Source organism: Phyllobates terribilis, unplaced genomic scaffold (genome assembly GCF_046119375.1).
Source record: "Phyllobates terribilis strain yellow unplaced genomic scaffold, ASM4611937v1 Scaffold_1__5_contigs__length_1240528914, whole genome shotgun sequence".
Classification (NCBI taxonomy): domain Eukaryota; kingdom Metazoa; phylum Chordata; class Amphibia; order Anura; family Dendrobatidae; genus Phyllobates; species Phyllobates terribilis.
This window is the reverse complement of record NW_027362761.1, coordinates 801,169,669-801,313,847: the sequence shown is the minus strand read 5'-3', so window position 1 is coordinate 801,313,847 and position 144,179 is coordinate 801,169,669. Positions and strand designations below refer to the sequence as shown.

Genomic DNA, 144,179 nt, shown 5'->3' with positions numbered 1-144,179 from the left:
GGAATGCTACAGGATTGACGACGGCCACACTCTTATAAGGACCGATGGACCCGGGTCACAGTACCCAAGAAGGAACCTTCAGCTTAATGTTTCTCGAGGACAACCACATCAAATCACCAACACACAGGTCCGGACCCACCAAATGTCTCCGGTCAGCTATACTCTTATATTTGGACCCCATCTTCTTCAATTTATTAAGAACCCCTTGCCACACAAATGTAAGACGGATGAGTATGAGGGGTCTTAGAAAGAGCACAAACACTACAAGCAGCTACATACTCCAGAACATCCTGGTGTACCGCAGATCACCAAAAACGCTGAGTAAGGAGATCTGTGGTGGCTTTACTATCAGGATGTCCAGCCAAGATTGAATCATGATATTGACTTAGAACTCTAAGACGAATCATAATGAAAACCATTCCTCTTCAAGTATTCCTGCAGAACGGTTCCTATTAATCGAGCTTAACTGAGGATGAAACCCGTATGCCCCGAAGAACGAGGACTTACCAGTAGACTCATAACAACGGTTATTCACCGCAAATTCAGCTAGAGGTAAGTAAGTAACCCAATCCTCCTGATTCTCAGACACAAAACACCTAAGATAAGTCTCAAGATTCTGGTTAACACGTTCAGTTTTTCCATTAGACTGTAAATGAAAGGCTGAAGAAATTGACAGATGTATCCCCAAACGAAAACAAAATGCTCTCCAAAATTTGGAAATAAATTGCACCCCTCGCTCAGAAACAATATCGGTTGGAATCCCATGTGGTTTCACGATTTCTTTAATGAAAATTTGCGCCAAGGTCTTGGCATTGGGTATAGCATATAGATCAATAAAATGAGACATCTTGCTGAATCTGTCCACCACCACCAAAATAACAGTATTGCCTGCAGATACAGGTAGATCCGTGATGAAATCTACAGATAAATGAGTCCAAGGTCTACTGGGAATCGTCAATGGTTAGAGAGACCCAGAGGGACGAGTATGAGGGGTCTTAGAAAGAGCACAAACACTACAAGCAGCTACATACTCCCGAACATCCTGGTGTACCGCAGATCACCAAAAACGCTGAGTAAGGAGATCTGTGGTGGCTTTACTATCAGGATGCCCAGCCAAGACCGAATCATGATATTCACTTAGAACTCTAAGACGGAGATTCACATGTATGAACAGTTTATCTAATCGGCAGGCAACAGGGGCATTCCCCTGAGCCTCGACAATCTCCCTCTCAAGATCAGAACCTATAGAAGCAATAACTACCCCTTTCTGTAGTATAGGAATCAGTTCACAATTATCTCCACCCCCAGGAAAACATTCGATAAAAAAATCTGGCAGCACACGGACATTTCACATGAATGAGAGAATGTGGCCTAAGGGATTTTACATGCAACATTATCACTCCAAGTCACACAGTGCAGATATGGAATAATATTTACATTCAGGCCCTTACCGCTGACGTCTCATATGATCAGAGTCAGTTTCTGCTGCTTCTTCTCCATCTGGTCAGACCTTCATGTCCACATCTCCCAGTCACGTCTCGTCTTGTCACAATGATCTCCAGCCTAGAAAATAACAAGGTCACATATATACACATGTGTCTCCCTCACACTGCACCCCTGAATACAGATATGTACCCCCCCCATGAATATATTATTAGCCACTTAGTAATCAAAATATAAAGTGATAAGCAGCACTGTGCCTCCCATTAACTATAATCTCCACCGGCCAATAATATAAACTATTCAGTCTCTGTAACTCTCCCCAATTAACTGTAAGACTATGTGCACACAGAAAATATACAAGCACTCCCATCATTGCTCTGTCCCAGCACCCCCGTCATTGCTCTGTCCTAGCACCTCCCGTCATTGCTCTCTCCCAGCACCTCCATCATTGCTCTGTCCCAGCACCTTCATCATTGCTGTCTCTCAGCACCCCCATCATTGCTCTCTCCCAGCAACCCCCGTCATTGCTCTCCCAGCACTCCTATTATTGCTCTCCCCAGCCTCATTATTGCTCTCCCCAGCCCCATCAGCCCCATTATTGCTCTCCCCAGCCCCACCATCCCCATCATTGCTCTCACCTACCTCCCCTCTCCAGCGTTTCAGTAAAAATTAAAAAAAACAACACTTACCTCTTTACCCATTCCCCCGCAGGCCGCAGCATTCCTTGTTGTCTGCAATTTCCTCCCTCACACAGGCCCACGCTGCATGATGACGTCATCAAGCAGCGCGTTCCTGTGTGAGGGAGGAAGCAGTGGACAGATTTCTGCTGCAGCGGAGCTGCAGGGATCGTTCCCTGCCCGTCGCGAGCAGGGAGAAGCTGCACCGGCGGACCCCCCGGCGAAGCTGCACCGGTGGCGGTATGTCCGCCCCTGGACTACTATGGCGCCTCCCGGCTCATGGGCCCCATAGCAGTCGTGTGGCCTGCTGCCATTGGCGGTACGCTACTGCTGTCTAGGTGTCAAACGCTTAGCTGATTCCAAATTTTAAAAGATTTTTATGAGTGATTACCATGACCGGATGAACTGCCCCCTCCAGAAAATGTCGACACTCTTCAAAAGCCCACTTAATTGCCAAGAGTTCCCCATTACCAATGTCATAGTTTTTCTCAGCAGATGACAATTGCTTAGAAAAATATGCACATGGACACCATTTACTGGGAGAAGCACCCTGAGACAATACACCCCCCACCCCACCTTCAGAAGCGTCAACTTCTACAATATATGGCTGAATGACGTCAGGCTGTATAAGAATTGGCGCAGATACAAAACATTTCTTCAATGTATAAAAAGCCTCCCAGGCAGGACTGGGCCATTTGGAAAAGTCTATCCCCTTCCTGGTAATATCTGTCAGAGGTTTGGCCACTACCGAAAAATTTTTGATGAACTTACGGTAGTAGTTGGCAAAACTCAAAAACCTTTGTAACGCCTTTAAATCCTCAGGACGATCCCAATCCAGTACCGCCCCGGACTTTCACCAGATCCATGCAAAAGCTGGTGAACGATAAGAAATTACCCAGAAAAGGGATCTTCTGAACCAACAACATACATTTCTCTGGTTTGATAAATAATTTATTGTCTCTAAGTGTCAGAAAGACCTGCCTGACATGTATCTGATGTGAAAAACAAAATGAACCTGGCACTCCAAGATATGATGAAAAAATTGTAGGAATTTATTTATATGATTCTTCAAAATTTATTTTTGACGTTTCGGCCTCATACGGCCTTCATCAGAACTGTAAATTAATCAGCAAAATGTAATGTGAATATATAAGACATTCTCAAAATGTACAACATAACAATCAATTTATATAAGAATTAAAGTTTGTATAGTAAGTTCATATTACATACACAAAAAAATAGTAGATGAGAGCAATTAATGAGATAGAGAACAATGGTAAATACATTTAGTGTGATTTGCAGACATATAACTATACATTGTAGATATCAAAAACAAAATGGAATACATGTCATCATTACCAGGATGCTGCCCAATGGATGTATAGAAGATCAATCAAATGCTGTAAGAGAAAGGGGAATAGCGCAAATCACTATAACTGTGTACACTACCAGATATGAACATGTATGAAGGACCTCAACAGGTAAATATTACTCACCAAAATCACTGGAGAGAGGGGCATAAATGTAGTGGCGCTAAATGGAGAGGAGCTCGACCGTGCTGTGGATAATGCGCTGTGGGACTGGAACGCTGATATGTTATGCCTACATTTCCGGATCATGACGTCGATCTGGCGCTGACCTCCCAGATTTGAAGAATCATATAAATAAATTCCTACAATTTTTTCAACATATCTTGGAGTGCCAGGTTAATTTTGTTTTTTATGTACGGAGTCGAATCCTATCTGGGCACCCAAAACAATAGAAGTGCCACGTAGCCTTTTTGACTACGTATCTGATGTGACTCGACGTCAGGCGATTAAATCAATATGTCATCAAGATAGATCACAACAAATCTACCTGCCAAGTGACTAAAAATGTCACTGACAAAGTGCTGAAAGACGGCAGGAGCATTAGTCAACCCAAATGGCAACACAAAGTTTTTATAGTGACCCTCAGGTGTATTGTAGGCTGTCTTCCACTCATCCCCCTCCTTAATGCAAATGAGATTACAAGCTCCCCTGAGATCCAGCTTAGAAAACCATCTGGCTCCTACGAACTGATTAAATAGGTCTGGGATGAGATGGAGAGGATATAGATCCCGGACCATGAGCCGATTAAGTTTGTGAAAATCTAGGCAAGGGTGTAACCTCCTCGTCTTTTTTCTTGACCAAGAAAAACCCCGCTACAACAGGAAATGGTCTGATATGGCCCTTTGTCAGACTTTCAGCGATATAGTCTTTCATAGCCTACCTCTCTGGAGGTATTATATAATCTGCTTTTTGGCAGCTTGGCCCCAGGAATAAGATTAATGGCACAATCAAGGACGATAGGGAGGAGGTTCTTGACACCCCTGTTCTGAAAACACATCCCGAAGTTAGACAGGTATTCAGGTAGAGATTGGGTACCCACCGTGGCTAGCCGAGTGCCCAACCAGTGTCCTTGGCAATGCTCACTCCATTTTACCACCTTTCGAGTACGCCAGTCTATCACAGGATTGTGTAGGGTAAACCAAGGTAATCCAAGAACCATAGGAGAGGGCAAGCCCTCTAACACAATAAACTCTGAGCGCATGGCCCCTACCTAAACATGTAACACACGAATGACCTGAGTAAAATACCCCTAACTCAAAGGCGCAGAGTCAATGGCGATTATGGGTATTGTTCTAGACAGTTTATGAGATTTGAGGCCCTGGATCTGGATGAACTTAACGTCAATCAAATTAAACCTCACCCAGAGAAGCTGAAAAACCACCTTATTTTTGCCAAGATAGATCTCGGCCAGTAGAAAAAATTGTGACCTACCCACAGAGGAAATATGTACACCCGGGTTGCCAACCTCCCCGCAACTTGGGCTCCTTAGTTTTCCGGCGGCTGTTTATGGTGTGAAATGGATGGACAAGCACCCACAAAATGACCCTTTCCACCTCAGAAGAAACACACTCCCCCTTTACGTCGAACTACAGTTGGATCAACAGAACGAGTCGCCCCACCAAACTGTTTGGGTTCCTCAGTTGACTCAGACCTAGGTTCCCTTGACCCCAGGCCCCCTGTTCATTGGAGTGTCTCTTTATGTCTCTAGCGAAGATGGCGGTTCACATGAATCACCATAGACATGTCCGCCTCAAGGGAAACCGGAGTCTCATACAGGGCAAAAGCATCTTTTACTCTTACAGATAGCCCTTGACTGAACTGGCTACGGAACACGGGGTCATTCCACTTAGTGTCAGTGGACCACTTCTGAAACTCAGAGCAATACTCCCCGGCTGGCCGGTCTCTCTGTTGAAGCTGATGTAGCGTAGACTCGGCCAGGGAGATGTGGTCGGGGTCGTCGTATATGTGACCCAGCGCCTGAAAAAATTCCTCAATCGTCCAAAGCGACTGAGAGTCTGCTGGGAGAGAAAATGCCCAGGCTTGGGGGTCACCCTGAAGGAGTGAAATTACGATCCCCACCTGCTACTCCTCAGTTCCTGAGGAGTGAGGCCACAATTTAAAGTAAAGCTTACAGGTCTCCCTGAAAACAACAAACTTGTCTCGCCCTCCCAAAGAACATGTCAGGCAAAGTGACCTTAGGATCCACCAGGGGTTGTCTGGGAGTTGCAGACCCTAAACCAAATGAGTTAGGGTGCTGTGAAACAACAGAGCGTAGATCTGCCACCTCAAGGCTGAGTTGCTACAGTTGCCCAGCCAGAGCAGTAATTGGATCCATAATGGATCAAAAATGGTACTGCCAGTGTTAATGTCACATGACTGTTGTTTGATATCCCGGAGATAGGGGCCCCTTTCCTATCCCTAAAGCTAGGGACGCCCGAGCTATCCCTGCTCCCCGGATTACTTCTAATGGTGAAGATGCTGGGGCCACGTACCTTGCTGAGTTCCTGAATCAGCCCTTATCTGTCCCCTCCCCCACCCAGGGAAGCGGGGAGAAGTTGTTTATAAGTATACATAAAAAAGACAAACAAGGGAAGATGTACAGGGATAAATGAAAATACCAATCATACAAATATGCACTCACAAACAACAGAGTGGAACACCAGGAAGTAAAAGGAAGGAAAAGCCAAATAGGAGAGGATGAGGAAACGCACACAGACAAATCACCAAGCAACAGTCTTAAGAACAACACTCCAAACGCCTCCTCAACAAACACCTCCAACTCCACACCAGGCAGTATGAAGCTAACACTGGCAATCCTGATTGCCAGAGGCTAGTATAAATAGCAGGCGGAATGACCAACACTGTACAAATGAGATCATCAAACAGGGAAAGCTTCAGAGACTCTACACTGAACAGATTTAACCCCTACACTACTAGCAGAAACCTGCACTGTTTAATATGATGGTGACATTTTTCTAATCAGTGCAGGAGTATGTAGAATCAGACACCACAATCTTCTGGCCCCTTCTGTCATGGTAAACCCGTGACAGTGCCTCTTAATGCCCACTTACACAGGCCGATTTCTTCCCATAAATGGATGGCGTTCAAATATTTACTAGTCGATGGGTGCTTGTCCAATGGCCTATTTAAGGCAAAACCGAAATATTGTATAGAACGGGACCCAATAAATTATCAAACCACAAAAATAGACCCCTAAAATATAACTTTTATTAATTATCTCTAAAAACTCTCAAAAACACTCTAAAAATAAAAATTCTAGAGGCGTGTCCATCAATAAATAGAGTCTGTTAGACCCACAAAAAATAATATAATTAACTAGGTAAGGTATAAGGGGACTATAATTTCCTTAGTAGTCTCTAAGGTGCACATACCTATCCACGGAGGTTGGCATATAAATAATTGCGATATGGCTCCCCCGCTCAACGTCGGATATCCCCGAAGACCCTGGTACACACCTAAATTATAATTGCAGCACAGGTAGTGAAGATAGAGCCCAAGGTGTATGCCAGGCTATATATGTGCTTGTCCAATGACCTACAGTACAGACCAAAAGTTTGGACACAACTTCTCATTTAAAGATTTTTCTGTATTTTCATGACTATGAAAATTGTACATTCACACTGAAGGCATCAAAACTATGAATTAACACATGTGGAATTATGTACTTAACAAAAAAACGCAATCCGGATGGAATAGCATGCCGCTGCAAGATGCTGTGGTAGCCATGCTGATTCAGTATGCCTTCAATTTTGAATAAATCCCCAACAGTGTCACCAGCAAAGCACCCCCACATCATCACACCTCCTCCTCCATGCTTCACGGTGGGAACTAGACATCTAGAATACATCCATTCACCTTTTCTGCGTCGCACAAAGACACGGTGGTTGGAACCAAAGATCTCAAATTTGGACTCATGAGACCAAAGCACAGGTTTCCACTGGTCTAATGTCAATTCCTTGTGTTCTTTAGCCCAAACAAGTCTCTTCTGCTTGTTGCCTGTCCTTAGCAGTGGTTTCCTAGCAGCTATTTTACCATGAAGGCCTGCTGCACAAAGTCTCCTCTTAACAGTTGTTGAAGAGATGTGTCTGCTGCTAGAACTCTGTGTGGCATTGACCTGGTCTCTAATCTGAGCTGCTGTTAACCTGCGATTTCTGTGGCTGGTGACTCGGATAAACTTATCCTCAGAAGCAGAGGTGACTCTTGGTCTTCCTTTCCTGGGGCGGTCCTCATGTGAGCCAGTTTCTTTGTAGCGCTTGATGGTTTTTGCAACTGCACTTGGGGACACATTCAAAGTTTTCCCAATTTTTCACACTGACTGACCTTCATTTCTTAAAGTAATGATGGCCACTCATTTTTCTTTACTTAGAATTTGTATTATGGCAAGAAAAAAGCAGCTAAGAGTCTATTCAGTAGGACTATCAGCTGTGTATCCACCTGACTTCTGCACAACACAACTGATGGTCCCAACCCCATTTATAAGGCAAGAAATCCCACTTATTAAACCTGACAGGGCACACCTGTGAAGTGAAAACCATTTCCAGTGACTACCTCTTGAAGGTCATCAAGAGAATGCCAAGAGTGTACAAAGCAGTCATCAAAGCAAAAGGTGGCTACTTTGAAGTACCTAGAGTATAAGACATATTTTCAGTAGTTTCACACTTTTTTGTTAAGTATATAATTCCACATGTGTTAATTCATAGTTTTGATGCCTTCAGTGTGAACGTACAATTTTCAAAGTCATGAAAAAAACAGAAAAATCTTTAAATGAGAGGGTGTGTCCAAACTTTTGGTCTGTACTGTATTTACATGAGCCAACACACAATGTGGAGACAAAATGATTGTTAACATGGTCCTTGTGACCCAATACAGGATGCATGTTGTCTGCAGAACATTACCCAATGGAAAAGATGATTTAACGGTCCACGTGAATGATCCAATCAGTGATCAAGCTGAAGATTGGGAACTAGTGTTCATATGAAGGTCCTCTTCAGTACTCTACCTATGTCATCTAGTTTAATAACTGTCTTCAGCCTTGTCGCTTTTGGACATTCATTGCTGTAGTGTATTGTTTACTGACAGTGTGGAGGCTACTGACAGTTCAACCCTAATAGAACCTAGGTCACACTGTAAAAATAAAGTTTTTTGGGTCATACAGCTTCAAACACCCTATCATTAACAGAGGTTTTCTTAGATGTTGATGTCAGAGCCTGATGGATTGACTGACGCTGGCACCCCCACCTTTCACCTAATTGAAAGAGTTGCGGGTTCCAGTGAGCATTATGCATCCTTCACTGTACTAAGTACAGGTCTGTTTTCTTTTCAGGCCAAGACTGAGCTGTAATCAGGCATAGCCACTACAAAATGCATGCAGATGTACTAGGTAATCAGTGAAGATGATGTGGATCTTGCCATAGCGTGTGGCCTTTTTTATCAACATGGCGTTGGCGTTAGTCAAACACCCCAATGATCTTATATTGAACTGGCATTTTTTTCTGAAATGCATTACATGATAGGATGGATAAATAACAGCAATGTTGCCATTGTTTTTTTATCTTTTGGCCCTTCACCATGCAGTTTATATAAACTGATGATTATATAGTTTATCTTTACACTCTCAGCAGATTTTATTTATTTATTTATTTATTTTACTCACTTATGTAGCACCATTAATTACATAGCACATACCTTTGCAACCAGAAGTTTACATACACTATATAAAGAGACACATATGCATGTTTTTCTCAATATCTGACATGAAATCAGAATAAACCTTTCCCGTTTTAGGTCAATTAGAATTACCATAATTTTTAATATTTGCCAAATGCCAGCATAATGAGAGAGAGAAAATGTTTTAAGGCATTTTTATTACTTATTGCAAAGTCAAAAGTTTATATACACTAAGATTACTATGCCTTTAAACAATTCTGCCCATATGATGAGGTCATGTGTTTGGAAGCGTCTGATAGTTTTTTTTGGCAACATCTGAGTTAATTAGAGACACACCTGTGGATGTATTTTAATGCACACCTGAAACACACTGCTTCTTTGTGCAGCATCATGGGAAAGTCTAAAGAAATCAGCCAAGATATCAGGAAGAGAATTGTGGACTTGCACAAGTCTGGCTCATCCTTGGGTACAATTTCAAGATACCGGAAAGTGCCTCGTTCATCTGTACAAACAATTATACACAAGTACAAACAAGATAGGAATGTCCAGCCATCATACCACTCAGGAAGGAAAGGGGTTCTGTATCCCAGAGATGAACGTGCTTTGATTCGACATGTGCATATCAACCCAAGGACAAAAGCAAAAGAACTTGTGAAGATGATGGCGGAAGCTGGTAAGATTGTGTCAGTATCCACAGTGAAACGAGTACTGTATCAATATGGGCTGAAAAGCTACTCTGCCAGGAAAAAGCCATTACTCCTAAAGAAACATAAAAAAGTCAGATTAATGTTTACAAATGCACACAGGAATAAAGACCTTAATTTTTGGAGACATGTCCTGTGGTCTGATGAAACTAAAATTGAACTTTTTGGGCATAATGATCGTCGTTATGTTTGGAGGAAAAAGGGAGAAGCTTGGAAGCCTAAGACCATCATCCCAACTGTGAAGCATGGGGGTGGCAGCATCATGTTGTGGGGTTGTTTTGCTGCAGGAGGGACTGGTGCACTTCACAAAATAGATGGCATTATGAGAAAAGAGTCTCATATCCTCCCTGTCTCACAACCCTAAACAGCTATTCAACACCTTCAATTCTCTCCTCCATCCCCCAGCACCTCCTCCCTCGCCTCTCATCTCAGTCAAAGACTTTGCCTTATTCTTCAAGCAGAAGATTGACACCATCAGACAAAGCTTTCGCCTAAAGTCCCCACAGCCCCTTCTCATATCTACTCAACCCTCCTCCTCCAAAACGAGCTTCTCCACCATTATGGAAGATCAAGTTTCCTCTTTACTCTCCAAATCACACCTCACCACCTGCGAACTTGACCCAATCCTGTCCCACCTCATCCCTAACCTCACCACAATATTCATCCCAACTCTAAGCCACCTTTTCAACCTGTCACTAACTGGTATCTTCCTCTCATGCTTCAAACATGCCTCAGTCACCCATGCTCAAAAAACCCTCCCTTGACCCATCCTCTCTGACTAGCTATCGCCCCATATCACTTCTCCTCTATGCCTCAAAACTACTGGAACAACATGTCCACCTTGAACTGTCCTCCCACCTCTCCTCCTGCTCACTTTTTGACCACTTGCAATCTGGCTTCCGACCACATCACTCCACTGGAACTGCCCTGACTAAAGTCACCAACGACCTAATAACTGCCAAGTCCAAGCGACATTAATCTGTGCTCCTCCTCCTAGACCTATCATCTGCCTTTGACACAGTGGACGATTCCCTCTTACTACAGGCTCTCTCATCTCTCGGCATCACAGACTTAGCCCTATCTTGGATTTTTTCATACCTTACAGGTCATATATACTAGATTCCTTGATAGGGCATTGATCCAGGGAACTAGTCTGATTGTCGTATGGAGTCGGGAAGGAATTTTTTTCCCCAATGTGGAGCTTAGTGTTTGCCACATGTTTTTTTTTTGCCTTCCTCTGGATCAACATGTTAGGCTATGGGTTGAACTGGATGGACTTAGTCTTCCTTCAACCTTAAAAACTATGTTACTATGTTACTAACAGACCGGACATTCAGTGTCTCCCACTCATACACCACCTCCTCATCTCGCCCCCCATCTGTCGGTATCCCCCAAGGTTCAGTCCTAGGACTCCTGCTCTTCTCCATCTACACCTTTGGCCTCGGACAGCTCATAGAGTCCCGTGGCTTTCAGTATCACCTCTATACTGATGACACACAGATCTACCTCTCTGGACCTGATATCAACTCCTTACTAACCAGAATCCCACAATGACTGTCCACTATTTCATCTTTCTTCTCTGCTAGATTCCTAAAACTTAACATGGATAAAACAGAATTCCTCATCTTTCCACCGCCTCACTCAACCCCCCCATCTAACCTATCCATCATAGTCAATGGCTACTCACTCTCCCCAGTGCCGCAAGCTCGCTGCCTCGGGGTTAGCCTGGGCTCTAATCTCTCCTTCAAACCACATATCCAAGCCCTTTCCACTTCCTGCCGACTCCAACTCAAAAATATCTCCAGGATCTGCACATTCCTCAACCATGAATCTGTAAAAACACTAGTGCACGCCCTCATCATCTCCCGCCTTGACTACTGCAACCTCCTGCTCTGTGGCCTCCCCTCTAATACTCTTGCACCCCTCCAATCTATCCTAAACTCAGCTGCCCGACTAATCCACCTGTCCCCCCGCTATTCCCCAGCCTTTCCTCTCTGCCAATCCCTTCACTGGCTCCCCATTACCCAGAGACTCCACTTTAAAACCCTAACCATGGCATACAAAGCCATCCACAACCTGTCTCCTCCATACATCTGTAACCTAGTCTCCCGGTACTTACCTGCACGCAGCCTCCGATCCTCACAAGATCTCCATCTCTACTCCCCTCTAATCTCCTCTTCCCACAATCGCATACAAGATTTCTCCCGTGCATCCCCCCTACTCTGGAACTCTCTACCCCAACACATCAGACTCTCACCTACCGTAGATATTTTCAAAAGGAACCTAAAGACACACCTCTTCTGACAAGCCTGCAACCTGTAGTAACCACCACTCCAACATACCGCTGCATGACCAGCTCTACCCTCACCTACTGTATCCTCACCCATTCCTTGTAGATTGTGAGCCCTCGCGGGCAGGGTATTCTCTCCTCCTGTACCAGTCGCTGACTTGTATTGTTCAAAATTATTGTAATTGCTTGTGCTTTGTATACCCCTTTCACATGTAAAGCGCCATGGAATAAATAATAATAATAATAATATTGAAGCAACATCTCAAGACATCAGCTAGGAAGTTAAAGCTTGGGCGGAAATGGGTCTTTCAAATGGACAATGACCAGAAGCATACTGCCAAAATGGTAACAAAGTGGCTTAAGGATAACAAAATCAATGTTTTGGAGACACCATCACAAAGCACTGATCTCAATTCTATTGAAAGTGTATGGGCAAAACTGAAAAGGCAGGTGCGAGCAAGGCGATCTACAAACCTGGATCAATTACACCAGTTTTGTCAGGAGGAATGGGCCCAAATTCCAACCAACTATTGTGAGAAGCTTGTGGAAGAATATCCCAAGTGTTTGATCCAAGTCATTCAGTTTAAGGGCAATGGTACCAAATACTAATGAAATGTATGTAAACTTTTGACTTTGCAGTAAGTAATAAAAATGCCTTAAAACATTCTCTCTCTCTCATTATTCTGGAATTTGGCAAATATTAAAAATTATGGTAATCCTAATTGACCTAAAATGGGATAGGTTTATTCTGATTTCATATCAGATATTGAGAAAAACATGCACCAGAGAACCCAGAGGAAACCCGCTCAAATACAGGGAGAGCATACAAACTCCTTGCAGATGTTGTCCTTATGGGATGTGAACCCAGGACCCCAGCGTTGCAAGGCTGCAGTGCTAACCACTGAGCCACCGTACTGCACAGTTATAATTAAATGTAATTAATTCACTTTTTTAATATAATAAAACAGAACATGTGCGAAGATGGCAGCTATAGCAGTCATTGTTAGGTCCCCAGGTGCCATATTACCCCATTGATATCCTGCAGCTGCATCACAGGGGGCAATTGGGTGATTTTTCTTTTGAATAGAAGCTGAGCTGCAGTATCCAACATCCAACAGAGGCCATTAAACAGTGCAACGGAGCAGTATTTTGCTCCATACACTGTTTACATATGGCTGCTGCCAGAGCTGGTAAAGGCTGATTGATGGGAGTGCCAAGTGTTGGAAACTCAATGATGTGTTATTGATGGTCTTTCCTTGTAGTGGACTCATTTAATCAACACAAGTGAATAAATGCAATTGATAAGTCTAGCTCTCTGTTGTCTTCACAGATACCACATTTGTATTTCATCATCTGGCACAGTCTCTTGCCTTGCTCACACTTTGTGACACGTTTACAGTATCCATCTCACTGTAGAAGTTGTCTCTGCCCTTCTAGTAGTCCTTGACTCCTATGATATAGCACTCAAGGGTTCCACAGTACGAAGGTTAAAGTCCATTTGCCTTAGTTACCTTCAGCCCATTAATGAGTGCCAATTGACCATATACGATAGCAGATTGGCAATTGTTTACTGGCTCGCTCTCACAGGCTGACAAAAATTGCATGTTGAAGAATGATCATGAACAATAGGAACATTCTATTTTGTAGACTGTGAGCCCTCGGGGGCCGAGTCCTCTCTCCTCTTGTACCAGTTGGTGACTTGTATTGTTCATGATTATTGTACTTGTTTTTATTATGTATACCCCTTTTCACATGTAAAGCACCAAAGAATAAATTAATAAATATATTAATAAATAATAATAATAATCTTCATTCAGCATCATGTTGTTAGCAGCACATCCCCTGTTTACACGGGGTGATGTGCTGTCAACAAGGATTTTTATTTTGGCATAAACAATACGATTAGCCAACGAACAAGATTTTTGATTGTTTCATGGCTTATCAGTGGCATAGGTTGATAAATGAGAATGAGCATTCTTATAAACGTTTGTTTGCCAAGTATTGTCACATTATAAATGGGTCTCTAGATCACACTTCTCTGAAGCTCAGGGGTTCATACTTTTAAGGCACTATCTAGTGTCACCGCTCCTTGACTCTCAAGGATTAAGTTCTAAAGGTCACTGTCTTCCAATTTCTTCTTTTTTCGCCACATGCCTTACAGACATTCCATGAGACTTCAGACTACAGCATAGCTCTTTCTTCATAGCTCTACTCTTACTTCTTGGCAGTCATTAACCAGATTCAGTCTCTACAAGGTTTCTAATTAGGTTACCTAACCTACTGTTTTGCACAGTTCAATGCTTCAGGATTACGCCTGCAGGGCATTTTTCAGTTGCTCACAGTAACCAGACTTCTGCAATAGTCTCTACCCACCCAAAGTGATTCTTTACAGGACTGACTACAGCCTTCCCTGACTTGTACACAGCACCCCCTCACCCACATTAGTACTCTGGTGGCTATATGTTTCCATAACTCTGGCAGACTCACAGAGCCAATCACACAAGCTAAAAATTCACTTCAACCATCACATCAAGCAGCAATCCAATTTGCCTATCCAGCAGGGGGACAAGTGATCATTCCAAAGATTGAAGTCCCATCCTAACAACTTCCTCAGAGCAACAGAAATGTGAGTCCTACAGCATACATGTCAAACTCTAGCCCATGGGCCAAATCTGGCCTGCAGGGTGATTTTATTTGGCCTGGGACACCAGGACCACCACCCCTATGTGAGGCCATTATTCTGTATGGAGGACTGTGTGGGGCATATAATACTGTATGGAGGACTATGTGGGGCCCATTATACTGTATGGAGGACTGTGTGGGGCCATTATACTGTATGGAGGACTATGTGGGGCCATTATACTATGTGAGACCCATTATTCTGTTTGGACAACTATGTGGGGCCATTATACTGTATGGAGGACTATGTGGGGCCATTATACTATGTGAGACCCATTATTCTGTTTGGACAACTACCGTATGTGGGGCCCATGATACTGTATGGAGGACTGTGTGGGAGCTATTATAGAGTATGGAGGATTATGTGGGGGCCATTATTCTGTATGGCGAACTATGTGGGGCCCATAATACTGTATGGAGAACTATGCGGGGGCTATTATACTGTATGGAGGATTATGTGGGGGCCATTATTCTTTATGGAGAACTATGTAGGGCCCATAATACTGTATGAATGACTGTGTGAGGGCCATAATACTGTATGGATGACTGTGTGGGAGCCATTATACTGTATGGAGGACTATGTGGGGCTATTTATTCTTTATGGAGGACTATGTGGGGTATATTATACTGTATACTGGTTGGCCCACGATTTTGTTCAAGTTTTTCATTTTGGCCCTCTGTGTGTTTGAGTTTGACATCCCTGTCCTATACTATGTGCCTGACGACTGCCTCCAAAACAACTACATACAAAGTTAATTTATTTCAGTTCTTCAATACAAAAAGTGACACTCATATATTATATAGAGTCATTACAAACAGAGTGATCTATTTCAAGTGTTTATTTTTGTTAATGTTGATGATTATGGCTTACAGCCAATGAAAACACAAAAGTCATTATCTCATTAAATTAGAATGCTTTATAACACCAGCTTGAAAAATGATTTTAAAATCCGAAATGTTGGCCTACTGAAATGTATGTTCAGTAAATGCACTCAATACTTGGTCGGGGCTCCTTTTGCATCAATTACTGCATCAATGCGGTGTGGCATGGAGGCGATCAGCCTGTGGCACTGCTGAGGTGTCATGGAAGCCCAGGTTGCTTTGATAGCTGCCTTCAGCTCGTCTGCATTGTTGGGTCTGGTGTCTCATCTTCATCTTGACAATACCCCATAGATTCTCTATGTGGTTAAGGTCAGGTGAGTTTGCTGGCCAATCAAGCACAGTGATACTGTTGTTTTTAAACCAGGTATTGGTACAGTACTTTTGGCAGTGTGGATAGTGCCAAGTCCTGCTGGAGAATGAAATTTCCATCTCCAAAAAGCTTGTCGGCAGAAGGAAGCGTGAAGTGCTCTGGACCTACACCAGCAGACGACATGGCTCCCCAAACCATCACTGATTGTGGAAACTTCATACTAGACCTCAAGAAGCTTGGATTATGTGCCTCTCCATTCTTCCTCCAGACTCTGGGACCTTGATTTCCAAATGAAATGCAAAATTTACTTTAATCTGAAAACAACACCTTGGACCACTGAGCAACAGTCCAGGTCTTTTTCTCCTTGGCCCAGGTAAGACGCTACTGGCATTGTCTATTGGTCATGAGTGGCTTGACACAAGGAATGCGAAACTTGTAGCCAATGTCTTGGATATGTCTGTGTGTGTTGGCTCTTGATGCAATGACTCCAGCAGAGGTCCACTCCTTGTGAATCTCCCCCAAATGTTTGAATGGCCTTTTCTTAACAATCCTTTCAAGGCTGCGATTATCCTGGCTGCTTGTGCACCTTTTTCTACCACACTTTTTCCTTCCTCTCAACTTTCCTTTAATATGCTTGGATACAGCACTCTGTGAACAGCCAGCTTCATTAGCAATGACCTTTTGTGGCTTACCCTTGTAGTGGTGTGTGTCAATGACTGCCTTCTGACCATCTGTCAAGTCAGAAGTCTTCTTCATGATTGTGGAGCCTACTGAAACAGACTAAGAGACCTTTTTAAACGCGTAGGAAGCCTTTGCAAGTGTTTATGTGAATTATTCTAATATACAGAGATAATGACTTTTGTGTTTTCATTGGCTGTAAGCCATAATCATCAACACTAACAGAAATAAACACTTGAAATAGATCACTCTGTTTGTAATGACTCTATATAATATATGAGTTTCACTTTTTGTATTGAAGAACTGAAATAAATAAACTTTTTGATGATATTCTAATTTTGTGAGAACCACCTGTATATGGCCTCTTCTTAAACCCCTCCTACTAGCCCAGTGACGCCAGCACTAGGCGTCTCCTGAACCTAATTAGGATAACACACCTCTGCCTATTACTGTTCCCCAGAACCATCTCACTTACTCCTCCAATCACTGTGGCATCGACATATATTGGTCCCGCAGGGCACAAAGATCCGGTTTCTATGTATCCTGAAAAGCAAGAACATATTTTTAAATCCACAAAATATATAAACAGAACATATACTGTATACAGTCATATACATAGTATAAATAAACATATTCTTAACACTCCCAGCAAATTATAGTTGCCCAAACCTGTTGCTTTTAACAACATGGGCCAATTACTTATTTCCAGAGTCAGCTCCAGAAACAAGCATGTGTTTTGATGGCTTTAAACTCGCCTGAGTCTTTTTTTCCCCAGGTGATCAATCATTGCTGTACACCTCCAGTAGAGCAATCTATCACCCGCTAATGCATGTTTGTTTATAGGATTAGAAGAGATAGCTGTCAATATGCATTGCCTGCTTTAGGTTCATGTGAGTACATCTACAGATATAGGTATAGAACATATACATCCAAAACGTAGGCAAGCGTAGCCATTTATCAAACCAAGTCTGTCTAGCTTTCGACGTATATGTCATTGCGATCCAAGTTGGTTTTTTTCTTTACTAGTTCTTAATTGCGCAGAGAGAGAAACTTACTGCCTTATGTTTTAATATGCCTCACATTGAGAATAATTGAGAAAAAAACATGCACAGTACAGACGAAAAGTTTGGACACACCTTCTCATTTAAAGATTGTTCTGTATTTTCATGGCTATGAAAATTGTACATTCACACTGAAGGCATCAAAACTATGAATTAACACATGTGGAATTATATACTTAACAAAAAAGTGTGAAACAACTGAAAATATGTCTTATATTCTGTGTTCTTCAAAGTAGCCACCTTTTGCTTTTATGACTGCTTTGCACACTCTTGGCATTCTCTTGATGAGCTTCAAGAGGTAGTCACCGGAAATGGTCTTCCAACAATCTTGAAGGAGTTCCCAGAGATGCTTAGCACTTGTTGGCCCTTTTGCCTTCACTCTGCGGTCCAGCTCACCCCAAACCATCTCGACTGGGTTCAGGTCTGGTGACTGTGGAGGCCAGGTCATCTGGTGTAGCACCCCATCACTCTCCCTCTTGGTCAAATAGCCCTTACACGTCCTGAAGGTGTGTTTGGGGTCATTGTCCTGTTGAAAAATAAATGATGGTCCAACTAAACGCAAACCGGATGGAATAGCATGCCGCTGCAAGATGCTGTGGTAGCCATGCTGGTTCAGTATGCCTTCAATTTTGAATAAATCCCCAACAGTGTCACCAGCAAAGCACCCCCACACCATCACACCTCCTCTTCCATGCTTCACGGTGGAAACCAGGCATGTAGAGTCCATCCGTTCACCTTTTCTGCGTCGCACAAAGAAACGGTGGTTGGAACCAAAGATCTCAAATTTGGACTCATCAGACCAAAGCATAGATTTCCACTGGTCTAATGTCCATTCCTTGTGTTTTTTAGCCCAAACAAGTCTCTTCTGCTTGTTGCCTGTCCTTAGCAGTGGTTTCCTAGCAGCTATTTTACCATGAAGGCCAGCTGCACAAAGTCTCCTCTTAACAGTTGTTGTAGAGATGTGTCTGCTGCTAGAACTCTGTGTGGCATTGACCTGGTCTCTAATCTGAGCTGCTGTTAACCTGCGATTTCTGAGGCTGGTGACTCGGATAAGCTTATCCTCAGAAGCAGAGGTGACTCTTGGTCTTCCTTTCCTGGGGCGGTCCTCATGTGAGCCAGTTTCTTTGTAGCGCTTGATGGTTTTTGCAACTGCACTTGGGGACACTTTCAAAGTTTGCCCAATTTTTCGGACTGACTGACCTTCATTTCTTAAAGTAATGATGGCCACTCGTTTTTCTTTACTTAGCTGCTTTTTTCTTGCCATAATACAAATTCTAACAGTCTATTCAGTAGGACTATCAGCTGTGTATCCACCAGACTTCTGCACAACACAACTGATGGTCCCAACCCCATTTATAAGGCAAGAAATCCCACTTATTAAACCTGACAGTGAACACCTGTGAAGTGAAAACCATTTCCGGTGACTACCTCTTGAAGCTCATCAAGAGAATGCCAAGAGTGTGCAAAGCAGTCATAAAAGCAAAAGGTGGCTACTTTGAAGAACCTAGAATATAAGACATATTTTCAGTTGTTTCACACTTTTTTGTTAAGTATATAATTCCACATGTGGTAATTCATAGTTTTGATGCCTTCAGTGGGAATGTACAAAATTTCAAAGTCATGAAAATACAGAACAATCTTTAAATGAGAAGGTGTGTCCAAACTTTTGGTCTGTACTGTACATCTTTCAATTTTTTGGGGGACAAAAAAAGCGATTACGTTTTTTTGTGATTTAAAAAAAAACAAGCAATATGACATAAATCTGATATTTGGGTCTATGGATACGCTGCCAAATGCGACTGAATACAGTTTTTTGCAATCCAGATGTATATGTCCAGCAGAATGCACTGTATAAATGTGAACCCGATATTTCATGGCTTATTTCTGTCTAGATTTCAATCAGTAGCGTAGCTGCTGGGGGGCAGAGGGGGCGGTTGCCCCGGGCTACTGTAAACTCAGCAGCAGAGCAGAGGGACATGATCTCCATACACTTCCACGCAGCCGCTGTGAGGCGCATGAGCCGGGCGGGGGGCACAGCACCGGGCCCCCCACCTGTCATCGCAAGCTCAGCTGTATCGGTTGGATGCCGATATAGTAGAAAGCAATGATGAGTGAGGGAGCATAAAGCTCCCTCTCCCATCAATCCCCATCTGCGTATGACATCACTGACGCAGACACTGACAGTGGGCGCAATGATGTCACTACATGGTGCCTGCTGTGCTGAGATGTGCGTGTGCTCGCTGCAGAGACCAGAGCTGCGGGGCAACAAGGAGAAGAGGTGAATATTGTACATATTTTTATTTTTTTTTCAAAATTCAATTTTTATTGAAAGGTTATATAATTTTCAATTACAAAAATACAAAAAAAAAAGAATAACCAGGACAATATCAGCATCAATATATCATAGAATATAAGAATAACATCCAATAAAACATCAAGGTATAGGAATAATAAGGAAGGAAGGGAACATTTTAGGCCATCAGTATTACAATTATGAAGTTACTAAAATCCAATGATAACCATACATAGTGCAGCCAGGCGCAAACCAACACGGAGCACAATCCGGGCAGAGAAGAAACGCACCAGAGAAAAGGGTGGGTCACATCAGTCTGATGAAAGGCGGTAGGCATCGGATTCCTGGAATTCAATCCAGTCTCTCCAAGTCTCACAGTATCTATCACAGTCAGTGGGGGATTGGGCAATCAAATGTTCCATCCTATTTAGAAGGGCTATTTCACAGAACCACTCCTCCAGAGTAGGTGGAGAAGTACTTTTCCAGTGACGAGGAATGACATTCTTAGCAGCCTGTATAAGGTAGCTTATTAAAGACATTTTGTATTTGGTGAGACTAGTTGGGATCATAAAGAGCAGAAGAGATTCAGGAGAGTTGGGCACAGAGAGACTTGTCATAAATATTTTTTTTATGGTGAGTGCATCATACTGTATGGAGGCCTATGGGGTGTGCATTATACTATATGGAGACCTATGGAGAGTGCATTATACTATATAGAGGCCTAAGGGGAGTGCATTATACTGTATAAAGGCCTATGGGGAGTGCATTACACACTATATAGATGCTTATGAGGAGTGCATTATACTATATGGAGGCCTAAGGGGAGTGCATTATACTACAGTTGTGCTCAAAAGTTTACATACCTCGGCAGAATTTTTCCTTTCTTGGCCTTGTTTCAGAGAATATGAATGATAACAAAAAAACTTTTTCTCCACTCAAGGTTATTGGTTGCGTGAAGCCATTTATTGTCAAACTATTGTGTTTTCTCTTTTTAAATCTTAATGACAACCTAAAACATCCAAATGACCCTAATCAAAAGTTCACATACTCTGGTGATTTTGGCCTGATAACATGCACAGAATTTGACACAAATGGGTTTGAATGGCTACTAAAGGTAACATCCTCACCTGTGACCTGTTTGCTTGTAATCAGTGTGTGTGCGTAAAACCTGAGAGAGTTTCTAGGATCCAGACAGCCATTCAGCAACTGACTGTTATGATCTGCTACAAGCACTAAGGAAAGACAGGAGATCTGTCCCTACAATAGAACTAAACTGGATCCCTACGACGTAACGGGGAAGCTCATCCTGCGATCAGACCCGCTAAAGTCCTCAGCTAGTCTATACGAAGACCTATAGATGCAAGGGAGGGATCCCTACAAGAACTAGGGACTGGGATAAAGTTGGACACCTCCTAGCAGAAATTGTAGCAGTAAAAGACAAACACACAACATAGAACATAGAGGTCTGAAGACCTAGCAAAACTAACAGAGAAAGGTAACAGAGCACCAAGCTAGCTCAAGAGTAGTAATTACAATGAAGTCCAGCAAGGCCAGGAGGGCGGAGCCGGATTAAATAGGCAAAAAAGGTCATGTGACCAGCAAACTAGAAAAAAACCAACAGGAGAGTTCTAACAGTACCCCCTCTTCTAAGAGGATCCTCCAGATCTCCTAGGCCCGGGCTTATCAGGAAACCTCCTGTGAAACGCTCTGACAAGTCTGGAAGCAGAAACATCATCCGCCCTCACCCATGAGTTATCCTCGGGTCCGAAACCCTTCCAAGCGACGAGATACTGCAAACTACCTCTATACCGTCTAGAATTTAGGATGCGGGAAATTTCATATTCCCCGTCCTCCACCACCGGAGGAACAGTGGCAGAGGCGTCACCAACCGACACATCAGCTCTTTTCAACAGAGAAACATGAAACACTGGATTAATCCTCCAGGAGGTAGGAACCTCCAACCTAACAGCAGATTGGTTAACTATCTGAAGCACCTTAAAGGGCCCTACAAACTTGGGACCCAATTTTTTATAAGGAATCCTCAATCGCAGATTCTTAGAGGACAACCAAACCATGTCACCAATAGCAAATGAAACCTCTTGCCGTTTCCTATCAAAGTACCTCTTAGATTTTTTGTTAGCCTTCTGAAGATTATCACGCACATCCGTCCAAACTCTCTCCAAATCACTGGAAAAACTCTCCTCCTCAGGCACAGCCGATACCAATTTGGAGAATGACCCAAAAGACGGATGTCTCCCAGAACAACAAAAAAAAGGCGAACACCCAGCAGAAGAGGATGTATGGTTGTTAAGAGCAAATTCAGCAAGTGGCAGAAACTCAGACCACCCCTCTTGATTGTCAGCCACAAAGCAACGCAAGAACTGCTCAACATCCTGGTTCTTTCTTTCTGTCTGGCCATTAGACTCAGGATGATATCCGGATGAAAACGACAAATGAACTCCCAACCTGTCACAAAAGGCACGCCAAAAACGAGCCACGAACTGAGGTCCCCTATCAAAAACAATGTCAGTAGGAACGCCATGTAGTCTGACAATTTCCTTGACAAAGGCCTTAGCGAGTGTCTTAGCGCAAGGCAGTTTGATGAAGGGAACCAAGTGACACATCTTGCTAAAACGGTCCACGACCATCCAGATGACCGTGAAACCTTCAGAGGGGGGAAAGTCAGTAATAAAGTCCATAGCCAGATGTGTCCAAGGTGCACTAGGAACCTCCAGAGGGCAAAGCAACCCCGCAGCAGGAGCATGCGAAGACTTAGATCTAGCACACACAGTACATTGACGCACCCACTTAATGACTTCCTTCTGCCATCCAGGCCACAAAAAGCTGCGACCCACAAGTCTCTTGGTCTCAGAAATTCCAGGATGACCTGCCAACCGAGACTCATGACACTCAACAAACAAATCTCTCCTAAAGGTCCTAGGCACAAACAACCTCCCATGGGGAGTGTTAGATGGGTCATTCTCCTGAGCTTTAAGAATCTCATCCTCCAAAACGGAGTCCAAAGCAGCAATCACAACACCTTCTTGTAAAATGCTCTCCTCCTCCTCCTCAGCACCGACCATGGGAGAAAAGCTGCGAAACAAAGCATCCGCTTTAACATTCTTGGTACCCGGGATGTAAGTAATGGAAAAATTAAACCGCGAGAAAAAAAGTGCCCACCTAGCCTGACGGGCATTCAAGCGCTTGGCAGCATCAAGATAGATCAGATTTTTATGATCAGTGAAAACCTGAATGGGAAATTCAGCACCTTCCAAGAGATGACGCCAGTGTTCAAATGCGAGTTTAATAGCCAGCAATTCCCGATTACCAATATCGTAATTAAGTTCAGTCTCAGAAAATTTTTTGGAAAAAAAGGCACAGGGATGTACTCCATCCTTGCTTTCCTGAGACAACACCGCACCGACCCCCACAGAAGAAGCATCAACCTCAACCAAAAACGGCTTAGTCACATCAGGCTGCATAAGGATGGGAGCAGAGGTGAGCCTCTCCTTTAGAAACACAAAAGCTTCAATGGCCTCAGAAGTCCACTGAACCGCATTAGCACCTTTCCTGGTGAGATCGGTCAGCGGTTTGACAATAATAGAAACATTTTTTATGAATTTTCTGTAATAATTGGCGAAACCCAAAAACCTCTGTATCGATTTCAAACCAATAGGCCTAGGCCATTCCTGCACAGCTTGAACTTTAACCGGGTCCATCTCAAAACCTTCACTGGAGATAATGTAACCCAAAAAACTAATTCTCTGTACAGCGAACTCACATTTCTCTAGCTTAGCAAAAAGCGAATTGTCCATTAATAACTGTAAAACCTCACGTATGCTCCGCCAATGAGACTCCAGATCAGGCGAATAAATCAGAATGTCATCCAAATACACAACCACATTTTTGCCGATCAAAGGTCTAAGGATGTCATTAATAAGATTCTGAAAAATTGCTGGAGCATTGGTAAGACCAAAAGGCATCACCAGATTCTCAAAATGACCCACAGGAGTGTTAAAAGCAGTCTTCCATTCATCACCCTCCTTCATGCGCAACAAATTGTATGCCCCCCGGAGATCAATTTTAGAGAACCACTTGGCCCCCACTAACTGGTTAAACAAATCAGGAATCAATGGCAGTGGCTAAGGATTGCGTACAGTAATTTTATTAATCTCACGAAAGTCCAGACAAGGACTTAAACCGCCATCTTTTTTTTTTTACAAAAAAAAATCCAACAGCCACAGGAGACTTGGAAGGCCTAATGTGACCGGCGGCCAAGCTTGTCTGTATGTATTCCTCCAAAGCCTTTCTCTCAGGAATAGTAAGATTAAATAAACGACTTTTAGGAAGAGTCGCTCCAGGGACAAATTCAATGGTACAATCATAGTCTCTATGGGGAGGGAACATTTGTGACTCCTCCTCAGAAAAAACTCTTCAAAAATCCTGAATAGGTACAGGTAATTCCCCTTTTTCCACCGCAGCAATACGTCCATTACAACACTTGTCATAACATTTAGGGCTCCAGGACTTAATTTCATTGGTAGACCAATCCAGTACAGGATTGTGCAATTTTAACCAGGGCAACCCCAAAATTACTGGAGAAGGCAAATTATTTAATACTACCAAATCCAAATTCTCTTGATGAATACCATTAATAGTGAGGGGAAATTCACAGACCTTGTGAGTAACACTCTTCAAGGGAGAGCCATCAACAGAAACCACAGCAATAGGGGATGACAAAGGTTTAGGTTTTAATTTAAGTTTTTCCAAGAATCCCCCATCAATCACATTCAGAGTAGAACCACAATCCACAAATACCCGAAATTCAATTAATTCTTCCTGAGCAGCGGTAGTAGCAGATAGGAATACTCCCTTAGTATTTAAACAGGTTATACGTGCATGACTGACCATTTTTTTTTCTTTGTTCATACGAAGCACACAGTTCTTAATGAAATGACCAGAATTTCCGCAATAGAAGCACAAACCTCCGGAAAGCCTGCGGTCTTTTTCCTGAGAGCGGGGTGCCATCGCCCCAATCTCCATCGGCTCTCCTTTGTCAGCACAGACCCTCTCAAGACTCGGAGCTGACATGGCAGAGGATTTACTCTCATTAACCCTTGCACGCAGTCTCCTGTCCACCCGTATAGCTAATTGCATTGCCTCCTGCAAGTTTCCAGGTGTGGGATAAGCAATCAGCAAATCCTTAACCCTTTCACCTAGCCCTGCAAGAAACAAACTTTTCAAAGCTGAATCGTTCCACCCCACCTAGGCAGACCATCGACGGAAGTGAGAACAATATTTTTCCACATTACGTGATCCCTGCCTCAGATGTCTCAATTCAGACTCAGCAGATGAGACACGATCAGGATCATTGTACAACAAACCCAAAGCAGATAAAAAACTATCCTCTGATCTAAAGCACGGATCACTAGGTTGGAGAGAAAAGGCCCATCCCTGAGGATCTTTGCGCAAAAGTGACATTATGAACCCTATGCGCTGTGATTCATCACCAGAGGATCTGGGTCTTAAACGAAAATACAATAAACAAGCATTTTTAAAAGAAAAAAAATCTTGTTGTTCACCAAAAAATAGATCAGGCAGACGTACCTTTGGCTCCACAAAATGTGCTCCAGAACAGCTACTCACGTGTTGTTGGAGCTCGGCCACCTCCAGAGAGAGTCCCTGCAAGCGTTGAGCCAAATCTTGAACCGAGACCATGATGGAAACTGGAGGTCTTTCCTTAGAGAAATTTTTTTTTTTTTTGGGCTGGACTTACTGTTATGATCTGCTACAAGCACTAAGGAAAGACAGGAGATCTGTCCCTACAATAGAACTAAACTGGATCCCTACGATGTAACGGGGAACCTGATCCTGCGATCAGACCCGCTAAAGTCCTCAGCTAGTCTGTACGAAGACCTATAGATGCAAGGGAGGGATCCCTACAAGAACTAGGGACTGGGATAAAGTTGGACACCTCCTAGCAGAAATTGTAGCAGTAAAAGACAAACACACAACATAGAACATAGAGGTCTGAAGACCTAGCAAAACTAACAGAGAAAGGTAACAGAGCACCAAGCTAGCTCAAGAGTAGTAATTACAATGAAGTCCAGCAAGGCCAGGAGGGCAGAGCCGGATTAAATAGGCAAAAAAGGTCATGTGACCAGCAAACTAGAAAAAAACCAACAGGAGAGTTCTAACACTGACGTTTCTGGATTGTGAGTCATGGGGAAAGCAAAAGAATTGTCAACGGATCTACGGGAAAAGGTAGTTGAACTGTATAACACAGGAAAGGGATACAAAAAAATATCCAAGGAATTGATAATGCCAGTCAGCAGCGTTCAAACTGTGATTAACAAATGAAAAATCATGGGGTCTGTAAAAACCAAACCACGATCAGGTAGACCAACAAAAATTTCGGCCACAACTGCCAGGAAAAACTCACAAATAACATCAGCTGAAATTCAGGACTCTCTGAAAACTAGCGGTGTGGCTGACTGAAGATGCACAATAAGGAGGCACTTGAATAAAAATGGGCTGCATAGTCGAGTTACCAGAAGAAAGCTATTACTGCGCAAATGCCACAAAGTATCTCACCTACAATACGCGAAACAACACAGAGACAAGCCTCAAAACTTCTCGACCAAGGTAATTTGTAGTGATGAGACCAAAATTTTACTTTTTGGCCAAAACCATAAATGTTACATTTGGAAAGATGTCAACAAGGCCTATGATGAAAGGAACACTATTCCTACAGTAAAGCACGGAGGTGGATCGCTGATGTTTTTGGGATGTGTGAGCTACAAAGGCACAGAAAACTTGGTAAAAGTTGAAGGAAAAATGAATGCAGCATGTTATCAGCAAATACTGGAGGCAAATTTGCACTCATCAGCCCGGAAGCTGCACATGGGACATACTTGGATGTTCCAACATGACAACAATCCAAAACACAAGGCCAAGTCGACCTGTCATTGGCTACAGCAGAACAAAGTGAAGGTTCTGGAGTGGCCATCTCAGTCTCCTGACCTCAATATCATTGAGCCACTCTGGCGAGATCTCAAGTGCGCAGTTCATGCTAGAAAGTCCAGGAATTTACAGGAACTGGGGGCTTTTTGCCAAGAAGAATGGGCAGCTTTACCATCTGAGAAAATAAAGAACCTTATCCACAACTACCACAAAAGACTTCAAGCTGTCATTGATGTTAGAGGGGGCAATGCACGGTATTAAGAACTGGGGTATATGAACTTTTGATCAGGGTCATTTGGATGTTTTAGGTTGTCATTAAGATTTAAAAGGAGAAAACACAGTAGTTTGACAATAAATGGCTTCACCCAACCAATAACCATGAGTGGAGAAAATTTTTTTTTGTTATCATTCATATTCTCTGAAACAAGGCCATGAAAGGAAAAATTCTGCCGAGGTATGTAAACTTTTGAGCACAACTGTAAATGGAGGCTATTTAGGGGGCCATGATACTGTGTGGGAGCTAATGTGAGATTTTTTTTAATAACAGCCCGGTCATCTGCTGAGGTTCTTCTACATCCACTATTAGGATATGCTACCGTAATTGTAATCAGGGTTACTTGGTTAGGGGTCCACTCAGAAGTTTCGCCCCCACCTCAAACCAAAATCCTAGTTATGCTTCTAAATTCTTCCACTGCTGTACAATGTTATCGTTTGCTAGAATAGGACATTTGCTATGTTAGCCTGCGAGATGGTTCAGAGATGCAATTCATTTGTGGTTGGTTGCATGATGCATTTTCTAAAAAAAAAATTGCAGACAGGCTAGGAAACAATATCACTAATGCAATATCTGTGCCAGGTTACATATGTGATGTATAACCTCATGATATTTGTTGGAAATACAGGCACAAAGCAGAGAGCAATGAAGACTAAACCTCTCATCATTACCAGTTATCTTTCATAGCTCAGGATAGCTATAGCCTAGTATGACTGTAATGTAGGTCAATTTTTCTGCGTTAGAGAGGGAAATACTGTGACTTCCTTCTGTGACATCACAAGAATATACCCTTAGTTGACTCAAGGACTGTGATATTCTACATTAATAACTCAGGCACAATGAATCTAATAATTTTATCTCAGTTTCACATTCATTCTTGATTTTGTTTCTATCGCAAAAGCAATTAAGATAGCTTGTAACAAGAATTTAATAGTTTCATTTGCAATACAATGACATAAGTAGTTTTCCCAGTTTATTCAAATCAATTTTCTTAAACATTTGAGAAAAATATTTTACTTAACTTGTATATCGATTTTATCAAACTTTTAAAACATACAAATACGTTATGTCCATCTGCAGAAGCGAATATAGTTTTTCCTGCACCCCAGGCACCTCCCTAGGTGTTTTAATTGTTAGGTAGTGTTCACATTAGTCAGCTATGTTGAGATTTTTTTGCCGCAGTGGAATGAAAGTGTTTTTTGCCTCTATTTTGAAGAAATAAAGGGCAAAAGTATGCTGACAATACCAACAATAATAACAATATCAATTATTTCAACAATACCAATTATACAAAAACCAACTATAACGACAAATCTGACAGTAATAACAGTACCAACTATACCGATAGTACTGATAATATCATCAACAATAACTATACCAACAGTCCTTATAATACAAAGTATGCCAACAATACCAACTCTACTAGACAATACAAAAACTGATCAGCTTAGAAGTTAGCACTCTTGCTTTGCAGCACTGACTTAAGTCCTGGGTTCAGATTATACCAAGTTCTCCCACTTAAAAAGATGAGAGGCCTGTAATTGACATCATAGGTAGACCTCAACTATGAGAGACAAAATGAGAAAACAAATCCTGAAAATCACATTGTCTGATTTGGAAAGACATTTTTTTCAAATTTTGGTGGAAAATAAGTATTTGGTCACCTATAGTGATGAGCGAGCACTAAAATGCTTGGGTACTCGTTGCTTGGGTCGAGCACATTTGAATACTCGGGTGCTCAGACCGAGTGATGAGCCCAATGTAAGTCTTTGGGAAACTCGAGCATTTTTCAGGCGGCTCCCCCCGGCGGTCTGCAGAGGGCCTAAAAATTGCCCAAATCGATGGGAACAGTGCTCAAACGACATGGGGACAGCATGGGGAAGACCCCTGGAAGCATTTCTGACTCCCAGGTCACTGCTGTCAACAATGTTGTCAGAGGTATTATGCCACTTTTACGGACTCACAATAAAACATACTAAAACGAAACCAAAATGGATTTTCCTGGGAAATATGTTAAGGTACATCCTTTCCATGACATGTACAATGTATATAAAGCAAAATAAATAACCAAAAACAAAGATACTCCTCCACACCTTGGGCTATGTTCACACGTAGCCTTTTTGATGCGTTTTTGCACTTTTGCATTGCTTTCAACAAAGACAAATGCATTCACTGGGAAATGTCATTTTAACATTTTACAACCTTATCTGGCCATGTGGTGAATGACACATCATCAGACACATGCATACAGTGCTGAAAAGACATGGGAACAGCATGGGGAAGACCTCTGGAAGCATCTCTGACTCCCAGGTCACTGCCTAAAAGTGTGCCGATCATAAGTGATCCTTGGCGCATGCGAAGATGCCTCCCGCCATGCACCTGTCGTTTCAGACTTGCAACAATCACCGTCCACGTCCTTGTCCCAGTGCAATGTTCAGTTGTCCCTACCCCATTCTTTGGAATGCAAGCGCAAGTATGCAGCCAGCCAGCCACCCACCCACAGGCTGCAAGACTATACTGCCAAATTTTTGACAGCTGCTTTCACTTGAAATGTGGCCTTTTAGGCTCGTGGAGGCGGAAGCTTTTCATAACCTCATGCCGGAGGCGGCCGGGTGTCCATACTCGGTCCCCAGCCACCACTGTTTCTCCCGGTGTCGCCTCCGCCTTCCACAAGCACGGGTCCCACACCATTACCCGTGCCCTCCCCAGGGCACTTACTGGGAAGGACCGCCTAACCACAAACACGTGGACAGGTGAATGTGGCCAGGGACGGTACGGAGCCAGTCCACAACTTTTTTTTGCTGAGAGTTGTATTTAGCTTGGCATAGAGGGAAACCGTATCTGCCCTGGGTGTCATTTCTCCCAGGAAGTCCTCTAATGCAGCTTGTTCCAGAAGCAATGGCAGCCCATCCAACATCAACTCGCACTTGTCGGTGGTGCTTTGACACACACACATCTTTCTTTGCGCATTTAATTTCATGAATACAGAGTTGGACAATAGCCTGATCTGCAATGCGGTTTAAGAAATAACATGCATTAGCATGTCTGATCCACATTAAAAAAGCAGCCATAGAGCATCCGGGAACCTTCCGCCATACTTTTCTTAGCCAGGGCAGCTTCTCGGCAGGGTTGCCCTGGCTTCAGGAGAGTTCATAGTGCCGAGGTGAGGCATAGATGGAAACCGTATCTACTCCAGCCTCATAAAATAATGTTCCCATTAGAAAGGAGCTGGCCTCCTATACTTGTAATGCCCATTCACTAAGTGTGTGGGCTGACAAACATTTACCCCTGGGGGGTATACATGAACATGCTGTATAAAAAAATTTTTTACGGCCATCATAAACACCCTTTAAAAAAATTATGTGGGTGTTGCATCACGGACCACGGTCACCCTGGTGATATGGTGGTGGAGGATGAGGAGAAGGAGGAGGACAAGAGCAAATAGCCAAAGCGTATACCCATGTGTGGGTTTGAAAAGGTGCATGGGAATACACCTCCCAAGAAAAGACACTGGATTTGAGTTTATGTTACGCTACTATCATTCTGTGGTGTTGAGAAGTCTGGCCCAATCCAGCCCTTGTTCATTTTTATAAGAGTCAGCCTGTCAGCATTTTCAGTTGACAGGCGGATGCGCTTATCAGTTATAATTCCACCAGCGGCACTAAAAACCCGCTGATAAAACGCTGGCGGCAGGGCAGGCCAGGACCTCCAAGGCATAGAGAGCCAGTTCATTCCACGTATCCAGCTTGGATACCCAATAATTATAAGGCACAGAGGAATCACAGAGGATGTTGGTACGGTCAGCAAGGTACTCCCTCAGCATCTTCCCAAACTTTGCACTCCTTGTTAGAGTACACCGCGCCTCAGGGCCTGTGCGATGGGAGGGTCTGAGAAAACTCTCCCAGAACTTTGACAGTGTTCCCCTGCCTCTGCTGGATTGGAGTTGTGTCTCTCTTGCCTGTACTCCTTGGTTGTCCAACGTAGTGTGCACTCTGCCACCAGAGTTTTCAGATGGGAATTTTTTTAATAGTTCCGCAACAAGGGCCTTTTGGTACAGCCCCATTTTTGTAGACCTGGTCACCTCAGGAATAAGAGATATAAAGTTCTCCTTGTAGCGTGGGTCTAGAAGTGTCACCAACCAGTAATGACTGTCACCCAAAATTTTGAGAACGCAAGGGTCATGGAAAAGGCAGTGTAACATAAACTCATAAACTCAGCCATGCGTGCCAGACTACTAACAAGCAAGACTTCCATGTCCTCACCAAGAGGATGACTGACCATGCTCTCCTCCTCCTCCTCCTCCTCTCTGTCCTCTGGCCATCCACGCTGAACAGATGGTATGACAGCTGTGCAGGTAGTACCGTCTATAGTGCATGAAACTAGCTTCTGTCCTTCCTCCTCCTCCTCCTCTTCCTCATTGTCATCCAATCCACGTTGGGATGAGATGAGGCTTGGCTGTGTGTAATCACCCTGTATGGTTCTTTGCTCCATCTCATCGTGCTCCGCCTGCAATGCATCCTCTTTGATTGTGAGCAGAGAGCATTTCAGAACACAGAGAAGCGGGATGGTGACGCTAATTATGATGTCATCGCCGCTCACCATCTTGGTGGAGTCCTCAAAGTTTTGGAGGATGGTACATATGTCTGACATCCATGTCCACTCCTGAGGTCTTATGTGTGGAGTCTGAACTGAATACCGACGGCCTTGTTGATGCTGGTACTCAACAACTGCCCTCTTCTGCTCACAAATCCTTCCCAACATCTGCAGTGTAGAGTTCCAATGTGTAGGGACATCAAACACCAGTCTGTGAGCCGGAAGCTGCAAACGCTGTTGAAACACTGCAAGGGCGGCGGAAGCTGTAGGCACACAGGCGGCGTACTTTAACAAGCAGATCCGGTAGCTCCGGGTAGGATTTGAAAAACCACTGAACCACGAGGTTAAGCACATGGGCCAGGCCACCAGATTCCGGCCATTGTCACACGCGACCATGCCTGGCTGTAGGTTCAGCGGTGTGAGCAACAGATCTGCCTGCTCTTTCAGAGCTGTCCACAACTCTTCAGCATTGTGCGGTTTTTCACTTAAGCATATTAGCTTCAGCACAGCCTGTTGCCGCTTGCCCGAGGCAGTGCTGCAGCGCTCCCAGCTTGTGACTGATGTGGTCATTTCGGAGATGGAGGCTGAAGAGAAGGAGGAGGCTGAAAAGGATGAGGTGCAGGAGATGTAGACCGTGGGGGCAACCCTGATTGACCTAGGGCCCGCAATCCTTGGCGTCGGGAGGACGTGTTCCGTCCCAAGATCCGACTGGGTCCCGGCTTCCACTATGTTAACACAGTGTGCCGTCAGCGAGATGTACCGTCCCTACCCACAAGCACTTATCTACGTGTCCGTGGTTAGGTGGACTTTACTGGTAACTGCGTTGTTGAGGGCACGGCTAATGTTTTGGGACACGTGCTTGTGTAATGCGGGGACAGCACACCGGGAGAAATAGTGGCGGCTGGGCACCGAGTATCGAGGCCGCCGCCATCAGGTTGCGGACTGCTTCCATCTCCTAAATGGCAACATTTCGAGCGCATGCAGTCGTGAAATGTGAGAATTTAGTAGTGTGGCCTGTGGGGCGTTGGCTGCATATTTGCACTTGCGTTCCAAGGACTGGGGTATGGACAACTGAATGCTGCGCTGGGACAAGGACATGGACGTGCTTCCTGATGCTGCTACTTGAGAGTGTGCAACGACAGGTGCAGGGCAGGAGGCATCTTCGCATGCACCATGGACAGGGGATTGGCTTGCATGCACAAAGCGGAAGAAGCAATGGTGCCACCCGCAGACACTGTTCTTGGACCCTGGGGTTCGGCCCACAAGGTCGGGTGCTTTGCTGCCATGTGCCTGATCATGCTGGTGGTGGTCAGGCTGGTCGTTTTGCCACCCCTGCTGATGCTGGCCTGCCACGTCCTGTTCCCTGTCCCTTGCCACGTGCCTTGCCCATTTTAAATGGAGGACAGTATCTTCCACGCTCACTACAAATGACTGAGTTTGGAGCAAACTTATATGTGATCTGTGTGACGGAGAAAACAGAGTTTTAAATACCTGGCCTGTAGGTAAGTAGTCTAAACAGCAAACTGCTGTGAATTGCTTTACTGAAACACTAAAGGAAATTTTTAATGGAGGCCAGAAATGGCAGTATTTTCTGACAACGTATATATGATCCGTGTGACGGAGAAAACAGAGTTTTAAATACCTGGCCTGTAGGTAAGTAGTTTGAACAGCAAACTGCTGTGAATTGCTTCACTGGCACACTAAAGGAAATTTTTAATGGAGGCCAGAAATGGTAGTATTTTCTGACAACGTATATGTGATCCGTGTGACAGAGAAAACAGAGTTTTAGGCTGTGTGCCCACGTTGCGGATTACAAGCGTATTTGCTGCGGATTTTCCGAAGCGGAAACGCTTGTAAAACGCTTGCTAATCCGCATCCCATGGTCCCCAATGAGAATCCGCAAGTTCTATGCCCATGCTGCGGATTTTTCCGCAGCGTTTATGCTGCGTTCAAAAATCCGCAGCATGTTCATTAATTTTGCGTTTCCGTAAGCGGAATTGCCTTATACAATGCAATAAAAAACGCAAGGCAATTCCGCATGTCGAAAACGCGTGAAAAACGCTTGCGGAATTCCGCATGCGTTTTTCCGGGAGAGGACATGCGGAAATGAAGCAGAAATTTTCTGCTTAATTTCCGTAACATGGGCACATAGCCTTAAATACCTGGCCTGTAGGTAAGTAGTTTGAACAGCAAACTGCTGTGAATTGCTTCACTGACACACTAAAGGAAATTTTTAATGGAGGCCAGAAATGTCAGTATTTTCTGACAACGTATATGTGATCTGTGTGACAGTGAAAACAGAGTTTTAAATACCTGGTCTGTAGGTAAGTAGTTTGAACAGCAAACTGCTGTGAATAGCTTCACTGACACACTGAAAGAAATTTTTAATGGAGGCCAGAAATGGCAGTATTTTCTGACAACGTATATGTGATCCATGTGACAGAGAAAACAGAGTTTTAAATAGCTGGATTTCTAGCGCTGTAATACGGAAAGGACTTGGCTGTATTCTGCAGTGCCAACAACCAAATGGCGCAGAAAAACAGTGTTCTCTGGATTGCTTTTTAAGCAAATAATGAGGATTAAGATCCAAAGAAAAGTATTCCTGGCCCCTGAGACCTGGGCCTTTGTATAGAAATATCTAACAGCAGCAGAAGGCAGAATTGGAATGGAGCCTCTTGTGCTATATGCACTGCAGTCTGCTATATACCCAGCCTGCCTATACACCCTGCCTGCCTGATATCTCTGCAGATGGATTAGTCCTCAGAAGGACTGTTTGTTAAGATGGATATGTGTAATGTACGGTTTTTCTCCCTACACTACCTAATACACAAGCAAATCTCTCCCTGACGCAGCAGCAGCTCTCCCTGCACTGTCTGATTCCGGAGTGACTGTGTCGAGAATGGCGGCGCCAGGTCTGATATAGACCTGATGACGCTGTGCAGCCAGCCAATCACTGTAATGCCCACAACCAACATGGCTACGGCATTACAGTGCATGGCAGGCATTCCCTGCATGTTCATTGGCTCTCTAAAGAGCGCCAAACATGCAGGGAGGGGACCTGAGTTCCCGCCTGAGCAACCCGGAAATACTCGGCGAGCGCCGAGCACCAAGCAGTAGCGAGCATGCTCGCTCATCACTAGTCACCTACAAAAGTTCATCTCAATACTTTGTTATATATCCTTTGTTGGCAATGGCAGAGGTCAAACGTTTTCTGCAATTCTTCACAAGGTTGGCTCACACTGTTAATTTCCTAGAGGAGCATTTCAAGGCTTATAAGCCTCCTCACACTCGCATGCCAGGCTTGGCATGTCACACTCCACAAGAAGAAATGTTACCCTTTCAGTTATTTGCGTCTTTCTGAGCCTGAAAAAGCACTGCAATAGTGCCCCATAAAATAAATATAATGCACAGCAATGTAAAAACGACATTGCTGTGCATATGTTCTGTCTTATGTCACTTCTTTTAACTACTTGAGGGTCCAGAAACCATAGAGCGGTTAAAAGAAGTGACATGCTCATTCTTCGGGCGGCTCGGAAGCCCCCTGCTCTCCATACTTTAAGTATACAGTGAAAGCCGCCAGCGACAGACCAGCTACAAAAAAACAGCAAAGCCTGGGAAAACTCTGCAGCTTTGCCAGCAACTAAATGATGTCTTGTGCACATACCCTTAAGGCCGGAGTCTCACCAGTGTATGGCATCCGATGCGAGAGCATCAGATGCGATATGATAATGACCCTCGTGCTCATGCTACTGTTCTCCAATTCTCTCGCATGAGAGGATCAGAGCACAGCTGCGGATGAGACGGAGAAAATAATTTCTCCATCTCCTCCATGGCCTGACTCGGCGTATATCGGGCTGCACTGGGATGGCATCTGAGTGCAGTCCGATGTTTCACTCGCATCCATAGACTTGTATGGGTGCGAGTGAATTGAGTCTCGCTGAAAATCGCAGCATGCTGCGACTGTTCTCTCATGCCAAATCGGCATGAGAAAATAATCACTGGTCTGAGCTGGCCCGTATAATAACACTGGACCGAGTGATATGCCATGTTTTATCGCATATTGTACAGTAGTGTGACCCCAGCCTAATAGTGTTTTCTGGAAGTTTTAAAAATTAACATAACCACAGGGAATGAGAATAGGCAGTACTCAACTATTAAATCTGCCACCACTCCAGCATCAATGCTCTGTGTAGACAGCACAACCCGCTGAGCTCAGTGATTGTCTGTAGTGCTGTCAATATGACATCACCCCTGCAGACAAATAGCTGAGGTCTGAGACCAGGGCAGCAACAGAGGCATAGCATTGAACATGGGAAGATTAAACAAAGCTCAGTTTGTGTTTTGAACCAAACTGAGCCTGCCGGCAAAAGCTTTTAAAAAGTTTCAACCCCTTTAAACACAGTCAAGGGCTCAGTGCCCCATTCACCCCCTCAATTAGCATGCTAATCACTTCCCCTTGACTTGGTGGAAAGTACTCTTTGCACATAGTATACAGGTGCTTCTCACAAAATTAGAATATCATCAAAAAGTTAATTTATTTCAGTTCTTCAATAGTGTTGAGCGATACCTTCCGATATCGAGAAATATCGGATTGGATTGTATCGGACCGATATCCAAAAAATATCGGATATCGCCGATTCCGATACCGGAAACCAATGCAAGTCAATGGGACACAAATATCGGAATGAAAATAAACCCTTTCTTTCTTTGTAGGTTAATTCTACATGAAGGAAAACAACTGAGAATAATGTAGAATGTATTGGGGGAGGTGGGGGAGACAATAAAGGCATAGAGGTTTAGCCCAGTCAAATGGAATAGCAGGAATTAATATTTTTTTTAAGACGTTCTGAGTTACGGAAATATTGACTATGTTAAGTTTTTTTTATATTTTGTCAGATATTTATGTTTCACTACTTCCATGCTCTTCACCTTCTTTTTTACTTCTCCCACACTTTCTCCTTCATCATCCTCAGCATCAGCATCTTTTTCATCAACTTCTTCTTCACCTTCTTCATCTTCTTCTTCTTCACCTTCTTCGTATTATTCTTTTTTTTTACATTCTTCATATTCTTCATATTCTTCTTATTCAACTATTATTCTTCTTCATATTCTGCTTCTTCATCTTCTTCATATTCTTCTTCTTCATCATATTCTTATTTGTGACAGGCATTCCTGTAGTTGTTATCTATAAAAGTTTGAACATTACACCTTTTGTTCTGCCCGTCACAAAAGATTTACAACAGGATTTGTCCGCGTTCAGTTTGGCCTGCAGCAGCAGGTCTTTTCCAGGGACACCACGAGGAGGAACGGACTCACCCCCATACACTGCTTAGTCTTCTTCTGCTTATAATTTAGATAATATCTTTTGCTCTGATTTTTAGTCTTATGCTTAATGCTGTTCCGCTTTTTGTTCTGCAGCTTCTTGTACTTCTGTTTCTTGGTTTTCTGTCTCTTGTTCTTCTGTATCTTGGTGGTTGTCTTCTTGTTCTTTGTCTTCTTGGTCATCTTCTTCAGGGTCATCTTCTTGGTCTTCTTCGGGGTGGTCTTCAGGGTCGTCATCTTCAGGGTCGTCGTCTTCTTCGGGGTGGTCTTCAGGGTCCTCGTCTTCAGGGTTGTCGTCTTCGGGGTCCTCGTCTTCTTCGGGGTGGTCTTCAGGGTCCTCGTCTTCAGGGTCCTCGTCTTCGGGGTCCTCGTCTTCTTCGGGGTGGTCTTCAGGGTCCTCATCTTCATCGGGGTGGTCTTCAGGGTCCTCGTCTTCAGGGTCCTCGTCAGGGAGATCCAGAGTGATTACCAAGAACCATTTCAAAAAGCTTGAACTTGGAAATGTAGCAGAAGGTACAAGAAGGCTGAGGAACTGCCGAGAACCAGCTGACGGTACTGGAACCCGGATGGGTAGCAGAAGGTACAAGAGCCAATGGAAATACCGAGGACCAGCTGACGGTACTGGAACCCGGTTACTAAGCAGGAGGTACCTGTGCCAGAAAGCACTATCAAGGGCCAGCAGACGTTGGTGGAACTTGGATACCGAGAAGGAGGCACCTAAGCCAAAGGCACTGCCGAGAACCAGCTGACGGTACTGGAACTCGGATGGGTAGCAGAAGGTACCCATGAAAAAAAAAGTTGCAAGGCAGCGAGCCGGCCGCAGTTACCGAAACCCACAGTCCTACAGGGGGTGCTTGTCCTATTGGCACTATGGAACCAGCCTTCATTTCCAGATCCCGCAGCCCACATAGGAGTCACCTAAACTGCACCATAGAGTCGGCTAACCCGACCACAACACGACAGGACAACGTATTGGAGGCAAAGTGACATTGACACTACCCGGAAACAGCTGGCGTGCGGGAACCAGGCTGGGCAGGAGGGAGTACCCGTGCCAAAGACACTGCTGGGAAACAGCTGGCGGTGCTGGAACCCAGGGTAAATACTAAAAACAGAGTGGAGCCAGAGGCCTAATTGTAGCAACTTTAAAATCAGTAGTAGACTAGTAGTGTGAATGTGGACAGAGCAGGAGAAATTGCCGTACATACAGCAGGGGAACAGCTGACGTTACTGAACCCCAATAACACGGCAGCAAGTGTTGACTGTGCAGACGGCACTTCTGAGCGCCAACTGGCGGTGTTGGAGCTCAGGGATAATACTGAAAACAGAGGAGCCAGAGGTGTCATTGGAGCAACTTTAAAATCTGTAGTAGTGTGAATGTGGACAGAGCAGGAGAAATTGCCGAAGACACACAGCAGGGGAACAGCTGACGTTACTGAACCCCAATAACATGGCAGCAAGTGTTGACTGTGCAGACGGCACTTCTGAGCGCCAACTGGCGGTGTTGGAGCTCAGGGATAATACTGAAAACAGAGGAGCCAGAGGTGTCATTGGAGCAACTTTAAAATCTGTAGTAGTGTGAATGTGGACAGAGCAGGAGAAATTGCCGAAGACACACAGCAGGGGAACAGCTGACGTTACTGAACCCCAATAACACGGCAGCAAGTGTTGACTGTGCAGACGGCACTTCTGAGCAGCAACTAGCGGTGTTGGAGCCCAGGGTAAATACTAAAAACAGAGGAGCCAGAGGTATAATTGAAGCAAGTTTTAAATTAGTAGTACAGTGGATGTGGACAGAGCAGGAGAATTTGCCGGACACACAGCAGGGGATCAGCTGACGATACTGAACCCCAATAACACTGGAGCAAGCGTTGACTGTGCAGACGGCACTTCTGAGCAGCAACTAGCGGTCTTGGAGCCCAGGGTAAATACTAAAAACAGAGGAGCCAGAGGTATAATTGGAGCAAGTTTTAAATTAGTAGTACAGTGGATGTGGACAGAGCAGGAGAATTTGCCGGACACACAGCTGGGGATCAGCTGATGTTACTGAACCCCAATAACACTGGAGCAAGCGTTGACTGTGCAGACGGCACTTCTGAGCAGCAACTAGCGGTGTTGGGGCCCAGGGTAAATACTAAAAACAGAGGAGCCAGAGGTATAATTGGAGCAAGTTTTAAATTAGTAGTACAGTGGATGTGGAAAGAGCAGGAGAATTTGCCGGACACACAGCTGGGGATCAGCTGATGTTACTGAACCCCAATAACACTGGAGCAAGCGTTGACTGTGCAGACGGCACTTCTGAGCAGCAACTAGCGGTCTTGGAGCCCAGGGTAAATACTAAAAACAGAGGAGCCAGAGGTATAATTGGAGCAAGTTTTAAATTAGTAGTACAGTGGATGTGGACAGAGCAGGAGAATTTGCCAGACACACAGCTGGGGATCAGCTGACGTTACTGAACCCCAATAACACTGGAGCAAGCGTTGACTGTGCAGACGGCACTTCTGAGCAGCAACTAGCGGTGTTGGAGCCCAGGGTAAATACTAAAAACAGAGGAGCCAGAGGTATAATTGGAGCAAGTTTTAAATTAGTAGTACAGTGGATGTGGACAGAGCAGGAGAATTTGCCGGACACACAGCTGGGGATCAGCTGACGTTACTGAGCCCCAATAATGCTGGAGCAAGCGTTGACTGTGCAGACGGCACTTCTGAGCAGCAACTAGCGGTGTTGGAGCCCAGGGTAAATACTAAAAACAGAGGAGCCAGAGGTATAATTGGAGCAAGTTTTAAATTAGTAGTACAGTGGATGTGAACAGAGCAGGAGAATTTGCCGGACACACAGCAGGGGATCAGCTGACGTTACTGAACCCCAATAACACTGGAGCAAGCGTTGACTGTGCAGACGGCACTTCTGAGCAGCAACTAGCGGTGTTGGAGCCCAGGGTAAATACTAAAAACAGAGGAGCCAGAGGTATAATTGGAGCAAGTTTTAAATTAGTAGTACAGTGGATGTGGACAGAGCAGGAGAATTTGCCGGACATACAGCTGTGGATCAGCTGCCGTTACTGAACCCCAATAACACTGGAGCAAGCGTTGACTGTGTAGACGGCACTTCTGAGCAGCAACTGGCGGTGTTGGAGCTCAGGGATTACAGTTCAGGTGGTAGAAACATGAACACAACAGGAGACCTGGATACTGTTGCCAAATAATTATTTATTCTGAAAGAGGACTGGCAAATTCATGCGAGATCCAGGCCTTGTTCATTTTCAGAAAAGTAAGACGGTCAACGTTATCGGAGGATAGGCGCATGCAGCGGTCTGTTAGTACACCACCTGCGGCACTAAAGACGCGTTCCGATAATACACTAGCAAGCCAGCACCTCCAATGCATACTGTCTAAGCTCTGGCCATGTATCCAGCTTAGAGACTCAAAACTTGAAGGAGGAAGAGCCATCTGGGAGTACACTGAGAGGGCAAGACATGTAGTCTGTCACCATCTGGCGGAAACGTTGCCTCCTGCTGACTGGAGCCGTCTGTGATGTTGTAGACATTTGTGGCGGCGGGGACACAAAACTTTGCCACATTTGGGCCATACTGGTCTTGCCTTGTGCTGAGGCGCTGCTTCTGCTCCCTCTTTGTGCAGAGCTTCCTCCACTGCCTCGACGCACTGAGCTGCTTTGTAAAGCACTAGCAGCACTGCTCTCGGTTGGAATGGAGAACATGATGGAATGCACCAGTGCGTCTTGGTACTCCGGCATTTTACGCTCCCAGTTCAACGGTGTTATGAGGCATTGTAAGTTGTCCCGGTAGCGAGGATCTAGTAGGGTGGACACCCAATAATCAGCCGTGTTGAGAATGTGGGCGATGCGGCGGTCGTTTCTCAGGCACTGCAGCATGAAATCAACCATGTGCTGCAGACTGCCAACTGGCCAAGAAACGCTGTCTCCTGCTTGAGGCGTGATCTCTGCCTGCTCTGCATCACCCCACCCTCGCTCTAGATACTGACTACTAGAGCATTGTGTACCTCCCTCCTCTGGACAGATGTCTTCCTCCTCCATTGACTCCTCCTCATCCTCCTCACAAAGTGTCCCCTGCCTAGACCTTTGTGAGGAACCACGTTGCGCAGGCTGTACAGAAGCAGATGGCATTAGTGACTCCTCATCCTCCACCTCTTCCAAAACCTCCTCCCTTAGTGCTTGCAGTGTTTTTTCAAGCAGGCAGATAAGGGGGATAGTCATGCTGACTAGTGCATCATCTGCACTCGCCATCCGCGTGGAATAATCGAAGGCACACAAAACGTGGCAAATGTCCTTCATAGAGGCCCACTCAGTGGTGGTGAAGTGTGAACGGCGCGCACTGCGACTTGTTTGCGCCTGCTGCAGCTGGTACTCCATTACTGCTGCTTGCTGCTCACACAACCTCTCCAACATATGTAACGTTGAATTCCACCTGGTGGGTAGGTCACATATGATGCGATGTTCCGGAAGACGTAATCGGCGCTGCAGAGCTGCAATGCGCGATCTTGCGTTGCTAGAACGCCGCAAGTGAGCGTACTCTATGCGGACCTTGTGCAGCAGTGCATCAAGATCCGGATAGTCCCTCAAAAAACTTTGCATGACCAAGTTGAGCACATGTGCCAGACATGGGATGTGAGTGAGGTTGCCTAGTCCCAGAGCTGCCACCAGATTTCGGCCATTGTCACACACTACCATGCCTGGCTGGTGATTCGCTGGCACAAACCACACGTCGCTCTGCTGCTTGATGGCATTCCACAGCTCCTGCGCTGTGTGACTTCGATTCCCCAAAGAAATTAATTTTAATACGGCCTGTTGACGTTTGGCCACGGCTGTGCTCATATCGGTCATCATAAGAGGTAACCGTTCACGGGTCGATGTGGAGGTAGACCGTGACGGCTCCTGCAGCGCTGATTCAGAGGAACTGGAGTATGAGGAGGAGTCAATGTGTACAGACTGGATTCCTGAAATCCTTGGAGTTGGCAGAACACGTACAGCGCCACTCTCAAGATCTGTACCCGGCTCCACAACATTTACCCAATGGGCAGTGAGGGAAAGGTATCGTCCCTGTCCATGCTTACTGGTCCACGCATTGGTGGTCAGGTGGACCTTGCTACTGACGGCGTTTTGTAGCGCATGTTTAATTTTTCCCTCCACATGATGTTGCAGGGCAGGGACGGCTTGCCTGCTGAAATAAAAGCGGCTGGGCACGTTGTATTGTGGGACTGCCAATGCCATAAAGTTACGGAAGGAGTCAGTCTCCACCAGCCTGAATGATAGCATTTCAAGGGCCAGTAGTTTAGTAATGCCAGCATTCAGAGCCTGTGCTCGGGGGTGGTTTGCCAAGTATGGGCGCCTTTTCTCCCATGCCTGTGCTAACGATGGCTGTAGACTGGCCTGGGAGTGTGGGGATGACAGGGAAAGTGGTGCTGTGGGTGGAATTACACTGTGTCTCTGTACAACAGTGCCAGAGGTTCTTCAATGGCGATCCTGTGAGGAAGCCGAACCAGCTGTGTGTGAGCTGGAGGAAGAGGCTACAATACGAGCTGAAGAGGTGGTAGGTGGCGCTGTAGGTTGGCCTAGGTCTTCAGTGTGTTTTTGTAACTCCACCACGTGCTTGGTCCGCACATGTTTCCACATATTTGTGGTATTGAGGTTGCTGACACTTTTCCCTCTTTTCACCTTCTGTCATCTGCAACTGTGTCAAAAAAGGACCAGGCACTGCAAGTCTTGGGAGCGCCCGCTTTGGATTTTGGAAGAGCCATGCTCCTAATGGGTGCCGAAGTGGAGGCTACAGGCAACCAAGTCTGCCCCCTCCCTCTCCCTCCTTTTTGGGCCGTTCGGGGAATCTCTTCCTCAGAGCTGCTCCCACCACCTTCCTGTCCCTCACTCTATGATGGGTCAAGGACCTCATCATCTACACCAGAGGTCCCCAACCGCCGGTCCGCGGACCAGGACCGGGCCGTTGGGGTTTTTCAGCCGGTCCGCGGGGAGAGGGGGCCCCTCCAGCCTCCAGCAGGGCCGCCATCAGGGTCATGCCCTGACTCCAGTATGGGGCCCGGCCGGTAGGAGCCCCCTCGGAGCCCCCCTCTTGTGCGTCTCTCTCCTCATGGGGCCCCCGGCCGCATGCTAAGCGCCGGGTCCGGGACATCTTAGCGCTGCGCTGCTGCGGCAGCACCTTCATGATTCCCCTGACTTCCGGTCATGTGACGGCGCCGTCACATGGCCGGAAGTCAGGAGAACCTGGTGTCAGCGATTTGGACGAGCGCCAGGATTCTGCAGGGATCGCATGGGGGTAAGTATAACAAGTTTTATTTTTTTTTAAATACAATTAACTAGGAGTGGGGGGAATGGGAGATGCACATGGGGGGAGGGGAGAGATGAGAGATGCACATGGGGGAGGGGAGAGATGAGAGATCCACATGGGGGGAGGGGAGAGATGAGAGATGCACATGGGGGAGGGGAGAGATGAGAGATCCACATGGGGGGGAGGGGAGAGATGAGAGATGCACATGGGGGAGGGGAGAGATGAGAGATCCACATGGGGGGAGGGGAGAGATGAGAGATGCACATGGGGGGAGGGGAGAGATGAGAGATGCACATGGGGGGAGGGGAGAGATGAGAGATGCACATGGGAGGGAGGGGAGAGATGAGAGATGCACGGGGGGGTGAGAGATGCACGGGGGGGTGAGAGATGCACGGGGGGGATGAGAGATGCACGGGGGGTGGATGAGAGATGCACGGGGGGGTGAGAGATGCACGGGGGGGTGAGAGATGCACGGGGGGGATGAGAGATGCACGGGGGGTGGATGAGAGATGCACGGGGGGGTGAGAGATGCACGGGGGGATGAGAGATGCACGGAGGGGATGAGAGATGCACGGGGGGTGGATGAGAGATGCACGGGGGGTGGATGAGAGATGCACGGAGGGGGATGAGAGATGCACGGAGGGGGATGAGAGATGCACGGGGGTGAGCTGCACATGGGGGGGTGAGAGATGCACATGGGGGGGTTATGTTTACATAACTTTGTTGCCTTATGAAGGGCGGGGGGGGCCCCCAAAAATTTCTTGCACAGGGGCCCACTACAGTCTGTGTCCGCCCCTGGGATGAAGTAAATGCAGCTGAACAGCAGCTGTCAGGACAGCTGCCCTGTCCTGCTGCAGGGCGTGATGGGGCCTCAGTGATGCGGCTCCTGGCACAGCACATTATGTGGGGCTCCTGGCATAGCTCCTGGCGGGGACCTGGTCTACACTATATGATAAGTATGCACTAAACTCCAAATCCCTCCATTACCCCGCCCCCATATGACCAAAGCCCCGCCCACCCCACCCCCTCCTTGCTGGGCCATGGAAAAATGATCTTGCTTCAAGCCGGTCCCTGGTGCAAAAAAGGTTGGGGACCACTGATCTACACCACCCTCTTCAAACAACTGCTTCTCCTGGGTAGTCTCGACAGCACAGTACACACCAGAAAGTGGCACCTGAGTCTCATCATCAGATGCGTACTGAGGTGTGCTGCTGACCATAGGCACTGGCCCACCCGCCTCTTCAGATTCAGAGAGACAAAACGGTTGCGTATCACTGCATACTACCTCTTCTTCAAATTATCGAATTCTGCTTGGCTGTCCCCCTCTTTCCAAGCCAAGAGATTCAGAGAACAGAAGTAGAGATGGCTCCTGTCCAGGGCTCTCTGACTTCCTGGGCAATTTGGCAGGTGGTGAAGAGACAGATGGGTGCTCTTCAGTGCTCAGGACCTAAGAGGATCTGGAACTAATTGAAGTCGATGCGTTAGCTGCCATCCATCCGACAACAGCTTCAATTTGGTCCTCCCGCAGCAGTGGGGTACGGCTAGCTCCTACAAAGCTGCGCATAAAGGACTGTTCCCTGGTAAAACTGGGGGATGCTGAGTCACTGGTGCCCGCAGCAGGCACAGAATCCCCACGTCCTCTCCCCGCAGGCACAGAATCCTCACGTCCCCTCCCTGCAGAAACTCCACGCCCACGATCACATGCCTTACTCCCTGACTTCTTCATCTTAGTAGACTGATAAAGATAGGCAGAAAAGTACTAAGGGCTTAGTGTGCTTATTCCTCAACAGCAGATAACAGGTATAAGAAACACTAATTTTATAAAGTGTGGACTAGACTTTAATATGAGCTAATGTGGCCTACACAACTGTAAAGTGGAGTGTTTGGTGAACTTTATTTAGGTTTTTTTTTGTCACATGTGCCCAAAGGTGTAATACGGATAGTATCACAAACTTTTTGTAGCTATTACAATGCAGGAAGGTAACCTACAATGCAATAGATGAGGCTGCAAAAAATAGGCTAATACTAATCTGGCTGGGGCTGCAGGGCACAATGCTGCAGAAAGGCTCCTCTATCTACTCCTATATAGTGTGTTTGGAACCAATGTAGCTGAATACGGATGGAACCACCACACTAATAGGAGAAATCAGGAAAAATGATCAATTAGCAAAAAAGGACAATGTATGAGGCAGTGACGCACGCTGAGCGCACTACAACCAGACGTGGCTGAAGCACACACTACAGTGTGAGCTGCACTCACACACAGAGACCTTGCAGACAGCCATGAACAGTGCAGATGCAGAGCACTGTGCACTAGCGCTGCAAGACAAAAAAAAAATTCTATATCTACTCCTATATAGTGTGTTTGGAACCAATTTTGCTGAATAAGGATGGAACCGCCACACTAATAGGAGAAATCAGGAAAAATGATCAATTAGCAAAAAAGGACAATGTATGAGGCAGTGACGCACGCTGAGCGCACTACAACCAGACGTGGCTGAAGCACACACTACAGCGTGAGCGGCACTCACACACAGAGACCTTGCAGACAGCCGTGAACAGTGCAGATGCAGAGCACTGTGCACTAGCGCTGCAAAACCAAAAAAAAATTCTCTATCTACTCCTATATAGTGTGTTTGGAACCAATTTAGCTGAATACGGATGGAACCACCACACTAATAGGAGAAATCAGGAAAAATTATCAATTAGCAAAAAAGGACAATGTATGAGGCAGTGACACACGCTGAGCGCACTACAACCAGACTTGGCTGAAGCACACACTACAGCGTGAGCTGCACTCACACACAGAGACCTTGCAGACAGCGGTGAACAGCACAGAGAACTGTGCACTAGCGCTGCAAGGCACAGCGATTTATAAAGTAGCTTGGGTAAAGCAGAATAGAGCAAATAGGTAGCTAAAACTGTCCCTCAGAACAACAGCGTCCTATCCCTAACTGAATTCACAGCAGAGTGAGCTCAAAATGGCAGCGGCGGCTTTTATAGTGCATCATGACATCATTTCAGCAGCCAATTACAGCCATGCCATTAGTTAACATGCCTACATGCCTAACAGGATGTGTCCACACTTCTTAGGATCCTCATTGGCTGAATAAAATGAAACTGGCTCATTGCATTATGGGAACTTCCGATTCCGGTATACGATATTCTAAAAGTATCGGAATTAAGTATCGGAATTCCGATACCGCGAATATCGGCCGATACCCGATATTTCAGTATCGGAATGCTCAACACTACTTGTAATTGTTTTGTGCTCCACATTACAAAATCTAAATTTTTGTTGCTAATAGCGTGCTACAGCCACACTATTTGAGCAAATAAATACTGATTGGTAATTTAGTGACAGGTGACTGACAGGTCTGGGCATAGGTTTGTTAAAGAACTGGTTAAAAGAGAGGAAGGGTACATCCAACATGAGTGGGAAAAAGCGAGGTTGTGGTGAAAGGAGGAATAGGCTTGGTGTTCAAGGTGTACGTGGGGTAGGTGGTAATGTTAGTGAAAGCTCTACTGAATAAACACCATCACATACTATCCAAAGACAACTGACAACTTCTGTTACTAGACGGGCTACTCCACTCCCTTTCTTTGGCAGCCGCACAGCGGTAAGCCTTGTAGATGAGGGCCAGAAAGAGCATGTCCTCCAATGGATGGCAAGCGCAGCTTCAAGTGGCCTCTCCTACTCTTCCTACATCTCAACATCACACACAGTACAGTCCTCAGAGATGGCGCCCCAAATACCCTTGTTTCCCCCCACGTCACAACTCTCGAACCACCCAACTGACTGTAGGGAACCACAGATGCAGAGCTGTTCACGCATTATATGCCATGGGCATCAGAGGTCTGCTTCAAAGATTGACAGACTGAAGAGGAGGAAAGCATCTTCAGCGTTGGCCAAAATTTTTTTCAGTTGGACACGGGGCTGGATGAAGTAGGGTCTGAGCAGAATCCTGACCCTCATCACCAGATGTTATACCCTGGGGGGGAGGTGATTCTGATGAGACTCAGATACCTGAGGTGCACGCGGACTGTACTGTGCTGTCAGCACAGGAAGAGGACGAGGGTGACTCTCAGGGCAAGGAGTGGGAGAACAGAGAGGATGATGATGAGGTTGTAGATCCCACTTCATGTGAACTCAGAGGCACGCAGCTGAGTAGCTGAGCAGAGGTGGTGGAGGAGGAGGAAAATGAGGAGGTTACGTTGCGGCCTCCTGCACAGACACGAAGTCATGCAACCATGACGAGAACTGCATCCTCAGCCACAACTGTGGCCAGCAGCGGTCGCGAGTCTGCAGTTCGCAGGGGCAGCAAGGGTTGCCTAGCATGGGTCTTTTTTGAGAATGGAAAGGATGACCCAACTCACGTTATCTGCCAACTTTGCAAAAAACAACTCAGTAGAGGCAAAAATTGCAATAATTTGACTACTAAATGCATGAACCACCACATGTGCGATCAACATGCATTAGTGTGGGAATCTCACTGCGCTAAAATGTGGACTAGCGGGTTTAACCAATCATTGGCTGCTCCATGAACTGCATCTGCTGCTTCTTCCTCCTCCATCACCGTGCCAATTGTTCTCACACAGGTCTCTGGTCGCAGAACCTCCACTTGTTTACCCGCTCCAGTCGGGGTGAGTGAGAGCCCGTCAGCTGTTATGGAAGTGGACATACCTGCTATTTTTGTTTCACCGAGCACACCACATCTTTGCCAATGCACCAAATCAGCTCCGCCTGCACCTCACTCACAGTCCAGCAGTTTGTCATGTTTACCCTACTCCACCCTCTCTGAGCACAGCAGCCAGCCCTCGGTCCTGCAGTTGTCGTCATGTAAAAGATTGTTTCATCCAACATATGTCAAGGCTAAGAGCTTGACCTCCACTATCTCCAATCTGTTGGTCATGGAAATGCTGCCTTTCCACCTGGTGGATACAGACGGTTTCCGAAAGCCGATGGCCATTGCAGTCCCCCAGTACCCAGTCGCCATTACTTCTCTAAGAAAACTGTGCCTGTGCTACACCAGCATGTTGCAGACAACATCACCTGTTCCTTGAAAAAATCTATGTCTGCCAGGGTGCATTTCACCACAGACACCTGGATGAACAAGAATGGCCAGGGGCATTACATCTCGCTGACTGGGCACTGGGTGGCTCTGGTGGCTGTGGGGACAGGCGGGGAAGGGTCTGCTCCACAAGTCTTGGAATCCCCAGGGCTTGCGGGACAATCCTCCGTATGTAAAACTTCCTCCACTGCTTCTGCCTCCTCCCCCTCCTCTAGGGCCTCCACCTACGCCCTCAACCTGTGACTTAATGAGACACCCGTTCCAACAGTGCAGAGAGAAGCCCCCCTACCTCCGTACTGCGTAGCTAGGGCTCATCGCAATCAGGCAGTGTTAAAATTATTATGCCTTGGAGATCGCAGTAATACAGCTCAAGAGTTCTAGACAGCTATCCAGGCTGAGTTTGAGCAATGGCTATCTCCACTCAACCTGGAGCCTCGGAAGGCCGTGTGCAATAATGGTGTGAACCTGGTGGCGGCCCTATGCCGGGGCAAACTCACACATGTGCCTTGCATGGCTCAAGTCCTCAACCTGGTGGTACAGTAATTTTTCCACCACTATACCAGCCTGGATGCACTGCTGCAGAAAGCACGGTCGCTGTGTGCTCACTTCCACCGTTCCACCCCGCGGATCATCGACTTGCATCGCTACAAAGATCTTTGGCCATACCGGTTAACCGGTTGATATGCGATGCTCCGACACAGTGGAATTCCACTCTGCACATGGTTCAGTGACTGTGGCAGCAGTAATGAGCCCTGACGCAGTATCTCATGTTGCACAGCCTGGGCTAACGCAGTACGGACGTGTTGCAAATCACGTTTGCGGAGTGCGCACAGATTAAGGACCTCTGCACCCTTTTGCACAGTTGTGAGATGGCTATTAAGATGGTTAGCACTGACGATGCCATAATCAGCATCACTATTCCAGTCATCTACATTCTAAAGCACAGTTTAACCACTTCGCGCCAGAGTCTGTTTTTGCCTTCGTGACCAGGCCAATTTTTTCAATTCTGATCACTGTCACTTTATGAAGTAATTACTCTGGAACGCTTCAAAGGATTCCTCTGATTCTGAGATTGTTCTTTCGTGACATATTGTACTTCATGATAGTGGTAAAATTTCTTCGATATCACTTGCGTTTATTTGTGAAAAAATTGGAAATTTGGCAAAAATGTTGAAAATTTTGCAATTTTCAAACTTTGAATTTTCATGCCCTTTTAAATCAGAGAGATATGTCACACAAAATAGTTAATAAATAACATTTCCCACATATCTACTTTACATCAGCACAATTTTGGAACCAAAATTTTTTTTTGTTAGGAAGCTATAAGGGTTAAAAGTTGACCAGCGATTTCTCATTTTTCCAACAAAATTTACAAAAACATTTTTTTAGGGACCACATCTTATTTGAAGTGACTTTGAGGGGCCTTTATGACAGAAAATACACAAAAGTGACACCATTCTAAAAACTGCACCCCTCAAGGTGCTCAAAACCACATTCAAGAACTATATTAACCCTTCAGGTGTTTCACGGGAATTTTTGGAATGTGTAAGAAAACAATGAACATTTAACTTTTTCTCACAAAAATGTTACTTTAGACCGAATTTTTTTATTTTCACAAGGGTAACAGGAAAAAATGGAATAAAAATTTGTAGTGCAATTTCTCATGAGCGCGCTGATACCCCATATGTGAGGTAAAACCACTGTTTGGGCGCACTGCAGGGTTCGGAAGGGAAGGAGCGCCATTAGACTTTTTGAATGTAAAATTTGTTTGAATAATTAGCAGACGCCATGTTGCGTTTGGAGAGCTCCTGATGTGCCTAAACAGTGGAAACCCCCCACAAGTGACACCATTTTGGAAACTAGACCCCTTAGGGAACTTATCTAGATGTGTGGTGAGCACCTTGAACCCCAAGGTGCTTCACAGAAGTTTATAATATTGAGCTGTAAAAATAAAATTTTCACATTTTTCCCACAAAAATGTTTTTCATCCCCTAATTTTGCATTATCATAAGGGTAACAGGAGAAATTGCACCATGAAATTTGCTGTGCAATTTCTCCTGAGTATGCCGATACCCCATATGTGGGGGAAAAACACTATTTGGGTACACTGCAGGGTTCGGAAGGGAAGGAGTGCCATTTGACTTTTTGAATGTAAAATTTGTTTGAATAATTAGCGGACGCCATGTCGCATTTGGGGAGCCCCTAATGTGCCTAAACAGTAGAAACCCCCCACAAGTGACACCATTTTGGAAACTAGACCCCTTTGGGAACTTATCTAGATGTGTGGTGAGCACCTTGCACCCCCAGGTGCTTCACAGAACTTTATAATATTGAACCCTAAAAATAAAATTTTCACATTTTTCCCACAAAAAATGTTTTTCATCCCCTAATTTTGCATTATCATAAGGATAACAGGAGAAATTGCACCATGAAATTTGTTGTGCAATTTCTCCTGAGTACGCCAATACCCCATATGTGGGGGAAAACCACTGCTTTGGTGTACGGCAGGGTTCGGAAGAGAAAGGAGCGCTATGTTGGCTGGGATAGGTTGCAGACACCATGTCACATTTGAAGAGTCGCTGACATGCCGAAACAGCAGAAACCCCCACAAGTGACCCCATTTTGTAAACTACACCTCTCAAGGAATTCATCTAGGGAAGTAGTGAGTATTTTTTAATTTTTAAATTTATACCATTGGGCAGTGAAGAAAACATAATTATATTTTTACCACAAAAAAATGTTTTACCCTCAGATTTTACATTTTCACACAGGGCAATGGGTAAAAATGGTGCCGAAATGTGTCACACAATTTCTTCTAAAAGTGGCAATACCCCATATGTGGCTGTATCGTACCGCTTAGCCATACGGCGAGATCTGGGAGGGACAGAGCGCTATTTGACAATTGGAGAACAAATTATTGTAGAATAGGCATTTGGATTTGGGAGCACAAAATTTTCTGAATTTCTTTTGGGGGGCAAGGGCCATTTCGCTTTTCCAGAACCTCTCTGCTACCAGTAACTTGGAAGTCCCTTATATTTTTAACAGATGACGGACCTGAGTGGGCAGTAGCTTTTTTTGAGGACTCAGTTGAAGCTTTTATTGGGAAAATTTTACGTAACATTTATCCGGCGCTCTAGGCTGAGCACTTACATCGGGGTTTCCATCTAAATTTCCAAGTGGTGTAAGTCAGATGAAACCCCTGCGGGATCCATTCTCTGTAATGAGGCAGCAGAGTTACTCTTGACTCCGTCTGGCCTCTGTTTAGCGCTGTCCTTTTTTTCAGAAGTGCACAAAACTGTGGCCAACCGCACTTTTATGCACGCCTAAAAAAACTGACACCGTGGGATCACAGGCCAGATGGCATCCACAGTGGCCTATATCTGCCTCATTACAGGGAATCTTCCGTCATGGGTTCCGTCTGAATCACGTATTTCAGAGATTTACACCGAAACTCTGGTGTAAGTGCTCAGCGCAGAGCGCAGGATAAATGTGAGCAGAGCCTTACTGCGATCTTTGGGAGACATAATTAACAAATCAGTAGCAGGTGAAGAATTGGTTTTATTTATTTTTTACGCCGTTCCTCGTGCGGTATAAGTGATGAGATTACTTTATTCTTCGGGTCGGTGCGATTACAGAGATACCAGATTTATATCGGGTTTTTATGACTGACAGCTGTCACACACTAAAAGACGCTTTTTTTTGCAAAATCTAGTTTCTGCATCGCCATATTTTGAGAGCTATAATTTTTCCATATTTCGGCCGACAGAGTCATGTGATGGCTTGTTTTATGCGGGACGAGTTGACATTTTTATTGGTACCATTTTTGGGTATGTGACATTTTTTGATCGCTTTCTATTCCGTTTTTTGGGAGGTAAAATTAACAAAAACCAACAATTCTGGAATTGTTTTTTGAGTTTTTTTTATGCCGTTCTGCGTTTGGTAAAAGTGATAAGGCAGCATTATTCTTCGGGTCAGTATGTTTACAGCGATACTACACTTACTGTATATTTTTTTATGTTTTGGCGCTTTTACACAATAAAACAATTTTATAGAAAATTTTTTTTTTATGCATTGCTTTATTCTGAGCGCTATAACTTTTTTACTTTTCGGCTGATGGAGCTGTATGGCAGCTTTTTTTTTTGCAAAACAAGATGACGTTTTCAGCGGTACCATTTTTTATTTCCATTTTGCTTTTTGATCGCATTTTTTTTCCACTTTTTGTTTGGAGATATGATGAAAAAGCATAGTTTTTTGCTCCGTTTTTTATTTATTTTTATTACGGTGTGCACAGATGGAGTTAATTAGTGTGACAGTTTTATAGATCGGGTTGTTTCGGACGCGGAGATACCAAATATGTGTACTTTTTTTGTTTTTACATAAATATACGGATTTATTGGTTTAATATTTTATTTATTTTGTGATTTTTTTTAACAGTTTTAAAACATTTTTTAGATTTTTTTTTTACATTTTTACTTAGTCCTGTATGGGACATTAATTTTTATTTTTCTAATCACTGTTCTCATGCAATGCAATAGACATGTATTGCATTGCATGAGAGCTTTGCTGACAGTTTCGCACTGTTTGTCTCCTGCTAGGCTTCAGCTGCAGGCTGAGCCTAGCAGGACACCATATATGGCAGATCCGGAGGCAGTTCATGTGACTTCCGGCTGCCATAACAACGGCAGGTCCTGGAAGACATCAGGGGGCCGTCAGAGAGGTAAGTGGACGACCCCCTCTCCTCTCACTATCTTCTAAATGCCGCAATCACTATAGATCGCGGCATAAAGAAGATAGCAAAGGGTTAACATCATTGGGACCTGATCCAATCAGGTCCTGATGATGTCCCCTGTCAGAGCTGTCGCTCTGAACCGCAACCGCAGCACTTGCAGGACCCTGGGGGTCCTGAGGGCTGCGGGACCACCAACCGTTCATAAACGTCGGCGCTGCACAGAGCCCAGGCAGCACCAACGTTTATGTACAGTGGACGGTCGGGAAGCGGTTAAATAGTCTGCGGGAGGAGGTGGTGGTCCCAGAGGAAGAGAAGGAAGCAGAGGAGGATGCAGAAGGGATAACAAAATCTCTAAGTTCCAGATTGTCATCGCAGGTGTCAAGAGAAGGTGGATTACAGCGATTGAGAGGGGCTCGTGGTACTAGACAAACTGTTAGTGAAGGTGCAGGAGCCGAGGAACAAATGGAGGACTACAAGGAAGAAGAGGTGATTGGCGCGCAACAGTCTGGAGATGAAGAGGATAATGATCACCTCTCTATCATCCGCCTACTTGCTGCACTATCTGCAACATGATCCCTGTATTGTTAGGATTCAAAATAGTGCTGACTACTGGGTTGCTACTCTGTTAGATCCACGGTACAAGAGTAAATTTTGTCAGATGCTTCCCACCCTGGAAAGGGCATGCTGGCGTATCGAAACATGCTTTTAGACAACCTCAGAAGGGAAGGAGCGCCATTTGACTTTTGGAGTGCAAAATTGACTGGAAAAGTTGGCGGACACCATGTCATGTTTGCAGAGCCTCTGATGTGCTTTAAAATTGGAAACCCCCACAAGTGATCCCATTTTGAAAATTACACCCCTCAAGGAACTTATCTAAAGGTGTGGAGAGCACTTGAACTCACATGTGCTTCACAGAATTTTATAACATTGAGCCGTGAAAATTAAAAATAAAATTTTTCCCACAAGGGTAAGAGGAGAAAATGGACCATACAATTTGTTGTGCAATTTCTCCTGAATACACCGATATCGCACATGTGGTGGATAACTACTTTTGGGCGCACGGCAAGGCTTGGAAGGGAGGGAGCACCAATTGAATTCTGGACTGCAATTTTGCCTGTAATAGATTGAGGATGCCATGTCACATTTGAAGAGCCCCTGACATGCCAAAACAGCAGAAACCCCCAGCAAGTGATCACATTTTGGAAATTACACCTCTTGAGAAATTCATCTAGCGCTGTAGTGAGCATTTTTAACCTTCAAGAGATTAACAGAATTAAGATTGGGCTGAGTCAATGGAAAATTACCATTTTTTCCACTTAGATGTTACTTTGGCCAAAAGTTTTCAATTGTAAAAAGGGATAATAGGAGAAAATAGACCACAAAATATGTAACAGAATCTCCCCTGAGTACGCCAATATCCCACATGTGGTGGAAAACTATTGTTGAGGCACAGTGCAAAGCTCAAAAGGCAAGGAGCGTCATATTGTAGTGCTCATTTTTCTGGAATGGTTTGAGGGTGCCATGTCACATTGGCAAAGCCCCCAAGGTCCCAGAACAGCAGAACCCCCCATAAGTGACCTTATTTTACTAACTACACCTCTCAATGAATTCATATAGGGGGTGCAGTGATCATATTGACACCACGGGTGGGTGTGTCACTGAATTTTATACCATTGGGCGGAGAAGAAAAAATAATTACATTTTTGCAACGTTTTTTTGCCCTAGATTTTACATTTTCAGGCTGTGTGCCCACGAAGTGTTTTTTAAGCATTTCTGCAGCGGTAAAAACGCTGCAGAAACGCTTAAAAAACGCATGGTAGAAGGCCTGCCATGTCCCCCCAATGATAATCCGCATGTGCTTTGCACATGCTGCGGAAATTTCCGCTGCGGATTATCATTGCGGAAAAAAACGCAGCACTACCAATTATTTTGCGGAAGTGCTGAGTTTTTGCTGCCATTGACTTGCATTAGAATGCGCCAATTCCGCAAGACTGCATCTGTACTTGAGTAATTGGCGCGTTCTAATGTGCGGATGGTACCCGGGTGTGGAGGAGAGGAGAGTCTGTAAAAAAATCTGTAAAAAAAGAATAAAATAAAAAATATATATTTACCTTCCGGCGGCTCGCGCTGCGCTCCTCCTTGCTTCCCGGCACTTCGCGATGGAATGAAGGACCTGCGCTGACGTCAGAGTCATGTGACGGGTCACGCGACGCTGACGTCGGCAGGTCCTTCAATCCACCGCTGCCGGCAAGGGAGAACGGAGTGAAGCAGGACACCAGGGGCCATCGGAGGGTAAGTATACATTTATTTTTTTATTTTTAACCATTCTTTGGGGTCACACTATATAAATCCATGCTGTTTGCATGGATTTATATAGTGTGACCAAGTTGACAAGCACTTTCCAAGTGATGCTAAAATCGCTTGGAAAGCGCTTGTCAACACGCATGCGGAAATGCAAGTGAAGAACGCTTCATTTCCGCATGTCCCTGGCAGGAAAACGCATGTGCAATCCGCATACACAATCCGCATGCGTTTCTTTCTGCCAGGGAGACGCAGAAACGCTCAGGAAAAAATCCTGAGCATTTCTGCATCGTGGGCACATAGCCTCACACGGGAAAATGGGTAAAAATGGCACCAAAATATGTCACACAATCTCTGCTGAACATGGAAATACCCCATATGTGGCTGTAAAATACTGCTTCGCAACAAGGCGAGACTCGGAAGAGAATGAGAGCTATTTGACTCTTGTAGAGCACATCATCATAGAATATTTTGTGAATGCCATATACAGAGCCCCTAAGTGCAGGAAGAGAAGAAAGCCCCCCAAGAGACCCCATTTTGTAAATTACACACCTCTGGGAATTTATCTACAAGTGCAGATTTTGACTAGATGAATGTTTGCCAGAAACAAGCAGCAGTGTATGTAGCTGAGTGAAAATTGCAAATCTCCCAGTGTTGTGCCTGTACATTGTAGTGCCCATTACATTATGCCCAGCTCGTGCTTCTGGAGACATGGACCCTGTAAATTAGGCAAGATCTCATCACTACAGAGATGCCAAACGTGGATGCTAACTGTGGGGCACAAAAGGGAGGGGGGCATTTGGATTTGGGAGTGCTGAATTCGCTGGATTTCTTTAACGCTTTTCCAGAGCCTTTGTGTTACCAGTAACATGGAAACCCCTATATTTCCGTTAACAGATGATGTATCTGAGTGAGGACTTTGTGGATAGATTTGAAGCTTTTGTTGGGAAAATTTTACATAACATTTTGGATCACGTTTATCCGGCGCCCTACACTGAGCACTTACATCGGGGTTTCCATCTAAATCTCTGAATGATGTCATTCAGATGAAACCCCTGAGGGATCCATTGACTATAATGAGGCAGCAGAGTAACTCTCGTCTTCGTCTGGCCTCTGTTCAGCGGAATCCATCTTTTTAGAAGTGCACAAAACTGTGGCCGACCGTGCTTTTATGCACGCTTAAAATTATAGACACTGGTGGATCATAGACCAGAAGGCCTTAACAGTCCATCCCAGCACTTAGGGGGTTATACAGCCTGTGGCAGTACGCGCATCGGCCCTGGCAGTGAGAGCCGGGCGTCAACGGTCATGTTAGCTCAACACCCGTTGACTGCGAACTGCTTCCCTTCCATGACATACAGATACATCAAATGTTGTGAAGGGGTTAAACATTATGTCTAGTTTTTAATAAAGAATATATATTATCCACAATGGCATGAAAAGCAGCTTTTATTCCTTACTGCAATACTGATGACAACTCTATAACCCAGCTAAAACTTATCTGTAGAAATCAGTTTTATCGGCAGATTACTAAAGGACTGCTTGGTCTGCTGCCAAGTAGTTCAACCACACTCCCACCAATTGGCAGCTTTCTGCTTATGCACAGTGTACACAGAAGGCTGTCATTTAGTGGAGTAGCCAGGGGAATTCAGTGCTCAGAATTCAAAGAACTGGTTAAATGGCAACAGTTTTTAATCATAATCGCAGCATTCACTAAGGCACTCACTAAGGTGATATATTGTTAGAATCAGGATCTCTGCCTTTACTCTAAGAATGTAATAAAATGACCTCTGTCACGTAATTCAAATGGCAACCCATCCTTGTCATGTGTCAGGATGAGCTGCAGTCTGAAGAAACACAGCTCCCAAGAGCAGTGCCTCAACTGACAGAGGTGCTGAATAGCTGTAAGCACGCATACCAGTCAGCTGCCAGAGAAGGGCTCTGACAGGAGAGGGAATAAATCTTTTCCTTGGGAAGAATTATTTCTTATCCTGTCATAGCCCTTCTCGGCAGATCACCGATATGTGTGCTTACGCTACAGCTCCTCTGACAGTTAAGACACAGGTCTCGGGAGATGTGTTTCTTCAGACGGCAGCCCATCCTGATATGTGACTAGGATGGGCTGCCTTTTGAATTACATGATAGAGACCATTTTATTACACTCTTGGAGAACCCCTGTGTGGTACTTACCCATTAGCCACAGCAAGGAGCTGACTACACCTACTGGACAGCACACATCAATAGCCTGGCTGGGCAACTCCACAGGTTCCAGCCACACTAATCACTGGCTAAACAGCTTTCGTGTTGCCCAAGAGATACTGTCCATGATGTCTCCAGCATCACCAGGTGAAGAGTGAATACAGCTACTCCTGGTGACAGATGTCACTTAACAGGTCCAGGTAGAGATGTAACACTTGTGATACACAGGATGCGCTAATAGGGCATCATACCTATGAATTTAGGTGTTGTGTCACGGCCTCTTGGTGACATTTATGACAGTCACTTGGCGACATTTATTACATGGTCATTCGGTAACATTTATGAGGTGATCACTTGCCAACACTTGGCGACATTTACAATCCAGTCAGTTAGTGACATTTACAATGCAGTCACTTGACGACATTTATGAGTCAATCACTTAACAACCTTTATGACACGGTCACTTGGCGACATTTTTGCCAGTCACTTGCCGACATTTAAGACACAGTCACTTGGCGTCATGTATGACATGGTAATTTGGGCATATTTACGCCACGGTCACTTGGTGACATTTATGAGTCAATCACTTGGCGTCATGTATGACATGGTAATTTGGGCATATTTACGCCACGGTCACTTGGTGACATTTATGAGTCAATCACTTGGCGTCATGTATGACATGGTAATTTGGGCATATTTACGCCACGGTCACTTGGTGACATTTATGAGTCAATCACTTGGTGACCTTTATGACATGGTCACTTGTGGACATTTACGACACGGTAACTTGGCGACATTTATGACATGGTCACTTGGGGACATTTATGACATGGTAGGTTGGTTATGTCGGTCACCACACGGGCAATTATTCGATGCGATGTAAGAGCCTCTGTGGAACTCTATGCCTCATTGGATCGTGGCAGAGAAACACCAGACTGACGACGTCCATTTTATTCCCTAAATAGACGCCCCAGTACACACAACTATCTAGCACCACACAGCCCCTCACAAGGATTCTTCAGAATACACAGGACCCTCCATTGTGCATAGAGGGGGGGCTCTCGGTCCTTCTGAGGGCCTGTTACACAGCCCTGTCCCGTCCTATACCCCGGAGCTGAGGTACAGCACTGGCTGCTCTCGGCCGCTCAGCATTTTCCTATGTGCGGACTCCCCTCCCCCCTTTCCTGAGTTGTGAGGACCCTCCTCCCCTGTGGTGGCCATGTTCCTCCAGCGCTGGATGAGCAGCAGTCAGTGAGGCTGTGTGCAGCATCTGGCAGGATCGCATGCTCTCTCCCTCCTTCCTCCATTCTCCTCCTCCAGCACCCGCAGGACAGCAGCATGGCCGTGGCAGTGGGCAGGCAGACTGTAAGTTGGCGCTGATGTGCATGCCATTTCTCCCTGTGTAGCCTTATGACTGAGGCTTTCCTTCTCTTCACCTCGTGTGTCTCCATCAGTGACCAGTGCTGGTCCCAGGGCTCCTTTGTCCTCTACGATCCCGTCTGGTGGCTTCCTCCTTCCCTCCATCCTGCGATGGAAAGCAGAGGATGAGCAGTGGGCGTAGGAGTGAGTTATGTAAGGCTCCATGCCAGGGAGGGCAGAGACGCTGCTAGCTCATAGGTGCCCATGCACACATGTATTTTTAGCCTGGCTCATGTGTCATGAAGCATCCTGCTTGATTTACATACACACTGTGAGGTTTCTACTATGAAGAAGAAAAACAATCAGCCTGGGTAATGTGGGTGAAGAAAATGTGCCAGGCTGTTAGACCTGTTTAAACTGACGTGAGCCCAGGAGCTAGCACTCAGAATGCCGCCTGCTAGGGGAGAACACACTGACGAAATGACTCAGGTCACCCCGTGTTATCACCCATCTGCGTGTAGGAACGTGCTGGGCACCTTCTTTAGTGTATACCTGTATTGTCACTATTGACATCTGCAGGATGTTTTGCTTTTACATATTTCTTTACAATGTATGAAGTGGATACAAATAACAGACCAGAATGACTGCAGAAGGTGGTGCCATGTGCAAAAGGCCCAAATCTGTTACTGTCTCCTTTCAAAGTTCAGGAAGATGTTCCTCCTTGTAATAAAAGGGTGCGGTCCTTTCTCCTCTTCTCTGGTCCAAGCTTTGGAGTTTGTCAGAAGTCCCAGTGAGATGACAAGCCAAGGCTATGAGGGGTGCTAGTGATTGGGCATGTGTTATCCCGCCTGCATGCTTCTAGTGTTCCAGCCAGAGGAGGTGTTAGAGGTTACAATATAAGATCTGAAGGCATCTCTTTGTTGGCTGCAGTGGCCGGATGGAGAGGCCTCACCCCATCCCGCTCAGCTTCCCCCCTCATCCAACCCTTGGACAAACAGTTATCATTTCCTCCCTGAATGCAGCCTGGCTATCTCTGCTGTGTGGGCAGAGCGTGGAAATGGGAGAGAACAAAATTCTCCTTCAACTATACAGAGTGAAAAGGGATTTTTCTAGCTGTCACTCCACTTCTTAAAGGAGCTTGAAACTTTGCAACTCGGAAAGGCTGGAAGAGCTGTTAGAATAATTGATTTTCAAATGTTATTGGATCAGGACTGGAAAATGGAAAAAGTGAGAAACCCGCATGCCCAAAAAGTTGTCACGGGTCCCTTACTTTTTAGACTTTTTGGTTTATTTGAAAATATTGCTGTACAAAGTACACCGTTTAGTAGACGTATGACTTTAGTTAAAGGGAACCTGTGACCTCAGAAAACACTATGTACCTGCTGATAATGGGTTAATCTGCAGGTAAATAGCATTACAGCCCCGCTGCCCTGTTTATTTTTCCTAGCGGCTACGTGGAGAAAATTAACTTATTTAATACCGGGAGCCACCCGATTTCACTTACGGAGGTTAGCACGCAGCAGCTACAGTCACTGATCAGAGCACAGCGCACTGTACTGTGAGTGCGGCTGTAAGGACACCTCTACACTTTGATTGACAGACAACTCTGCACCATATCTGTGCACAGAGCTTTCACTCAAAGAGCCTGGGTTACTAACAGCCGCACTCCCGGTATGAGTGGTGTTGTGAGTGTTGACTGTGGCTGCTCTGTGCACACCCCCTTGAGTGAAGGTCGGTAGCTCCTGGTAAGAAATAAGTTCATTTTCTCCAGGTGGCTGCAGATTAACCCTATATCTGCATGTAAATAGCGTTTTGCAAGGCGACATGCAACCCCTTTAAAGGGGTTGTCCGCTACTAGGACAACCCCTTCTTGAACTAAATGTTTGGCCCTGATAAAATAAAAGAACTAATACCTCCGGTGAGGTGAAGAGGAACATGAAGAGGAAGTGAGAGATCAGCTGCAGCTCAGACTTCCTCTTCATGTTCAATCCGTATGAAGGCGGGGACAGCGCTGATTGGGCTCACATGTTACAACAACAGCATGGGAGCCCCGGGAAGAACGAGTGCTGACACCGCTGAAATGGCGCCAGCACGGGAGGTGAGTAGTAGTTTTTTTATTTTATCGGAGCTAAACATTTAGTTCAAGAAAGGGTTGCCCTAGTAGCGGATAACCCTTTAAACCTTCCATGCACAATAGATAGCTTCTCTACCAAACAATTGTTTGGGAGATTGCTCGGCCAACAGCCATCGTTGAGTCCACCATACACAGGAAAAGTGGGCTCTACCAAGCACTCCTGTAGGTTATCTTGCAGAAAACAAAATATCTGATGTTGGAAATCCGACATGCCGGGTCTTTCTCTCCCCAGAAATTATCTATTGGGAGAGAATTGGGAGTCCACCATACAAATTAGACGTTCGGCTAATAGCGGCGTGTTCGTCCATGTTAGTCTAATGTGTATGGGGGCTTTTATTGATCAAGGTAGAATTTTTTCCCTGTACTTGCTGGCAGTCAGCCCACTGAAGAACACAAAAGTCAGTCTCTTGCCAACCCAAAATAGTTCATAACGGAGAACAATACATGTAAGACATAGATTAGTTGTAATTACATTAAGGGCACCCCTCAAGTTAGCACCAGACCATGGAGTCTTCCCAATGTTATGGCGTTTCAACCCATATTGTTTGAAGCTTTTGACTATAACAACCTCTAAAATGATGAAACAGTTTTTCTGCATATCTTGTTTTTTTTATGAAATATTTGTACTATGGTTGGGTATATTTGGATTTGCTCTGATTGTTCCTCTCCTCATTTGGAATGAATATCAGTTGTCTGTTGTGGATACTTGTCTGTACAGGAGTTGAAATAACATATAAGGGTTATCTGGCGTCTCTCGCTCTCTGAGGCAGTTTCCCACACTCTAATAATGCACAGCTGTTATTGGTAAATTTCACTTTGAGAAATTGCTTGTCACTTTAATGTGGGAATGTTCAACATCATATGTCATATGGGGTGATATTTCTACTAATTTGTTTCTAATTCTGTACATTTTCCCAGCTACTACATGTATGCAGAATTTTCATATGCACTCATTTAAACTTGAAATATGTCCTGCAGATATGTGATACATTTTATTTATGGGACAACACCCGGAAAGGGTTATTCCCAAAATCATAATATGGTATTATATTCATTTATATTTATTCATTTGTGCCAATACAACTCATTTTTAAATCTGTCCAATTTGGCACATCTTACAACTCCAAAATGATGACCCCCTAGGCTCTATTTAACTTAGTTTTCTTAGTAATTGTCCAGGTGACATTCCAGGTTGATCATGTTTTCTACCTCTGACTGTATTCCTGTATTCTTCCTTTAGAATAGACTTTGTGCACATGTATAATATTCTGCCTGACTGATTTTATATTCTGCTATCTACATCAGTGTAGGTGTCTTTGTGGTTTTACATCATTGTTAGTTGGTTTCTAGCAAAGCTCAACTCTCCTGCACTCCTCCACAATGGAGTTTGTAATTATTTGGCAGTGCAGAGCTAAGCTGTGTTTGTGACTCCTACTGATATACATATCAGTAATGCGAAACAGCAAATGCTGCTCTGTTGATGCATATGGCAGAGGACTATCTTCTGCCATATGCATCACAGTGGCATTTGCAGTCTCATTTTACCTATCAGCAGCCAGCAATAAACACAGCTCAACTCTGCACTTCCTAGTGATGTTAAGCTCTGTTGTAGAGGAGTGAAAGAGAGCTGAACTCTGCTAGAAACCAGTTAATATTGGTGTAAAATCACAAAGACACCAAAGATAAAAGAAGTCAGGCCGGGAACTATTCAAGAGCAGAGAGTGACTGGTTGAAGTGGTGATGTGAGCTTTCCATATGTCAGCTGCAGCTAGACCGGAACAGCTGAGAAGAGTTGGGTCTGAGGAGGGTGAGCCCCATTTGCTTTTGTTATTTTACATGACAGTTAAGATTTGGATCCACTTTTTTTTTTATAAGTGGAAAGCCCCTTTAAATAGGACCTGTCACCAAGACCAAATGGTCAGTTCTTACTCTTATTTTATTCCTACTGCTACCTTGAGCAACCAAAAGACACGCCGCCAGCGAATCCTATGAGTCACGGCCCCTTGGTAGAGATAAGCAAAATTAGCAGTGAATAAAAGGGCCCATATCTCTGAAACCGTATAACATATAAAATAAAAAAACAGAATACAAGGGAAGCAGCGGGAATAAAATAATACCAAAAACTGGCCACTTGACCTGGTGGCAGATCCTCTTTAAGTACGTATTGGACCTTTTAGGAAACTCAACTACTACAGATCTTGGTAAGTTAGTGATACTGAGAATTTAATGTACATATCAGTTCTTAAACTGTTAGCAAGGCAGAAGAGTGCGAATTATCTGTCATGAAGGCTAGCGTTACTGGCCTGACGCTGTAGTATGTCTGCATTTTGAAGTTTTGGGCAAAGTAAGTGTAGATTAGAGTTGCGCTCCTTTTCTTTTTTTTCTTTTTTTTAACAAACTGTTTGAAGCTAGAGAGTGCAAGTTGTCTAGTAAAATATTGCCTTCACCATAGAATATTATTTGAACTTGGCAAGTTGGCAAACAATTGTAATAGTAGTATAAATACCAAGCAATAGGATATATTAATGGCTTTAATGGCAAGCATCTTTTAATGACTGGAAGTGGGACATAGGGTGTCACCAGGATGTCATTGCTGATGTCGTCAGGCACACCCATAGCAATTGGCTCTTCCTTCCTTTGAGAATGATAAATCAGCAAGATGAATTCATGCAGGTGTAGTTTAGTCTTTGAGGATATTGTTCAGTAATTCAGCATTGCTGATTTTTCTCTCTGGAAGTATGAAATATATTTTTCCAAAAGAAGAACAAAACTCATTAAGTGTTTTATCTTATGGTTATTTCTATGGATTGCGGGTGTGCAATGTGCTTATTGTTATATTGCATTTTTATAGTGTTATTTTCATAGCAGTGATGTATATTCCAACATGGATATATGTCCCGATTCATCAAAGCGATTTTGCCAGAATTCTGGCTTAAATTGCTTCGAAAAGACGCAAAATATTTGCGCAACAGTTGCATAAAGATTTGGCGACTTTTGGCTTTGTCACACCGGTTTCTCCAAGCTGCATCAAAATGGAACAATAGCCCGGCAGGGAGGGTGTTACGCCACAGCTCATCTAATCCTTACTCCAGATAGGGATTGGAGTAAGGATTGTGGCGAGGCACATGTAGGCGCATGAGGGGAAGACACCAGTTGTTAATGACAGGTTGAAGAGGTGGGCTAGGGCTGGGATGAAGATAGTGGTAAGGTTTGGGATGAGGTGGGATGGGATTGGGTCCAATTTACTGGTGGTGAGGTGTGATTTGGAGAGTAAAGAGGAAAGTTGATCTTCTGTAATGGTGGAGAAGGTGGTTTTGGAGGAGGAGGGTTGAGTAGGTGTGGGGAGGGGCTGTGGGGGCTTTAGGCAAAAGCTTTGTCTGATGGTGTCAATCTTCTGCTTGAAGAATGAGGCAAAGTCTTTGGCTGAAATAAGAGGAGAGGGAGGAGGCACTGGGGGACGGAGGAGAGAATTGAAGGTGTTGAATAGTTGTTTGGGGTGAGACAGGGAGGATATGAGAGATGCAAAGTATGTTTGTTTTGCTGCAGTGAGTGTGGACTTGAAGGTAGTGAGGGACTGTTTGAATGCAATGAAGTGCTCATTGGAGTGGGACCTTTTCCATCTACGCTCAGTAATCCTGGAGGCCCGTCGCAGTTCTTTAGTTAGGCTGGTGTGCCAGGGTTGTCTGTTGATTGTGCGAGCTTCGGTATGTGTGAGGGGGGCAACCGAATCGAGAGCTGCAGCTGTTGTGGTGTTGTATAAAGTGACAGCAACATCTGCATCATGTAAGGAACTAATGTCTGTAAGAGGGAGAAGGGATTCAGAGAGTGAGTGTAGGTCAAGGTGTTTGAGATTTCTGCGAGGGAATGCAAGTTTGTGGAGTGGGGATTGTTGCCCTGGAGAGGAGAGGGAAGAGAATGTAAGTAGGTTGTGGTCAGAGAGGGAGAGGTTAGTTAGAGAGGTTAGATAGGGAACAGAGGCGGGTGAAGATGAGGTCCAGTGTGTGGCTGTCTTTGTGGTTGGGTGTGGAAGACCACTGAGTAAGACCGAAGGAGGAAATGAGGGATAAAAGCTTAGAGGCCGCTGAGAGGAAAGTGTCAATGGGGATGTTAAAGTCGCCATTGAGGATAGTGGGGATGTCAACGGAGAGGAAATGAAGTAGCCAAGTGGTGAAGTGGTCAAAGAAAGTAGTGGTTGATCTTGGGGGCGGTAAATGACAGCTAGTTGGTGTTAGAACTCTCCTGTTAGGTTTTTTCTAGTTTGCTGGTCACATGACCATTTTTGCCTATTTAATCCGGCTCCGCCCTCCTGGCCTTGCTGGACTTCATTGTATTTAGTACTCTTGAGCTAGCTTGGTGCTCTGTTACCGTTCTCTGTTAGTTGTGCTAGGTCTTCGGACCTCTATGTTCTTTGTTGTGTGTTTGTCTTTGACTGCTACAATTTCTGCTAGGAGGTGTCCAACTTTATCCCAGTCCCTAGTTCTTGTAGGAATCCCTCCCTTGCATCTATAGGTCTTCGTACAGACTAGCCGAGGACTTTAGCGGGTCTGATCGCAGGATCAGGTTCCCCGTTACATCGTAGGGATCCAGTTTAGTTCTATTGTAGGGACAGATCTCCTGTCTTTCCTTAGTGCTTGTAGCAGATCATAACAGTTGGAGGTTGGAAGGGGAGTAGATGCGCACGCAGTGCACTTCAAAAGAGGGGAGAGTAATTGAGGGCGGCAGTGGGATATGGGTGAAGAAGCAGTTATCTGAGAGAAGGAAACCTATTCCTTCACTGTGCTTGCCGGTGGGGCGGGGGGTATGAGAGAGGTGGAATCCGCCATACGAAAGTGCAGCAGGAGAGGCCGTGTCAGAGTGCGTGAGCCAGGTGTCAGTGATGCCGAGGAAGGAAAGCTTGTTAGTGATGAAGAGGTCGTGAAAGTAGGAAAGTTTGTTGCAGACGGAGCGAGCGTTCCATAGAGCTCCTGTTAGAGGGACTGGGGAAGTGGAGGCTGGGCGGATTGGTATAAGGTTAGAAGGGTTACGAGAGTTTGGGATAGATCGTGGGTAGGAGGTGGAAGTGATTGTAGGGATGTGGTGAGGAGGGCCGGGATGTGGAGAGATGTCGCCGGCAGTGAGGAGGAGCAGAGAAAGCATTAGTAGGTCGAAGCAGGAGAGGACATGAGGTGACTGTCTGTGTTTGGAGACAAAGGATTGTATGTTGAGGAATAGCTCTGAGGAGGAGGTGAGATGGGTGGGGAGAATGGAGGGAGAGATGAAGAGTTCATTACTAGGTGTAGGGATTAGGGGTGGTTGGAAAAGGTGAAGGATTAAGGGGGTGAGAGTGAAAACAAAGACAAACATTGTTTACTGTGACTTAGTATCCAGTTACCTTCAGTTCACTTCAGGTTCAATTCAGGATTAATTCATATTTCTCACACTTAAAGTGATGGACACAGACTAAAGTCTAACAGACTCCTGGCCCACAATATATATGGAACAGAATGCATTCAGCTGTGAACCAGAGGGGAGAGTCTGTGCTCATCTTGATCAGCTGATTAAGGCTGAAGCAGATGCTGGATAGTCAAAGGCTAAGTAAACAAGGTCATAAATGAAAGTGGGGGGTAGCTGGTGTAACTTGAAGAACATACCATTAGTAAATAGGAGCAGAGAGGTATAGAGAAGTCTGCATGGAAGTCAGGATGGGAAAGCTGAGTCACGTACCATTAGTAAATAGGAGCAGAGAGGTCTCCCTAGAACTAGATGCCCAAAATTTTTAGAAGGGAATCCCCAGAAAAGAATTTAAGAGCAAGTGCAAGACAAGGTCTTCTTTAAATAGAGGCTATTTATGTAGTTCACCTTAAAAAAAGATAATAGATGGAAATATATAAGAGGTGATTTTAAGGTTCCCAGACGTCAGCCACCCATTCACGTGTTCTGTGTGAGGAGAGCAAAATTAACCACTGACAGACTTATGGCATTGGCTTATTTGCCTGAAGAACCAAAAGATGGGGCGTTTAAATGTGAACTGCCTGATCTTTATATCCTCTGTTTCGAACTGAAATCAGCACATTTAGACAACTATAATCCAATATGTATAGATGCCCCAAGATGCAGCCAAAAACAATCCCAAAACAAGATACTACTGTAAAATGGCAGATTTTTTAAATTTTTGCAGTAAAACCGCTGTTAACTCACAAAAGTGGGTAATCATGAATGCTCAATTGGAAAAAACGCATGTTGCTGTGGTTCTCACATGCATCACGGTAATGTCTTGGCTGGTATTCAACGGTTTCAGGACTGTTTCATTGGTATCCAGCCTTTCTTTCTTTAAGGAAGCACTCCCATCTATATATTTTTTAATTAAATGTGTATACATGTAATATAGTGTGGGTGTCCAGCACTTTTTCTCCGTGTCATCTCCACTTTGCGGAGAATCTCTAGATCAGCGTAGGCTCACACGGCCATTCTCTCTCAAAACAAAAAAAAACGGTCCAATTATTCGGATCAGAGTGGCATCAGTTTTTCTCAAACCAGAAAAAAAAATGTTTCTCCAACCTCCTGCCCCTCCCCCTCAATTCTGTCAGTCCATGAAAATCGGACCACACTTGGATGTCATCAGAGTGCGGTCCGATTTTTTCACACAACCATAGACTTGCACTGCCAATTTTGATCTGACACTTGAAAGAAAACTGTCAATCACTGATAGGACCGCCCACTGGACTGAAGATCCCAGATAGAGTAGAGGTTTAAAGGATTAAAACACAGGTTATACTGAATCTTTTCTCATAAAATGATACATCAATCTACTCCGCTCCCCCTATTCTATAACTTGATGCTTACAAACTGGATTGCATTTTAATGGTGACAGGTTCCCTTTAAGAGTTTATTTTACTCCAGAAAGCCTAATTGCTCTGGTTGTTAATTCCCCACTAATTAGTCAAATCAGATTTCAAAGAAATGCTAATTAGAGGATTACGTTAAGATATTCTGATAAAAACCTTTGGCTATATGAATAGAAATAAGGACTGGGTAGGATTTTCCACATGAGTTGATTCCTCTCGAATTACCTTTTTAGATCCATAGGGTATGTGCACACGATGCAGAAATGAAGCAGAAAATTTCTGCATCATTTCTGCATCTCCCTGGCAGAAAAAACGCATGCAGATTGTGCATGCGTTTTTCCTGCAGAATACATGCGGATCCACATGCAGATTCACATGCGTTTCCGCATGCAGATTGACAAGCGCTTTCCAGGCGATAGCATCACCTGGAAAGTGCTTGATAACTAGGTCACACTATATAAATCCATGCAAACAGCATGGATTTATACAGTGTGAACCGAGAGAGTGTATATACTTACCTCCGATGGCCCGCGCTGTCCTGCTCACTCCGTTCTCCCGGCTGCCGGCAACTTTGAATTGAAAGACCTGCCGACGTCAGCGTCACGTGACCCGTCACATGACTCTGACGTCACCGCAGGTCCTACAACTCACTGCAAGTGCCGGGAACCAAGCGGGAGCGCAGCGCGGGCCGACAGATGGTAAGAATACATTTATTTTTTATTTTATTCTTCTTTTTACAGCTTTTTCAATGGTACCTGGGTGTGGATGAGACTCTCCTCTCCTCCACACCCGGGTACCATCCGCACATTAGAACGCACCAATTACGCAAGTACAAATGCTGTCTTGCGGAATTGGCGCGTTCTAATGCAAGTCAATGGCGGCGAAATCGCCGCGTTTCCGCAAAATTAATTGACATGCTGCGGATTTTTGACCGCAGCGTTAACGCTGCGGAAAAATCCGCATCATGGGCACAGCACATGCGGATTTCCATTGGGGAACATTGCTGCCCTTCTACCATGCGTTTTTCATGCGTTTCCGCGGCGTTTACGCAACTGCAAAAACGCCGCGGAAACGCATGAAATACGCATCGTGTGAACACAGCCTTACTTTTCCCGAGTGATCTTGATCTTTTATGTAAATCTTTGTGCATATTCATGTTATTCAGACCTCTTGACCATATTTAACCATTTAGTGGTACTGTAATTTCAAACTTATTTGATATTTCAAATTTCTTGGAGTATATTGTTTTGTGTAAAATTTCACATAGTCAAACAGGTTTGGTTGGGTAAAAGTAAGTTATCAGAAAATGACTTGTTTATATTTAATTTTTTCAATTTTTTTTTTACATATCACAGTCTGTATTAAAAATAAAAAATAAGATCTCATTTTACACTGGCCACTGGGGCTTTTTATGACTCAAAGGCTCCGATTCATCAAAGTGTTTATGGTAAAAACACTTTAAAGGGGCGCAAAGTTTTTGCACACCATGAAGTTGTACAAAAATCTTGCATCATTTGCGATTTTCAAGGCAAAATGGACAGAGCGTGGTGATGCCTACTCATCTAATCCTGTGAAGTTCTTGCGTACCTTACACCACAAGTATTTGACTGGAGCAAGATTGGTGATGAGGCACATGCCACTTTTAAGATGCATGCACCTCTTAATGAATCGGGCGCCTCCTACTCCACCACGCTCTTTCATCAAGAAAAAGCACGTCTTGATGAATTGGGGCCTAACTTCCTGTTGTTTCAAGAATTAACGCATGAAAATTAGCTACAACAGTCAGGCCCCAACAATATCTTTTGTATTGAAGTATCTATTGAGCCTGCGCAATGATCATTGTGAAAAAATGGGGAACAGGGTCAGCTGTGAATGATGGATCCTATGTTATCAGCTATGAATCGAGGTGTTAGGCTGTGTGCACACGTTGCAGATTTGGTGCGTTTTTGCCCTGTTTATTTGCTAGTAAATCCTGAAGCAATCCTGATGCCAGCAAAGTGAATGAGAAACCTGAAGAGTCATGCATATGTTGCTCATTTTTGATTTGCAGATTTGGTGCAGAAAATATTCTGCAGCATGTCAATTTTTTGCCCTGCGGTTTTCACCATTGACTTCACTCAAATCAGTCATAAACTCACCAAAAACACACGTTTTTGCAGCTGCGTTTTTCCTGCCAAGAGATGCAGAAGTGGTGAAGAAATTTTACTCAACGTGTGCACATATCGTTAGGGTGCTTTCACACTGCGTTCTGACACCCCATTCGTTTGTCCCGTCAGGGCTTACGTCAGAATCCCCCTCAAAACGGCATTCCGTGTAGGCGCTGACGGGTCTACTACATCTGAGTGTTTGCCTCCAGAAGGCGAATACGCCCAAAAATCATGCATGACAAAGCATTCTTTTGCTATGTTTATAACATTATAGTTTAATGCCCTGTCGGCACATACGCCAAAATCCCGTTTTGTGGGGACCAGCGAACGGTTGCCAGAACTCAGTGTGAAAGCACCCTTACTTTCATTGTAATCCTGTCTTTAATTATAAAAAAAAAGTCCTGAAAAACGCTTCCTGAGAGGACAGGATGTATGACTCTAAAATAGATCCAGTAGCCAGTGTGAAAATTGCAAGATTACCAATTATGGTTTTGTATTTTTTTAAATAGAGATCATGATATGAGGGAAAAAAACTATTTATTTTTTTAAATACACATGACACAAAAACCTAATTTAAGCAATAGGTTATTTTCTGATTATAGCTTACCATTAAGACAGCCATTCTCATATTTGTGTGGAATTTCTTTTGGTTGTTGAGCTGTTTGTTTGACATTAATGTTCCGGCATTAAAGTCCTATTATGCACAAATGCTGGATGTAAGACTCCCATAAACATTAGACTGACATTTAACAAATCTGCCGATATCGACGGACTTGGCCGATAGTCAGTGTATCAGGGCCTCCCTACGCTCACCTAACAGCTGATGGTGGAGATAAGGGTCCCGCATCTCCAATTTCTGGCTGCTAGTCCTTGTGTTCTTCTTTAAATGAACTTCTGCCAGAGGAGTCTCTGCGGCTCTCTTGTAGAGAACACAGTAGCGCTCGGGAGAGCGAGCATAAATGGTCAGGAGACATAGTTACCAAACAAACTTATTGTTCGACCTACAGCTGTCTATTGTGTATGGGGCCCTTTAGTTCACTGTATTGATGAGACCACTCATCTCCCTTGAGCCACTTGATATCTGGTAATTACCTCAGTTTGGTGAAGTTACCATACTTTTTAATTACATCAATGGCCAGGAAAAAGATATATCTTTGTACCGTGTTAGCCAGTAGATAGAAAAATATTAAGATTTGAGAGTTCTCAGTGGTTGATACCTTTTAATGGCTAACTGAAAAGATGGTAAGAAATTGCAAGTTTTTGAGGCTACTCGTCTCTTCATACTATGCCTGATGAAAAGGCCTGAGTAGTCTGGAAAGCTTGCTATTTGTTTCCATCTTTTCAGTTAGCCATTAAAAGGTATCAACCACTGATAACTCTCAAATCTTAATATCAATGGCCAGGACACTTTCCCCCACTGGTATTTTGTGGTACCTTTAGAAGATAACAGCCTAAGCTGCTGGCTACAAACATTAGATAGCGGTTAATTGGCCTGACCATAGTATAAATGGAGCCTTATATATTAGATGAACTTTGCCCAAATGAACTGATTCATTGAGATCAGCTGACTATATGATACGTGTGGGGGTGTCAGCAGAGGTCGGGAGAGGTGAACGTTTTGCTTGTTGGCTTATTTTCCTTTACAGAGCTCATGCACATTTACTGAGGAAGGAAAAGCCATAGATAGTAACAACCTACAAATCTTTAAAAAGCAGTACCATAACCAAGATATCTGTTAATGAAATTCATCCTGAGGCTAAACTGTGACTGAAGTCACTTAGACACATGAATTTAAGTCTAGGTTCACAATTATACAGTGCTCTGGGGCGAGCACTGTGTCGGAGTCTCTGCCAGGATCCCAACGAACTGGATTCACCCTGTTGAGTGATCCACTTAAATTAACCTGACAGAATCACTGCATAGCCTCTGACCTGGCCGTGTTCATCTTTTCCAACATGCCGAAAACTCCGTCTGTCACATCTTCTGCATGTTGGAAAAAGTCAAATCTTACCTGGCCATACAGTGACACCGTCGTCTTCAGTTAGGTGAGAATGTGTTGATGCTCCCTTCGAAATTCAGTAATTCGAGGATTTCAACAGAATCTCCGATGTAGTGCTTGACACAGAGCACTGTCCAAAGCTGAACACACATCTGTGTGTCACGGTGCGAGTACTAATCGTGATTCATAGACCGGTCTTGGGTTTCCTGACCCAAACTTGACAGCCTCATCGGCATTTACGAGTGAGTCTGTTAAGTTCAGATCTGGAGACCCACGGGCCGTACTTGGACAGCGACACACAGATGGGTGCATGCAGCCTAAGTATTTTTTTCTGGCTCGATAGCATTTGAAAGAGCATTGGAGAAATAGCTAGTAGTAAATGTGCCAACATGTGTGAAATGGTTTACACTTTGCAGGTTCTTCCAAGACTTTCCCCTTCAATTAACTGTTAATGATTAAACATGTATGATGCAATTACACAATACCTATTACAAAGCTTTCTTTGATGTTAGTCTGGTCCTCTACTGGATGAAAGAGGGCTTTCCAATTGTAAGAAAAAGAAGAAAGGTCTTGGTTTTGTATGACCTGAAAATGCATGAAATATCACCTGTGTTGTGTAGAGAGTCCCTCTGATGGTCAAGTGTTTAATCTGTCTTCCAATTTCTGGCACTTTTATTTTGGGTCTGTGATATATGATTTATTTGGGCTGTGATCCATCTGCAGATAGGATTAAATTGATGTGTGTAGAACTAAATCTAACTGACAGAAAGTGCTGGTTATTGATTACAAAATTTATTCGTAAATGACCTTCATATAAAATGCAAAGACTGTTCTAACTTGTTTGGTCATTGGATGATACAATCATTTGACCATTCATCGCAGACGACTCACTTTATATTTCTGTAGTGGTTAGATCGCAGCACAAATTGGGACTGAGTTGAGATTCTGTTTAAATCCAAGTTTGGAAGTGAGTTAAAAGAATGCTGTAATGTAATATGTGAAAATTATTTGTGGAAAACCCCTTTAAAGGTAACTTGTCATCAACAAACAGTACTTACCGGGTGTCCTAATGGTAATCTGCATGTAAACCCCATACTAAATATATGCAGCTGTCTAACTTGATGTTTGGCTGAAGAGAGAAAATTAATTTCTATTCTCCCTGCAGCTGCTCACTTCTTCAATGTCATCCTGCCCAGCAGTATGTGTGCACTGTAGGACGTTATTCAAGAGACAGAGGGAGTGATTACTGCACGCTGACTGATCACAGTCAGCGAATGGAAGCAAGCAGCTGTAGGGAGAATAGAACTTTATTTTTGCCCTGTAGCTTAATATTCATTTAGCCAATCGAATATGTTTGGTATGGTATTAACCTGCAGATTAGTACAATGGTTGCAGGGACAGGTAGTTATCTGCCTGTTCTGGGTGACAGACCTCCACCAGTCTCACATTGATGACCTGTCAAGGATTGGTAATGCCGTTTTTAGTACTAGGCAAACCCTTTAGCAATCTATATGTAAGTACCACGAGACCAGTTTCTGTAAGATCAGAATAATTAGTCATAAATCTGTGTGGGGAACACCCAGCTGCTGTTTGGACTCCCCTACCCTCTTTTGCGCGGAATAGTTTGATATACATGACCTTTTGTATGTATACAAGTAATGTAAACTGCACAGAGATTTCACTTGGTTTTCTTTTAAGTGTGCCGTAATTAATGTGATTGCCTATTCCATTCATAGCCAGTATTTATTTTACAGCAAATCAAGTGGCATGTAAACTTGCAGAAATACTGACAAGCAATTAATCTGAACGCCTTGTCAGCAATGTACCCATCATGCTCAGTCTTGTGAGCATACATAGAGAACATGTTCTCCATTAGACATTTATGAACCAAGGAAAGTCGGGAGGAAAAATATAATTCCTTTAGTGCCACCTACTGGAGGCAACTGTTTGGGCCTATAATGGAATTCTGCCATCTACCCGAACCACGAGCAGCATGAATCAGAGTCTGGCTGAGTTATTACAGCTGTCCAAGGACCATGAGTAGTCGGAGGCAGGCGCAGGTGCCCGACAGATTTTCTCCATCCTGCTCCCTATGACTGACAGGTCTCTCCATTTATGTTTTCACGGAGAGACACCTGTAAGTCAAAGGAAAAGAGACAGGGAGAAGACACCAGAGACCTTGCTTGGACTAGTCAGCCGAGCCCCAAATCTTCGACTGGCTTTTCAAAGTATCTGTTCTCTGAAACTCCAACGTTTCAGAGTAAAGAATAGATGGCTGAAATAATGCAGCTCGCGTATGATTCATGCAGCCCATAGAAAGAATGCTTCAAGCAAGATTGTTTTCAAAAGTAGACGTCTTAAAAGGGTTGTCCAGGTCTGGGATGAAAGCCTGATGTCACTCTATGTGACTGCAGGCTTCTGAATCATCACAGCTCATGCACCGCTCACTGTCAGGATTCTCCGATGCCGGCGGTGAGGGAGGGCGGTCATGTGACTGCAAGTATGAGACTTGCATACTTATGGCCGCATTCCGACTAGACGTGCATGAATTGAGTGAGGCTGCACACATTTAGTCAGACTGCAGTCTTTCATCCCAAACCTGGACAACCCCTTTAAGACTCCTTATTGAGCCTGTGCACCACTCTGTGTGTGCTTTCAGGGCGGTTTTATTTTTCTTCTATTTGTGATGTTTCCTTCTAATCAACCCAATGTTTGATGAATTTGATGATTTCTAATCTACTAGCTCTCCTCCAGCCATGTTGAATTTCGACATGTGTGATCTTTTACTCTTATGGTAGATAATTCTCCTTCCTTTTGAGAGCACATGCACGTGTACAGTGGAGTGGTTAGGATCTGCTGATGGCTGAACAAGCTGTTAAACAGCTGGCTGTACAAGGAGCTTCTCCCCACTGCTCTGTCTGCCCCATCAGCTGTTTGCCAGCAGAAAATGGAAGGGATCAGGAAAAAATGAACCCATGTTCTTTGCAAGGTTTTTACTGTGCGGTTTGATGGAGGAGCATACAGAACATGCTGCAGACTCACAGTTTTTCTTTACCTTATATTTACCTTGTGTTCCTCCTGCCAATTCTCCCTTTTTTCCCTTACCAGTACCAAGTTATCTGTAGCACAAGTGTTTGCATCAATACACATTGGTAGAAATGCAGTTGAATAAGAGACATTCAGATCTCCAATTAGCTGGCATATCTGGATGTGCCAACTACTGGCCATGGCATGCGTTGCTTAGCAACAGTTGAGATGTATTTATTCTGCTGCCTAGCCTACAGTGATGACAGAAGATTACTCACAAGCGATTCTCTAATTAATTATTCTGCTGGGATACAGTCTTCACTGGAGTTTCCATTTAATAGCAATTTCTAAGCCTATTTAGTAAAATCACTCTCTGCACCATTTTCCTTGTGCTTCCCAGTTGGACGTCCAATGCACAGATTCCTGTGCTCCCAACCATTGCCTTCATGGCCCAGCTCCCTGTTTGGTGATTTTGAGGATAGAAAATAGTGCCCTGCCCCCACATAGTGTGTTCTCCCAGTAGATAGAACAATAAGCATGGTAATCTCTACTCAAGGTTTTTTTTATTTTACAAACCAAAATATTCATGTACGGATATGTTTTTTTTTTGTGTCCTGCAGAATCCTTTATTTGCCTTTTCTCTACACATAATATTTTCTTCTTCATTTAGAATCTAATGGTCCGTTTACACGAACCGGCCGGCCGGCAACACTTCACAATATGACCGTCAATCGGTAATCACCTACATCAGTGCTAGTATGCAAGGCATCTAGTCTACGGGTGAGGTGTTCATCCATTGGACTCTATGAGGCTGGCCATACACATGAAATAGATGTTGGCTACACACAAGAGTTAACAGTCAGCACTCCTTGGCCAGTCTCTGGTCATGGCATATTTCCTGGAAAACACATGTGAATTGAGACTGCTTAACCCCTGTCTCTCCTGACATCATCTGTTGGGGAAGAGTCGTGATGCCCACCACACATCAGTTAGTTAGCTGACCAACCAACTGTTATCTGATCTGCTTTTAAAAGGAAGCTAGCATCAGGTTTTTGTGTTTAAATGTATTTATTTATTTGTATTTTTTAATTTTTGCCACTGTTTCTATTTTTTCCCATATCACAATCTATATTAAAAACAACACATGTACATAGCCACAATGACCAGACTTATCTTTTGAATTGAAGTATTTAGAAAGGCATTCTCAAGTCGTTCAGTTGCTTTAATTAGTTAGCATGAAAATAAGTAAGTTTGCACTTGATTTGCTTTTCCCATCTGCTGCCATTCTCCTGCTACAAGAGCTTTTATCTTTCATAGTGTACAGCTCCCCTTTAACTGCTATCTTGGTGCTCTTGTGAAGATCATCCACATGCAGAGCTTCATAGAACACTAATCTCCATATACAGTATATTGCAATTCTGATGCTTTGCAGTATATAAAATATTACAGGTTCAAATCCCCTAGGGGTGATCTAAACAATTACGTTAAAAAAAAATCTTAAAATAATCTAAAAGTGTAAATTACTAGTCTTTTCCCATTTAAAACAAAAAGCAAAAAACATATTTAGTATCGTCATGTCCAGTTTATCGAAAGAAAATAATTAAAATTTTATGTTAAACACCAAAAAGAATAAAAAACAACTGTAGGATTACCATTTTTTTGGTCTCCGCACTTCCCAAAAAATGCCACAAAAAGCTATGAAAATGCAAAAAACAAGTTCTCACACAGCTGAATGGATGGAAAAGTAAAAATGTTGTGGGTCTTAGAAAATAGCGACACAGATCAATTTTTTTTCTTACAAATCTCAGACTTTTTTTCACCACTAAAATAATTTTAAAAAAATGGTCAAATTTCATATTAATGTAATCATGCTGACCTAGAGACTCGTTTTACTAAGTCATTTTAGCCATACAATGACATTTTAGCTATACAATGAATGCTGTTAATACAAAACAAAAAAAGTTGTGTTTTGTTTCACAATTTCACTGCATTTGGATTTTTTTCCTGTTTTTATTTTCTCAGTATATTAAGTGGTGAAATAAATGGTGTAATTCAAAACTACAAGTCGTCCCGCAAAAAAACAAGCCCTGATACAGCAATGTTGATGGCCAAGTAAAAAAAATATGGCTCTTGGAACAAGGGTAGGAAAAGACGAAAGTGCAAAAAAGAAAAATTTCCAGGTCCTTACAGGTTTAATAAATACTATATTACAATGTTAAGCAAAGCATACTCACTCTTGTCTGTTTTATAATAGAGAAATAACATTATAAAAAAGTTTAGACATTTTGGTAAAAGAGAAAGTTACGGCTCCCATGGTTATAAGTCTGGACATATGGAAAAGTCATATCCTACTACTCTTAGAATAGTACAGGTGTTTGGAGCAAAGTTTGGAGAGAAATCTTTTGGTCTGCATGTGCATATTCTCTGTACGGGTCAAACCATGGTCATAATCATTTTGGATATCCAGTCCTACTACTACTCCTAGTAATACTACTTCATCAAAGAGAGCGGATCACTTTCTGTAAAACATTTTGAGGAAAAAATCGTGGTCCTTGATGCTAAGTATAAAGATTGGATCAGCCTCTTAGGGCTCATTTACACTGTCTGACCCGCAACCATAAAGAATCTCCGATCTGCTACATGTTTGCCGATCGGTGGTCGTTTAATAGCCTGTTTAGACTGGCCAACTCCACTTTTGATACGTACAGAACAATAACTGATAGGCTGTCATTGTTCTCATGTCATTGTAGTGGTCACCAACCTTTCTTAACATGAGGGCCACGCCACATTCAGCGCTAAGAAATGGTCACCAGCCACACTGTATGTGAAGAAATTGTACAAGCCATGCAACCAATAGAAAACAACTGAAACAAGAGGTTGAAGGGTACTTGGCATGTCTGGGGTTAAGCTGTCAGGGTCACAGTTATCTCGGGTTCGACAGCTGCCTGCAGACTATTTAAAACAACCAACACCCACTATGTATGGAGAATGCTCAGCGTCCGGCTGCTTGATGCTACCAACGATGGATATTGTATATTTAGAGATAAAAATAGTTTAAAAACTGCCGTGGACCGAGACATATGAGAGACTAGTCGGACTGGCGGGTCCCTGGCGGCTTCTCCCCACCCACTGCCAGTGACTGAGAGGTCTCTTCCTGGATGGATATTTATGCAGAGACCTGTAACTCCAGGGCAGTGGGTGGGTGGCGGTTTCGTAGTTAAACATATATGGCTGAAATCATGCAGCCAATGTCTGATACATGCTGCTCGTGGATCGGGCAACATGTATCAGATATCAATTTCCCGTTAAAGGGGTTAACTGCTGAAAAAACTTTTCCATTGCTGATCGGTGGGTGTCCACTGCCTGAATCTGCATCGATCAGCAGAGGGTGGAATTTGTATTCCTGATGAAGAACTTTAAGGCTGCGTGCCCACGATGCGTTTTTCATTGTAATCCGCACCCCATGGTCCCCAATGGCATTCCGCAATGTCAATGCACATGCTGCGGATTTTTCCGCAGCGTTTCTGCAGCGCTCATAAATCCGCAGCATGTTCATTAATTTTGCGGAAGCGCCGCCATTGACTTGCATTGAGACGCATAGAATGTGCGTCTGTACATTTGTACACGCGGATAATATGCGATTCAATGTGCGGATGGTACCCAGTTCTGGAGGAGAGAAGACTCTCATTCAGACCTGGGTACCATTGTACCTGTAAAAAAAGAATAAAATAACAAATAAAGTTATATTCACCTGTCCGGCGGCTTCTCTCGGCATGCCGGCAGCACTGAAGGACCTTCGGTGACGTCACAGTCATGTGACCGCAGGCCCTTCACCGCTGTGTCTCGCCGGGAACCAGACAGGAACGAGCGCTGCAGCCACGCCAGGGCATCGGGGGTGAGTATAGCTTTATTTAAAACATTGTTTTACGGTCACACTATATAAATCCATGCTGTTTGCATGGATTTATATAGTGTGACCTAGTTGTCAAGCAGTTTCCAAGTGATGCTATCGCCTGGAAAGCGCTTGTCAATCTGCATGCGGAAACGCATGTGAATCCGCATGTGAATCCGCATGTATTCCGCATGTATTCTGCAGGAAAAACGCATGTACAATCTGCATGCGTTTTTTCTGCCAGGGAGATGCAGAAATGCTGCAGAAATTTTCTGCTTCATTTCTGCATCGTGGGCACATAGCCTTATCATCATTGCAAAATAGCGCAGCAGGTTGGACATCTGACCACTGCTTCATTCATTTTCTATGGAGCTGCTGGAAAAAGCCTAGGTAGAAAGCTAGGAAGCAGGGGAAAAAAGTGCAATGGGGTCTTATCCGGTTACATTTCTATAAAGAAATAAAGATCCAGATAAACACAGGATAGGTATGCTTTTTTTTTATTTGTCGACTCATTTTGAAGTTTACATACTTCTTCAGGACAAAAAACTGCATACCTATCCTGTGTGTATCTAGATTTACTATACTACTCACCAGCAGTGCAGAACATCCTCAATTCCTTCTTCACGTTTAAGTGCAGCCGCATCGGTAATGAATGGAGCAGCGGTTGAGCATGCACCCTTCCGCTCTATTCTAACAGTAATAAAAGTTTCCCAATCCAACGATTGATAATAGCCTTTAAACAGCTGGTTTCTTACAATTCAACTCTTTAGCCTACAATAGGATAGTCCTCTGATTGGTGGGGAGCAAGCTTCTGGACTCCACCAATGTGATCTCACATATGTCTATGACTTACCCTTTAAGTTGCATACCGGCCACTAGATATTGACAATATGTATACAGATGTCACAAATATACATGTTGCCATAACCATTTTTCCAAACAAAATATTACATGAAATATGTAGTCACAATGTAGACATCCATCTATAAGACAATATGAGAACGAAGAAGGATTATAGTTACTGTATGATTTCATTATATTTTCCATCATTAAATTGCACGTTATTGTAGGTGTTGACATTTTACAAATCATTGATAGATTACATTTGTACAGAGAGCCCAATGGGGTACATATTTTTATCATCGGTTGCTTATGACACCTAGACTGACATTAGATTATGGTTTCATCTCACTTGCTCTAGGGCACCCTGGCCTTGAAGGAAAGCAGAAATGTCTTTCCTGAAATAGGATATATTTTTTTATGGCCGAATATACCATAACGTTCTATGTCATTTGTGTAGTAAAATTTACTTCTGAAATTATGTCTTGCCCATGCTGACTGCAGATGACTGCATTTCTGTGGGCAGTCTTTATCTGGTCCAAACCGAAGGAGACAATTGAATGCCGTTGTACGAAGCGCACATTGAGCATACGTATAACGATTGTGACACTTGTCTCTGCTGGATGTTTTATTAGGATGTTCTGGCACTCTGTTTTTTAGGAAAATGTTTTGTGTTTTAGGTTAATCAACCCTTGAGGTCTGTTTTTGGTTTAGGTACAGATACATGTTGAGTGTTATTTCAGGACATGCTGTAAGAGTTGTGCAAGATTTTCTTTAGTTTTATATTTCATGCTGATTGGAATTCGGCTTATTGGAACGTGGACCGACCTGCGTTTGGAGGTTGGTGTGGCCTGGTATGTAGACTTAAGTTTTGTATGGAATCTGAAACATTTTCCAAACGCGCTAAACATTGCATGCCTATAGCTCATGATGGGGGAGACCTGAATACCACTGCCATGCCGAAAAGTTCTGACATGAATCTTCAGTCGTGTGGGACACAGAGCTCATGTGTTCTACAGAAATAGTCTCACCATCATCCAAGCAGGTACTGGTGTTTTTGCCGTAGCTGTATAAGATAAAAAAAAATTCTTGTAGTTATTCTTCAGTTCTGCGTGCTCACTTATCTCCATTACTGTGTTTTTCTTCATCCACTATAATGTAGTGTTATAGTAGTTAGTGTACAGTAGGATGTATGGCGGCACGCAGAGATCCATGCACGTCAATACTATGGACCCAGATGGACTAAATGTGCTGCCATAGCATGCTCATTCAGGTTTAATGTGTATGGGACTTTTCTTCCCTAACTGGGGAAATTGCTCTGTAAGTCAATGTGCGGTCAGATATAGCATGCCACCTCTGTTTTTTGTTCTTTTTTTACTCTTGGATTTGTACCCGACCAGGGTAGTGCAAAACTTTTTCTTCATCTCTAATACAGAGCTATAGTAAAGCGCCCTGGACCTCTATTGGTGCCCTGTTACAGCTCTGTAGTACCGCTGCGTGCATGATGCCTAGAGTTTTCTTTTGCCCTCCTCCCCTATATACAAAATACATAGTTACGGTACTGTCTATTTACACAGATTATGTGATGCTTCTCCATCTCTTTGCATTATTAAATTGCACATTATTGTAAGTGTTGACATTTTACAAATCGTTTTTAGATTACATTTGTACAGAGAGTTCAGTGGGGAAAACTTATTTTAATCAGTGTTTGGGTGGTTGTAAAGTCTAGCCGTAGTCTGACAATTGACTATGGCTTCATCTCACTTGTTCTAGGATCATCAAGGCCTTAATATTAAATTCCAAGGAGGCCATAAATGTCTTTTCTGTATTAAGATGCAATATAGGATAAAGACACTAACGCCACCAGGAATGGGTGAAAAATGCAGAAGTGGTGCACGTGTTTCTATTATACTTCCACTACTGGTTTTGGCTTAGAAAAACTGATGTGAAATACTGACCAAATACTATTGTGTAAACGTAGCCTAAGGGTAACTGGAAAGCAATGTAATTTGTAAGGGGGTGTATTGATTCTCCCCTATCAGTAGATGTCATGAGGAAAAGAAGGCTTGGGCGTGTTAGATTTCAATATGCTCAATCCTCTGTTCCGGTGGGGAGTAGGCTATTACCAGAGGTCCCTGACATCAACTCATTCCCCTATTCCCAATGAAAACATACACTGGTGTGAAAAAGTGTTTGCCCCTTTCCTGGTTTCTTATTCTTTTGCATGTTTGTCACACTTAAATGTTTCAGATCACAAGACAAATTTAAATATAAGACAAAGATAACACAAGTAAACACAAAATGTAGTTTTTAAATGAATATCTTTATTTGTCACGCTAGGTGAGGGGAGGACCAAATGTACAACAATGGGAAAAGGGGGGAAGCCCAACAACTAGGGAGAGTGGAGACCCCTGGGCATATCTTCCAACACCCTGACTCCCCTACCGTTCCTAAATAGGTTCCGCATCTATGGCCGAGTAGGATACCTAATCCTTAACTGTCCCTAGAGCTAGGCTCTAGGTAGGGAGGGGAAGGGGTGAGCACTAGTCAGCCCCCACTGCAACTAAAGACAAACAAGGAAAGCTGACAAGGGGATACACTTAGCTTGAGAAGACACCAAAGAGAAGACAACAATAATCCACCAAGAAACTCCAAGAAGAAACTAGCCGACTGCTAGTATTCCAGGCATGAGCAGGGGAAAATAGTTCTATCACCGGCGACTCTCTGGAGACACTGAGGATTTTTATATATCAAGCAAGGGTGTGTCAATTAGCAGCAGAAGGTGGAGATCACTTCCTGGTCCTAGCGAGAGAAGTATACCACTACACTACAGAGATGAAAGGATCAAGAAGGTGTTTGCAAAGCCAAGTGCAGCGACCTTTTACAGCCGGATCCAGATCGACTGTCAGTCAATCAAACCTGATACACCCATGACATTATTATTAAGGGAAAATAAATCCAAACCTACAGGGCCCTGTGTGAAAAAGTGATTGCCCCCTAAACCTAATAACTGGTTGGGCCACCCTTAGCAGCAACAACTGCAATCAAGCATTTGCGATACCTGGCATTGAGTCTTTTACAACGCTCTGGAGGAATTTTGGCCCACTTAACGTTGCAAAATTGTTGTAATTTTGCCATATTGGAGCATGAACCGCCTTTTTAAGGTCACGCCACAGCATCTCAATCGGATTAAAGTCAGGACTTTGACTAGGCCATTCCAAAGTCTTAATTTTGATTTTCTTAAGCCATTCAGAGGTGGACTTTCTGGTGTGATTTGGATCATTGTCCTGCTGCATAACCCAAGTGCGCTTCATCTTGAGGTCACAAACAGATGACCGGACATTGTCTTCAGGATTTTTTGGTAGACAGCAGAATTCATGGTTCCATTTACCACAACAAGTCTTCCAGGCCCTGAAGCAGCAAAACAGCCATAGGCCATCACACTACCACCACCACATTTTACTGTTGGTATGATGTTCCTTTTCTGAAATGCTGTGTTACTTCTACGCCAAATTTAATGGGACATCCACCTTTCAAAAAGTTCAACTTTTGTCTCATCAGTCCACAGAGTATTCTTCAAAAAGTCTTGGTGATCATCAAGATGTTTTGTGGCAAAACTGAGGCTAGCCTTTATGTTCTTTTTGCTCAAAGTGGTTTTCATCTTGGAACTCTTCCATGCATGCCATTTTTGCCCAGTCTCTTTCTTATGGTGGAGTCATGAACACTGACCTTAACTGAGGCAAGTGAGGCCTGCAGTTGTTTGGATGTTATTGTGGGGTATTTAGATAAAAAGAGAAAGCCGCAGGCATTAAATCTGTGCACACCCAAGGTATGAATTGATTATATCAAATTTTATTAAGCATATACTTGAAAGAGCAGAGCAGTTCTTTCAAATATATGGCTTTCTGTCTTTTATCTAACCTGCATTTTTACAGGCAGCCTGTAGCACCACTCCCTGTTACATTATAAAGCTGTGCCCACTACACCCTCTTTGTTTTGGGGTCTTTTGTGACCTCTTGGATGAGTCGTCACTGCACTCTTGGGGTAATTTTGGTCGGTCGGACACTCCTGGGAAGGTTCACCACTGTTACATGTTTTCGCCATTTGTGGATAATGGCTTTCACTGTGGTTCGCCGGAGTCCCAAAGCTTTAGAAATGGCTTTATAACTTTTTCCAGACTCATAGATCTCAATTACTTTGTCTCTCGTTTGTTCCTAAATTTCTTTGGATCGCAGCATGATGTCTAGCTTTTGAGGATCTTTTGGTGTACTTCAATTTGTCAGGCAGGTCCTATTTAAGTGATTTTTGGATTGAGAACAGGTATGGCAGTAATCAGGCCTTTTTGTGGCTAGGGAAATTGAACTCAGCTTCTCAAAGATGTGATAAACCACAGTTAATATATGTTTTAAGGGGAATCAATCACTTTTTCACACAGGGCCCTGTAGATTTGGATTTCTTTTTCTCTTAATAATAAAGACCTTCATTTTAAAACTGCATTTTGTGTTTACTTGTGTTATCTTTGTCTTATAATTAAATTTGTTTTGTGGTGGTCTGAAACATTTCAGTGTGACAATCAAACATGCAGAAGAATAAGAAATCAGGAATGGGGAAAACACTTTTTCACAAGGGAACCTGTCAGGTCCGTTTTATGCTCACAAAGTTGGAGAGATACACTACCGTTCAAAAGTTTGGGGTCATTTAAAAATGTCATTATTTTTGAAAGAAAAGCACTTTTTTTTTTTTTCGATGAAGCTAACATTAAATGAATCAGAAATACACTCTATACATTGTTAATGTGGTAAATGACTATTCTAGCTGCAAACGTCTTGTTTTTTTTGCAATATCTACATAGGTGTATAGAGGCCAATTCCAACAACCACCACTCCAGTGTTTTAATGGTACATTGTGTTTGCTAACTGTGTAAGAAGGCTAATGGATGAAAACCTTTGCACAAGAATGTTAGCCCAGCTGAAAACGGTTTGGCTGATTTGAGAAGCTATAAAATTGAACTTCCTTTGAGCTAGTTGAGAATCTGGAGCATTACATTTGTTTGTTCTATGAAATCTCAAAATGGCCAAAAAAAGAGAACTTTCATGTGAAACTCGACAGTCTATTCTTGTTCTTAGAAATGAAGGCTATTCCATGCAAGAAATTGCCAAGAAACTGAAGATTTCCTACAACGGTGTGTACTACTCCCTTCAGAGGAGAGCACAAACAGGCTCTAACCAGAGTAGAAAGAGAAGTGGGAGGCTCCGCTGCACAACTGAGCAACAAGACAAGTACATTAGAGTCTCTAGTTTGAGAAATCGACACCTCACAGCTCCTCAACTGGCAGCTTCATTAAATAGTACACGCAAAACGCCAGTGTCAACGTCTACAGTGAAGAGGCAACTCCGGGATGCTGGCCTTCAGGGCAAAGTGGCAAAGAAAAAGCCATATCTGAGACTGGCTAATAAAAGGAAAAGATTAATATGGGCAAAAGAACACAGACATTGGACAGAGGAAGATTGGAAAAAAGTTTTATGGACAGACGAATCAAAGTTTGAGGTGTTTGGATCACACAGAAGAACATTTGTGAGAGGCAGAACCACTGAAAAGATACTGGAAGAGTGCCTGACACCATCTGTCAAGCATGGTGGAGGTAATGTGATGGTCTGGGGTTTCTTTGGTGCTGGTAAAGTGGGAAATTTGTACAAGGTAAATGGGATTTTGAATATGGAAGGCTATCACTCCATTTTGCAACGCCGTGCCGTACCCTGTGAACAGCGCTTGATTGGAGCCAATTTCATCCTACAACAGGACAATGACCCAAAGCACACCTCCAAATTATGCATGAACTATTTAGGGAAGAAGCAGGCAGCTGGTATTCTATCTGTAATGGAGTGGCCAGCGCAGTCACCAGATCTCAACCCCATTGAGCTGTTGTGGGAGCAGCTTGACCGTATGGTACGCAAAAAGTGCCCATCAAGCCAATCCAACTTGTGTGAGGGGCTTCAGGAAGCATGGGGGGAAATTTCTCAAGATTACCTCAGCAAATTAACAGCTAGAATGCCAAAGGTCTGCAATGCTGGAATTGCTGCAAAGGGAGCATTCTTTGACGAAAGCAAAGTGTGAAGGAGAAAATTATTCTTTCTAATAGAAATCATTGTTTCTAACCTTTTCAATGTCTGGACTATATTTTCTAATCATTTTGTAACTCATTTGATAAATAAAAGTATGAGTTTTCATGGAAAACACAAAATTGTCTGGGTGACCCCAAACTTTTGAACGGTAGTGTATATTAGTCTTGCAATGAGGTAATTGCAACAGACCAGCATTTTTACAGCCAGGAGATTTTGGCATGCCAATCTATTTATGACTAGGTCGTTCTTCAGAACCTAATACTTAACAACCCTATGAAACAGATTATCTGCTAAGATTTGTTTCTATGGAGCTGGAAGAGGCGGTTGATGGAATTTGTATACATTGTGTGTGTTCTTCTAGAATTCTTGTCTCTAGTACAGAAAAAAAAATGAATGTTCGTCCTCAAAAAGAAAAAAAAACGAACAACACTATTCTTAAATTAATTAAAATTGGAGATGAGCACAATACTCTAACATGGCAACTGTACCACCTAGTGTGCAAGAGCTGCTCACCATGCCAGAGATCAAAAGTAGTTGGTACGTTTTAAAGGTAATCTGTCTGGAGGATTTCACACCCCCAAACTATTTCTATATACATATAGCTCTTTCAAAGACAAGACAGCAATACCTTTACATGGCCAGTCTGTTCTTCCACTACTAAGAACGTTACAGCGTTACAAGTGATATGAAAACGAGGCTGTATATATGAAGCCTATGTCAATACAGCTCTATTCCGTACCCAGTGCTGCCCCCTCCTGGTTATGGTGGAAATGTACTGCAGTCCTAATGCTGATCCACCACACTTGAAAGATGTGCCAAATTAAAAGGATATCTGGGACTGTTATATTGATTGCTTTTCATATGGATAAGTCAGCAATATCTGATGCGACACCCGGCACCCTTGCTGATCAGCTGTTCCTGGCTGGCGGCAGCGGCTGGATGTGCTCAGTTGCAGAACTGCACAGCTCTGTCAACTTTATAGTGCCGGTGAGACAGAGTCACTGGTGATATATGTGAGGGGAGATATGTTTTGCTGTGGCTGTTAGCTTAAGTGAACTGAACCTTGAAGTTTTCTCCAGCATGTTATGTGCTGGGGGTTAAACCACCATTTTAAAAGGGCTTGGTTTTGTGAATGACTATAGAGTGGGAGGGAGGTCATTCACCATATCTCCACATCAAGGGTGTGGCTGGGGAAGTTAAATTCTCAGCCACTGTTTTTTTTCTCTGCTACCTGTTTGGAGATGAGGGAAGTCTCCTGTGTGAAACTTCAGTAGGAACTGAAGTGGATGGCAACCTGAGTGGGCGAATCCCATATGCTATGGACTTTGCTACCATTTATCTTTTGTTTTGCCGGAAAGGCCATGTTAATGTTGTTTTCTGGTTTATGAAAGCAGTAAACCAGCTATAGACTTTGACCCCCAAGTTTCCTGTGTCTACCTCTGAGAGCGGCTGAGTGAGTCAACCTACCACACTGGATACAGCAAATTTGCCCCATATTAAAATCAATAGAGGACAGATTTGCAGTACGTTGCCGCAGTCACCGGGAACAGCTGATTAGCGAGATTGTCATGTGTCGTACCCCCAAGATTAGTTATTGGAGACCTATATTAAGGATAGGCCATCAATATAAAAGTCCTGGACAACCCCTTTTATTGAGAGCTGAATGTTTCTGTTAATGAATTTGGCGCTTCTTACTCCAGTGGACCCTGCATCAGGACTGGCATATAAAAATCCAGTCTTGATGAATCACAGTCCCTGCATGTGACAGAATTCTTAAAAGGGAACCTGTTACCATTAAAATGTAGTCCAACCTGCGGGCACCATGTTATAGAGCAGGGGGAGTGAGTAGATTGAGATAGGTCAGCCATATCTAATTGTGGGTGTGTGACGCCTGGCACCCTCGGGGATCAGCTGTTCGAAGTTTTCTCTCTACCAAAACTTCATGTTCTTGCCAAGAAACTATACGATTTGTAAAAGGCTATCCTTGAAGCAGATGTGCTGACTTGTCACATGGAACCTTTCTTTTAATAAAGTCTTTTCTACATATTGCATTGTGTGCTTGTTTCAGATTTAAAACTTTTGGCTGTATTCATTGTCTCTATCATATGTTTAACATATGTTTAACACAAAGTGTAAGGCTTAAAACTGCTGAACTCTTACTAATGTTTAATAAATCCAGTCGTTGGCAAAGTGACCTGGAACCACTGCTATTCAGGACTTACTGGCCCTTAAGGAATAAAAGGTGAAATGTTGTATTTAGATGTGCAACAGATCCCAGGAGGATGGTGCATTTCTCAAATGTGGCACCCACATATTTCTGCAGGGAGAATGTAGTGATACGTTATACTCATCAATTCAGTAGGTATAACCTAATTCTTAAAGGGAATCTATCACCAGAGACCCTGATTCCAGTGATGTGTCATATGCTGGTCTGCTTAGTGTAGTTTCAATGAAATCACTGTTTTCCTGCTGCAGCTCTACCAGTTCTCTAAATGCTGAGCCCTGTATAACCCCTCCCACACCACTGATTGGTAGCTTTCTGTGTACACTGTGCATAGGCAGCAAGCTGCCAATCAGTGGCATGGACTGGGTTATACAGAGCTCAGGCATATGTAGGACTACATGGCAGCAGGTTTACTAGTCCTCTAGTGATCTCTTCTGCTGATAAAACAGTAATGTTATCAAACCTACAGTCATGGCCAAAAGTATTGAGAATGAGACAAATAGTAATTTTTCCAAAGTTTACTGCTTCATTTTTTGTAATGCCAATTTGCATATACTCCTGAATGTCAAAGAGTGATCAGCTTAACAGCAATTACTGTACTTGCAAAGTCAATATTTGCCCAGAAAACGAACTTTAACCCCCAAAACACATTTTAACATCATTGCAGTCCTGCCTTAAAAGGAGCAGCTAACATCGTTTTAGTGATTGATCCATTAACACAGGTGTGGGTGTTGATGAGGACAGGGCTGGCGATCAATCAGTCATGATTAAGTAAGAATGACATCACTGGACACTTTAAAAGGAGGCTGGTTCTTGGTATCATTGTTTCTCTTCAGTTAACCATGGTTATCTCTAAAGAAACACATGCAGCCATCATTGCACTGCACAAAAATGGCCTAACAGGGAAGAGTATCGCAGCTACAAAGATTGCACCTCAGTCAACAATCTATCAGATCATCAAGAACTTCAAGGAGAGAGCTTCCATTGTTGTCAAAAAGGCTCCAGGGCGCCCAAGAAAGACCAGCAAGCGCCAGGACCGTATCTTAAAACTGTTTCAGCTGCGGGATCGGACTACCAGCAGTGCTGAGCTTGCTCAGGAATGGCAGCAGGCTGGTGTGAGTGCTTCTGCACGCACTGTGAGGCGGAGACTCTTTGAGCAAGGGCTGGTTTCAAGGAGGGCAGCAAAGAAGCCACTTTTCTCCAGAAAAAACATCAGGGACCGAGTGATATTCTGCAAAAGGTACAGGGAGTGGACTGCTGAGGACTGGGGCAAAGTCATTTTCTCTGATGAATCCCCTTTTCGATTGTTTGGGACATCTGGAAAACAGCTTATTCGGAGAAGAAGAGGTGAGCGCTACCACCAGTCTTGTCTCATGCCAACTGTAAAGCATCCTGAAACCATTCATGTGTGGGGTTGCTTCTCAGCCAAGGGAATCGGCTCACTCACAGTCTTGCCTAAAAACACAGCCATGAATAAAGAATGGTACCAGAATGTCCTCCAAGAGCAACTTCTCCCAACCGTCCAAGAGCAGTTTGGCGCCCAACAATGCCTTTTCCAGCATGATGGAGCACCTTGCCATAAAGCAAAGGTGATAACTAAATGGCTCATGGAACAAAACATAGAGATTTTGGGTCCATGGCCTGGAAACTCCCCAGATCTTAATCCCATTGAGAACTTGTGGTCAATCATCAAGAGACGGGTGGACAAACAAAAACCAACAAATTCTGGCAAAATGCAAGCATTGATTATGCAAGAATGGACTGCTATCAGTCAGGATTTGGTCCAAAAGATGATTGAGAGCATGCCAGGGAGAATTACAGAGGTCTTGAAGAAGAAGGGGCAACACTGCAAATATTGACTTGCTGCATTAACTCATTCTAACTGTCAATATAACCTATTGGTACTCATAATATGATTGCAATTATATTTCTGTATGTGATACAAACATCAGACAAACACTAATAAAAACCAGAGGCCAGCAGATCATGTGAAAATATAATTTTGGTGTCATTCTCAAAACTTTTGGCAATGACTGTACAGCAAGCTGCCCAGTAAGTGATATATGTTTGGAATCAGGTCTCTGTCTTTACATTATACTGCTCTCAGATTAGCTGGCAAAATCCTGGTGACAGATTCCCTTCTAGGCCGGGTTCAGACAAGCCTATGAAGAATCGTCTGAGTTTCAGACAGAAAACTCAGACAATTTTCATCCAAATTGCCATCTGTGGGTCTATTTTTTACATCCATGTGACATCCATTTTATACATCATTAGATTCAAATGTACATGGTCAAATAATTTCCTAGGTTAATAATTGCAATGTATAAATTGGATGCTACACTGATGTTCTGTATGTGATCCGATTTTTTTTTTATATATATATGCATAGCCGTACTGAATTACATTGGTCAGTGTGTTGTCCAATTTTTACTCAGAAAGTACATGTCCATATTATACGCTAGTCTGAATGAGCCCTCAGAATAAGAGCTGTTCTGAGCTGCCCTCATTGCTCTGCCTAATAAAGGAGGATGCCAAGCAAGGAACTACCATCTTTTACGTTTACATATCTCTGTAAGGCTAGGGTCACACAAGCGTACATTCTCTCATCCTAGAGAATCGGGTCGATTATGCAAATCACACTCTGATCATAGTATGATCCGATTCTCTCAAATGAGGCTAAGATGGAGAAAAAAATATCTCCATTCTGTCAGTTTGTGGAAATCAGACTGCAATCAGATGTCATCCAAGTGCGATTCGAATATCGGATCAAACTCGGGCATGTTGTGATTTTTTTTTCCCAGACCGGCTCTGTCCGAGGAAAAAACGGACATGTGCACGGCCCTTGGAGTGATAATACGGTCATCTGCACGAGCCCTTAGGTTATATGAACAGGGCTGTCAATCGCTTTAACTCCATGTAAAATGTTATTGCAGATTTTTTTAATAAAAATATTCTGTATTTTTTTACAATGTTGAGTAGCTTTCCTACTTACAGCGGCAGTTTGTGTAGTATGATTTCTACATCAAGCTTGCACTTTACTCTGAGGTGGGATAATCCTGTAGACTTGGCATGTAGTGAATGGCATGGCATGCAGTACAGCTATCCTAAGAATACACATTTGTGCAGGGAAGCCGCTGTGACATTTGGAGAAGAGTGCTAGCGGAGGCTTGGCCCGGCACTTGTGTCTGACATATGTTTCCAGTTTGACTACGCATCTCCGAATTCTTCTTTGCCTCTCACATCCTTGCTATTCTGGAGGAAGTTTGTGAGACGCAGAAGAATGCACAGATGTTCCTTGTCATCTCTGCACTCTGCGTATCTAGTGGGCATCTGTCCCCCCGAAGTGTGATAGATATAGAGATGTTCCAACAAAAATATCTCCAAAGACGGGACAGGAAATGTCCAATTCAATATTTTGGGACTAGTAAGAATCTTGAGCAGTCTTTTTAACAGCCACCAATTAATGAAAAAAGTCGTCTGCATCTTAGCTCAGAGATACAGTTTTGATATTGTTTATTTTTTTTTAAAGTCTATATTTTCAATTTTTTAATACAATAAAAACATTAACAGTAGAAAACATTAGAATCATACAAATAATATAATCATTATCATCAATGTCCATTGAAGGCAGTTCAATAAGAAGATGGGAGTTTTAAACCCAAGTATAATACTAAGAGCTCGTGCACACTACCGATTTTCTCGTACAAGGGCCATCTGCGGTTTTCGCCCTCGTACCTACTGTATGATATACTATGGATCTGTGCACTTCAGATTTTTTCCTCGGACCAAGTGGTCCATGGAAACGTGTCAGATCAATGATTGGGACCCGTAGAAAAGTTGATATTCGAAACGGCCTTCGTCAAGCAGTGTTTCCTGTTTCTTCCCAAGCATGCTTTTAATGATGACATCATAAAGCAATTTTTAATGGCTAGTGAGTGCCACCTTTTCTATTTTTTTAATTTTATCTTCTATTCTCTTATCAAGTTGAGCACCATGATATTCATCCAGTCATCTGGTGTGCCCTAAGTGTTGCATTGGAGATGTTCTGATATTGCTGAACATTTCCTTTATTTTGACACATACTAGGTTACCTGCTACCTAGGCAAGAAGCGCAACACTTCCAACCTTTTTTCTGTAATAGTGCTTGCAATCACTTCTCTGAATCTGGCGGGGTCCAAGAAGTCTGACCACCTTCAGTGCCCCTGCACTCCTCCAATACTGCGAAGACAAAGCTGTCTCTGGTTGCAGCATGGGAGAGCGCACAATTTAGGCTCACAGCCATGTGGCTGGTCCAAACTGTCAATCATCATGAGCGCACCAAAACTCGGCAAGCAGGAATCCTAGGGCTGGGGTGAGGATCACTCCTGAAAAGACAACATGGGAAAAACCCTTTAATATTGATCTTATAGCAGCTTATTTAGACACTGCAGATATTAATACATTACTTTAGCATTGTTTTTTGGCACTGTTATTTGAGCACAGCACTGTATTCACTGTTTGGTATGGTTACTGGTATACTCTGTCACAGTAACGAGATGGGCCAAATGAAGGTACCGCATAGAGCACCATTCAGCATAGTACACCCTTTATTGCTCTTATTTACCTACAAGCCGAAATATACCTAGACTAATAGTGCAGAGATGGGGAAGGGAAGGCTTAATTGGCCAATATAGGCATATGCTTACCTAAAAAGCACATTGATTTCTCTTTGGTGTAAATGTCACAGACAACCATCACACAGGGTGTGGAATTGGTAGCGGGTGAATCATCCTTTAGCCTGTAAGTGCTTATCTTGTGGCTAACCACACAGCACCCAGAATGGGGAAGACTTGTGGTGCCATCCACTTTGGTGAAACACAGTGGCCACATTCTGCATTTCTGTGGGCAGGAAAGAATTTAATTATCACAATGTCACAGAATAAAAGCACCAGTGCCAGTATGTACATAGAGGCTTTTATTTGCAATCAGTTACAAATACAAAGACACATTACATAATAATAGAAAATAATAATTTTATTTAACTCTTAATTTAGTTTTTAATTCTCTCGTTTATTATTCTTCCCGTGTAATATTAGATGACAGTCGTGGCCAGAAGTTTCGAGACTGACACAGGTTTTTATTTTTACCTTGCCGCTTCAGTGTTTTTTAGATCTTTTAGTCATATGTTTCTATGGTTACTGAAGTACAATTATAAGTTTTTAATCTTTTATTGACCCATCAAATTTATGTTAAAACTCAGTATTTACAGTTTTAACCCTTCCTTTTCAAGACTTCTGCAAATCACCCTGGCATTCTGGATGTCAGCTTTTGGGTGTAAATCCTGACTGTATTCTTGTCTATAAAGTGCTAGGAATTTATCACAGATTGACGGCCGTATAAATTGGATCGAAAACTGCCCGCAGTGCACGGAGTGGCCGGCGGCTTTCCCGAGCCGAGCATGACAGCTGCATACATTTCTATACAGCTGTTACACCCAGCCTTGGGAGAGCCGCCAGGCCAGTCCATGCTTTCTGGGCAGATTTTGGTCCAGTTTATACGGCTGTCTGACTGCTCCCTTTGTGTGTTTTTGTTTGTCCACCCACTTGAATGGATAAAAAGCGCCCAAAACCGCTGAAAGAATTGATATGCTGCATCTTGGAAAAATGCAGCAGGGGTCAAAATATAAACTGCAAAAAAAGCATATGCATGAGATTTCAGAAATCTCATTGATTGTGGGTACTTTAAAACTCTGCTTATTTTATGCATCAAACACTGGAGTAGCACACTTTGTGAAAACCCAAACTTTGTGTCCCTCTCAAAACTTTTGACCACTTCTGTACATTCACACATTCTTTTCACAGTAAATTAAAGTAAAAAAATTAAAAAAAACTGATAATTTTTCTCCGGTTTGTTATTTGTGTGAAATCTGTTATTTTTTCATCCATTTCTAGAAACTTAAGGAGTTAAACTGTCTGAAAAGAAGGCTTTTCATTAACACTTAATAATACATAAGTTATATAAATGGATGGAAAACTAATGACTGTGTTCTATTCTTGAGTCTGATCTGCAAAAACAGATGAGTATAGGACATGCACTGAGTTTCACGCAACAGACACACAGATCAATAAATTAAAACAGATGCCTGCATGGTTTCATTAAAGATGCTTTAAAAAAAATGTTCCTGTCCTGAGATAATCTTATAAATGTGCCCCTGCTGTGTACTGTGTAATGGCTGTGTCTGACCGTACAGGAACATGGTCTGATCATACCACATCTCCTGGGCAGGGGAGGAAGGAAAAGAGTATACAGACAGGACAGCAGGGGATCACAACTAAAGGTAAAACATTTCCCTGCCTGTTTTTAAACAATGTTTTACTTCAAAGAAAGAATCAGCTGTGATCCTGTGCTGTCCTGTCTGTATACTCTTTTGCTTCCTCCCCTGCCCAGGAGCTGTGGTATGATCACAATAATGGTCAGACACAGCCATTACACAGTACACAGCAGGGGCACATTTATAAGATTATCTCAGCACAGGAACATTATATTTAAACACATCTAATTGCGGAAGGGGGGGATATAATAATTAAGCATATAGGCGGGGATTTAGGGGAATAATAAGAACATAGGCGGGGATTGTTTGGCGACCCCCGGACACGAAGCCTGTGGAAAAAAGAATTGATTAAAGCTCTTTTCTCTGCAATCAGACCTCTACTATGGGCCATACAGGTATGTATAGATTTACTTTTCTATACCCTGTATGGCCATAGTAGAGGTCTGATATCGCCCAGGGGGGTGACAGATTCATTTAAGTCATAGCTATCACCAGTTACCAGCCACTGATCGATTGCTGCCTTGACTTTATTTTTGAGCGGAAAAAACATGGCTCATTAGATGCAGCCATCGCGTGACATGTCTTGAAAGAAAAGTAAGCCAGGAGCCGGGTGGTGATGGTGGCAGCAGAACAGAGAAGTGGCATCAGTCCAGTAGGTGGTATTTTTGTTTGTTTTTTTCAAGTACATTGGGCCCATTGATAAAGTAGTGGTCAATTCCTTTAAATAACAATGATGGGGTGCACATTATCAAAACCATACATAGGTAACAACTGGGTGTTACCAATCCTTTTGTTAGTAGTGGTTGTCCCTACACATAGTGTGACACTGGCCACCCTGGCTGATCAGTATGTAGGGACTCACTCCATTGACAAGGTTATTAGTAATATCCCATTTAAAAATGTTCATACTTCTCCAGGGGGAAAACAAAGGAACCGCACAGTACAGAGTTAACAAACTGTGCAGAAATAATGTTTCAGGGAAAATGGAGTAAAGCTGGTGTATCAAGAAAGCTGACAGATCCTCTTGTTGGAGTTTTCCCACTTGAGTGGTTTTTATGACAGGTCACTGGTAGTGATTTGGCCTTTAGCCCCTCACTTATCCCAAGCACTGTTCCTGCTGAGCTGTTTATGTGCCTCCCATACAATGGTAGTAGTGTAATGTAGTATAGGATAATAGAATTACATACAACAGATCATGGCAGCCCTCTCCTGCATCTCCTCCTGTGACTGGATACTACTGGTCAGACAACCTCTACTGCAAAGTGGGATTCTGGGGACCCCATTCTTCTAGAACTGATGTTGGTAGAACATAACATTTTGATGTAGGAAGCAGAATAAAAGTTCTTGTTTTTTTGAGAGCAGACTGACTATTGTCTTTAGCTGCAGCTGAGTGCGCTATCCAGTATAACCTATGGTAATGGTGATATATCATCTCCAGAGACAGGAGTCCTCTTCTGACCTGCTACATATCTGTACTTATTTCTTGTGTTTTATCACTGTTGTACTTGGTAAGTCCTTACATGACGCGATCCAGCTATCACAATGTCCTCTGCTGCTCGGAGTATTTCTAGCCTGTTCGGAATCCGGGCCGCCAGGATTGATCTTGCACACACTTTCTGAACGCATCTGCTCGTCTGCTGTGCGCTCGTGGTTTCTGCTCAGTTCTTGACATACCAGACATTTTCTTTAAAGTATGCAGAAGCTAAAGGAGGGATAGCTAATGTAATTTGCTGGTCAGCAAAAACATTGTACTCCCGCCTACCACTACACTAGCTGAATAATTACATATTTACACTGCCCTCCAGAAACGTGATATTGGCACACTTTGGTAAAATAACAGAAGGTGTTTATTATTATTACCACACGGGAAAGAATGCTGTAGAGCAAGGATATCAAACTCAAACACACAGAGGGCCCAATTGAAAAACTTGGGCAAAGTCACAGGCCAACCAGTATACAGTATAATGGGCTCCACAAAGTCCTCCATACAGTATAATGGGCCCCACATAGTCCTCCATACAGAATAATGGGCCCCACATAGTCCTCCATACAGAATAATGGGCCCCACAAAGTCCTCCATACAGAATAATGGGCCCCACATAGTTTTCCATACAGAATAATGAACTCCACATAGTCCTCCATACAGAATAATGGGCCCCACATAGTCCTCCATACAATATTATGGTCCTCACATAGTCCTCCATACAGTATAATGGGCCCCACATAGTCCTCCATACAATAGTATGGGCTCCACATAGTCCTCCATACAGAATAATGGTCCCACATAGTCCTCCATACAGTATTATGGGCCACACATAGTTCTCCATACTGAATAATTGCCCCACATAGTTCTCCATACTGAATAATGGCCCCACATAGTTCTCCATACTGAATAATGGCCCCACATAGTTCTCCATACTGAATAATGAGCCCCACATAGTCTTCCATAACGTATTACGGGCCCCACATAGTCCTCCATACAGAACATTGGCACCACATAGTCTTCCATACAGTATTATGGGCCCCACATAGTCCCCCATAGAGAATAATGGGCCTGACATAGTCCTCCATACAGTATAGTGGCCTCACATAGTGCTCTATACAGTATAATGGCCCCACATAGTGCTTCATGCAGAATCATGGGCCTCACATAGTCCTTCATACAGTATTATGGGCACCACATAGTGCTCCATACAGTATAATGGGCCTCACATATTCCTCCATACAGAATAATGGACCCCACATAGGGGGTGGTTCTGGTGTTGCAGGCCAAATAAAACCACCCTGTGGGCCAGAGTTTCACATGTATGCTGTAGAGTGACCTGTATTTTAAGTTTTCCGAGTCTATGCATCTCATGATGGCTGATTGGCAGTGGTTATAGTTTAGATAAGCAGTAAGATATTTAAACCATGTAATTCTGGGGCAAAGGCTTACATCATCTTGGCCTACAGATGGAGATTATTAACCTTAGAAATGCTTCCAACAAGCTGGCGTGCAGTTGGACCACTTGTGGCCAGTTAGTGACTTGTGCACAGTTTTGACTGTCTTTAGTGCACAACAAACTACTCCTTGGCCTTATGGGCATTGAAATGATTGAATATTCAGGCCTAACTAATACAGGTGAGAACTCTCCTTCCAGCAAAGACAAATGGCGATGTATAATAGATGGCTCAGGGTGGTTCTTGGCAGTGCAATTCCCAAACAATTGGCAGTTTCCGTAAACAGAGGGTGATCATAGTGTGATCCAATTCTCTTGGATGAGAGGATGGAGAATTTTTTTTCCATCTTCTCCATATTGTCATTCCATTGAAATCAGACTTCACTCAGATGTCACCCGAGTGCAGTCTGATGTTTCCACGCACTCATTGACTTACATGGCCGAGTGCAATTCGAATATCGGATCAAACTCTGGTATACTACGATATTTTCCCTGGACCGGCTCTGTCCGATGAAAAAATCTGGCATGTGCACGGCCCGACTAATATGGGGGCAAGTGCTATGCCATTATTACTGTTGTCTGCATGAGCCCTAAGGGTTAACCAGTACGTATTTAACATATAGTATGATGCTGTAAAACTCATTTTGGCATTAAATGTGGCTTTCACTTGAATAATGGTCAAGTGTTTCCTGTATCTGTGTTTATAAAAGGATAATGTGAACAAAAACCATGACAGACTTGAACATTTCCTTTATTGCAATATCAAGTGCGAGAAGCATGATATACATGAGCACCAAAAAATATAATATAGACCCAGCCATTCCTAGACATTTTAATGTGTTACGATTGGTAAAGTACCAATTTGATGTAAAGCTTATTTTTACATGCAGTAATTCTGTTGCAGATACGTCTTCACCTACCAAAATAATCGCGACCTCGTGGCAATAGATCAGCACTTCTAGATCCGTACCACACTATGTGCTATCACAAACACGCTACATAACTATCTCCATACATGTGGGTACTGTTGTGAACCTCCTACTACCTGCAGCACCCCTGACGCCTCCTCTGTTTAGCACGTCATCCATGTGTCCTACCACCACATAGAGCCCATGGAGCCAACTAATCAGAAGAGGTTCTGGAGACGCTACAGGTAGTAGGAGGTTCACAATGCTCTGGTCCAGTAGTAGAATCATAGAATGGTAGAGTTGGAAGGGACCTCCTGGGTCATCTGGTCCAACCCCCTGCTCAATGCAGGATTTACTAAACCATCTCAGACAGATGTCTGTCCAGCCTCTGTTTGAAGACGTCCATTGAAGGAGAACTCACCACCTCTCGTGGAAGCATATAGCCTATTCCATTCATTGATCACCGTCACGGTCAAAAGTTTTTGTTTTTTTTTCTTTTTATTGATTTTTCAAGGGTAGGGAACGCAACACATTACTATAAATAAAGCATTATACGAAAGAACAACACCTTTCAAGTATCAGTATATAGCACAGTTATACACAAAACAGAGATTTAACAACTGATTATTATTCATTTATAGTAATGTATAAATAGGTGTGTCAGACAAAGAGGAAAAACAAGTGGGGGGGATGGGGTAGGTAGAGTAAGGAAGGGGGAGGGAAACAAGGGTAAGGCACGGAAGTAGAGGGGAGGGTAATTTAGAACAGGATACTTAGGTTTTCAGAGGTATGTTGGGTGGGTTGGATTTAAATAATTAGAGAATGGGTTAATCAGTGAGTTATCTTTTGTGTCATTATGCGAGCCTAATCCAGGCGTTATTATTTCCTAGTAGTATTAATATTCTTATAATTAGACATATGGCTTTTAACTTTGTCTCTAATAGGGGAGGAAAGTTACATTTGTATTTTTAGTTATGACAAAAGTTTTTTCTAATATCTAATCTGTAACTTCTCAGTTCCAGTTTCATCCCATTGCTTCTAGTTTTTCCTTGTTCAAATGAGAATAAAGCCCATTTGGGGTTAAGGAAAAGATGAATTCTGTAATTTTTTTTAGTTGGAAGCGGCAGAGGGAGGTAAGTGCTTGGAAGAGTGTGGTTTGAAGGACAGTGCAGAGACAAGGGTTACTCCAAGGGAGCAGACCTGTGATATAGGGGAAAGTGTGATATCACTTACTGTGATTGATAGGTCTGGTAGGGAGATTGGGTGGGATGGAGGAAAGATAAGTTTGTTTCTAAAACTGCAATTTTAGAAAGTGTGAAGAAGAAGGAGAGTATAGCTGATAGAGACTCTGGAATTTTGGACAGCAGAGAGGTGATTTCTGGGCCAGAGAGGTAGATTTGAGTGTCATCAGCATATAGGTGGTATTGGAAGCCATGGGACTTTGAGCAGGGGTCCCAGAACAGAGCCTTGAGGGACACCAACAGAGAGAGGGCAGGATGAGAAAATAGTATGGGAATGGGAGACGCTGAATGTGCGAGGAATGTGGAATAGCCATTATGTTCCATGGTCTGATTCCAAACTGGACCCAGGAGTAGGATGTGAAACAAAAGGGATCATCTGCAACATGCAAAAAAATGCATGTATCTAACACAATACATTGATGTCGCCACAACAACAAAAATTCTCCCCTCCAAGATGGAATTTTCCTTATGTCTTGTATGTAAATCAAGACATCAAACAAATTAGTAAACTTACATATGAGACTAATGGCTTTACTAGCTCTCCAGGCTCTGTCCGTATCTGCACAGAGATTGTACGGTCTATGTTGACGTGTAGGCCATGTCAGGTGACCCAAAGAAAATTTTACAGAAAATGATCTGTAGTATAACCATGTGTAAGAGACCAAATGTCTCATGTGACTCTGCTAGAAGGAATTGGACAGGACAAGTTGTCCTGTCAACCCAGCCGAATCAGAAAAGTGTAGGGAAGAGTGGCAGACTTGTATCACTTCATCTGCACATTCTACATTCACAGTAGACTTTATTCAGAGGTTGGGCTTGTAGATGTACGTGCTATAGGCAACAATGTTCCAGAGTCAAATCTTCAATAGAGTCTAATGAAAATAAGCAGCTTTGTTAAAATGATTGCTTTATTTTCATTTCCATGTTCATGAGGAGCATCATCTGGAGATCTCTTTCTAACGAGTTGCTAGATGTAATTTATAATGAATGTGCTGTCGCCTTTTAAATCAGGAGCACAAGTGGAGTAAGCAATACTTTTCACTTGGCGTACTTTCATTTGGATTAATGCATCTAAAATTGTGCCAGGAAATTTTACTTTATCAGACTTGCCAGTAATAACTTTAGTGGTAATAGCTTTAATGTGTGTGTGTGTGTGCCTTTTAATTAGCTTGAATTATCTTTGCGACCAACGTTCCTCATACGATAGCAGAAATATCACCCAAGTTGATATATTTAGTGCAAAAAGTTGGCATAAAAGAGCCATTTCATTGTTGGATCCACTGTACATGGAAAAGTACTGAGAGGTTTTTTTTCCTACGTCATTTGAAATGCTCAAATTGTATTCTAAATTCAGAGTAAAAATATGACACGTCCTAATGCCCAGAGTGCCTCATGCACATGGCTGTATTATGGATCAGGGTGGTGTAGAAATGGGATACTGTATCTCTGTGTGCCTATAAATTTAGCTTATATCTAAGCTATTATCCTATGTATTCACCCTATAAATTAAAGGTTTTAATGACAAGGATAATGGTAATGTCTCCAGCCATCCTGAATGTGGGTACATTCCCATAGTTTTTCTATGCTACCTGAATGCAGCTTTGGTCAAATGTGATTTGATACCTTTACCCTACACATGGGGGATCTATTGTAGTTTGATGATCACGACTGATAAGCTTTCCAAACGCCTAAGTGGAACAAAGGCTGAGATGCATGGCTGCACCAAAGTTATGGAGCCATCTACTACTTTTTCATTGGGTAACCTGGCCGTCTGATTGGTATTGCTTTGGAATCCTGTGTGTTATTAAGTAATTTTACTAAAGACTAGATCCCAGAGAATTTCTACAAATTTACACCAATCAACCATACTATGTATAAACTGATAGTGTAAGTGAATAATATTGATGCTCATGTAACAGTCAGTCCTGTATATTTGAGATATATTAAGCAACAAGTTAACAGTAAGTTCTCGATGTTGAAAGTAGAAATCTGGGCAAGTGTAAGAATCTGAGCAATATTTGAAACAGCCCAGAATTGTGATGGTTAGTTGACTGGATCAGAGCATCTGTAGAAGGCCAGATCTTGTTGAGTGTTCATGGGATCTATCCAGTCATTAGTACTTACCAAAAGTGTGCACCATAGATTTTTATTAGTCCTTCATTCCTCCATTGATTGCTGCACCACATAACTGAATGACAATTATTTGCTCTACAGAGTTCTCCAGTTAAGATCTCATCCAGACTTCAGTGATTTTTCTCGCACGTAAAAACACCTCAATGTTTTGTATCCGATTTTTATCAGTGTTTGGTCAGAATGTTGGTTGTTGCCATCAGTGTTTCATTAGTGATTTTCTTGTTGCATAATACAAAAACGTTTTAAAGTTTCTCCTACCTATTACAATGTTAAAAATGGACAGCTCATGGATGGTGATGACAGTGATTTTTCACAGATCCTTAGACTTTTATGAACATGTTCCAAAAATCAGTTCACCGCTGCTAGTGTGTTGGAGACGCACAGCTTGCACCGACATCAGTCTGGACCCACAGACTTTTCAATGCCAAGCTTAAAAAGTCTAGCAATTCAGAGATAATTTTATTCCATCATGAAAAAAAACTAAAAATAACAGATAACCACTCATTAATAAAGATTAAATAAACAATAAATATTCTCACTCCTTGAGAAAGCTTGGGCGAAACGCACGTCGGACAAGGGGCTCTTGATAGGTCCAGGATGTTTGTAGTATATCTATATTAACACTATTACTGTTCATATTGGTATCAGTACTACGGGGTTTTTTCATACTTAGACAGATATCAATGAGTTCTTTTACTATTTTATTTTCTTTGTGGCATATTGCCTTTTATCTTCCATATTATACCTACATACATTTACTATAATATATGCTGTGTACATTCCTCACATCTGATGTGATTTTCGTGTCTTTTTGTGCATTTATTAATGACTGGTTATCTGTTATTTTTTATGTTTTTGCTGTTTACTGTATCCTCTCTATATATATTGGTATATATTGGTATTACTGTTTTTTTGTAGGTTATTAAAGTTTATTTAATCATGGTTAAATAGATGATAAATAGAATACGTATATAGAAAATTATGTGTTTTTTTTCCAGTCGCTCAGTGATGACCTCAGAAATCTGGCCCTCTCTGGACATGTTGGCTTTGACAGTCTTCCTGACCAGCTGGTAAACAAGTCCACATCCCAGGGATTCTGCTTTAATATTCTATGTGTTGGTAAGTCAACTTTTTGTTTGATGTTCCCCCCATACTAGGTATGCCACTGAGTGACATCACTGTGACTAAGGCCTTAAAGGGGTCGTCAAACCTAAATATAAACCTTATTGTGGGCATGGATGGAGTGAAATAAAGAGAACTGGAAATATTCATCTCATGTCACCCATGTAGATCCAAATTATATGTAGAGCCAGCAGTTCTGATCTAAAAGTTGTGTTCTCAAGGAAGGACTGTGGTGGTATCATGTCATAGAAGAGAAACCTCAGCCACGAAGGGAACAGACATTGATTCTTGCTCACGAGTGTTTGGATTTATTTAGAGTATAGGAAGGACAAATGTTGTCCAACATTTCGACCTTACGTGAAGGTCTTTTACAGAATGATAACAAAGAGCAATATGGTAGGGACGAAAGGGAATGTTTGAAGCAGGATCAGGGAATTAGTGAAAAAGAGGTAAAAAGATCGGGTGTACGGCTCAGGATACATAGGATAGGTATCTGGTCAACGAGATGAACCTATCCATCATGGAGGCCCATCACCAGCATGGCTATAGATACAAAACCAGACAAAGAGAATATCCTGAAGGTGAGAACAATGGGGGAGGGGAAGTGTGGTCAAAGAAATCAACAGGTATGTATTACAGGTGACTGATCTTTGCTAAGAGAGAAACTATGATGGGAAGATGATATGTGTCAAAGGAATAGAAGAGATATAGAAGAACTAGATGGACAATAAGACGAGGGATGCATGAAATGGTCTATGGATAAGTAGGATGAGTAAAGGTAGACAGTGGTGTCTATGTGTCAGTGTATGAAGAGGAGATGGATGGATAGGATGAACATAAAGCATGATGACATTGGATTAGACTGCTGAGAAGTGTAAGGTCTGGTGGAAAGTTGAGGAGAGATAAAACAGTAACTGGAGTAGCAGTGTGGGTATACATGAGAGGAATGTGATTGGTATATATACAATAAAAGAGGAACTGTAAGGTAGTACTATTTGGTGGCTGAAATAATGTGTAAGGTCAGATGGACAGAAAAGAGGGGAAAAAGAATGTGACCGGAGTAGCAGGGTGGGTATGCATGAGAATAAAATGGTAGGCACTATATGTGTGCAGTATATGAGGAATAATGAGGCCGTACTGGGTGGAAGGCATAGGGCGTAATTGTATGTGCAGTAGAGAATGCAAAATCTAGATGAAGGCCGAACCAATTTGGGGGTCTACATTGGCATCGGAACCCATGACATAACCATTCTTTTTGTTAGGGGACTAGAAAGGTGACTAGAACAGCGCGTCACTGAAAGATTTCTCATTGATGACCTATTGACCGATAACCATTCTGTCCAGCACTTCTGAGCGTTGGTCACCCTATGTCCAGGAAATAAATAAATCATTGAGTTATCCAATAGATCTACCACTGGATATATAGCTTTTTTTAAAAAAAACAGGAAAGAGATGTCCTTCTGTGCTTGCCAACGCTGGTATTTATATAATTTTCATGGACTTATAATAAAATGTGTTATTTTCTGGATACACTTTGTTCACTAATTTACTGCAAATTGCAAATTTGTTTACAGTATTTAACTTGGCCAGGAGACAATTACAGAATCCATATGGTAGCGTTTGACAGCTGGAACTAAAATTAAAGGGAACACAATGGCTATATCCCCAGCCCTCAACTAAATTGGAGCATTTGCTCTGGTTTCCTGAAGGCTGCGGTGCATTGTGAAGATAACACTTTTGTATAATACGTGAACTGAGCTGCTCGCTTACACAGTTTGCAGTGATTGGAACTTTTGTTTTTGTTTTTGGGGAAAAAATATTTAATCGGAACTAAAACAGGTCTGCAATCCTGTGCCAGCCATTAAAGGGATTCTGTCAGCAGTAATCTGAAAGCCGCATAATATAAGGGCAGAGACCTTGATTCCAGTCCTGTAATTTCAATACAATCAGTGTTTTATCAGCAGGAGATTATTATTGCAGGACTAGGTCTCACGAGCAGGCAAGTCAGGCTAATCTATGTAACCCCCACCCCTACCACTGATCGGCTGCTTGCTGACAATGTACAGTGTGTCTTGGAAGCTGCCAAACAGGGGTGTGGGCATTTTGACCATTGCTACATCTACAACAGAGAAAACAGGGATTCTATCCAAACTGCACCGAGCAGCCCAGTAAATGATACATCACCGGAATCAGGCTCTCTGCCCATACATCATTACATAGCAAAAACCTGATGACAAACTCCCTTTAAGGGTATGTGCACACGTTAAGTATTTGGTGCAGAAATTTCTGCACCATTTCTGCATCTGTTGGCAGGAAAAACGCAGCAGCGAAAACGCGCTTTTTTTTTTTGCCACATTTTTGCTGCGTTTTTTTCCTCATTAGTATGGGTGAAATCTGCAGCAAAGACGCTGAAAGAATTGACATGCTGCTGATTTATATCTGCAAGTCACAAATAAGCAACATGTGCATGAGGCTTCAGGATTCTCATTCACTTTGCTGGCATCAGGAAACCCTTCAAGTTTTGTGAAAAAACGAAGCAAAAAGGCAATGTATGCACACAGCCTAAGGCGTTTCATATGTCCGGATATTTCTGGTACTGGAAAAACCCGTACCGGAGATATCCGTGTCCGTGTGCACCTGTGAGGCACATGTGTGGCAACCGTTTGCCGACCATGTGCCGAATCAGGATCACACGTACCGGCGCCTGGGAATCAACGGTACAGTTAGTGCTGTTCCCAAGCGCCGGGTGCACAGACACATTCATTTGATTGGGTCTATGTGTGTCTGTCTACATGATAATGCTGAAACCCCCTGCACAGGCTCATTATTATCTATAGGATTTGCCATTGAGCTTTTCTGTAGAAAAGGCTGCTGGTACACGTGCTGGAACACAAAGCTTTGCAGTATGAGAGCTGCCAGCTAATAGAACTGCACTGTGGTTTAATTGTGAGATCCATTGATACTACAACTAGCAACACAATATACTATTTCACCACTGATCAAGTGGATTAGTTGGATTGCAGGGAAAATTATTTAATGCAAAACTGAAGATAATGTTAAAAAAATATAAGAATATTTAACTAATGAAAAGCCACCCCTCCCCCCAAAGGTCTATTATGACCCTATGGGGGGCACAATGTGTAAATGAATGAAAAATAAATAAAATTATGTAATAAATAAATATAACTGCTATTGTCAATCCAAATCAATGTCACTAGCCCCAACTCCTATAAAAAAATGTGTCCACTATATAAAATTAATTGTTACAGAATGGGGGACAAAATTTTAATGGTCCTTTTTGGTCATAAAAAATAGGAAAAACAGACACTTATTTCCCTTATTTTCCCACCGATGTCACCAGATATTAGGAAATTTTATTTAGTATTCTTACAATTTTCTCTCTGGTTACTGCAGCTATTGTAGACTCATACTTGCTGTTCTTCAGGAAATTCACATATACATTAGTTAACAATTATAGACAGACGCTGACCCTATCGTTTGCATTGAAGCATCTAATGAGCGTGTGCAAAGCTCATCGTGAAGGGAGGGCGAGCTGTGATATCATCTACGGTGAATGGTGGACCCTGTGGTATAGAAATGTTACCTGTCATTGTAATCCTGCCAGTTATGATAATCAGAATTCTGAAAACAGAATGTGAGGCTAAAATATGCCCATTGGCCAGTGTGAGAATTGCAAGATTTCTAAAAATGCCCCTCAAAAATAGATTTAACACAAAAACCTGATTTTAGATCTGATTAATATCTCTTTTATTCGAATTACTGTGTCTGAAGTCTGGTGTGGTTGGTTCTTTGCAGTGTATACAGTAATGACTGATGGTTCAAATTCATGATGTGTTGATGTGTAAAGTCCCAAATGGCTTTGTGGTGATGGTGACTCATTTATGAGATTACGCTGGGAAACCAGAATTGTGAAGTTCCCTTTTAAGTGGACTTCTGGGACACTTTTACTGCCTGTTCATTTCTCAGATGTGACTAAATGTAATATTTTAGAGCTGGGGTAACTTTAACCCCTTCACGCCATGGCCATTTTCCATTTTTTTTTTTCGTTTTTTCCTCCCTTTCTTCCAAGAGCCATAACTTTTTTTTATTTTTCCGTCAGTGGGCTTGTTTTTTGCAGGACTAGTTGTACTTTTAAATGTCACGATTTTACCATATCGTGTACTGGAAAACGGAAAAAAAATTCCAAGTGCGGTGAAATTGTAAAAAATGTGCAATTCCACAATTGTTTTTTTTATTTACCATGTTCACTATGGTTCACTGTGTTAAACCTGACCTGACAATATGATTCCCCAGGTCAGTACGAGTACACAGATACCAAACATGTATAGTTTTTTTTTTTTTAATTTAAGCGGTGAAAAAAAATTCTGAAATTTGTATGGAAAAAAGTATTTGCATTTGTTGCCATTTTCCGAGATCCGTAGCATATCCATTTTTTGGGATGTGGGGCTGGGAGAGGACTTTTTTTTTTGCGCCCTAAGCTGACGTTTTTACTGATACCAGATACAATGTTTTGATCACCTCTTCTTGCATTTTATTGCAATGTTGTGGCGGCCAAAAAACGGAATTCAGGCATTGTATATTTTTAGCTGTGGATTTTGTCTGAAATATATACCTAACTCTGCATGTGTTTATTTAAAGGGATTTTTCCATGAACAAAGTTTTTAAAAAATGTTTTACCTCGCAGAAAGAATCAGCTGTGATCCCCTGCTGTCCTGTCTGTATACTCTTTTTCTTCCTTCCCTGCCCAGGAGCTGTGGTATGATCAGACCATGTTCCTGTACGGTCAGACACAGCCATTACACAGTACACAGCAGGGGCACATTTATAAGATTATCTCAGCACAGGAACATTATATTTAAACACATCTAATTGCGGATCTTATTATCATTCCCAGATCTATTGATTAAAATGAACTTTGTTCATGGGAAAACCCCTTCAAATTATTTAACACATGCAAATTTAGGTATATAGTTCAGGCAAAATCCACAGCTAAAAATATACAACACATTTGAACTTTGCCTAACTGGTCCTATGCACATTGGATTTAATCTGTTTGCAAACCAAATCATGTTTATAGGGGCTCTCTTACTTTCCCCCAAAAGATACGGGGGATGAGGTAGAACAGACAATTTGAATTCAAGTGCACTTTTTGCTTTTCCTGGAGATATGCCGCAGACAAAAGGTGTTTAGCTGAGAATTTCTTCACTCTCCAATAAAAACACTTGACCAAACGAGCCAAGAGCTATCTAAGGTGTGTGGGCAATTATAAGGTCCATTCATATTGGATATTGTACGTAGATTACTATTACATTGGCTAAGATACATCAACTTTTATTCTGTAGATACAGTGACCGCACCCACTGGACATCCGCGCCCACTAGACGGCTGTGACCTCGCTCCATACACTTTTATGGAGCGAGGCTGCACCCACTAGACAGGTTCTGCCCGGGAGTATGTATAACGAATACATCACTGCTGTTCCCGGCTCAGAAACTGGCGAATCCTCGCAGCGCACAGTGCGTTCACGGGGGGGGATTCATAAGTCACACAGTGACTGCAGGCTTCTCATTTTACACTGGACAACCCCTTTAAGCAGTTCTCTGCAGAATAAGTGAAGCATCGACATAGTATTTGTCGTCAATGATTTGAGCGATTCTTCTGACCATTAGCAAACAATATGCCTAATAGAAAAAATTCCTCATGTCAGTGCTGGCCACGTTCATTCTACACCAAATTTCACTGCCGTATCACACTGTGCGTAATAACCATGTCTATTTATTTTCAGGTGAAACCGGCATTGGAAAGTCAACTTTAATGGACACTATATTTAACACAAAATTTGAAAGTGAGCCAGTGTCACACAGTGAGCCCGGGGTGAAGTTAAAAGCAAGGAGCTACGAACTTCAGGAGAGCAATGTACGCCTGAAGCTAACCATAGTGGACACCGTGGGATTTGGAGATCAGATCAATAAAGATGATAGGTATGTATTAGAGACGGAAGCCATTATTACCATAGATCAGTGATGAGCGAGTATGTCTCATTAACCCTTTCAGTGAGCACACGGGTGCTCGCCGAGTATTTTGGCGTGCGCAGCATTTCATTTACTGTCGTTGCTGCTGTTAGACTGATGTGACACATGCAGAGATTCCTCCCGACAGCCTCTGGCTTTCAGCCATAGAGGTGTGCCAGCGTGGCTACAGTCACCGCTCAGTACACAGTGACTGTACACTGTAACCACTTCCCTGGCACTGACTGACAGCTAGCTCATCAGTGCACAAATGCTGAACTGGCTGTCAGTCAGTGCCGGGGCTTAGTTACAGCCACCGCTCACTATGTACTGAGCAGTGACTGAGTGCGCAACTATGACTGAAAGCTCAAGGCTGCCAGGAGGAATAAAGTTAATTTCTTCCCGGTAACTGGCCTTTCAGTGCGGCAGCTGCACAGCTTTAAAACACTATTAATCTGCAGATTAACCCCATATCTGCAGGTTAATACCATTTTATGACATGACAGGTTCCCTTTAAATAGAGTTGGTGCAAATCGATTTGCAGGACGCGTTCCATCGGTCATGTCAGTAATCTGTGGCTGCTGGGCGCCTGTGAAACGCCTCTTTTATGATGGCATCTGCGGCTCTTCTTTTGATTGGGCGATCTGACAGATGTCCCATGTGCGTCTCACCAGGCTGGCTAATCAAAAGAAGAGCCGTGGATGCCAAAAGATAAGAAGAGGTTCTCAGGCCACCAGTCTAGCGGCCACAGATTATTGAAGTGCATTATGGAACAGGTCCTATGAATCTATTTGCACCAACTCTACTCTTAAATGTTGGTGGCATTAGTGAATTTGGGTTTATTAAAATCACTAAATGTTGAACTATATCTATTTGTTACAGTACATAAATAATCCTAAAGTATGCTTGCAGTATTGATCACAGATTCTCAGTGATGTGGTAAGTGGATTGTGTAAAGGGAAATCCTGGTAAAACCATCTATCATGGATACATGTGAGTAGATCACACTGGTAAAGTCTCCAACCACCACTAATTTCCATCATGATACAATATTACATTATCTGTGTTGGAAATCTGATGCAATATTATAAGTGATTGAAACTTGCGTCAAACCTGTCAGTGATATAGAGGTCTGACATTCTGGAAATCTGTGCTATTCCATCTGACATCGGCTTATATCGGGACAGATAACGGGACACAGATCTGATAAATGCAGTGTAACCGGCCGTGCACCTGTGAACTTTTCATTTTACAAAGAATAATCTGGGGTGAATCTGTAATGTTCCTTTAAGCATAGAGATGCCTGCAACGATTACCAGCCCCTGCTCTACGCCCATCACCATACTGTTTATAGCAGCCTCCATTTATTATCTGTCAGGAACACTTGGGCTCCTGATCGAAGCTAGCAGTGACTAGCACCATATAGAAATGGTTCAATTACCCATTGTGTTAAGTGGTTAAATGAACTCATCTTTTTTTCTTTGAGTATATTTGATTTGTCTATTGATTAAAATCTGTACAAGTCATATTGTGACACAATGCATGGCTACACAAAGATGTGAGTATATAAGTCACAACCAGCCTAAATTATATATACACAAATAGCTGATCGATTGTTTAACGCAAACCCGCCTTAAGAGCGGCTCCGATGTCCAGTCCTAAAAAAAAAAAGGACAGAATATATGAATTTACATTTGCAACTCCATACAGTTTATACTAAGGCCGCCATACACATTACACCTGCCGATATCTGCGCTTTCAGACAACGCTCTAATGTGTATGAGGACGCCGGCCGGCTGGCGGTCGGGAAAGATGTTGATCTCACATGTCCGGTTTTGGACTGACGATCGCATTGTTCTCCCTGAAATATTATTTCTGATAGAGAACATGTATTAGTCCTATCCTTATTTTGGATGAGATTCACCCAATCAAGTCTGTAGCTGCACAAAAAAAAAAATTGGATGCCATATGAATCATCTGTAATGCATCTGATTTTACATATACATTGCAATTCTTAACATAGGAAACTGTATTTGGTCTTGTCATTTTTCTTTAAATACTAATATATATAAAACGATACCCTTCGGATGGAAAAAAAATGGATACACAGATGACAATTGTCTGTCTTTTTCTGGAGGAAAACCTGATTATTGTTAGATATGCTCGTCTGGACCCCCCCTAAAAGAATCAATACTGATGGTGATGAATCCTTTCTGGCAGTAACCAGAGATTTGTGTAACCGATTAAGACTCCGAGGTAACCTGAAAGAAGGTCCAATAATAGAGATAGGCAAGGACTATTGGTCCACACTAAGAAGAAGAGATTTGTGTTGTCCTTTTTGCATAGTCCATTCAATGAAATTATGCGTTCCACTATTAGACAGAACTAGAGGTAGAAACAAGAGTCTCTTTTTGGCCACGTCAGAACCTTAAAGGGGTTGTCCACTACTAGGACAACCCTATATCATTAAGCGTGTTTGCCCCCCCCCGTAAAATTACAGCAAGGCTATGTGCACACATTAAGTATTTGGTGCAGAAATTTCTGCACCATTTCTGCATCTCTTGGCAGGAAAAATGATGCGTAAAATAGATGCGTCTTTATACTTTTTTTTCCTCAGTGTTTTTGGTGAAGATTTTTCCCCACTCATTAATATGAGTGAAATCTGCAGCAAAAATGCTGAAAGAATTGACATGCTGCAGATCTGTTCCAAATCTGAAGTAAAAAATAAGCAACATGTGCATGAGACTTTAGGATCCCCATCCAGTTTGCTGGCATCAGGAAACTCTTCAGGTTTTGTGACAGAACTGCGCAAAAAAAAAAAACATGACAAAACTGCAACGTGTGTACAGGCTGTTATACTCGCCTCAGGTCCTGACGCCTTTCCAGCAGTGTCAGAACTGTCTCTTCTGGGAATCCCTGCAGCCAATTAGCGCTGGCTTCACTCCTCGCCTTTGCATAAATCAGACATAAAGAGGAAGTGAGTGGCCAAGCCACACCTTTTACTTCTTCCAGATGTGTGATTTGCCCAAAAGAGAGGAGAGTGAAGCCAGCGCTGATTGGTCACAGGGATCACGTGACATAACAATGTTACACGATCCCCGGGAGAGCCAGTCTCAACACTGTTGGAACAGCGTTGGCACCGGAGGTGAATGTAAGTGTTATTAATTTACTAGGGGGAAACATATGAATTGAGTAGGGGTTGTCTGAGCAAGACTAATGCTGCTGTTATTGTAAAGGAATACAATATACCTTATAGCACAGAATCGAAAAAAAGCCCCCTGAGTGGGTGAAAATATAGACATTCTATTAAAATATCACTTTAATCAAAGTAGTAAGTGACTTCTGGACTGGGAAAGTTGGATGGAACGTCAACCCCACTTGTATCACTGCTAATGTTGGCGATTTCCTCCGCTATTAACTGTTGCTTGTGCAGTGTGAGAGGCCATAGGGAAAGTCGAGGAGTTTCTCATACATTTTCCAATTTGTGTTACAAAAATGAGAGCTGGAATCTGATAGATGAAGTGTTTTTAATAAATGGATTAAGGCAGAATATATACAGTATGTTTTGTAACTGTCACAACAACAAAAAAATCCAACAATGTCAATCCTTGTACTGATGATTGCAAGGTAACCCATGGGGGAACATGAAGGTTGAGATAATCCGTTGGGTGAACTATGATTAGCAATGAACCACAGGTCTTTTAGTCCTCTCCTAATGCTTCTGACGTGATCGGCGGAGATCTATGTCTACTAATAGAGTAAATTGTCATTTCAAACTATCTGGTGTATCGGCTTCATAGCTCTCTGCGTACTTACTCATGATATCTGTGACCCATGTTATCACTGCTGTTTCCATCTGTGGGCACAACAATCACACACAGGCCACATCAATGAAAGGCTGCTCTTCCACTGAGTACTCCCACGGGGCCCTGCCTGTTGAAATAATGAGTCCATAAGGAAGTCTGGACAGGAAAAGATGAATATATCAAAGTTCTGCAGCGTGACTGGTGATCTTTTTTATATAGAACATTGCTGTCTGCGTTTAAAAATGCCAGTCGTATGGTAAATTTAATTTAGCTCAGTGGTATCTACACTTTGCAGTTTATTAAACCATGACAAATGATCTGTGGTTTGTAAAATTGCTTCAAGGAACTACCCTGAATTTACAAATCGCATTAAAGGGAATCTGTCAGCAGGTTTTTGCTAACTCATCTGAGAGCAGCTTGATGTACAAAAAGAGACCCCGAATCTAATGATGTATCACTTAGATCACTGGGTGCAGCCGTTTTAAGCTCTTAGTTTTAGCAATGCAGCAGAGCTGAGAAAGCTAACCCCGCCCACACTAGACTCTGTAACAGGCTAATTAAGGTCTGAAACCTTGGTCAAAATTATCTGAGCACACAAATCTCAAAGGGTGCCCAAACTTTTGCATCGCACCATTTTCCTTCTTGTAATTTTTAAAATGAGTAAAAAATAATATATATACTTTTTTGCCTAAAATACAAAGGAAATGTATCATCTTTATCTATAGGCCTTTTACAGATCATTTCTTCAACTTGCTTAACTGTTCACAATAACAGTAATTTTGACCAGTGGTGGCTAAACTTTTACATGCCACTGTATGTACATTGTCTATAGACAGTGAGCTGCTTATCACAGGAGGGGGCGCAGTAGGACTAGCATGTGATCACTGTAGTGGCTGCTGTAGTACAGACAATGATAATCACCAAGTGATAAAACCTTCACTGTAAGTAAACAACAACAGACAGCCTGACATGTGACTCCCTACCTCATGCTGTCCTCAGATTACATAGCAAAAACCTGCTAACAGATTCCCTTTAATGCCTGCAAATGTATAGCATCATTGTTTTATTGCTTCAGCCAATGGCTTATACTAGTGGTGGGCACGGTCACCAATTTAAAGAAGGACTTTTAATATTTTTTACCTAAACCTGTGCAAATGTGTATAATGTAGTGGAAGTGCGGTAATATACTCACCGATCGCCATCTTCCTGTTTCCAGCGCTGCTTCGATCCCCTTCTCGGTCAAGTGACAGCTTTTCCGACTTGCTGGCTCACACATAGACCCCAGTATGAGCTGGTAAGTCGGAATATCAATCGTGTGACCCATAAGAGGATCAGAGTGGCGCTGGAAACTGGGGAAGACTGCAATCGGTGAGAACATTACTGCACTTCCACTACATTATACACATATTTACAGTACATAGGTTTAGCTAATATGAAAAAGGATTGGGAGTGTTTCTTTAAGTAGGTACTGGGTTATTAAAAATACTGTGTGATAGGAGATAACAGCTCATTTATTTAATGTTTCACCCAAACAGAGCCTAAAAAGCACACATAAATGTACTGTATGTGCTTTTTTTTACAGTATTGCTCAGATTTCTTCTAATTAGCTCATTAGGATAAAAAGACGGGTATTCTTAGCAACTCGCTCTTTCTTCCCAGGAAGCATTTAATGGGTTTCCTCAATTATGCTGCTCTGTAGAAAATTATTTACAGCAGTGCTGAGTAATTCCCAACATTTGTGAGCCAAGGAAGAGCGAGAAGGATAATGCCCCCTAACATGGGCACATTATTAGAGGGGTTAATGGGAATTAGAGAACCTTCCTGGATCAAATGTCATGGGTTTTGCCACATATTCTGTTCTGTGACTTACTAGTCCGACTCTTCTTGGTTGATGCGGATGATCATAAATGGTGCCTATTGCTTAGTTGGACTGTCTTAGAGAGTAAAATTGAATTAGAGTAAATTATTTTTGTGTGTCTCTCTGTACAGTGACTTTCATTTATTTCTCGTGGTTTAATTTGTTTTCCTATAATCTCAATAACTTCAGGAAAGAAAACACCACAAGTAATGAAATGTTCTGTAATTTGTTTAATTTCAGCTACCGGCCCATTGTGGAGTACATTGATGCACAATTTGAGGCCTACCTACAAGAAGAACTGAAAATCAAAAGATCCCTTTTCAACTACCATGACACAAGGATTCATGCCTGCCTTTATTTCATTGCCCCCACTGGTCACTCATTAAAATCTCTGGACCTGGTCACAATGAAGAAGCTTGATAGTAAGGTACTAACCTAGAATTCGCCAGCTCTAAATTACGCCTAGCTGTTTTAAAATGCGGCAAGAAAATACTGACAATACATAAACAAGAAATAATATATCCATATAATCAAATGGGGGACCATCATCTTCTAGGGTATTTCATTATGGCTTTTTACACCACATTTCTGGCGTACCAACGTCAACATGAATTTTGTAAAAAAAAAAAATTGCAACATTGTACATTGGCCCTATGTCTTTTTTTTTTTTTTTTTAAGTTGTTTCTTAATGGATGAGGACATTGGGAAAAGTGGGTGATACAACTTACTGAAAGCACCACTCCGGCATTTTTTTCATTGCACCGCTGGAGTGGTATCACTAATGCATGTGCCCTGCCACTAGTAATATACTTACCAGCCGCCATCTTCATCTGTTATCAGCGCAACTCCGCTCGTTTTCTGCAGGTTGTGACTTGTCAGATTGCTCCAGTGTTTGATGAGCAAGGTGGGAGTCATAGCTCAATGTAAGTCTATGAGAGCCAGAACGAGGCCAGAACAGGGCTCTTATAGACTTACATTAAAAGCCTGTGACCGTTACCTCAGACTTCCAGTCAGTCAGAAGATAGTGGATTAGGACAGGAGCAGCACTGGGAAGAGCAGAAGACTGCATCTGGTAAGTATATTACTATCGGCAGGAAGCATGCATTATCAGTACCACTCCGTCAGTGAAATAAAAACAACCTGCCGGCGTGGTGCTTGAAAACAGGCCATACTTATCAATACCTGGTCACAATACCAATATACTGCAATATGCAGACAGGCCCCCATAATACAAGCCGGAGAAGGCCCTGGTACAAAATAATGATGGCCAATAAATCACACATCTACCATCTATGGGAGAGATACTATGCAATATAGAAACTGAAGGAACTGTGGTCACAGCAGTCGGAAAATTTTATGCTATATGTGTTTTTAAATATTTTAAGGATACAAGTTTGCTTTTTTTAATTAAAAAATCTTTATTCTTTAATCTCTCATCCACAGCCGTTGACTGCTTCCACTGTATGAGCATGTGCATGGTATTTTAGATGATAATGGTTATGTGAAATTGAAGTCCTTTTGTGAGTCAGGAAAATTCCCCTTTTGAGAAAGCCAGAAAGCGTCTTATTGCAGTAAACCTTTATCTGCTTTGGGTCGTTATTTTTAGACTGGTGACACTACGTAAAACTTTTTCTGTTCAGGGAGGATGAGAACTTTGGACTTGTTTCCTGCTTTGTGAGATGAATGACGGCACCACATTTCCTGTCAGAATTCTTGTACTTGCTGAGCATAAAGAAGGAATAAAATGAAATCTGCTTCTTTGTAGACTTTTGTGGATCTGTCATCTGATATATTTAAATATAATGTAAAAATTCACAGTTCTTTAAAAGAGGAAATCAAATCGTAAATCTCTTCTTATACACATCATGATCCAACATATCAAAAGTAGAGTACGACCTAATCGACTCACAGGACCCAGTTCATCAGCATTGTCAGTAATCTGTGGTCGCTGACCTGGAGCCCTGAGAACCGCATCCTAATTCCGGGATCCGCGGCTCTTCTTTTGATTAACCAGCCTGATGTGACGTCAAAGTGCGTCACGTTGCAATGTTGATGTTGCCCCATGCTGACTAATCAGAAGAGGAGCCACAGATGACTTTAAGTAAGAGGCGGTTCTAAGTTTCACCTGGTGAGGTGGATCCACTAAATCTCTGGTCCGTGTCAGCACATGGTCCCCGAGCTTGATGCAGCCTACTAGAGGACACGTGGAACAATGAGGACTTGTACTGATTCTGAGATTCCAGATAGTCTAACAGATGAAGTGGAACTCAGCAGAGATGGATGCAAGTTGAAACACAATAGGTACAGATGGTGGACCACATCAAACATAGAACTCTTGAGTCTCAATCCTAAAAAAAAAATAGGTGTGTGTCTTATCGCGCCTTTAATAGGATTAGAGAGATGTAGTCATTCAGCCACACCAGGCAACCTGCAAAACATAACGTGGAGCACAACAGAGGGCTGCAGATTGAGGTGAAGGAAGCAGAGCCTGGGATACCCAGGACAGGTGTGTAGCAGCAGTTCTCATGGCTTCCAGCCAGTGACCACAAATTACAAACGTGGCCCATGAACTGGGTCTTGCAAATCGATTCACACCAACTTTAAGCTGAAGATATTTGACTGGACACTATCACTATCATTTTTACAACGTCTCATCTTATGTTTAGTGATGCCTGTTATGCCAGATGCTGTTGTTGGCTGGTGACTTCTTTAAAAGAATCAATTCTAGGAAGTGTCCGTTACAAGTTTTTTAATTTGAAGCCTATAAATGATAGGAGAGGGACCACCAGATATAAGTCATGCTTTAGTTTAAAAGAAAATTCAGCATGTCCTTGGTGTTTGGTTCCTTGCCCTGTAATCTAGAAGGTGCAGTAAAAAACAATCTGCAAGACATAATGATTTAATCTCATCCGGATGTTCTCGGTATGTAACGGGGCCCATTTCATTCACACTTTTCAGTACAAAATCAAATGGATCCCAGAAGAAAAGGGTTTACGTAAAAGCTTTCTCTGTAAGCAGTCATTGCTGTCTTTTTCTATGGATGGAACTTGAACGGAATAGGTTTGGTACATTACGTAGTTTTGCAAGAAAGAATTGAATCCGTGTAGTTTTTGACATAGGAAATTCTTTCCTCTCCAAGATGTTACATCAACAGTTAGATCATGTTCAGCTATAGGAAAGCCAAGCAGTTTAAGAAAATCTGCTATATAAATGTATGTTTGCTACATATTGCTTTTCCCAGGAATTGTTTAAACCACTTTGCCAAATTTGATTTATATACAGTCATGGCCAAAAGTATTGAGAATGAGACAAATAGTAATTTTTCCAAAGTTTACTGCTTCATTTTTTGTAATGGCAATTTGCATATACTCCTGAATGTCAATGATTGATCAGCTTAACAGCAATTACTGTATTTGCAAAGTCAATATTTGCCCAGAAAATGAACGTTAACCCCCAAAACACATTTCAACATCATTGCAGTCCTGCCTTAAAAGGAGCAGCTAACATCGTTTTAGTGATTGATCCATTAACACGGGTGTGGGTGTTGATGAGGACAGAGCTAGCGATCAATCAGTCATGATTAAGTAAGAATGACATCACTGGACACTTTAAAAGGAGGCTGGTTCTTGGTCTCATTGTTTCTCCTCAGTTAACCATGGTTATCTCTAAAGAAACACGTGCAGCCATCATTGCACTGCACAAAAATGGCCTAACAGGGAAGAGTATCGCAGCTACAAAGATTGCACCTCAGTCAACAATCTATCGCATCATCAAGAACTTCAAGGAGAGAGCTTCCATTGTTGTCAAAAAGGCTCCAGGGCGCCCAAGAAAGACCAGCAAGCACCAGGACCGTATCTTAAAACTGTTTCAGCTGCGGGATCGGACTACTAGCAGTGCCGAGCTTGCTCAGGAATGGCAACAGGCTGGTGTGAGTGCTTCTGCACGCACTGTGAGGCGGAGACTCTTTGAGCAAGGGCTGGTTTCAAGGAGGGCAGCAAAGAAGCCACTTCTCTCCAGAAAAAACATCAGGGACGGACTGATATTCTGCAAAAGGTACAGGGAGTGGACTGCTGAGGACTGGGGCAAAATCATTTTCTCTGATGAATCCCCTTTTCGATTGTTTGGGACATCTGGAAAACAGCTTATTCGGAGAAGAAGAGGTGAGCGCTACCACCAGTCTTGTCTCATGCCAACTGTAAAGCATCCTGAAACCATTCATGTGTGGGGTTGCTTCTCAGCCAAGGGAATCGGCTCTCTCACAGTCTTGCCTAAAAACACAGCCATGAATAAAGAATGGCACCAGAATGTCCTCCAAGAGCAACTTCTCCCAACCGTCCAAGAGCAGTTTGGCGCCCAACAATGCCTTTTCCAGCATGATGGAGCACCTTGACATAAAGCAAAGGTGATAACTAAATGGCTCATGGAACAAAGCATAGAGATTTTGGGTCCATGGCCTGGAAACTCCCCAGATCTTAATCCCATTGAGAACTTGTGGTCAATCATCAAGAGACGGGTGGACAAACAAAAACCAACAAATTCTGGCAAAATGCAAGCATTAATTATACAAGAATGGACTGCTATCAGTCAGGATTTGGTCCAAAAGTTGATTGAGAGCATGCCAGGGAGAATTACAGAGGTCTTGAAGAAGAAGGGGCAACACTGCAAATATTGACTTGCTGCATTAACTCATTCTAACTGTCAATATAACCTATTGGTACTCATAATATGATTGCAATTATATTTATGTATGTGATATAAACATCAGACAAACACTAATAAAAACCAGAGGCCAGCTGATCATGTGAAAATATAATTTTGGTGTCATTCTCAAAACTTTTGGCCATGACTGTATTCTTATATTTCGTACTTGCCATACTTGCTAAACATTGTTTTTCTACTTTAGGTGAACATCATCCCAATCATTGCAAAAGCAGACACAATTGCCAAAAATGAGTTGCACAAATTCAAAAGCAAAATTATGAGTGAGCTGGTGAGCAATGGAGTTCAGATCTACCAGTTTCCTACCGATGAAGAGACGGTTGCAGAGATCAACACGACAATGAGCGTAAGTTAAACTTGTATGCTGGTGGTGTTCTTTGTTGACAGGAAATCTGTCAGTAAAATCTACCCTCCCAAACCGCACATATGGACATGAAGATCTTTGAAAACAAAATCCATCGACACCTTTAAATCTTTTATCTGTTGCTGCATTCCAGAGGATACAGTGTTTCAGTTCATATGTAAAAGAAAAGTTGAGTGCTCTGGGCATGGCAGAGCTCTTCCTGAGCCTGTGATTCCTGAGGTTGTTTCACCTCCTAGCACCAGTCTCTTTACCTTGATTGATAGTTCACTGTCTGTTTGACGTCAAGAGCCATGTAAAGAAATCAGTTAGTGAGCTATCAGTCCAGCACGTAGGTAAGCAAATCACATACTTGAAGTCACGTGATGACCACTCAGACTAGCTAGCAGAGCCGAATCTTAATAGTGTGTATGTTACACACTATTAGTATTCAGCAAGTTTGCCTTGGAGTGGAAAACCACTTTAACCTTTTCACAAGGTATAAATCCTTTTAAATTCACCTGCTTAGAGTAGTTGAGGGCAGAGCGCTTGTAGGACATTCTGGAAGCTGTTTCAAATGTCAGGAGGAGGATAAATCACTTTTTTTTATGTTTTGAAGACTTCTTAAGCTTGGAAGACTTCAACTTAGCTGTATTGTTTGTAAAGGGAAAGAAGACCAATATAGTTATTTCCTGTGCACTGTTACCTTATGTGCAGGGTCAGGGGTGCAAACCAACAGAAATAAACCAGAAGGTCACAGAGAGACCAGCAAAAACCCTGAAAGCCAAGCTCAGGAGCATTCTGTTCTTTGCAGATCCACTTTGATTTATAGTCTGACGTTCAACTGTTACCTACAGAGAGATGCAACTTTTTTTTACCTGAGTAGTAATTCTAATCACTTATTATTTCATTTTTTTAACTTTTCTCCTTTTTTTCCAGTGACTTCGCCCTTTAATGTACACTGAAGTAAATGCTTTGCTATCTCAATAAGGCTGTTTTTAGAAGAGTGAAGACAATATTTCACAACGACATGCATGTCGCATCTTTCCAATATATATTTGTTCCCATCTTCAAAGTCACTGCTTGCTTTCAGGGAAATGAAATTGTGCCCGTAATATAGACCTCAGCTTCATGATAAAAGTTTGGATCTTAACAAAGATAGAATTTTCGGAATTAAGTTGAAGTGATCATGCTCCAAAAATATTACCGTTCATTATCATATATTTATAAATATATTGAAATTATGAATACAAAATTCTATGCTTACTACTTTGTTGGTTTTTTAGGTACACCTTCCATTTGCAGTCGTTGGAAGTACAGAAGAAGTGAAAATTGGCAACAAAATGGCTAAAGCTAGGCAGTATCCATGGGGTATAGTCCAAGGTAGGTTTCCAAGATTTTAATATTAGGTTCTATCTAAACTAGACTAGTTCTATCAAATTATAAACTAACATTGGCCAAACTCACCGATACTGCCGGGTTCAACCAATAGTCTAATGTGTATGTGGGCCCAGACAGATGATTGTTGGGTGAGTTGAGGATTCGACTGCCGATCCCTTTGCTCTCCCTGAGATAAGCCGCCTTCAGAAATGTCTGGCGTCCGCTCTCTCATAGAGAACACTGGAACACTTGGCCAAGCAAGCACTGCTGTGTATGGGAGAGACGGCCAAAACAGTTGCCTACCAAACGAGATCCATTATCTGCCATCTAAGTTGTATGGGTGGCTTAATTATGTGGGGGGATTTTACCCCCTATTTGCAACCCCAAATTTTCCTTTTTAAAATGATAGACCCTGCGTTCTTTTAGGAAAACCGCATAGCCAACAATGGTGGTGTACTCTTTTTTTTTTTTCCTTTTCTTTGCTACTGTTAGAAGTGGATCGTCACAGAACTTTTCTCTTTTCATTCAGTGGAGAACGAGAACCACTGTGACTTTGTGAAACTTAGAGAAATGTTGATACGAGTCAACATGGAGGATTTAAGAGAGCAGACTCATGCGCGCCATTATGAGCTGTACAGGCGCTGCAAACTGGAGGAGATGGGATTCAAAGACACAGACCCAGACAGCAAACCCTTCAGGTAAATGTGAATACATTGATTTAAAGAGAATCTGTCACCAGGTTTTTGCGAAACCCTGATTCCAGCTATGTGTCACTTACTGGGCTGCTTGCTTTGGTTTTGATAACATCACTGTTTTATCAGCAGGTAATTGTTACTAGTGGACTAGAAAACCTGTAGTCCTCCATATTCTCTGAATAACTCCACCCCACCACTGATTGGCAACTTTCTGCCTATGCACAGTGTACACAGAAAGCTGCCAATTAGTGGTGAGAGGTTTCACAGAACTGCAGCAGATAAAGCAAGTATTTGATCAAAAATACAATGCGCATCCTTAGTAAGTGATACATTGCTGGAATCAGGGTCTCTACCTCTACATTATGCTGCTCTCAGATTGAGTAGCAAAAACCTGGTGGCATATTCCCTTTAAATATGAACCGGGAATATGTAACCCCTTAAATACAATACAGTAAATGAAATAGTAGTCTTTTCCATACGATTTGCTGAGCACTGTCTACATTTTTTACCGTGTGTATGTGTGAAATAGTACGGTCTGTTGGCTTGGCCAGAGAAATCCATCAGTTATCTCACATTCGCGATCTTTTCTAAGTGAAATCACATACCGGTAATACAATCCCGTCAGCTGAGCTAGCGGCAGACCAGATGATTTGCTTCTCCGCTTACATAAACAGTAGATTATACGTTGTTTTACCACAGCAGTATTCCGATATGTCTTTCAAGCATTTAAGGAATTTCTGACGGACTTCCTGCATGCCTGAGGCCCCATCTGTCCATATTAGGCTTGGAAGGAGATATAGGTCCCACTTGGTTTTTAGCACTTGTGTGTGCTTACAGAATGGTGTAAAAAATGTCTGCCTGTGATCTTCATCAATGTAGTGCTGTAAGGGAATGGGAGATGATGCTGTGAAAAAAGTTTAAAAAACAAACAAAAATGTTGAATGAAAACCAAAATGGTCCAAGGTTTTACATTTTCGATTAAGCTTAAGATGTAAACCATATCGGTAAAATGGCACAGTTTTGATATTGGCGGAACGATTGTCTACTTCTGGTTGACCCTTAAATCTTATGAGCTCCCATCAATAGTACCCTCCCAGTAAGCGGTGTGCCTGTTCACAGAACACATTCATAGTGTGCATGTAAAGATAACTATATGTTTGTCCCATTTTATCCCAAAGGTTAGAAAATAAAACAGGATATCCTGCTCCCACAATTGTGGGAAAGCAAAATCTATGTCACACACAACATTAATGAGCATTGATCTCCTCCTGGTTGCTGTATACTGGGACAACGCAATGTAAGCACAGCCATGTTCTCAGCTACATTCCCCGAAAACTGCTCTTTTTGAGACTCTTAACACATCAGGATCTGTTTTAATGAATCTTAAAGGGAATTTGTCAGCAGTATTTCAACCCCAAATATTTATATGCGCTTGTAGCTCTTTCAATGACAAGTCCAGCAATATTTATGCATAACCAGTCCGTTCTTCCGTTACTGAGAAATTAGTGTTCGAATTGATATGAAAATGAGGCTCAAGATCTGAAGCCTCTGTCACTCCATCTCTATTCCCTGCCCAGCTTCGCCTCCTGCTGCTTGACTGACCTCTATGCTATGTAGCTTCGGGCAAAGGAATAGTCAGTGAAGCAGAAGGAGGCAATGCTGGGTTTGGAAAAGAGCTGGAGTGACAAAGGCTTCAGATCTACAATAGCTCTTCAGCCTCATTTGCATATCAATTGAAATGCTGATTTCTCAGTAACAATGGAAACGACTGGCCATGTAAAGGTATTGCTGGACTTGAAATCATGCTAACCGATTACCATAAAGGGGTTTGTCTCAAAATCCTCGTTCAGTAACACACTTGTTTTCTACCTCTAGCAGCCTGCTTTCCAGGGTGGAGTAGGGGGTGTCCTACTGAATGGCTGACAGTCTGGACCAGCAGCATTGTTGCACCACTAGCCTAAATTGTGCGCTGTCCCAAGTTGCAAGCAGAGGCAACTTTGCAGTGGCAACGAAGCTGGCCAGTTCCAGAGCTATAAGCCTGTTCAGCTTCAGAGCAGCATTCACAATGAAAGAGTTTGTTTAACACTGCGCTCCTTGCATTCGACATCAGCCACCGCTGATAGACTGCAGCAGTGACTGGTAACCTTAGCAATGAAGACTAAACAATGAAATGAACAATCCTATTCTTGAGAACAGAGGATTTTTAATGATAAGCTGTAAAGTTGCACTAGCACTTTGTAACTGTACATTATACATTATATGATTAGGGGAAATCCCCTTAAAGGAAAATTCTAGGCAAAAGTGTCCAGTGCTTGTCGTGAGAGTCAGTGCATGAACTGTATCTTCAGCGCTCTGTCAGCTCCTGACTTATGTAACTCCTCAGGCTTGACTAGGCTTATCACACTGTATCGGTTTTGCCAATAAGTCTGAAAAAATTGCCTCTTTTTCACCAACTATGAGGAATAAATGTTTTTTTTTTTGTTTTGTTTTTTTTAATTTTATGTGACCAGCCTTCAGGAAACTTATGAAGCAAAGAGGAATGAATTCCTAGGAGAACTACAGAGGAAGGAAGAAGAAATGAGACAAATGTTTGTCATGAGAGTGAAAGAAAAGGAAGCTGAGCTGAAAGAAGCTGAGAAGGAGGTAAGAGTAGTTGTTTTTTTGAGGAATAGTCATATAATTAGTGTTTAAATAGTTGCCTCTTCCAGTGACATTATTGTTAAAGAAACACTCCCTTGAAGATTTCATAAAAATGTGCGTGTAGTGTGTGTATGAATATACTCACTTACCGCCGCCTTCTCCGGGATCCAGCTCCGTTCTGTTCCTCTTCTCAGAGAGCTCCTTTCTGCTCCTCTTCTCAGTGACGTCATTGAAATTCAAATTAGCCGGGTCACTCAGCATGACAGGAGAGTCTTCAGAGCAGAGACATCACTAAAAAAAGAGCGGAACGGAGCTGGATCCCTGAGAAGGCGGCGGTAGGTGAGTAAATTAATACACTCACACTGCACTAAATACACATATACACACATTTAATGAAAAAAAATATTCATGAGTTCTTTAAATATTGAAAAAAAAAAGCTGTCACTAGATTTTACAATACAAACTACATACATCAGTAAATAGATCTGGTTAGACCTGATGTGACCAGTGTACTTACATTAAAATCCATGTGAGAATGGATTTTCAAGCCAATTTTGTGTATTCCGTTTTTTTCAGACTTTCCCATCTGATATTCAAATTTGCATTATATTTCTTGACAGGGCAGGTTTTTATCAAGAAAAGACACTAGTTTATTCACTTGGCAAAAAAAAGGCGTTCTTAAAATTGGTCTACCTTTTACATGTGATCTGTGACTTATTACGTATTCAACTTTACATATCTTCATAGCTCCACGAAAAATTTGACCTCCTCAAAAGGACTCACCAAGAGGAGAAAAAGAAGTTGGAAGACAAGAAAAAGGAAATTGAAGAAGAAGTGAACATGTTCCAGAAAAAGAAGGCTGCAGCACAACTTCTTCAGTCTCAAGCCCAACAGGCTGGATCCCAGCAAACCAAGAAAGACAAGGACAAGAAAAAGTAAGCAGCCTTGTGTAACTACTCCCCATCTCAACCATTGGCTTCAGGCATGAATGCATCTTTTTGCCATCTTCTCATCTTTATAATGGGAAACTGGTCTTCTCGTTTTTGTTTTTTTAACTTTATTTTTCTATTTTACAATCTAATCTGAAATGTGTGGTGGCATCCTATAGTACCTGGATGTTTCACCATAAGGTCACAGTCAAATTTATATGGGCACAAGCCGGTCTACTGTGCCTTTACAGATCATAAGAATCTTTTATACATGTGTGTGTGCATATATATATATGTATATAAACATATATGTGTGTGTATGTATAAATATATATATATATATATATATATACATATATATATATATACATATATATATATATATATATATATATAGTGGACACATGAGCTTTGCTGTTACATAGCAGACTAAATCAAGGCATTGTGCAGCTTTAGTTTTTTAGCGTGTTTGTTTTTTTGGGTTTTTTTTAATATGCACTTTAGTAGAAAAATATATATTGGATTTTGTAGACAGAAGTGAGTTGGGGAATCACATGATGTATAGTATATCAGACTGAAGCTGGATTGTAGAAGTCTATGAAACCAGTTCCAGAATCAAGGACACATATTTGTGGAGTCCTTAGAGACACTGTGCTCTGTGTGGGGGCAGATAGGAGTACCCAAAGTGAGAATGAATAGTATAATTCCCAGATATATAGGATACATGTTAAGAGCCACTTATGTTAATAGTGGATAACAATGGATTCACTTATTGGATCAAATCTTAGTTCTTGTAAGATGGTAGCCATTGTGCTGAACCATCTAACTGAAGTGTTGCAGTTCGTTATGGTTCTTTCAAAATGCTTATTTTGTGCATTGATACCAGTTGATTTATACTGCTACATATTTTGATATCTAATTGATCAGGCAGTTCTTAAAGGGGCTTCCCCTTTTCATAAAATATCCCTTTCTCTGAAAAAATACAAACCACATTATTCCATCTCTCCCTGGGTCCAGCATTGAGTCTCCACTGCTGCTCCCAGTGTCTCAAATTGGCTGCCGTGCTAATGTCGCGTCGACAGAGCGGCAGCCCATCACTGAGCTCAGCGGCTCAGAAGGGGGCGTTCTGTCTACACAAGCAGAGCCGCTGAGCTCAATGATTGGCTGCCGTTCTGTCGACATGCCATCAACACATCACTGAGCTCAGCGGCTCAGAAGGGGGCGTTCTGTCTACACAAGCAGAGCCGCTGAGCTCAATGATTGGCTGCCGTTCTGTCGACATGCCATCAACACATCACTGAGCTCAGCGGCTCAGAAGGGGGCGTTCTGTCTACACAAGCAGAGCCGCTGAGCTCAATGATTGGCTGCCGTTCTGTCGACATGCCATCAACACATCACTGAGCTCAGCGGCTCAGAAGGGGGCGTTCTGTTTACACAAGCAGAGCCACTGAGCTCAATGATTGGCTGCCGTTCTGTCGACATGACATCACATCACTGAGCTCAGCGGCTCAGAAGGGGGCGTTCTGTTTACACAAGCAGAGCCGCTGAGCTCAGTGATTGGCTGCCGTTCTGTCGACATGACATCACATCACTGAGCTCAGCGGCTCAGAAGGGGGCGTTCTGTTTACACAAGCAGAGCCGCTGAGCTCAGTGATTGGCTGCCGTTCTGTCGACATGCCATCAGCACATCACTGAGCTCAGCGGCTCAGAAGGGGGCGTTCTGTCTACACAAGCAGAGCCGCTGAGCTCAGTGATTGGCTGCCGCTCTGTCGACATGCCATCAGCACATCACTGAGCTCAGCGGCTCAGAAGGGGGCGTTCTGTCTACACAAGCAGAGCCGCTGAGCTCAGTGATTGGCTGCTGCTCTGTTGACATGACATCAGCGCTGTAGCCAATATCAGATCCTGAGAGCTGCAGTGGTAGAACCCGGGAAGACGAGTGAGGCGCATTTTTTTTTGTTTTTTGTTTTTTTTTATAACAAACTACATTCGAGAACTAGGTTTTTCTGAAAGGGGACAACCACTTTAATCGAAAATTATCTCTCCAAAAGAGCCAGCTGTTCTCTATATTTGACACACCAGATACTTATAGAAGAAGCAAAATACTTTGTGAAGTGATAAAAGGTTAATCCTTATTTTATATTCTTGAGATTAACAACTTTTTATATCTTTTGTGTTAGAATTCAATATTTTGTTTATGCGGTTTCAAAAGCAGATAAAACGTGACCTGTCACCAGGTGGAAAGTGGCCAGATTGTGATTTTATTGCAGTCCAGCTCCTTCCCTGAGGAAGTCATTTTTTATTTTTGTTTTTATGGCTCCAAAGATCTCTGCTTTTTTATTCAGCGCAAATGTTTGGGATCTTTAGCAGTTGGGCACTGCTCACAGGTTAATAGCGCAGGGCAGCCAAAAGACACGCCCCCAGGGAATCATGTCAGCCACACCCCCTTGGCAAACACCATGGAATTTAACCTGAAATAAAAAGGCCCGTATCTCTGGAACCGTATGGGATGTTTGAAGAGAAAAAAAAAATAGATTACTCAGGGGAGCCATGGGAATAAAATGAGAGCAAAAACTACTTTCCACTTATGACCCGGTGATAGGTCCTCTGTATACACAGAAATAATACATTCTATACTATTATCAGAAAATGCACAACAGGCTCCACTTGCAAGCGGATGGATTGATTTCTTTGAGCATGATAGGAAGTCAGCAATAAGGCAATATCATTGTAAGTGCCCCACACAAGTAAGGTAATGAATCTGATAAACCCCCATTACGTTATAGCTCTGGGAAATCTCCCGCGGCACTGTATTGGCAAAGGTGACAAGTATCCCGCAGCCTTTAGTTTCTGGCCTGAAGTCCTGGATGTAGTATCTAGAATTCCTATGGAGATATTTTCACAAAGAAAACATTGCCGTGTGTGGTAGTTGGACCAGAGCCTGAATTATAATTGATGTGTATGGAGGAGGCCTGCTTGCTAACAATTCCTAATAGTAGGGAGTACAGCCAGCAAATGGGTATTAAGCCGGGCTGGCATTAACAGGAATAATAGAATATTAGCGTGTCCATCAGTGAGTTAGTACAGGGATCCCATATGTTAGCAATAATGCTGTGTATTGGGGAGTGATGAAACTTTCCAAGTTAATTTGGAATTCTGAAATTATTGCCAAGACAGGGCTGTCTCGTGCAATTCCCAAATACAGTAAAGCTGCTCTCCAGGATACAGCACTGGGGCCGGCCACCACCTTCATCATGCAGGCAGTATACAGCCCCGCAGTCTATGTTGGTGACGTCAGATCATCTATTTTGTAGCCAAAATGTGAATATATTTGGCTGGTCTGGTGTTCACTGAAGTTTACAGTAAAATCGCCAGTAACTTTGTTTTATCTGTTTTTGATTTTTGAGAAAGCTGGATTACCACCAAGAATGTCTGGCTCCTTGTTAGAGGAGCACCAGTGATGTCTGAAGTTTAGATTGCCTCTAAAGTAACTAATAATTCCCATTTGTAAAGAGGCAGTCTCCCTCTAGTGGTTATTTTCTAGTATACCATCTTAGAACCTAAAATGCTAGAAAGGCTTTACATGGGTGAATTCACTTACAGAGAAATGCTGCTAGATACTGGAAACTAGAGCCTGAAATAGATTTAAAGTGAATCTGTCAGCAGGATTTCAACCCCAAACTATTTATGTGCTCATGTAGCTCTTCCAAATAGAAATCCAGCAATACCTTAACTTGGCCAGTCCATTCCTCCATTTCTGAGAAATCAGCGTTAAAATTGATACTCAAAGAAGGGTGTAGATCTGAAGCCTCTGTCACTCCAGCTCTATTCCCAGTCCAGCGCTGCCTCCTCCAACTTGACTGACAGCCTCTATGCTGTGTGACTTCAGGCAAAAGAGCCATCAGTCAAGCTGGAGGAGGAGGTGATGGGTGGGGACATATAAATAGATGATGGGGCGAAATCCTGCTGATAGATTCCTTTATCTTGATTGTTAGTGTAGTCAGAATCCCTCTATTATATTTGAGTAGTGGTCTGCTCCAATAGATTGTGGTGAGTGGCTTTGTGTGGTCTGGAAAGTACCACTACACACTGAAAATGTGGGGGTTCTGACTGCAGGAAGCAACACTTAGTCAGTTACCGTTGTGGTGTTCAATATGTTACAATAACTTCTCTCTTAAACTGTCCTGTATGTTGTGTAAGAGGCATAGCTAAAAAGAATGATAATGCAAGGAAAATCCGCCATGTACATATTTTATGGGATTTCCAGGCCATCGCTCCACAGTTTCCATTTTCTGTGCACTGCTTCTAATGTTGTGGTCTTATTTTTAATGTCTGAAATAATAGAACTGTCATCATTGTACTAACAGTGTCATTGGTGCACCTACATACTATATGTATGTGTCCATGTTTACATGTCAAGCACATTTACCGTATGCCTTGATCTATCAGTATTACAATTTCTACATTTCTACAGTGTCTGCATTATTCCCAAAGTATAGACAGGGTTATTCAATGTTTTCTGCAGTCATAATCTCTCTGAAGTAGACTCCATCTAGAGCAAAAAACATTAAGGGCTTTCCTAGCAAAGCAAGTCTGAGCATATCCTGTTATGGGGGTCTGATCACTGAGACCCCAACAATCATGGGTGCACTGTGGCTCTCACAGTGACTCTCCTGTCCAGCTACAATGCATGTACACTGCCTAGATTAGAGTGACACTGTTGAGAAAAAGTGCTTAAGTGGCCATTTGTGATTAGTTGGGGTCCCTGCTGTACCCAGGCCCCGATGGGTCAGCAGTAAAAGGGGTGGTCCAAAAGTAAAACCTATTTTAATCTTAAATACCTATTTAATGTAATAATAATCTTATCACTTTTCTAATACACTTTGAATTAAAATTTCCCTACTGTTCCCTCTACTCTAACTGCTTTATTTATTTTTTACTACTTCCTCTCAGAATCCCAGTGCATGCTGGGATAGTCAAACAAGGCATCATCAGGGGGTTAGAGGCGCTGCGGTCACTGCTGTAGCCTCTGCCTCCTCCCTGATATAAAGCATCATCAGTGACACCAGTTTCAGGGCTGGGCTCTACTGAGCATGTGTCGGTTGTCAATTACGAGATATGCTCAGTAGATTCTATCACTAGTTTTTCAGTAGTGTCACCCCAGCTGTCATGAATCAATTTGCAATTGTAAAAGTTCTCCTTTTATTTAGATTTTGCTACTGTATAATATAAATAGTGACAGTGCACTCCCTTGCCGGCTGTGAGCAGAAGTAATGAGCCAGCAAGAGAGTGCACTGTCAGTGCGTGTAGTAAGATAACCCGGTGTCTGGCAGTCAAAGCAGCAACCATCGCTGCCCCCACAAGTGACATCACGGAATTGACAACCGATTCTTGCTTAGTAGAGTAGGGACTAGCCCAGCCCCTGAAACCGGTATCACTGATAATGCTTCGTTTTATGGAGGGGGCAGAGGCTGCGACAGTGACCGCAGCCTCTGCCCCCTAATGGCGCTTCGTTTTACTATCCCAGTATGCACTGGAATTCGCCAATGACGCGTCATCAGATGAAGTAGTAAAAAAAAAATAAAGCAGGTAGTCGAGAGGGTATGGTAGGGGATTTTTAATTAAATTGTATCAGAAAAGTGATTAAATAATTACATTAAATAGATAGGTATTCAGGATTAAAATAGGTTTTACTTTCAAACCACCCCTTCAATGCTATTTCCCAGCAATATTTCATTATGAGAGGACCCATTTGACAAAATACTTTGGAGATAAAAACTGCACTATGTGAACAGGACCATAAAGCGAAACTCTTGGCATAAAGTGAATCTTCACCTTTTTGAGCTTGACACTTAAACATCAGTTGTATTTGATGAAAAGGTTGTTTTCCTGTATACATTTATGTCCAGTTTCCATAATTATAATGCCAAGGACATCTCAAAAGATGAACATTGCTTCTCTGGTTATGTTTTTTTTTTCTTTCTACATCGCCTTTAATTTGCAGTTTTTCATTGCTAATGTGAGTGTTTTGTATGTTTTCTCCCCCTGTGTGTTGTTTTTTTTTCTTTTAACTTACAGTGCAAGCTTCACATAAAAGTGTGCCGAGCCAAGGATGTCCCAGCATTCACCTGCTTTTTGCAGTAATGTGTCCCTGCCATTTGTGTTCCTGGACACAGATCACTAATTACTCATTTAACGCATCATGTTTGGCTGTCCGTGGGGGAGACTGCGTGCACTCGGACTTTTTGTCTTGTTGCTGGGAAGCGAATGTTGCCGAGCCTGGCCTGCTCAGATTGGCCACAATGCATTGCCTATCATAATTGTGCTCCTGCTGGCTAAAATCTGTCTAATCCTTGAAGACCTTGCCTGCATGTATCTAGAATGGACCAATCACTGCCCAGAACTGTAAACAATGGACAATACACAGCGGTTACATGTAGTCATCTGACCACTAAGTATGCATATGGCTACCATTTAGAACGTTTCCTTTAATCCAACGTAGTTCCTGAAGTTATGATACAGAAACAAAGATTATGTGACCAGATTATGTATTTTCATGTCCATTTTCTCGAGTCAAGACGAAATTTATATTAATAAACCTTTGTGTTCTTGTAAAGTGCCCATTATGCCTCGTAGATGCCAGTGTGAACCATTCCACTTTGCTTTGCACATCTAATTTGCAGAAACTCCATTGATATCTCTACAATATAAAATGCTTCACACTGGCTAGGAGGTCAGACATGAAACGGCAGCCAAATGCAAAGAGAGTGAACGCTGCTAAACTGACACACGTCACAATGAAGAACGCAGCAGCTCATTCTCTATGTAGTTAACCTCTTGTAACAATGCCTCAGCTTTAATGCAGCAGCTTGATCTCTCTGGTTCCCTTCCAAGCCTCCGACTTTATTTCGGGGAGCCCTCTTGTTTGGCAAGGCAACTGGCTTACAGAGCAACAAGACCCTTCCTTATTTTAGAAGTATTACTTAGTTCTAATGTCACTTTTAAGTAACCCTCACCTTTTTTTACTTCCGCGAGCAGGAGATTTCTGTATGTATGTGTGTGAAGGAGCTCCTTTGCTTTTTATTTTCCACCCTGACATTCAAAGCCCATCCTGTGTTGGCATACATGGTAAGAAAACTGACTAAACTGTGTCTTGTATTCTCTTTCTATGCGGTTCCTTCCCGGACAGCAACTTTCCCTTTACGATACATTCCAAGAAGTGGCGACCCATGTTTACCTTTTGACTTCTGGATTTCTTTCTCTTCTGATGCTGTTTTGCCTGATCCCTCTCTGCTCATAGCTAGGTAGCATCTCTATCTTTTCTTGTTTGTAAGCTCGCCTGGGGCACGGCTTACCTAAACTGCACTTCCCACTATGCCTGCGGCTGACCCCCTCACTTGCCAGAATGCATCCGATGCGCATCTCTTATGCTTGATATTGCCTTAATGGAGCCTATTATTTATTTTTTTGCACTGCCTAAACATGGCTCTGGGTGGTGTTTAATACAGGATGGACCACTATGCAAGCAGTACCAAGCAGGTGCATTGGGGTTTACGGGTTCAGCGATGGTTGAAGCTTTTGATGAAAAATCAGAAACCAGTTTCCTTTCCATTAGTTGTGTCCAGTCACTCATTACGCTAAGTCCCTTTATGTTGTGTATTGTTGTTTTACTATTTGTACAGTAAATGTACACTTTTTGTATACTTTCGAATACATGTGCCCAGATCAGTGCCCACTGCAGTACCATTTTTGTAGTATTTTTTTTTTATATTGTTTAAGAATAAAACTTTGATTAATCTCAGGAATTTGAACCAAAGCTGTATTTAGTGTTTTTCGTTACTTAGCTGGTGAGATGACCAAGACTCGGAAACCTAACCAAAACATTGCATCACATATATTATGGAGCATGAATGCTACACTATATGGCAATGTGTTTAATTTTACATTCATGCAATTATTTTTTTGCAATTAAATAAAGGTTTTTTTATTGATTAAAAAAAAAAAAAGTTTTCCAAGTTAGTGTTTTTTACCAGCCTTAATTCCATGACATACCCCTGGGCCATGTTTAGCACGATACTGCTGCACCTGTATGTCTTTCTTTTTGTGTCTATACTTTTTTCACAGTAGTCCTTGGCTGTGCACGGAGTAAGTGGCTTCCTTCCAATCTGTTTGGATGTGCTTCCCCTGCCCGCATGTAAGTATATCAGAGGTCTGGATTACTAATCTGGATGAATGCTGAGAACGTGGGCATGCTTGAACGAGCAGAAAGTAACGTTAACTTTGTTATCTGGCTGCATCTAATATGCCACCAACACGAGGGCACAGAGAGGAGGGCCAGTTGTGTTCTTCCACTCAGTTGAACAGTTTTTCTAGTTAGTTTTTGTCTTCAAAAATAGAATATTTTATCATTTAAAGCCAAAATGTAAAATGTGATATCAGAGGAACAAAAAATTCTAAAATTCCAAAAAGCTTAAATTCTGTATAGAAACAAGCAGAATAACTTGGTGTCACAATTATACATATGGAAAACTTTTCCTGATCCCTCATCAATCAGTTCTGTCTTTGGGTTACTGTCTAGTTTTACTAAAAACCCAAGTAAACACCCAAGTCTTGCATTTGAATTAGGCCACGTTCAGTATTTGGTCAGTATTTTATATCACTATGTGTAAGCCAAAACCAGGAGTGGAACTATCAGAGGAAAAGTATAATAGAAACACATGCACTCCTGATTTTGGCTTACAAATACTGATGTCAAATACTGATCGTGTGAACGTGGCCTTACTCCTGTTTGCTCTTTGAATAAGGCCTCATTCAGACGTCATTATTTTTCATGTTCGCAAAAAAAAGGTACCAGTGTCATCAGTGTTTGATCAGTATGTCATCAGTATTTTTAACAGATGGATAAATAAATAAATTACAAAGCTTCCGCTATACTTTGCAATGTTAAATACGGACAGCACACTGATGGCACACTGATGCTATCCGTCTGCTGTACATATTTTTCACAGATCCATAGACTTGCATTGGCACTTTTCATCTGTGACACCCAGAAAAGAACCGACATGTCTCCATGAGTTTTGCAGAGACACACGGTCCATGAAAAATCACGGAGATGTGAGTAGCACCATAGACTATAACAGGTACATGTTGTATCCGTAAAAAAATGGATAGAACACATGTGTGAAACATGGATGTCTGAATTAGGCCTAAAGGTAGATGTTCATTTAATTAAGCCAGTGGTAGCAACTTTAGACCACATTTACCAATATCTTCATTTTAATAAGATGATTGACCCCAAACTGAACACAATACCTAATATGTGAGATGCTCAATTCTGCATTTAAATAAATATCAGTTGGCTCTTATGACTTTTTTCTAACCAAGAATTGCAATATAAAGCTGCATGCTATTCTATATTCAATATGAACAACCATGTTTCCATACCTTCCTCATGCATTGTCTTGGCTCTCCCATGCAACTCCGCTTGTCCCTGCCTTATTTCTCATCGCCCTTTCCTGCTGCAATGGGAACAAATTCATGGGTCGTCACATTTCTCATTGTAAAGATACGTCCATTGTCCTCACCGCATCTTGTTTACCTGTCGTGCATTTGGTTTGATAGGGTGTATGCCATCTGGAAAGCTTGTGGATGCAATCTAAAGCTCGCCGTTTCTTTTTTTTTTTTTTTAATCCTGAATATGAAGCTGTGAACAGCACTAGGAATAATGTAATGTTATACTTTAATTTTTATATATAAAATATACCATTTGCCTTAAACTGTAGCTTTAGGAGTTTGAATACCAATGTTGTTGAAAATGTTATTTTTTCCGTTGTGAAAGTTTTTTTTTTACCTTGCATCCAGTGTTAATGCAGTATTCTACGATGCATATTGTAGGCACTTGTTATGTGTTTTTTTAATGGTGTTTGAACATTTGTGTATAAACTATAAAAACTATATAACTTTTTGAATACCATTTTGTATGTTAGACAGAGGACATGAAAATGTTGCCAGCACATAAAAATATATACTTTTATCCCACCTTGAGACGTGTTTGTCCTTTTTTATGCTTATGTAAAATATTGCTTGTATACATTTCTTCCACAAGAACAAGGTTCACATTAAGGAAAAACTGTAAAGATGAATTCCCATGGAAAGTATAAATATAAGTGTATATATATAATCCATAAAAGATATGCAGAATTAAAGAGAATCTGTCACCAGGTTTTTGCTACCTGATCCAGCGATGTGTCACTTACTAGGATGCTTGGGGTAGTTTTGATGAAATCACTGTTTTATCACTAAGAGATTCCTGAAAGACTAGTAAACCTGTTGCCATGTAGTCCTCCATATCCATGAGCGCTGTATAACCCCGCCCCCACTACTGATTGTCAGTGCAGACACATTTTATAAGTGGTCATAAACTTGTAAAAAACTCATGAAAGAATAAAGTTACGTTAAAACCAAGCACTCCACTGTTTTTCTTATGAAATTCTCAATAAGTTTGATGTGTCACATGACCCTTTTCCCATTGAAAAAAATAAAGTTGGATCCAAAATGGCAGACTTCAAAATGGCTGCCATGGTCACCACCCATCTGGAAAAGTTTTCCCCCTCCCATATACTAATGTGCCACAAACAGGAAGTTGATATCACCAATCATTCCCATTTAATTTAGGTGTATCCATATAAATGGCCCACCCTGTACAATGAAGGTTCATCACACAGACCATGGGCAGTTCTCTGTGGTAGTGATTCTCAACTCTGGCACTCAAGTGCACCCAAAAGGTTATTATTTTCAGAATTTCCTTACTGTGGCACAAGTTAATGGAATTATTGTCATCTGGAATATGTACAACTGTTTACTCACTGAGATACCCTTAAATGAAGACCTGATTGGGGAGATTTGAAGACTGGAGTTGAGAAGCACTCCACTGTGGCACCTTGTTCATCCAGTTGAAGGTGACCAATATCACCATAGACTGCAGTAGTACAGAAGAATACCATTGGAACAGTGTTGCCTGTACTGGTGACCTTAGTCCTCCTTACCCTCTCCCTTTTAAAAATTAGGACTGAAGAAAACCAAAAACAAACCAAAACGTCTTTAATCTGGATGTCTTCTTGTGCAGCTACTGACTGATGTCTTTAGTTGACTTCAGATTAATAAAAAAAATGAAGTTGCTTCCCATGTGGTATCTATTGCCAACTTTCCCTACAATAACATTGCAATAGATAAGCCAGAGCTAAAGTAATGGAGAGCCTTATGGTAACCACAGTTCCGTTTCATTTAGGTATCTCATATTGATAGTCAAAGTGTAGCTCAATTCAATTTGTAGCAGTTGCTGCCGTGTACTGCAGAATAGAGCCTATTATTGTGCAGCTCCTTTTAAAGTTTTTTACAATCAGTGGCTGGTGGAGCAAAAAAACATCTATTTGATGGGGTGTTGGACACCCACCGATAGCATGTTGATGACCTATTCCAAAGTATGCTGTGACTGGACAACCCCTTTAAGTCCAGGCATGTATCTCTGTAGACAGCATGGACTTCTGATAACAGTTTACAGGAGCCTTTGGTGACTCAACATTTGGGAGAACACTTCAGAAAAATGCATATCGCTTGTACTCCCATGAGCCACTAATGTCTAGATCTTGCCACATAGTTGCTAGTTTCTTGCTTCCAGATTTTGGCAACACTTTCTTTAAATGTACTGTTGTATGTTCGCCATGTCTATCACATCTATTGTATGTTCTCATCGTGTTTTGCACATCCACACAGACACACTTACATTAGAGCACTTCAGTAAAACTTGGAGCCTTACTAAATGGATAGAACTTGCGGTCCACTTTCTGTTTTCAGGTGTTTGGCTTTCAAGTTTTTCCCTAATAAATTAGCATTTTTTAAATGACTGACACAATCAGCATAACACAATCTGTCTGCATTGTCAGCTCTTGAAACCATTTTTAATGCCCACCATTGTCTTCTATAGGCTGCCTACTATTTTGAGTTTAGTAATAGTTGCATAGTGAAGTCGCTTCTCGAAAAAATTAGGCCCCTTTGTATTATTGATCTAAAAGTAGTAAAGAAGAGTTTGAAAAGCTGGAATTGTTTCTGTATTATCTATAAGTCTGTGCCCTAGCTTTCCTTCACTAAAAGTTTCCAAAAATTCAATATGTCGAATTTTCCTGTTTAATTTAAAAAATAAATTGCAAATTCAAATAATTGTTAGAGACCACTACAATTTTCAAAGAGGTGTTATAGTAAATCAGAAGGTACGAGTAAAGGTAAGTTTCCATGCTACCCTTCCCCTCTTTCTTTAAAGGGAATCTGTCAACAGGATTTTTGCTACCCCATCTGAGAGCAGCATAATGTACAGTGACATGTAAAAGTTTGAGCACCCCTGTTCAAAATTACTGTTATTGTGAACAGTTAAGCAGGTTGAAGATGAAATTATCTCTAAAAGGCCTAAAATTAAATATGACACATTTCATTTGTATTTTACACCAAAAAATATATATATATTGTAATTTGTTTTTCATTTTAAAAAATACAAAAAGGAAAATGGGCCAATGCAAAAGTTTGGGCACCCTTGGAGATGTGTGCTCAGATAACTTTGAACAAGGTTTCAGACCTTAATTAAATTAGCCTGTTAGGATTATGGCTTGTTCACTATCATTGTTAGGAAAGGCCAGGTGATGCAAATTTCACAGATTCACCCAGCCTCCTCTAACCTTGTGCCAAAAAACAGCAGCCATGGGTTCTTCTAAGTAGCTGCCTAGGACTCTGAAAATGAAAATGGTGGAGACTCACAAAGAAGGAGAAGGCTATAAAAAGATGGCAAAGTGTTTTCAAGTTGCCCTTTCCTCAGTTCGAAATGTAATTAAGAAATGGCAGTTAACAGGAACAGTGAAGGTCAAGGTAAGGTCTCAAAGACCAAGAAAAATTTCAGTGACATCTGCTCGTAGGATTTCTAGAGAGGCAAATCAGAACCCCCGCATGACTGCAAAGGACCTTAATAAGATTTAGCACACACTGGAGTTGTGGTACATTGTTCTACTGTCAGAGACACCTGCACCAATATGGCCTTCATGGAAGAGTCATCATAAGAAAACCTCTCCTGCGTCCTCACCATAAAATTCAGAGTCAGAAATCTGCAAAAGAACATCTAAATAAGTCTGATGCATTTTGGAAACAAGTCCTGTGGACTGATGAGGTTAAAATAGAACTCTTTGGCCACAATAATCAAAGGTATATGTGGAGAGAAAAGGGCACAGAATTTCAGGAAAAGAACATCTATCCAACCATTAAGCATGGGGGTGAATCAATCATGCTTTGGGGTTGTGTTGCAGCCAATGGCACTGGGGACATTTCACTTGTAGAAGGAAGAATGGATTCAATGAAATTTAGACAAATTCTTGATGCAAACATAACACCATCTGTAAAAAAGATGAAGTTTAAAAAAGGATGGCTTCTACAAATGGATAATGACCCTAAACACAAGTGAAAATCCACAATAGACTAACTCAAAAAGGCACAAGCTGAAGGTTTTACAATGGCCCTCACAATCCCCTGATCTCAACATCATTGAAAATCTGTGGCTAGACCTCAAAATAGCTGTGCATGCAAAACAACCCAGGAATCTTACAGAACTGGAAGAATTTTCCAAGGAAGAATGGATGAAAATCCCTGAAACAAATATTGAAAGACTACAAAAAGCATTTACAAGCTGTGACACTTTCAAAAGGGGGGGCTACTAGGTACTAACCATGCAGGGTGCCCAAACTTTTGCATAGGCCCATTTTCATTTTTGTCATTTTTAAAATGTAAAATCTGAAAAAAATAAATATATTTTTGCCTAAAATACAAAGGTAATGTGCCCAAACTTTTACATGCCACTGTCGAGACAGATGCCCCGATTCCAGTGATAAATCACTGTTTTATCTGCTGCAGATCTGCCAATTCTCTGAATGCTGAGCTCTGTATTAACCTGCCCACACCACTGATAGGCAGCTCTCTGTGTACACTGTGCATAGGCAGAAAGCTGCCAAGCAGTAGTGGGGGCGTGGTTTGACTACCTGGCAGAATGTTTACTAGTCTTTTAGTGATAATCTGCTGATAAAACAATTTTGGAAAAACTACAGTAAGCAGACCAATAAGTAATACATCGCTGGAATCAGGGTCTCTCTCTACATCATGCTGCTCTTAGATTAGGTCTCAAAAACCTGGTAACAGATTCCCTTTAAAACTCTAGTCAGTTTACTGTCATGAAATGTTTGTGGGTATGTGATGATCCGTATATGTAAAATATAGTTCTTATCTGTAAAAAGATCATTTGTATTCAGATTTTCTTGAATTTAAGATACAAACAGTATGAGAATACCCAAGCAAGAAAAAAATAACCTGATACTATGCAGTGCTGCCAGCTAAATATAACCTTTAAAAAGTTGTATTTTTGTTAACTTAGTGGAAAATCTAGTTAGTGCCACACCAAGAATGTCTTAATGTTATTTTAAAGCAAAACTGCTAGGAAAAAAAATTAAAATGATCTTAAAGAGAAGCTGTCATGATGGTCAGCTCCCCACCAAACTGCTTATATTGTCATATAGCTTGTTGAAAGATAAGTTAATCTGACTGTAAAATTATTTAGAAAATTATCCGCTCCATCATCAAAAAATCCACGCTTTGATCCACATGCAAATGAGGTTGACGTGCTTTCAACGTAATCAGAGCATTTAGCCTCAATGGCTAAATTTCTTGCCTAATACCGTTCTTTTTCTGCTTGACTGACAGCTCATTGGCTGAGAAATCGACAAGTGATCTGTCAATCAAAACAGAAGAAGGTGGTGCATGAGAAAACTGTCTTACAAAATTATCATTGGTCGGCAGCACATCCCCTCATGTAAATTTCCCATCTGTGGTGTTAAAGGACCCTTTGTGTATATAAAACAGAGTTGTAATCTGAAGATAGATGTTGGCAGTAAAATGTAGTCATGATATAGCTGTTGGCCAAAATATATAGTTTGACTAATTTATCCCACACTTTTTCGTCCATGAGTGCAGCTACAATCTTGTAAAAATTTGATATCATGTGGTTGATCATTCAATATTCTGATATCTGGTATGGTCCATTGCCATCTAGTCAAATATTATATATAAGTGGTGGCAAAAAAAAATATTTAATGTCTATAGTAGGCCTAATACCACCAACTTGTCACTTAAAATGTTCTAGATATACAAGATAACTAAAACCAAATGAGATTTGGGGCCAGGCAGTACCAGAAAATGTTTTGCCTGTTACGAATAATCTTTTTGCCATTTTTGAAGAACTTAATGCAATTGGTGAGTTTACATTACAAAGCATCAACTGATTGGCTGACATAGTCTTTGACTGGCCCATTGGGGAAGAGGTGAATCCTTCGGTGGGCCCCTGTCCAGACAAAAGCTACTAATCCCCCAACATGAGTAGTAGTTGGCCCAATACACTTGATTTACTATGTACAGACAAATGAAGCATCTCATCATTCATTCAACAAACTACCTAGCCCCCAGAGTCAATGTTACTGGTGGACCCTTGCCACCCCACTCCAAGACTACTGATAAGGATGAACAGATATTAGTACTGTGCGCTGCGCTCGAATCCCATAATTCAATGATAAATTACTTAGAATGCTTTCAATATGAAAAAGGTCATTCTGAAAAAGATATTAGACAACCAATCTAACAATCATAACATAATGTGTAATGACCCCATGCTTTTGCTATTTTTGCCTTCCTTCCATTCAATGCACTCCAGATTACTTTGCTACGCTGGTGGACCAACTTGTCAATCCCCAGCTAAGCTCTGGGGGCTCATGGTTGGTGTTGCAGATTTTACCTATATGCCTTGTTCTTCATCATTTTTCTCTTTCCTCTTTTCTGTAGCTTCTTCTTTCTATAACCAGCCTGTTGACAGTCCTACACCTACTCTGTACCGGACAGTAAGGGGGCCAGAAGAGCTGCAGTAAGGGTACATACACCCTTTGGAAGATTTGCCTCATGACTTGTGCCATTTTTCTTCCTTACATATACTTTATGTGGATTACTTGTTCCTGTGTATTGGAGAGTGCATTTGCTTGCTCACTGAAGTATGCCATGGTTGTAAATTACTGGTAAAGTGATGATGCTATTGTTTTGCAAGACATCTAAAGACCTGTTATGCAGGTAATGTCCAGAGGCCAAAGATCTGACCGGATCCTAGATTGGTCTGGTCTCTAAAGATGGCAGCAGTACCCAGTAACAGGGAGAAATATGTGCCTGCAAATTATCTGGACAATCTAAGCTGACTTTTATATGGAGTATATCTGTGTTTAAAGTGGCATGTAAACTGTGCTCATGTCCTTCTATGATCTGCACTAGGCAGTCAACCGTGAAACGTTTCGGGGCAGGTTCGCACTTAAGCCCAGAGTTAGTATTTTATCATTTTGGTACTGGGGATTCACTTCATATTGATCATTATATATCATTATATATAAGATTACACATAATTATTACCATTCTGCTATGTCAACAACAAAGGACATCTTCATTGGAATTTTTCTACTGTTTTTCATAAAATTTGCCCAACCCTGAAAGGGAGTCATCCAGAAGCTTTATGACTACTATAACAATACCTGTGATGGATAGTCGGAAAAACACATATACAAACATATCTTTATGGCTGTCTATACACTTATTGCAGAGAAAAAGAACTTTGATCTATTATGGAAATGAGCTTGCAAGAACCCCAAAGGTAGGTGCCCCCGCTTCCCTCCATAAACCTGCCCAATACTTGCTTCCTTCTTGAATTTATTTGAAGCTTTTACTGTTCTGCTGTCAGTGAAGAGCACTTACTGGGGTTGGGACCTCCCTCTGAGCACTTACAAGCTCATTTGCATAATTCTGGATCAACGTTTAGCTTTCTTCAGTCCACAGGGCATATGTAACCACAAATGTATGTTTGCATTTGTGAGTTACTGCCCTGCCCAGTGCTTTTATTGCTTTGTAGATACTTATAAAGCTTCTGGCAAACTCAGTGTAAACCACCTACCTAATATTAAGGGATGGGAATAAGGGAAAGTTTCATGTTTGGTTCAATCATCAATTGTCTTAATATTTTCCATATTTTTCATAGACAAAAAGAGGAAAATAGCATTTAGGCTGTCAAGTGCAATCCATGTGTTTTCTAGATATTTTTCTCAACAGAAGTCAATAGTTTTTTTTAATATCGCGATAAATGCCCTCTATATTACGATATCTACCCTACAAGTATTATAATGTTGCTTAAATGCATTTTTTTATCTTGGTCTCCTCGAGAGAGATTTGTACAAGTTACACAATTGTGCTTTTTGTATTTTAGATCGGATTGATAGTTATAGTATGAAATGACCGATTTATTTTATCCCCAGACATTTCTGCAAGTGTCATTCTAAGGATAGTATTGCCAGAGCCTTTAATATGTCCATTACAAGTCCTATATTAGCAAGTAATGGGGTGGAAGCCATTTCTGTGTCACTAATAAAGGTATAAATTATTTTTGGAGTTAGATATACAGGGTATATGAACCAGGGTAACTGTTTCATGCCTTCATCCAGTTTGGTCTCTTTGTGCGATCTTGTGTGATTAAATGACAAACTATAAAGCAGGGCCGAGCGACCACTACATAGCTGTCCAGGACCATGCTGATGGGCTGTCGTCACAGGGGACAGGGTGAATATTGGCAATTAGGTCACTGGGGCAAAGAGCCTGTACAATGCATAGAGGCCAGAAAACTCGTCAAACATCATCAAATAGTACTGTCGTTAATTTACCGTTGGCTTTATTCCTGATCTGTCCATCCTGTTTATCTCCAAGTGACCCGTACTTAGGCTTGGTGAATCCTACAACATCCTGCGTGGAGCGGGAAATCAACTTCTCAATATATTCCTAAAGACTCAAATTGCGGCTCTCATAGGAGATCATGGAGAAAGTGACCTCTGGTCCACGCTTAATTATGAAATAGTCACTGGAAGGAAAATTAACATCAGTAACATTTACCTTATGTACATTACAAACACTCCACACAATACATTGTTTTCTTGGGGTCCTTCTTTAAGTTGATCACACACTTTAGCTGTCAGTTTTTCCTCCCAATCTCTCCGCACATAGGCTCACTCACCCAAGTGTGCCTGACAGTAGTAGGCTTCTGCCACATGCCTAAGAATAAAGGGATTGGCTATGTTGAAATCTAAAGCCAACCCCATACACATTGGATAGCTGTCGGCTGGACAATGGTCCGGCATCTACAGTACAGACCAAAAGTTTGGACACACCTTCTCATTTAAAGATTTTTCTGTATTTTCATGACTATGAAAATTGTACATTCACACTGAAGGCATCAAAACTATGAATTAACACATGTGGAATTATATAGTTAACAAAAAAGTGTGAAACAACTGAAAATATGTCTTATATTCTAGGTTCTTCAAAGTAGCCACCTTTTGCTTTGATGACTGCTTTGCACACTCTTGGCATTCTCTTGTTGAGCTTCAAGAGGTAGTCACCGGAAATGGTTTTCACTTCACAGGTGTGCCCTGTCAGGTTTAATAAGTGGGATTTATTGCCTTATAAATGGGGTTGGGACCATCAGTTGTGTTGTGCAGAAGTCTGGTGGATACACAGCTGATAGTCCTACTGAATAGACGGTTAGCTGCTTTTTTCTTGCCATAATACA

General features: G+C 42.5%; 1 protein-coding gene across 6 annotated transcripts; it reads left to right on the top strand.

Annotated features, from left to right (window-relative positions):
* Positions 1 to 59,035: 59,035 nt before the first annotated feature.
* SEPTIN11 (septin 11) lies at positions 59,036 to 143,781 on the top strand. 6 transcript variants are annotated; one of them, XM_073637093.1, is made up of 11 exons: positions 59,036 to 59,206; positions 102,939 to 103,059; positions 108,869 to 109,064; positions 114,996 to 115,182; positions 119,659 to 119,820; positions 121,101 to 121,197; positions 121,724 to 121,892; positions 124,400 to 124,532; positions 125,277 to 125,464; positions 133,586 to 133,652; positions 141,374 to 143,781. In XM_073637093.1, the coding sequence occupies exons 1-10, from the start codon at positions 59,180 to 59,182 to the stop codon at positions 133,605 to 133,607; spliced, it is 1,302 nt and encodes a 433-aa protein (XP_073493194.1). In that variant the 5' UTR covers positions 59,036 to 59,179; the 3' UTR covers positions 133,608 to 133,652; positions 141,374 to 143,781. The 6 variants fall into 6 exon arrangements, with proteins under 6 accessions (XP_073493194.1, XP_073493192.1, XP_073493196.1 ...); XM_073637091.1 differs by having other exon boundaries at positions 133,583 to 133,652; XM_073637095.1 differs by lacking the exon at positions 133,586 to 133,652.
* The last annotated feature ends 398 nt before the right edge of the window (positions 143,782 to 144,179 follow it).

Coding starts and splice junctions, on each gene's coding strand:
- SEPTIN11 (XM_073637091.1), top strand. CDS start 59,180: ATGGCCGTGGCAGTGGGCAGGCAGACT. Junction 121,198..121,723: donor TCCATGGGGTATAGTCCAAG/GTAGGTTTCCAA, acceptor CTTTTCATTCAG/TGGAGAACGAGAACCACTGT. Junction 124,533..125,276: donor TGAAAGAAGCTGAGAAGGAG/GTAAGAGTAGTT, acceptor ATATCTTCATAG/CTCCACGAAAAATTTGACCT.